This window comes from Equus caballus, chromosome 10, assembly GCF_041296265.1.
Source record: "Equus caballus isolate H_3958 breed thoroughbred chromosome 10, TB-T2T, whole genome shotgun sequence".
Classification (NCBI taxonomy): Eukaryota; Metazoa; Chordata; class Mammalia; order Perissodactyla; family Equidae; genus Equus; species Equus caballus.
Window position 1 is genome coordinate 3,987,154 of NC_091693.1, and position 121,858 is coordinate 4,109,011.

The 121,858-nt window shown below is 44.8% G+C and overlaps 2 protein-coding genes, 1 long non-coding RNA gene and 2 pseudogenes across 18 annotated transcripts; 3 read left to right on the top strand and 2 right to left on the bottom strand.

The window, feature by feature from the left end:
* The first annotated feature begins 8,859 nt into the window (after positions 1 to 8,859).
* TDRD12 (tudor domain containing 12) lies at positions 8,860 to 94,304 on the top strand. Of its 12 annotated transcripts, none has more exons than XM_023649485.2 (33): positions 8,860 to 8,993; positions 9,221 to 9,278; positions 19,550 to 19,708; positions 22,504 to 22,640; positions 24,260 to 24,379; positions 27,074 to 27,129; positions 28,412 to 28,497; positions 32,471 to 32,660; positions 33,400 to 33,492; positions 52,062 to 52,159; positions 53,015 to 53,091; positions 55,803 to 55,883; positions 57,303 to 57,363; positions 57,710 to 57,817; positions 59,985 to 60,170; positions 61,791 to 61,947; positions 62,394 to 62,521; positions 64,111 to 64,302; positions 64,558 to 64,686; positions 65,919 to 66,036; positions 66,665 to 66,804; positions 66,938 to 67,158; positions 69,197 to 69,296; positions 77,356 to 77,543; positions 78,280 to 78,490; positions 82,520 to 82,612; positions 84,447 to 84,619; positions 89,889 to 89,989; positions 91,037 to 91,097; positions 91,187 to 91,300; positions 91,384 to 91,537; positions 91,621 to 91,687; positions 92,115 to 94,304. In XM_023649485.2, the coding sequence occupies exons 2-33, from the start codon at positions 9,255 to 9,257 to the stop codon at positions 92,204 to 92,206; spliced, it is 3,915 nt and encodes a 1,304-aa protein (XP_023505253.2). In that variant the 5' UTR covers positions 8,860 to 8,993; positions 9,221 to 9,254; the 3' UTR covers positions 92,207 to 94,304. The 12 variants fall into 12 exon arrangements, 10 of the variants coding, with proteins under 10 accessions (XP_023505253.2, XP_023505254.2, XP_023505255.2 ...); XM_023649486.2 differs by having other exon boundaries at positions 92,675 to 94,304; XR_011422277.1 differs by lacking the exons at positions 8,860 to 8,993; positions 9,221 to 9,278 and adding an exon at positions 9,850 to 10,010 and having other exon boundaries at positions 92,115 to 92,563; positions 92,675 to 94,304.
* On the top strand, positions 11,119 to 11,664 carry LOC138916023 (2-iminobutanoate/2-iminopropanoate deaminase pseudogene; annotated as a pseudogene).
* On the top strand, positions 43,029 to 48,813 carry LOC138915875 (uncharacterized). The gene is made up of 3 exons (XR_011422281.1): positions 43,029 to 43,312; positions 43,573 to 43,620; positions 48,707 to 48,813. It is a non-coding gene; the product is annotated as an uncharacterized lncRNA (long non-coding RNA).
* SLC7A9 (solute carrier family 7 member 9) lies at positions 94,297 to 121,508 on the bottom strand. Of its 5 annotated transcripts, none has more exons than XM_070224005.1 (14): positions 121,399 to 121,493; positions 120,714 to 120,905; positions 117,883 to 118,030; positions 117,340 to 117,582; positions 116,745 to 116,870; positions 116,402 to 116,501; positions 115,567 to 115,611; positions 114,945 to 115,068; positions 113,964 to 114,067; positions 106,324 to 106,420; positions 105,177 to 105,326; positions 99,185 to 99,359; positions 94,971 to 95,083; positions 94,689 to 94,885 (listed from the first exon to the last, which is right to left on the bottom strand). In XM_070224005.1, exons 2-13 carry the CDS (start codon positions 120,798 to 120,800, stop codon positions 95,019 to 95,021), a joined length of 1,464 nt encoding a protein of 487 aa, XP_070080106.1. In that variant the 5' UTR covers positions 120,801 to 120,905; positions 121,399 to 121,493; the 3' UTR covers positions 94,689 to 94,885; positions 94,971 to 95,018. The 5 variants fall into 5 exon arrangements, with proteins under 5 accessions (XP_070080105.1, XP_070080106.1, XP_070080108.1 ...); XM_070224007.1 differs by having other exon boundaries at positions 120,714 to 120,852; positions 121,399 to 121,492; XM_070224004.1 differs by having other exon boundaries at positions 94,297 to 95,083; positions 120,714 to 120,852; positions 121,399 to 121,508.
* LOC102148082 (atypical kinase COQ8B, mitochondrial pseudogene) lies at positions 96,958 to 98,229 on the bottom strand (annotated as a pseudogene).
* Positions 121,509 to 121,858: the final 350 nt, after the last annotated feature.

Genomic DNA, 121,858 nt, shown 5'->3' on the forward strand with positions numbered 1-121,858 from the left:
TTTTTGGTGAGGAAGATTGGCCCTGAGCTAACATCTATTGCCAATCTTCCTCTTTTTGCTTGAGGAAGATTGTCACTGAGCTAATATCTGTGCCAGTCTTCCTCCACTTTGTAAATAGGATGCCGCCGCAGCAAGGTTTGATAAGCAGTGTGTAGGTCCGCGTCTGGGATCTGAACTGGCAAACCTAGCCACTACCCCATGGTGCCAGCCCCTGTTTTTTGTTGTTTTTAATCTGAATGAACCTTGTCTCCCTCCAAGAATTCCTTTGGGGAGACTGTCACGTAACTCCCTGTCTGTGGTGATACCCTAAGCCCTGCCCAAAATAACAGGGCTTCCCTCATGAGCAGAAAAGGTTGTGTGGTTTTAGGCCCAGCTTGCTAGCATTTGTGGCGTTTATCGTATGCTCTTTCTTACCTCGTGTATTCCAGCTACCTGGGCCTCAGACAGAAGCAGAAAGCTGATTTCTCGACTCCACCTCTGCTCCTTGGAGTCCCCTTCGTGCCCACAGGGGTACCTCTGCTCCATGCTATCTTGTCCAGGGCACAGCCAGGAAAACTCATTTCTATACCACCATACGATCTCTGAAAACTCACTTAATAGACTCAGGAGTAAATACTAAGTTGGTAGACATTTTTGTTGCCTACCCTTTTTTGCTGAATCTTTTGGGTGACTTCATAAGAATCCAGAGCTGGGCTGGCATCAATATTTCAGGCTAACATGTCTTGTCCTCACGGTTCTTTGTTAATGAAATAAAACGTGTGGGAGATACAATAAGGACTCAAATGTAAGGGGACTTCCTCTCTTCTGAGGGATAATTTATCGCTGGGGGGTGCCCTCATATTTGGGCATATGTAGTTATTTCACTTACTCCTCAAACCTCTATTTTTTCCAAGCTCTGCAACTTTTTTTTTTGAGGAAGATTAGCCCTGAGCTAACTACTGTCAATTCTCCTCTTTTTGCTGAGGAAGACTGGCCCTGAGCTAACATCCGTGCCCATCTTCCTCTATTTTATATGTGGGATGCCTACCACAGCATGGCTTGCCAAGCAGTGCCACGTCCACACCCGGGATCCGAACCCGTGAACCCCGGGCCGCCGAGAAGCGGAACATGCGAACTTAACTGCTGCGCCACCAGGCCGGCCCATGTCTGCAACTTTTGACAGTTTTCCACTCCTCCTTGCTCCCCCGACCCACTCCTCCTCTGTCTTCTTTAATTTCTTCTCTAACTGATGTTACATGTTAGAGTCCGTCAATGCTTGTTCTCTCCTTGGGTGACGTAAGCAACTTCCAGGTCACATCCTTAAACAATGAAATTGCTTGCCCTCTGTTTCTCTATTTCCTTCTCACCGGCTAGAAATGGTGACAACTGGAGCAGCTACCCTGGACCCAGAGACAGAAGCCAAATGTTAAGGCATAACTGCCTGCCACACTTGGACTGCTCAACTCTTGCTTGTCATGTGAAAGAAAATACAACTTCTATTTTATATAAGCTGCTATGTTTTGGGGGCTCTTTCTTAAAACAATTTAGCTTGTTCCCTAACCTGTAACTTTTCCCTCCTAAGCAGGTTCCCTCAGCAGTCTTCCCTATATCAGAAATCTACGAGTTATTTAAGCTAAAAATCTTAGTCATTCTTGGTCCTCTCTTTCCTTCATTCCTGTGTCCAGGTGACTAGTAAGTCCCATTGATTCTGTTTCCTGCAGTCATCTTGAATTTCCTGTCTTCTGACCTCTGCACTACTATCACCTTAGTCCAAGCCAGTTATCTCTTAACCTAGTTAACTGTAACAGCCTCGGAGCTAGTCTCCATTTTCATTTTTCTCCTCACAATGCATTTGCCCATTGAGCTGGAAACATGATCTTGACATTGAAATGAAAGTCATGTCCTGCCACTGCCCTCATTAAAACCCTTCAATGGCTTTTCTTCACACTTAAAAACTAAATTTACTGTGGCCTACGAGGCCCCACCTTTGTCTCTGATCTCATCATTCACCCCTCTCCTACCCTCCCATCGGAAGGATCTTCTTTCTGTCTTTGACTACTTTTTTTTTCTTTTTGAAGAAGGTTAGCCCTGAGCTAACATCCACCACCAATCCTCCTCTTTCTGCTGAGGAAGATTGGTCCTGAGCTAACATTTGTGCCCATCTTCCTCTATTTTATATGTGGGACACCTGCCACAGCATAGCTCAGTCAACAGTGCGTACATCCACACCTGGGATCTGAACCAGTGAACCCGCACTGCAGAAGTGGAGCACGGGAACTTAACTGCTATGCCACCAGGCTGGCCCCCTGTTTAAGTGTTTTTAAATGCACAAATAGCTAGTAGAATTAAAAATAGAATGGTCACTTTTCAAATTAGCCAAAAACAAAGCATAACCCCTAATAGAAAAGATAGAAAACAATGGAAATGGCAATGAAATAAAAGCCAAAAGTTAAAATAAAACAATTTAGGTAGGAATAAATATCAACCATGACAATACACAAAAATGGTTTAAATTTATTAATAAATGAAGAATCTCAGATCAAATGTTTTAAAAACAAATTATCTAAAGGAACTAGAAAAAGAAGAATAAGATAAGCCCCAAGTTTGAAGTAGGAAGGAAATAATAAAGATTGGAGCAAAAATGAATGAAATAGGGTCAGGAAAACAATAGAAAAGATTAAAAGTTAATTCTTTGGAAAGATAAACAAAATTGACAAATCTTTGGCTAGACTAACTAAAAAAACAAAAAAAGGACCCAAATCAATAAAATTATAAATGAAAGAGGAGACATTACAATGGATACCACAGAAATAGGATGATGGGAAACGATTATGAACAACTATACACCAACCAACTGGACAACCTGGAAGAACAGGATAAACTCCTGGAAACATACAGCCTACCAAAAGTGAATCAAGAAGAAGGAGGAAATCTGAACAGACCAATCACAAGTAAGGATGTTGAGCCAGTAATCAAAAACCTCCCCAGAAAGAAAATTCCAGGACCAGATGGCTTCACTGGTGAATTGTACAAGACGTCTAAGGAAGAATTAATGCCATACCTTCTCAAACTCTTCCAAAAAAATCAAAGAGGGAAAACTCCCAAACTCATTTTATAAGGCTATCATTGCCTTGACACCAAAGCTAGATAAGGACATTACAAGAAAAGAAAACTACAGGCCAATAGCCCTGATGAATATAGACGCAAAAATTCTAAACAAAATACTAGCAAACTGAATTCAGCAGTACGTTACAGAGATCATCCATCATGATCAGGTGGGATTTATCCCTGGGAGGCAAGGATGGTTCAACGTTTGCAAATCAATAAATGTGGTACATCACATTAATAGAATAAAGGATAAAAATCATATGATCATCTCAATAGATGTAGTCAAAGCATTTGACAAAATTCAACATCCCTTCATGATAAAAACTCTCAACAAATTAGGTATAGAAGGAATGTAACTCAACATAATGAAAGCCATAGATGACAAGCCCACAGCCAACATCATACACAATGGTAAAAAGTTGAAAACTTTTCCTCTAAGATCAGGAACAAGCAAAGGGTGCCCACTTTCACCACTCATATTCTACATAGTGCTAGAAATCCTAGCCAGAGCAATCTGACAAGAAAAAGAAGTAAAAGTCATCAGAATTGGAAAGGAGGAAGTAAAATCGTCTTTCTTTGTGGATGACATGATCTTATACGTAAAAAGTCCTAAAGACTCCACCAAAAAACTGTTAGATCTAATGAACAAATTCAGTAAAGTTGTAGGATACAAAAACAACCTACAAAAATCAGTAGCATTTCTATACACTAACAACGAATTATCTGAAAAAGAAATAAAGAAAACAATCTCATTTACAATAGCATCAAAAACAATGAAATACTTAGGAATAAATTTAACCAAGGAGGTGAAAGATTTCTATACTGAAAACTGTAAGATATTGCTGAAGGAAATTGAAGAAGACACAAAAAAATGGAAAGATATCCTGTGTTGATGGATTGGAAGAATTAATATTGTTAAAATGTTCATACCATCCAAAGCCATCTATAGGTTCAATCCATGCCTATCAAGATTCCAATGGCACTTTTTTTTTACAGAAATAGAAAAAAAATCCTAAAATTCATATGGAACCGCAAAAGACCTCAAATAGCCAAAGCAATCCAAAGACCAATGGAATAGAATTGAGATCTCAGAAATAAACCCGTGCATATGGTCAGCCAACATTTGACAAGGGAGCCAGGAATACTCAATGGAGAAAAGACAGTCTCATCAATAAATGGTGCTGGGAAAATTAGATATTCACATGGAAAAGAATGAAACTAGACCCTTATCTTACATCGCTCACAAAAATTAACTCAAAATGGATTAAAGACTTAAAGGTAAGACCTAAAACCATAAAACTAGAAGAAAACATAGAGAAAAAGTTTACTGATGTGAGTCTTGGCAATAATTTTTTTGATATGACCCCTAAAGGACAAGCAACAAAATAAAAAACAAGTGGACTATATCACACTAAAATCTTCTGCACAGCAAGAGAAACAATCAACAAGATGAAAAGGCAACCTATGGATGGGAGAAAATATTTGAAAAACACATCTGATAGGAAGTTAATACCAAAAATATATAAGGAACTCATACAACTCAGTAGCAAAAAAAAAAAAAAAAAATCAAATTTAAAAATGGGCAAAGAATCCAAATAGACATTTTTCCAGGAAGATATTAAGATGGCCAACAGCGCATCACTAATTATTAGGAAAACGCAAATCAAAACCACAATGAGCTGTCGCCTCACACCTGTTAGAATGGTTATCATCAAAAAGACAAGCGAAAACAAGTGTTGGTGAAGATGTGGAGAAGAGGGGATACTCTTGCACTGTGGGTGGGAATGTAAATTGATACAGCCACTACGGAAAACAGTATGGCGGTTCCTCAAAAAATTAAAAACAGAACTACCATATGATACAGCAGTCCTATTTCTGGGTATATATCCGAAGGAAACAAAATCACTATCCCAAAGAGACATCTGCATATTCATTGAAGCATTATTTACAATAGCAAAGACATGGAAGCAACCTAAGTGTCCATCAATGGATGAATGGATAAAGAAAATGTGACGCGCACACACACACACACACACACACACATATATATGTACAATCATGCACCAGATAACAATGTTTCCATCAACAAAAGACTGCAAATAATGACAATGGTCCCATCAGATTAGTACCATATAGCCTAGGTGTGTAGTAGGTCATACCATCTAGGTTTGTGTAGGTGCAATCTATGATGTCCACACAACGACAAAATTGCCTAACAACGCATTTCTCAGAACGTATCTCCATCGTTAAGTGACACACGACTGTATGTATATATGTAATGAAATACTATTCGGCCATAAAGAAGAAAGGAGTTCTGCCATTTTTGACAACATGGATGGACCTTGAGAGCATTATGCTAAGTGAAATAAGTCAGAGGGAGAAAGACAAATACTGTATGATCTTACTTATATGTGGAATCTAAGAAAACCAAACTCATAGAAACAGAGATCAGATTTGTGGTTGCCAGATATGGGTGGTAGACGGTGAAAAGGTATAAACTTCCAGTTAGGAGATAAGTAAGTTCTAGGGGTGTAACTACATCACGATGACTATAGTTAACAAATTGTATTGTATATTTGAAAGCTGCTGAAAGAATTGATGTTAAAAGTTCTCATCACAAGGAAGAAAACTTGTAGTTATATGAGATGATGGATGTTAACTATGGTAATCATTTAGCGATATATGCATATGTGGAATCATTATGTTCTACACTTTAAACTTATACAGCGTCATATGTCAACTATAGCTCAATAAAACTGGAAAAAATTAAACCTAACTGTAAGTTGTTTAAAAACAGTGTTGCAGGAGGACTGAAAATTAACAGAGGGAAACAGAAAGGAAGAGGAGCTTAGAGAGTGTTAATGAGATGAAGTAGAATTCAACATAGAAAGCAATAAGTGGGACAAAGGTTAATTTTCGTTTCATACTATATAGTTCAAAATGAAGATGAAAATTTCCTTTCAGTGAATAACACAACATTGAGCTGTGAAAAAAAACACATTAGAAACAAAGATAATCTGACAGATGTATAATATTTAGTGGGAACCATGAACATGGCTTTTTCTGCCAGGCAGATCAAGTCCATGAAAGATAACTGAGGTGTTTGGGAAAAACCCAAAGCCAGGCACTTTTGGGTTGAATGGCATAATTGTAATGTCCACTCTCTCTCAACTGTTGCAAATGTATAAGAAACAAAACTAAAAAAGTTATTTTCTTAAAAATCAGCTGACAAATGATCAAGCCAGCTTTTGGACCAAGCCTGTTGCTCCTTTCTTTTTTTGTAAAAATGATAGGGATTTTTTTACAACTGTGGAAGTGCAGATGCCTTTTAGAATTGATGACTTCACAGTAAGATGATGTCAACCACATTTGGGAAGGGAGGGCTGTGGGAGGAGGGAAGGGAGACTGTCCTCTTGGGCCATCTTTAAGAATTATGCCAGCTCTGGAAAACTTAGACTAGCTCCTTGCTACGACCCCCACCCCCACCGTGAGCACACTGACTGAGTGCAGGCTGAGCATGACTGGAGGTCTTGCTGTCTTAGACTCCCCTCCAGCCATTCCTAACACTTTGTCGTCTCTCCCTTTCTCCCTTTTCTTGGGGCCTTGAAAGGTCCTTTGGGGTGGGGAGCAAAAAGATAACAGAACAGATGACTCCCAACCCAGGCGCTTTGTAGAACCAGAATAGCATTCCAGTGATGGGAGAGACTTTAATTTCCTAACACCTAACATCCCCTCGGTGCCTGCAAGAGCCAGGCTGCTCCTGACATGAGCTAGCCATATTTGTGACTGACCAGTATTAAACCTTCCTGCATTGCTGGGATGAGCCTTACAGCCTAACTTGGCCAAGGCTTAATTTTTTTCATTTGTCCTGGATTTTACTTAGTAGCATTTTATTGGGGATTTCAGCTTCTATTTGATAAGCGAAATTAGTCTGTAGTTCTCTGTGTTATCTTTGACAGGTTTTAGTAGTAGGATTTAACTGCCTTATAAAAATGCATTGGGAATCTTTTCATCTTTTTACGTTGTGGAGTAATTTCTTTTTTATTGAGGTCTAATTGACAGATAACCTTATATTAATCTCAGGTATACAACATACTGACTCGATATTTGTATATATTTTGAAATGGTCACCACAATAACTCTAGTTAACATCTATCACCATACATAGTTACAAAAAGTTTTTCTTCTGCTGAGAACTTTTAGGATCTACTCTCGTAGCAACTTGCAAATATGCAATACAGTATTATTAACTTGAGTCACCATGCTGTATATTACAGCCCAACTACTTATTTATGAGGAATTTCTTTAAAAATGCTTCCCACTAGCTGGGGGGCCGGGGCGGGGCGGGAGTGGGGCTCAGAGACAGGTTACAGGTGAAGATACTGACCCTCCTCCGCCTCAAGGGGCCTAGGTGGCTGCAGCCCCAGGGTAGTGAGCATTACTCCATACCATAACAGCAGTCTTGACCCTTCGTCCTAGTGTGATGTATAAATATTTTCATTTTCTGTGAACTGTGTTGTGAAAAAGTTAGGGAAACACCACATTGTAGCACAGGTTCTACTCAAAAGAAAAAAATGCTGACCCCACACTAAGAACTGGGAGAAGGGTGTATTCTGCCTCTTCTCTGCGGCTTGGGAACTCTCGGGGACCTCCCATTTAACTGAGATGTGGTTGTTTCCCACCTCTTTTTGACAAGGTCTGGAGCTTTCAGGTGAGTTGGCCCTGCCAGGTGCCTCCACTGGGCTGAGGCCCCGTTAGCCCAACGCAGCAGCAGGTGAACGTCCTGCGCCTTGCAGCTGTGTTCCTGCTCGGGGGTCAGCCCCTCTCCTCTCCAACCGTCCTGCCTGAGCCTTGAAGCACGTGATGTTTGTTGACCTTCGGAAATCAAACTTACTTTTCAAACTGGGTGCTTATGTGAGCATTCTGTTTCCCAAATATATACCCCATAATTGCCATGCTCTCTCTAAAGCGTCGCAATCTTTTGCCATCTTATTGGTTCCCTTACCAGCAAATTAACACATTTTTGACGTGGGCTTAAGAAATTTTTTTTCACAATTGAAATACTGAAGAATTCATCTGTAAAACCACCTCGGCCCAGCATCTTCTTTTGGCTGTGGTTCCCGTGATTTTCAAGGAATATTCTTTTACTTTCGTCTTGTTTCTTGGCTTATTCAAGTGTTGGGGAGATTCCTGAGACAGTAATAAAGTTAACCGGCTCTGAGAGCTTCTTGGGTGTCCTTTGTTTCACATAGTGTGAGCTCATCCAATTCTGACAACCACCCTGCGAGTACCAATTTTAAGGGGAGAAAACAGAGGCTTCCAAGCGTTCAAAGGTTAGAGAACCCTGCGGTGCCACAACAAAAATACATGTCTGGGCCAGCACCTGGCACCCCAGGCCGCCCTTTGCAACCTTTGGTGGGGACAGGAATGCCCCTGACAGAGACTTGGAGAGTCCTGGCCTTCCAGAGGGAAGGAGAGGCGAGACCGGAAGCCTTTACGGACGAAGGAGGTCGGTGGGTGCTGCCAGGAGGCCACGAGGACGCGGCATCAGTGACTAGAGTGATCGTTCCTCACCCCACCCCACCCCTGGCCGCGAGATCGAGGCTGACTAAGAGGGAGTCGGAGGGCAGGGGCGCGCAGCCCCGCGGGACCGAGCAGACGGTGGACAGGCGTGTCCCCAGGCCTCAGAGGCCCCATGACCTCGGCCGGCCGGCTCCGCGCGCCCTCCGTGGCTCCTCCCCCGCGCCCCTGCCCCGCCCGCGGCTCGGGGCGCTGTGCGCAGGGCGCGGCCGTTGTCCGGGCCGTTGGCGCACACGTGGTTTGTGGAAGTCTCGAGGCGGGCGCGGGCGGGGGCAGGCTGCGGGCTGCGGGGCCGAAGCCCCGAGGGCGCCCGCGGCGGCGTCCAGGTCGGAGGGCGGAGCGCGTGGCCCGGGTTGCGTGGCGGGCCGGGGCGGCGGGGCCGGAGCTGGGCGCGCGGGGGTCCGCGGCGGCGAGCGGAGAGGAGGCGGGGGCGCACGGGGGGCGGAGGCCCGCGCTGCGAGAGAGGCTGTTCTTGTGCCAAAAGTTCACTGTGAGTGAGTAGCGACGGGGAGGCCGGCGAGGGGCGCGGCCGCGACGCTGCGTGTCTTTGCAGGGCCTGCAGCGCGCCGGCGGCGAGGCGCAGGAAGATGCTCGAGGTCCTGGTGCTGAAGGTGAGCCAGCGCGAAGCCCCCGGGCCGGCGGTGACCCTCTACCCCCCGTGCAGGGTCCGTCCCGGCCGGGGACGCGGGTCTTTGGACCGCGGGGACGGGTACCAGATACGATCCCGGACTTAATTTGAGATAAACTACGTGAAATTTTAGTCCAGGTGTGGCCATGCACTGATTGCGATATCCTTAGAGTAGAAAGTTATCCGTTGTTCCTCTGAAATTCAAATTTAACTGGGTGTCCTGTATCTAATTCTGGAACCTTAGGAGGAGGGACGGACGGTAATCCCTTCTCCCACGTACCCCGTCGCGGATCGGTGTTGGGTGAGGGCCCCCTCGTGCTCCCGGTCCTTGGACACGGGGACCCTGACTTCTTCCTCTCCCCCGACGCGGGTCCTCTCCGGTGGGTCCCCACCCTTTGGCCCCTTGGGGCTGCGGCCCTGGACAGGAGCGGGGGTGTAACACTCAACCCCCGTTCCCGGCACACGCGCCCCTCCCGGCTTCACTCGTGGGGAACCCTGCCCTCTCGCGCGGGGGGACCCTGGCCCCTCCTCCCCACGCGGGCGCCTCGGGGCTCAGATTCTCGGAGTTGGGGGTGGCGGCGGGGCTCGCCTGGGTGGACAGCTGCGGTTTCGGCTCTGAGTCAGGCGGTGCTCCTTGGTGATGCAGGAGACTCCGAAGGCCTGGTGTGTTCACCATGTTACGTGGAGGAAGCAGTTTACAAAGCAGAGCAGAGGGGTGGGTTTCGGTTACTGGGAAAAGGAAATATAAGTCGCTTAAAAAAAATCATACTTTAGTAGGCAGAGGAGAGGGACGTAGCAAATGATGGGATTTTTTAAAACCATCAACTTTCCTGCTCCTGTTTTATGTCTTATGTAATTTACATGCACAGAGATTCACAAATGTTTGAAGTAGCTGAGTCTTAAGGAGGGTTTGCTCTGAGCCCTTTAGGGGTTTCAGATCCAACTGGCAAGCTTCTCTCCACCATCAGTCCTAAATATGCCAGTCCGACTTCTCCTTTAGGAAAAGACAGGGTTCTTCCAGATACGGAGCCTGCCACGTGCAAATCCATTAGGGCAGAACTTTGGCAGGAGGAACGAACCCCTCTTCTCAGTTGGACCCAAGAACCCTTTTCTCTACCCCCTCAGCTCTGGTCTGCCCCCGCTTCCGGTTCTTACCGGGCTCACACTGACCACAGCCTCTGTCCAGTATGGGAGTACTTCCCCACGTGTCCTGCAGGCACCACTTGTAGTTCTCCAGATTAATTTAGCTTTTACATGGATAAAAATATTTCTGCCTGGTATCTGTCAACAGATGAATGGATAAGCAAAATGTGGGATATGCATATGATGGACTATTCTTCAACCTTAAAAAGGAGGGAAATTCTGACACATGCTACAACATGGAAGAACCTTGAGGACATGTGTTAAGTGAAATAAGCCAGATAGAAAAGGACAAATAACTGTATGATTCCACCTGGCCCCTGGAGTAGTTAGATTCATAGAGAAAGTGGAATGCTGTTTCCCAGGGGCTGGGGGTGGGATGAATGGGAGTTACTATTTAATGGGTATAGAGTTTCACTTTTGCAAGATGAGGAGAGTTCTGGAGATGGATGGTAATGAAGGTAGCACAATATGAGTGTAGTTAATGCCACTGAATATGGTTAAGGTGGTAAATTTTATGTGTAGTTTACAGTTAAAAATAAAATTTAATTTTAGTGGTTTTGTATTCATTTTAGTATATTTAGAAGTGAAAACACAACTAGCATTACGAACCTGTTAGGGTGAGGCTGATGAAGAAAAAAGTGTTGATTAAAAATGTATATTCAGAAAGCAGCCCAGGCAACATGCGGTTGTGTAAGAGGTTAGTAAGGGAGAGTGCAGTGAGGCACGAGTGGGGTGGTGTACATGTGGGCTTGTTTTCCCAGAAGGGCTGCAAGGGAAAAGGATTGGCCGTGTCATCCTCGATCGGAAAGGGGATCCGCACCGAAAAAGTCCCAGGGCCATTGGTCCTACAGTCAAGCTATGTTAGTCGACAGGACCACTTACATTTTAGGACGGTGAGGCATGGACCCTTCAAGTGGACAGCTTTTGCCAGGAGGGGTGGTGGAAGGAGCTAAACAAGCTCTTACAGACATGGGTGAAATTCTGGAAGCTACAGGCTGTGACCTCACTAATGTGATCAGAACAGTTGTTACGCTGGCTGGCATCATAAAGTCAGTACCGCCCGTGAAATCTGCAAACGGTATTTCAGGCGCAGTTTTCCTGCTTCCCAGGCTGCTGCTTTGCGCAGAGGAGGCCATGCTGAGGTTGAAGCAATAGCTGTCCAGGGACCTCTCATGACAGCCAGTCTACAAGTGGGCCAAGCGTTGTTTAGTCTGGAATTTTCATAATGGTGTAAAATTGATGTCTTAATTTTTACAGTTGATGTTGGGAAGTCTGGGTTTGAGTAAAATAGCAAATGTTATTGTGGAAATACCATATACTAAGGGGAATTGAACATGAAGGATAGAGAATATTATAAATCAGTTTGTATATATATATACATCAGTTAAACTGATGTTATAACTTACACTTAGACACACTCATTACTGAATGTGGAAAAAGACACTCCTTACGTAGTTACTCAGATAAATTAAAGGGAAGTAACATGTAGGAACGCTGAGTTACTATTCTAGAGAAATAGTTTCAATTAAATCCAATTAATTTAATGATGTGAAGTGTTTAGTTATCATGCCAGATATATGATTCTGCTTTTACTTAAGTAAAATTAAAGTATTCGTTTGAATGGTAGAGGTCAAGGAGAAGAAAGCGGACCAAAATTTTATGTAAATATTTCTTTAATGAAAATAAAATAGACATGCAGAAAAAAGAAAAGAAAAGCACCATGTCTGGCTGATGATGGCAGTGTGGGCAGGTTGCTTCATAGCCCTGGGGGGGCAGCGGCCGTCCTTGGTGCCAGAGGTGGAGTTGGGAGCCCGTCCCCTCCTAGTAAAGGATGTGGAAGAAAGTGCAACTTGAACCACTTCTTCTGCTGGCTGGCAAAACTGACCCCAGCCTGGCCTGCATTTTCTAGGTTTTAGAAGCAGATTTTTAAATAACAAAACATTCTAGCAACTTCAAAGGATCTATGCTACCTTAAGAAAATTTATTTATTTGTATTTTAGAGATTGGCACCTGAGCTGTTGCCAATCTTTTTTTTTCTCTCCTGCTTTTTCTCCCCTAATCCCCCCAGTACATTGCTGTATATTTTTAGTCGTGGGTCCTCCTAGTTGTGGCACGTGGGACGCCGCCTCAATGTGGTCTGATGAGTGGTGGCATGGATCCGGACCAGTGAAACCCTGGGCCGCCAAAGCTGGAGCACACGAACTTAACCACTTGGCCACGGGGCCGGCCCCCCAAAATTTATTTTAAACGTTTTTTCCAAACTTGATATTTTGGAGATTTTCAAACATAAAAACAAGTTATAATAACAATGTTGAGAATAACCATATATCCCACACCTAGACTCAACAATTGTTAATGTTCTGTTGCATTTGCATATTTCTTGATAAATATGTGTATATAAAATTATTTACTTTTTTTTACTGAACCATTTGAAAATTAGTTGAGAACTCTAAATACTTGGACGTGTTTCCTAAGAGCAAAGACTCTCTTCAATAACCACAATATAATTATCATACTTGAGAAATTTAACATTGGTACAATACTGTTGCCTAATATATAGTCCAGACCTGAATTTCTCCAGTTGTCCCAATAATGTCTTCTATAACTTGTTTTCTCTGATCCAGGACCCAATCAGAAATTAGGCATTGTATTTAGTTGTGGCCTTTTAGTTTCCTTAAATTTAAGCCAGTTTTCCTGGCTTTTTTGTATCTTTGTTGTCATTGAAATTTATAAAGAGCGAGGGCAGTTGCTTTGCAAAATATTCCTCACTTTGGGTTTGTCTGTCTGTTTCCTCATGATGTGTTTAGGTTAAACGTTTTTAGTAAAAATACTGCGTAGATGATGTCACATCAGAGGACGAGAAGCTTTTTTAAAAAATCATTACTTTTGATTTAAAATAATTTAAAAATCTAACTTTTTGTTAGGAAATATTCTGGACATACAAAAAAGTATAGAAAATATGATCATAAACACCTAGACATTCACCACCAAGCTTTGTCAAGTGTTAACATTTTCACGTATTTGTTTCACGTCTGTAAACGATTTTTTAAATTGAGGTGTAATTTATATATAGTAAATTCGTTATTTTTAATGAGAGTTCTGTGATATTTTGAAAAATTCATACAATCCTGTAATCACTAGCACGATTAAGATGGGGAACAGTTCTATCACCCCCCACCCAGATAGTCATTTCTTTCCCCACCCCTGGTCCTTGGCAACCACTGATCTGTTTTCCTCCCTATTAGTTTTGCCTTTTCCAGAATGGCATAAAAATGGAATTTTGCATATAGACTCATACAGTAGTATGTAGCCTTTGTGTCTGGCTTCTTTGACTTAATACAATGCATTTGAGACTAATTTATCTTGTTGCATGTATCGGTAGTGTCCTCCTTTTTATTGATAAGTCATATTCCATTGTATGGATATGTGACAGTTTGTTTATACAATCAGCAGCTGAAGGCCATTTGAGTTGTTTCTGGTTTGGGGAGATTATAAAGAAAGCTATAAACTTTACATGTAGGTTTTTGTGTGAACACAAGTTTTCGTTTCACGGGTAAATATCTAGGCTTGGGTTTCTGCACGTTTAACTTTATGAGAAACTTTTCCAAAGTAACTGCACCATTTTGGAGTCCCGTGAGCAACATACAAGAATTCTAGTTGCTCTGCATCCTCACCAGCACTTGATATTGTCGGTTTTATAAATATTAGCCATTCTAGTAGGTGTTTAATGTTATTGTCACCAAAAGTTTGGTCTCTGAACCTGGTGCCAACCCAAATAATGAGAACAGAGTTTTGGGTGAAAAGGAAAGAAAGTTTTTATTTTCTTTGCCAGGCAAAGGGAATAGCAGCAGGCTAGCACTTTAGGAAGTCTTGGCTCCCCGTGTAGAAGTGGGTAATAAGGGGTTTTAAGAATTGCAGGGAATGTGGCTGCTCGCAGGGAGGGGGAGCCTGTGGCCTTGCTGGCTTTTTTCCACCAGCTCGGTGCTTTTCCACCAGCCTGCATTTGGCCTTGTGAGGCTGTTTGCTGGGAGGATGGTGAGATGAGGGAATCTGCAGGCAGGTGTCCTTAGTCGTCTGCCTCCTGGTGGATAGTGGATTCTGGTGTGGGGAAGCTTGTCTACTGACACAGAGGTTTCTCTTTGGGGATGTGTAGGACACGATAACCAGACCCCTTTGTTGCAGGATGTTATCCAGACTCCCCAGAACTGGCGTTATTCTTAAGTCCTAAAGGAGGGAGCGTAAGCAGAGGAACTCGAGGAAGGAAAGGTTGTATGTGCTTTGAATTGCCAGCCTTGGCTCCTGGGAAAGTGTTACTTCAGATAAGGGAGACATTGCCCGTCAGGTTGTTGTTTAACCTGTATACTTCTAATTTTAGATAAAAACAGCCCAGGGCAGCATCTCGTTGTGGTTTTAATTTGCATTTGCCTAACAACAAATGATGTGTTAATCATCTTTTCATGTGCTTGTTTGCCATCCTTCCATGTTTTTTGGTCAAGTGGCTGTTTTGTTTTCTTATTATTGAGTTTTTAGAGTTCTTCATGTATTCTGGTTAAAGTTCTTTGTCGGGTATGTGATTTGCAGATATTTTCTCCCAGCTTTTGGCTAATCTTTTCTTAACAGTGTCTTTCAAAGAGTAGAAGTTTGTAATTTGGATTAAGTCCAATTTATCAATTTCTGCTTCTCTGAATTATACTTTTGGTGTTATATCTAATAAATCTTTGCCTAACCTACATCCACAAAGATATCCCTCTATGTATTCTGTTAGAAATTTTATAGTTTTATATGATCCATTTGAGTTGATTTCTGTATAAGGTACAAGGAATGGATCAAAGTTCATTTTTGTCATATGGATGCCTAATTGTTACAGCGTGATTTGAAACAACTGCCTTTTCTCCATTTAATTGCCTTGTGCCTTTATTGAAAATCAATTGACCATAGAGGCCAGCCCAGTGGCACAGTGGTTAAGTTTGCACGTTCTGCTTCTCGGCAGCCTGGGGTTCGCCGGTTCGGATCCCAGGTGTGGACATGGCACTGCTTGGCAAAAGCCATGCTGTGGTAGGCGTCCCATGTATAAAGTAGAGGAAGATGGGCACGATGTTAGCTCACAGTCTTCCTCAGCAAAAAGAAGAGGATTGTCAGTAGTTAGCTCAGGGCTAATCTTCCTCAAAAAAAAAAAAAAAGAAAGAAAATCAATGGACCATAAATGTGTGGGTCTATTTCTGCTCTGTTGATTTATGTATCTATGCTTTCTTCAGTTACCACACTGTTCTGATTACTGTACCTTTACGGTAAGTCTTGAAATCACATAGTGTGTGTCTTCTAGCTGTGTGGTGGTTCTTCAGATTTATTTGGACTGTTCTGGTTCCTTTGCCTTTCCAATAGGAATTTCATAATTTAGTGTGTTGATTTCTTAATTCGTGCTGGAATTGAATTGTATTTATAGATCCTTTTGGGGAAAAGCAACATCTTAACCCATGAACACTGTATATCTGCATTAAAATTCCTCTTTGATTTCTTTCATCAGTGGTTTTGTAACCAAACTCAATGAGTCTGTCTCTTGGTGAGTGCGGAGCCAAAAAGCACAACCAAGGCTGAAGTGGGTGAAGAAAAAAAGGTTTGCTGCATGTACAAGCAATGGAGAACACTGGGGATAGCTCGCAAAGCAGTGCCTGCCCCCTTCCCCAGTTTAGTGCGGTGGAGACTACACCAGAGTGCAGAGGATATGTTACAACTGTGTAACAACTGGGCCTAATGAGGGCGCGTGTGCAGGCCCTTACATAGTGAATTCAAGGCACCATTACATACCGAGATCAGTGTAACACGCCTTTACATAACGAGGTCAAGGTATTATTATATAACGGGTCCAAGGTAACTTTTGGACTCTCAGAGCTGGAGCAATTTGCAAGGGTCCTGCTGGAACCATGTAAGTTTCCCTGCAGGATGGCAACATCTGCAAAAAATGAGGTCATCAGCTTCTGAAAAACAGCACGTTTAGTTTTCTCCTTGTCTGGAAAACACTTGACAGACGGTGTTTAGTTTCAGATCACATTTTCATTAACTCTTTCCTCGCCTGGTTTCTGGTCATATTTTGTACCTCTCAGCATACAAATTTTGCACATATTTTGTTAGATTTATTCCTAAGAAATTCCTGTGTTTTTGTTGCTGTTGCAAATGATACTATTTTTTAGCTTTAAATGTCCAATTTTCATTGCTGAAATATAGATGTACAATTGAATATACTATATTACCTTGTACCCTGGAACCTTGCTAAAGTCACTTATTAGTTCTAGTTTATATTTTGTCGACTTTTTAGGATTTTCTGTGTAGATATTCTCATTTGTGGGTCCTTCTAGTTGTGGCATGTGGGACGCTGCCTCAGTGTGGCTTGATGAGCAGTGCCATGTCCGCGCCCAGGATTCGAACCAACGAAACACTGGGCCGCCTGCAGCGGAGCGCGCGAACCCAACCACTCGGCCACGGGGCCAGCCCCTCACCTGCTTGGTTTTGCCTTAGTGATAGAGCACATCCTGTTTGTCCTGCAACATGGTCTTTACTTCGCAGGCGTACGGGAGGGAGACAGTTCCTCTACCCTCTAGGTCCTTCTGGCTGCTCTAAGAATTAAATTGACAAGAGATAGAATAACAGGAGAGAATCAAACAAAGCTTTGTAGCATGTATACAGGGGAGAAACCCAGGAAAACTGAGTAACTTGCCAGAATGGCCGAAGTCACCACCTTAAATCCATCTTCAGCTAAAGACAAAGGAGAATGTTTGGGGTAGCGGTTTGGACTTCAAAGGGGAGGAAGGCACTTCACACGGAGGTGGAAAAGTGAATGTTTGATAAACAGGCGTTTGCTGGGCCGTCTATGGACACTGGAACCTGAAAGAGATCTTTTGAATGGCCTTTGCCGGATGCCATCCTTTCTCCTACACCTAGAGTTATCTCTGGTGATAGCTCCCTCCTGGGACAGACCTTCTGTCTTAAATTCTTTTAGGCAGTTAGGAGGAAGGTCAAAGTTTCTTTCAGAGTCTTTGGTCCTTAAAAATAATCAAGGCAAAGAGACACATTTTGGGGGTGGCCAGTTCTGATCCCCTACACAGGCATAGCACTGGAGGGGTTTCTGGAGCGCTCGAGGTGCTTGCTAAGCCTCTTCAGCTTGCCAGGACCCTGACTGCAAACTGTGTTTCCTGTGATGGATGTCAGAGAGGAACAGAGCTGGACGCTAGTTAAAGCAGCGAGAACGTTCTTCAGTGACTGCGGCCGCAGTGAAGGAGCCGAGCTCCATTCCGGTTTGTGCAGAGGTGACCAGGCATTTTAAAGGGAGAATGAGGAAGAGGCGGGGAGGGGCTCCCGTGACCAATACCACAGGGTGGTCAGTGCCAGTGTGATCAGGCCCGTGTCTGCTAGCCGGGAGTCAGGCTTCTGGCTCCCCCCGGAGACCAGGAGACGGAGGCCCTGGCCTTCCTGATGATTCAGAGGAACGGCTCAGGCCCTGGGGCAGGACTTCCTCCCGAGGGGCAGGAGAGGCATGCACATCCCAAAGGGACGGGAAGGCTTCCCAGCTGTGAGTCCTTCTAGTGACTGCTCTAAGAGAGGGAGGTCGAGGGCCAGTGTCAGGTGTGGGCTGGAACAAACAGGAAATTCTCCTGGCAGCCTGGCGCTTCTCGGGCAGGCATGTTAGAGGGGCTGGGGCGTGCTGCTGGAAGCCACGCTGGAGTTGGGGCAGCCTCTGATGCCGAGAGTTCTGCAGGCGTCCTGGGCCGCAGCTCTGGCTCTCTATTTCCGCTGGCCTTCCAACTGTTGCTTTTCTCTGGAACTTGGCGTCTTGCCTGTGCAATTCAGGGTCGGCCAAGGGTTCAAGGGGCTTTTGTGTGTAGACTTCAGGGCTCTCAGCCCCTCAGTGCCTCTCTTCCAGAATTTCTCCCCTAATTTACAGCAGCTCTGGCGGCCCTAACTCTGTTCTCTGGTTCCTCAAGCCACAAACACTGTGGCTTGCTGCTCATGTTGCAGCTGCTTGCACCACCTGGACTGGGGAGTGTTCTCTGCGAAGCTCTGTGCAGACATGGATGTCACCCAGCGACAGTGCTCCTTTCAAGGACCGAATCCCCTCCAGTTTGGGCCTGCTTTGGGGAGCTCTTCAGGCCCTTCACGTAGTTATTTTGTGTTTTTTCCAGGTTTCAGCATTGTTCCTTGCAGATGGGTTGGTCCATACAAACTCATCTGCCATTACTGGAACCAGAACGGCTAGCTGTTCTTTTTTCCAACTATTTATTATAAAAATGTTTAAACATTCAGAAAAATAGAAAGAATGCTAATGGGAACATCTGTACTCCTGCCACCTGGTATCTAGGATCCAAATCATTGCTTTTAGGCCCTTTCAGGAGGCAACATGGGGAAATGAATACATTTGAAAAATCGTGAGTTCCTACTGATGTTTTCAATTCAAATTTAAGTTTTCATTTTATTTTGTACCTTTTCTCTGACAATGAAAATCTTGGTTTCTAATAATGTTAATAGATAAAGATACATTCAGAGAAGTCTGGCTTTATCCCTGCCCCTTCTGCCCCATTCCGGCCTCCTCTGTAATAGTTTATATCTGTTTTGGTTTATCTTCCATCATTTCTTTCTTTTAATTTGAACAGACTGTACATATATTCACATTTCCTTCTCTTTCTGACGAAAGACATAGAATACTAAAAACATTGCTCCGGACCTTGCTTTTGTACTTATTATGGATATTTTCAAAATACAGGAGATCAAGAGTATTTATCTGTTTGCTTTTTGAGTCACAATACAGAATTAAAAGTTACTTACATATTATTGCTTACGTGTTTTAGAATTTTATCTTTGAGTCTTTGGTTTTTTTCCCAGCTTTATTGAAATATGTTTGACATATAACATTGTGTGAGTTGAAGGTGTGCAATGTGATGATTTGAAATATATAGGTATTGAGGGTCTTTTTTCTTTGGTCTGACCATTGAAGACAGAGGCACTGGTCAGGAATTTGTTAGATCACTTAAATTAGAAACAGTTGTGGTTCTAAGGTTTATGTTATTTTATGATTCTACTTTTAATCATGTATTGCTTTGTTTGTCTTTTAAAATTTTACAGATTGAAGATCCAGGTTGTTTCTGGGTTATTATAAAAGGATGTAGTTCCTTTTTAGATCATGAAGCTGACTATCAAAAACTAAATAGTGCCATGAATGACTTCTATAACAGAATGTGTCACGATATAGAAATAAAACCGCTAATGTTGGAAGAAGGGCAGGTATGTATCTAAATGTGCTTTAAGCGCTGTGTCTTGAAATACTACCGCAAATGTAAAATATTTTGGCAACTAATATGATCAAAGCGTCTAGGGAATTTTAATTACTTGTAATCATTGCCCCACGTTAGGTTCTTTGGTTGCACAAGATTCAGACGAGTCACGCTAAGTGGCGGTTGTTGTATTGGGTTCCTGTGGGGCAGCAGGAGATGAAAGGTCATCTAAATTCAGGCACTGGGGCCGTCCTCCTGGGGCTGGGAACCAGAGGATTATTCTAGATCATCAGGTGTGATGTGCTAAGGTGTGGGGACCTTAGCAAAGAGAGCACGGCGGTTTTCAATCTGGGGCTGATGCCTCCCTTTTGGTTGCTCATGACTTTGGCCAACTCCTGCTTCTTTACTTTCCCTACTCCACATTATGGCCCCTCCTTCCTTCCTTTTTTGCACTCTCAGCTCTCATGCCTATGGTCCGACTCTCTCTACAGGTCACTCATTTCTCAGAAGAGTTTGAATTTTTATAATAGCATGATAGGAGAAGATTTAGAAACTCTTTATGAGAAAAATTAGAAATAATTTTAATTCCTTCCCCCACCAAAAATTATCGTTAATAACATTTATTATTTTTTTTCTATACCGTTGACTTGTTGAAGAAAAGAAACCAAGTCAATTGTCCTTTTAAAATCTTCCACATTTTGGACAACCTGATTGTTTCCTTGTGGTGGTGGTGACATTTCCCTCTATCGCTTGTGTTTTGTGTTGACCGATAGTTAAATATAAAACTTTGGTTCAATATAGGGTAACTTTTTTCCCCCCAAAGAATGATGGGTGCTGTGAGCCTCATCTTGTATTGAATTGGGAGATAGCAGGACTTCTGACGTTGCTGAGATTGACTGCTGGATTCTGCTGGCGGCGGCCTGTGCCCTGCCATGTGCTGGTGCCCCTCAGCTTTCTGTGTGATGGTTACGCCTTCCAGTGACCACCCCTGCCCAGATGAGCTCTTTCAGTTAAGCTTGTGAAATGGTCCTTTTCACCTTCCTTCTGCACTCGCGAGCTGGGTTTTCTGTAGAAAGGTGTTCCTCATCTATTAGGACCTTTTGGCTGTCCTGAAATAACAGTTCACAATGGAAAGGTAGAAAAATTGCATGATTCTTTCCCTTATCAATTTTCAGGGTAGTGATTTGTGCCTACTTGTCTGCCTTGGTGGCCAGAGGTTGATTTGTTTTTCTCTCCTTTCATTTTTTAAGTATTGTATTGTACTATATTGAGTGCTGTATTGAATATCAAGTACTATATTGAACTCATGGCTTTTATTATAATCATCAATTGTAGTCATTATTGTTGATGCTTAAATTGTCCCGTTTTTGGCCAGTGGAAGCCCTAGTATGCCAGCTCTTTGAAGTTGACTTGCTGTGTGAATTATTAACCATATTCACATCATTCCTACAAATTTCTTTGACGTAAGCTTTAAACAGAAATACCCTCCATCCTCAGGCAGGATTTCTTCTGAATCATGTGAGGCTGTCAAGGACCCATCCCTTGCGGAGTGGCCACACTGTTTCCCGACTTCACTTCTTGCAGGCAGGAACCCCCAGGGGCCCACTTCTTCCCTGTTGGGCACAGCTCTCCCCACCGGGCCACTGTATAGGCCTGTGCAGCATATTGTTGCCTGTCTGTGGATTTCAGTCAAGTTGCTGTGGCCTGGCAGTCCTGTGAGACAGTCAGGATGCCATGCACTCTCACTTCAGCAGGGCAGTGTCCTCAAAGGGGGCTTCAGGCATTCATTCAGTCATTCAGCAAGTAGTTTTTGAAGACTTAGTACGTGCCAATCACTGTTCTGCATGCTGGGAATGTGGCAGTAATCAAAACAGACGGGAATCCACATCATCATGGAGCTGGCGTCCTGTTGGGGCGCATCCTAGACCAGTGTTAGAGGGCAGGAGAAGCCCTGGGAGGAGAACGGGGAGGATGAGGCTGGGGCTGCAATTTCCTGTGGGTCTGTGCATGATTGACAGTCATTTGTAAGCTTTGTTTTCTGATTTAAGAAGGTAAAGCGATGCATTTTCCTTATTTTACTTTATAAAAGTTGTCCTTAAAGAGTCAAAATGATTGTAGTGAGAAAAACAATGCAATAGAGTTCAGGGGCCCTGTGTTTGTATTCACCGAGGCTCTTTTACTGATGAGCAGTGTTTACCTTAGGCAGGTCCAGCCTCCTCGCATCCCCCCCTGTTACCAGCCACATACACAGGTTCTCTACCCACCACACAAGAGGGGCCAAATAAAACTGGAACACCAGGCTTATGGCAAGGAAAAGGATTTTATTTCAGGTGATGTCAGCCAGGAGACGAGAGTGAGCCTTAAATTCATCTTGTCTCCCTGAAAGATGGGAGGCAAGGGGTTTTAAAGGCTGCGTGGAATGCTGCTGCTTGCAGGGAGGGGAGCCTGTGGCCTTGCTGGTCGGTGCTTTCCCTCCAGCCCGCGTTTGGCCTTGTGAGGCTTCTTGCAGGAAGGAGAATGGCGAGATAAGGGAATCTGCAGGTGGGTGTCCTTGGTTGTCTGCCTCCCTGGTGGATGGTGGATTCTGGCACCAGGAGGCGGAGGAGTAAGCAGGGAAAGGGGAGGAGCGCCTTGGTTTTACCCCATGTATGCTGGGTTTAATGTAGGGGAACTGACATCAGGCCCGGTATCACTTCCTCTTCTGTAAGGGAAAGTGTAGGCCGAGATGATTCGGTGAGTGCCTTTCCAGTTCTCTCGTTACAGGACTGGAGATTTTAACACTGACATTTTCTCTTCATTTTGTAGGTTTGTGTGGTTTATTGTCAGGAACTAAAGTGCTGGTGCAGGGCTGTGATTAAGTCCATCGTGTCTTCAGCAGACCATTACCTGGCAGAATGTTTCCTTGTGGATTTTGCCAAGTACATTCCAGTGAAATCCAAAAAGTACGTACATATTTATTTTGCCTTATGCTCTTTAAGGAGATAAATGTCAGTTTTAAAGGAGAGTGTCAGTTATCAAAGTAAGGGGCTGGAGGTCATAAACTGGAATTTTTTAGCTTCCAGAAGGGCGGACTTGCAGGTTCCGGTTCTACAGGCCGTGAATGTGCAAGTACGTGGTCAGAATGGAGGCTCAGCAGGCGGCTCTGGCCCTCCTTCCACCGTCCTCCCTTAAAGGCAGGTGCTCTGCATCTCCTAGGTGCTCCTGGCCAGCTGCTCGTCTGTCCTGGCCTGTCCTCTTAGTGCGTTCAGGTGATGGAGTGGGTCCTTTAGGGAGGCTTGGCTGCCAGAAAGATGCTACCACGAAGCAGAAAGTCTTCTTGTCTGCAGAGAAGGGGCAGGGTGCTGGTACAGCCTCAGGTTGCGCTGAGCAGAGCATGTATTCCAGGATGTATTCCTGGTTGTCCTACTTAACAAAGTGAGGGCATCACTGTCGCATAAAGTGGGGAGACACTTCAGAAGGAGCCCTCACTGAATCCAGGACCACACATCACAGTTTGTTAGAAAACATTATGAATAAGTTGGTCTCAGTGTTTGTGGTAATTTTTTCATAGTTTCCTGTCCCAGAGTAAGAGCATATCCATTTAATAAATAAATTTGAGGACCCTTTTTCCAAAAGAGCAATGCCAAATAGTCTTCCGTTGCAATAAGAGGTTTATCTTGAATGGAAGAATTTCATGGCAAATGGTTTATCCGGCATTGGGAATTTGCAGATATTTAAGGAAAAAGTAGATGCTTTTCTAGCTTGTGATTCTGCACTTTTATAACCATAATTGTTATTAAAATAACTATTGTGTTTAACTGGGGAGATTTCCTTTTAATATTTGGTGTTTTAAGTTTAGTTTTTTTTTGGGCAAGAGAATTATCTGATTAAATAGAGTGCCAGGAGGCCTCGGGGCTGGCCATACAGCCGCCTTTTACTCTACCGTCCGAGACTAAAGATGCTCGGCTGACCACACGGCATCCTGGGGACCAGATGGTCCAAGTGGTATGTTAAAGGGGTCTGTCGTTTGCCTTAAGAAGAATGGATGTAAAACACTGAACAACTCGTTTATCAAATCTCAGTCCTTTCAGCTCTTTTGTGCAAAGTTGACAAACACTAAGTATTCAAACATCTGCTCATTTACAGAAACTTGAAGGTAATTCTGGTCATGTATTAAAATTGATATGTAAAAATTTTAAACAGAATTTGCCCCAAGGCTTGTTCATTATTACTCAGTATTTCTCCATCTAAGGGGCCCCATTAGACATTATTTTTCTAATACCCTCACCCCATGCCATGAGATGTTAACACCAAGGATATACTGAATATTGTTACTGTATGTATATCTGTGTTTTATGTGTGAAAGGAGTAAGATTTGTCCATCCCCCGGAACCAGCCTTTGCACCCTTGGGCAGATGTCTCCAAGTCCTTCCTGCTGTTGGTGGCCATATAGAAAGAGAAAGAATGGGTTTTTGTGTGTTTTGTTTTATATCAAGTATATTAATTATATTGGCATCCTTTAAATAAATATGTTATATGTAATTTTTCTTTATGTTGGAACTGTTTCTGTTTCACTGTTAAGCATCCGAGTTGCAGTAGAAACTTTTATGCAGCTTCCCTACAGAGCGAAAAAGTTCAGACTGTACTGCACAAAGCCTGTCACATTGCACATTGACCTCTGTGAAGACACGGCTGAGATTGTGTAAGTACTGCTGCTGGCAGGCACTGAGTCCTTAGTCAAAGTCTTAAACCGAGTGTGTGATGCTGTATGAAATCAGGGCCTCTTGAGAAGTGCTAAGCGATCTCAGAGGTCTCTGTTCTTCAGGAGGTGCCTTCTGAGTCGGGGTGTGTCAGACCTGGCAGCCCCGCCTCCAGAGGCAGCGATTGTTGCGGTATAGAATAGGGCCACAGCTCTGTGCTTTTTGGTGTTTTTTTTTTTTAACTTAGAAAAAGTAATAAATTAATTATAAAGAGAAACAATACATAGGATCATGGAGTATTAAAAAAAGGTCCATTGCATTCATCTCCAGCCCCGCTTCCTCCCTCCTGGAGGCCTCTGTAACCCGTTCATGCTCTGAACTTGCAGACCTTTTTCAGTGCTTTTATACGTATTCACATGCATGGAGCTTTTATGAAAATTAGAACATACTGTCTCATTTGCAAACTTAAGGTGTGTTGAAGCTCTTGGCCAATACTTGGACTCTTTTCTACTGTCATCTTTCTTGTGGGTGAATATAATTGGCATACTTTGTATACCTAACCTTTCCTCCCTTGATAGCCAATGAGATTGTTTCGAAACCATTTTGCGCTGTACATTCCCATTAGAATGCAGATAAATCCATATAAAATACATAGATGTAGAGGTGCATACACACGTGCGCATACACATCTTTGCTCTTGTTTCCTAATGTTTGGCCACACTGCCAGCATTTGTGCAGGATGGTCCCCGCACTGGGCTGTGCTGTGTCAGGCGGTATGGCTGCGATCTTTGCTGTCTAAACGAGCACTACCTGAGCTCCTGCGGGCAGCCCCATCCTCCCACGTGGCACTCCTCCTGTCCTCCCCGTCCGGCACTGTGGCACCGTGTGAAAAGCTGTAGGGAGCAGCACACTTCTGACTCAGCTTGCCCAGCTTGCACGTCCTGGCGAAGTTGCTTTGTGTTCTCTGAACTTGGAAGCTGTCTTTCTTGTGGGTGCTTTTCTGGGGTCTGTGGAGACCCGCCCCATCCCCGCCTCCCTGAGCCCCCGTCACCTGCAGTTCCCTCGACGTGGTGAGTGCGTCACTCTTGTGGCTGCCCGGCAACCCCTGCTCCTCCTCTGGCCCTCTTTCAGAGCAGCCAGCTGCTCACCCTCCCGGGCTGACTCGGGTGCCAGCCTGTCCACGCCCAGCTCTCCCTCACAGGAGTCTGTGTCCCTGTCTTTCTCGGCACCCCCCCCCCGAGCCCCATGAGACCCTTCCTGCCACCACCTTGCTCCTTGGGGACCTTCGCAGCCGCAGACACGCCCAACCCTGGGATGCCCTTCAGCACAGGCCAAGGGCTTAAAGTGAGTGATCTTACTGGGTTTTGATCTCCTGCCTTTGTGTGTGCTTCATCTGGAAGGTTGTCTCAGTGTGTGTATTATAGTTTTTATAGATTTTGTCAAGTTTCCCTCCTAAAGGACTAGCAATTTGTAGTCCCATCGTTGGGGCATAGAAAGTGCTGCTTTTCCCACACAGCACTGAATATCATCAGGCTTTTTCATTTTTCCTTCTTTGCTGGGTGAAAATGGTATTTTGTTTTAATTTGCATTTTTCCGACTTGTAAAATTAGGTGTCTCTTCCCGTGGTTAGTGTGTGTGTGTGTGTGTGTGTGTGTGTGTGTGTGTGTGTGTCTGTGTGAGTGTGTGAGAGAGAGACAGACAGGCAGACAGACACACGGACTGATTGGTGATTTACCTGTTCATAGTCTAGATTGATTCTCCTCTTGAGCCTTTTTCTTATTAGGATTCTACTACATTTTGTTATTTAAAAAAGCTTATTAGGTAATTTTTTTGTGTGTAGCAATGTTTTAGAACCAGTCTTTTTTTTTTTTTTTTGCCTCCTTTTAGAAACCCTTTGTAATTCTCCTGAAGTAATGTGCTTAATATCTTTCTTAGAAAGAATAAAAATAACTAATATTTCAGTCCAGGCCCTGGGCCAAGTGCTTTGTGTACATGAGCTCATTTGATCTTTGAAACAACCCTTGGAGGATGGTGGTGGCGTCTCTGACAAATAAAACCAGTAGAGACACATGAAACACTTCACGCCAACCTTACATATTTTATTCTTGTTCCTTGCTTCCAAATACTGGTTTCCCCTGATCTTCTACCGCCTGCAGCTTTGCCTGCGGTTGTCTTTCCAAAGCTTGGGGAAGGGCAAGATGGTGGAGACGAAGTGGGAGCCGGGGAACGGGCGCGGGCGGCATGAGGATTGTGGTGAGGCAGCAGGGGCTGCTCGCCCACAGCCGCGCTGAGACGTGGGTTTAACCAGCCCGGAGCCCTCGCTCCGCACCAGCCCGTGCTGAACAGTGCATCCTCAGGGTCCCCGCCCGGGGAGCGTGTGTTCGGGCTGCGGAGACTGATACGTCCTAAGTCACTGGAGATGATGGTGTTGGGACAGACGATGCCCTGGTGCACGGGTCGCTCAGGATGTCCCAGGAAGGGGCCCATTCAGCGAGTCTCTGCCCTGGTGCAGGTGGCAGTGGGGAGGGGGCCTCCTGCAGGGTGCAGCAGGGTCATTGCCCCAGAGCAGAGCCAAGTTCCCCGGGACCTGCTGCGTACATTCCACACGTAGTATCAGAGGCATCCTGCGTGCGGTTTACAGAATGTGCTCGCCTCAGATTTTTACTTAATGAAGTTGCATCTGTTCACTGTTCCAGACCCGCCAGGAAGTGGGACAGTGCAGCTGTTCAGTACTTTCAGAACATTCTAAAAGGTAAGGCCAGGCGTGGTCGCTGCAGCCTGCTTTGAGCTGCACCAAGGTGGTTTGGCCTCCTGCTGTGGAGGGGCTTGAGATACACGTGCTCCCTGTCAGACCCTCCTCATGTGTGTTCATAAGTTACTGGAGCTTCTTCCACCCCAAGTGTCACGGTGACTCTGCAGCCCTGGAATTGTGGGCGTGGATGTGGACGTAGTATTTGCAGGTGAAATTAGACAGGGGCTGATTGGGTGAGGGACCCTGACGCAGTGATGGTGCCCCTCTCTTAGTTTGCTTAGAAGCTGCAGCACTCCAAAATACATGTATGTTCATTTCAGTGAACCAACAATTGATGAAAACCTAGCTTTTTTCAGTGAGCAAGGGATAGTGGATGGATCCTTCCTGTGTAATAACCTTCGTTGCCAATTTCAGATGTGTGGGCTGTCTCAGGCACCTGCTGAGTGTGCTCTCTTTATATTGTTGACTCTGAAATAGAGTCTCATTTGCAGCATCTGTCCTGCCCCGGGAGTCATGAGCGAAGAACTGTGTCTGCCTCTTAGGGCTGTTCTGAGGAGCAGTGGCTGTGCAGTGCCTGGGTGCTGCCTGGTACCTTTTGGGGTCCTGGCCCCTCTCCTCCGCTGCCCCACTGTCTGGGTAAAGACGCAGCCGGATGCTTTGACCTGGGAGAAAGGGGAGGTTGGGCGGCTCTCCGGTTTTGGAGTTCGGGCCCTTGTGAGCCCCCGGGGGGTGCTGGGAGATAGAGTTGGGAGGGGCAGAGGGCCTGGGTTTGAATACGGCCCTGCTGTCTCTCTGACCTGGTCTCCTCACCTGTAAAACGACAATAACCACTCACCTCAAAGGACTGTGGTGGGAGTGAAATGAAACACGTTTACATAGGTCCCCACACGTGGAGCTGCTGTGTGGGTGATGGAGTCCCTGGGGCATTTGAGGGGTAGAATGGACTCAGATGAAAGACTGTGACTGCACATGTGGGTTTGGGAGTCACTGGAAGGGAAGAGAGGCCAGGAACTGTGCTCAAGGAGGTGTCAGAGGGTGGCAGGAGGGGGTGCCGTGGATGGGGACAGAGGGTGCGAGGCTGAGCCCGTGCCGGGAGAGCCTCCGCCTTGACCTCAGTGTCCTGTCCCCTTCTGCCCTGAGGCCCGGCCTGTGGCCGGAAGCCGTGGACATTGTGGTGCCTGGTCCCCATGAGTGGTTAATAGAGATGAATAGGTGAGGACAAGCCATTATTGTCTCAAGTGTGTAGTATCAGCTAATTCGTGTTTTCTTTTATGATATTTAGCAACTACCCAGGTGGAAGCCAAGTTATGTGCTGTGGAAGAAGATACTTTCGAGGTTTACCTTTATGTAACTATAAAAAACGAAAAGGTAAGTAAAAGAATTGTATTTTAAGAATATTTTATCATTACCTACAATTTTTATTTTAGCAAAACAAAGAATAAACACCAAGGAAGAAAATGTTATTCTCAGAGCATGGAAATTTCCTTAATCTTTCAGGGTTTGCCTTCGATCAGAAGTTAAGCCAGGACTATGTTTTCTTCTTTTGATTACTTTAAAAAATTACTAGTGTTTTATTTAGACAGCATTTAGTTTTCTCATTGTATGTGATATGTGCTTGTGAAGGAGTCAGATAACATAAGTAGAAAGAAGGTGGGCACCGCACGTGAGCACCCCACCCACATTCCTAGCCATGGACACCTGGCCAGCTGTGCTTGGTGAAGGCAGGCACGGGGGCGGCTCTGCGCCTGCGTGGAGGAGGGTGGAGGGGCGGCTCAGGGGCTGCTCAGGCCCACAGAGGGCATCCAAACTGCGGGCTCATTTAAAAACTTTATCCTGAAATAATTTTCCCCTTAAGAGACGTGAAAATGGTGCAGAGGTTTTTGTGTATGCTTCACCTGGGGTCCCCTCATGTTAACCGTACAGACCAATGGTACAGCGACTGAGACCAGAAAACTAAGACTGAGAAAGTACCCTTTAAAGGAATCTACAGACCTTGTTTGAATTGTGCGCATTTTCCCACTAATTTCCCTTCTCTGGTCTGGGATCTGACCCAGGATCCCACGTGGAATCTGCTTCTCGTGTCTCCTTGGTCTCCAGTCAGTGGGAGTGCCTCAGCCTCCTCCTCTTTTAAGACTTTGACACTTCGGAAAAGTCCTGGCCAGTTATTTTGTAGAATTCACTCAGTTTGGGTTCATCGTGATTAGATTGAAGTTGTACATTTCTGGCAAGAATGCTACCCAGGTGACATTGTGCCTTCCCGCTGCATCTTAGCAGAGGGCTCGTGATGTCCGTCTGCTTTATCACTAGTCGTGCTCCGCGGGATCACCTGGGTAAGCTGGTGTCTGCCAGGTGTTTCCTCTACAGAGTTACTGTTTTTTCCTTTTGAAATTAAGTGTCTTATGGGGAGATACTTTGAGACTGTGTAAAGATCCATCAGTGATGCTTGCCTGCAAAACTTAATTCTGTGGTGCTTGCCCCTTTCCATCATGCCTTCTACATTTTTAATCGAAATTCTACTATAAGGAAGCACTGCCCCTTTTCCCCCATTTATTAATTGATTCAATAGGTTATCGTTGTATGGACTCCTGGATATTTATTTTACTCTGGGGGGTGTAATCTATTACTGTCATTATTTTGCTCAAATTGTCTCAGATTCGGCCACTAGGAGCTGCTTAGAAGTGGCTTATGTGTCCTTTCCTTGTGTCCTGCTCCATCATTGTTGAAAACTCCTTACTTTCTGGTACCACAAGATGTTCCCGGCTAATTTTGTCATTTTCTAGCCCAACCCTAGACGGGAACCACTTCTCCAAATGCTTTGTTGAAGAATGGCATTCATTTTTGAAGAGTGGTGTTCACATAGCAAGATCTGGGCACTAGGTGTGCTCGTGGCTGCTGGGCTGTCGTGGACTGTGGGCCCTCTCAGCAGACAGTGAGGAAACACGTGTGTACGCCACCCCTGCACACACACATCCGCGTGCCTTCTAGGTCTGTCCATCTGAACATACGCTAAGAGCTCTGGCACCTCTGATTCCGGCCAGCGCCAACAGGGTTCGTTCTCTCCCTCCCCTTGCCTCATCTCGACAGCTGTCTCTGGCGGTGAGAAGCTGCTCTTGTTGGCTGTGGTATGCTTATTTGATCAGTCCTGTAATTCCCATGAAGTAATTTCAGAATTGCTAACCCACATTCCTGTGAAGAAGCAGTTTGTCTTTGGCCTCACAGCGCGCAGCCCAAACACTGCTTCCCAGAGTCACTGAGGTTAGTCCTTTTCTTCCCCACTCTTTTCAGTGTGATTATGTCATTCATTTGTAATAGGAGTCATTTGTTACTGATTATGTTACATTTTGGGTTCCCTCATATCCTTGTTGATTTTCCCTATGACTTTTCATTCTTCGTTTTACAACTTGATAAAAATACCAAATGTTGGCTCTCTGACTAGTCTTGTAAAACATCTTTTAAACAAGTTCTCTACTGACCTGCTTCTTTCTTCTTGCTTTTCAAGAGTGGGTCTCTCTTTCTCTCTGTGGTGTATGCAGCTGACAACTTGGTCTTACTTCAAGGTGATGGAGTGCAGAAGGCATGCTTAACAGAGAGGACTTATAGTGGATGTGTGAGGTCATAATGGCCAGAAAAAGAAAAATAGGGCCAGCAAGCCTTTTCCAGCTCCCAAAGAAAGCACAAGATGTGTCCCAGGGTATTCTCTCACTCTCTCTCTTTTTTTTTTGCTGAGGAAGATTAGCCCTGAGCGAACATGTGCGCCAGTCTTCCTCCACTTTCTGTGTGGGTCACTGCCACAGCGTGGCTGATGAGAGGTGTAGGTCCACACCCAGGATCCGGACCCGCAAACCGGGGCTACTGAGGCAGAGCATGGCGAACTTAACCATGACGCCATGGGGCCAGCCCCAGTATTCTGGTTTTTCGCTTGGCTTCTTTCACATTGTTCCTTTCATTGTCAAATACTCTTCTACTGTCTGGATATACTACAGTGTGTTTATCTATTCACTTGTTGGTGGACGTCTGAGTTGTGGGCAATTTGGGGCTATTACCTATAAAACTGCTAGGAATATTCATGTACAAATCTTCCTGTGAACCCATGCTTTCGTTTCTCTTGGGTAGATGCCTAGCACTCAGACCTGTGGCTGGTATTGTGGGTATTAAGAGACTGCCAGATTGTTTCCCCAAGAGGCTGAGCACTTTGTGATGCCCTCAGATTGGCTGAGTTCCCTTCCTCCACATCCTCTTCAGCACTCGGGAGGTCGTTCTCATGGGTGTGCAGTGGTGTCTTATTGTGGTTTAAATTTGCATTTCCCTAGTGACTTATGGTGTTGATTATCTTTTCATATGCTGTTTGTAATCCATATATCTTCTTTGATGAAGTATTTATTCAGATCTTCTGCCCTTTTTTTTTTAAAGAGTTTATTTTTTTCATTTTTCTCCCCAAAGCCCCCCAGTACCTCGTTGTATATTCTTCTTTGTGGGTCCTTCTAGTTGTGGCATGTGGGACGCCGCCTCAGCATGGTTTGATGAGCAGTGCCATGTCCGCGGCCAGGATTCAAACCAACGAAACACTGGGCCACCTGCAGCGGAGCGTGTGAACTTAACCACTCATCTTCTGCCCATTTTTTAATTGGGGTCGTTTTGTTTTCTTTTTATTGAGTTTTAGAGTTCTTTATATAGTCTGGATAGATGTCCATCCAGATATATGATTTCGAAAATATCTCCTCCCTATTAGTGGATTGCCCTTCGTCTCTTAAGTGTCTTTTGAAGAGCAAAAATTTTCAATTGTGCAAAGGCTAATTTATCAGTTTTTCCTTCTGTGGCTTGTTTCTGTCTTTAGCCTCCCCTGGGTCTTTGCCTGGCAGAGACATGTTGCTCTCCAGTGCTTTCAAGAAGATGTTTCTTGGGGCTGGCCCCGTGGCCGAGTAGTTAAGTTCGCGCGCTCCACTGCAGGCGGCCCACTGTTTCGTTGGTTCGAATCCTGGGCGTGGACATGGCACTGCTCATCAAACCACGCTGAGGCAGCGTCCCACATGCCACAACTAGAAGGACCCACAACAAAGAATATACAACTATGTACCGGGGGGCTTTGGAGAGAAAAAATAAAATCTTAAAAAAAAAAAAGAAGATGTTTCTCGTATTTTCTACAGATTATGACTGTGTCTCTTTTCAGGAGGGCTGGTCAGAAGTAGCTGGTTCACCAGAGCAGAAGTCACTTTCTATCAGATTACGTTCTGTCAAATAGTTTTTCTGAAGATTGCAATTTGGGGTTAAGTTTGGGATATTTTCTGAACCATCACTTGACTGGGTTTGTCTCATTATTCGTTAAATGTTTAAAACCCTGCAGGTTTGTGTGAATGATGATCTGGTTGCAAAGAACTTCGCTTGTTACGTGTCACCCGTGGAGAGTAAAAACCTTGATTCTTTAGAGAAACCAAGACTGGATATAAAGTCAGCATCCTTTTCTAATAAACTCAATCCGGCGCTTACTCTCTGGCCAATGTTTTTGCAAGGAAAGGATTCTCAAGGAGTGAAAAGTGAGTGGATTCTCACCATATGTTTCCTTTAAACTCAAAGTCTCATTTGTGGGAATCTTAGTGTTTTGATGTAAGTTGTTGTACTGACTTTTCCCCACATGGAGGCTTGGGGAGAGAGACTCGGACTCTGAGTTTAGTATTTTCATTTTAATCCCCCTGAGTTTGGGACAGGTTTTGAGGTCCTAAACCTGCTACAGTTTGTTTTTACGAGACCAGGAAAAAACTGTTCTCAATTTCTTATTAACATGGAGTTGTATTTTCAGAAGTCACCATATTCATAATTTAAAGATATTACCAAATCGAGGTTTTGTATGTTTAGAGTTTTAGAAACTTTAAAGATTTTTATTTTTTTCCTTTTTCTCCCCAAAGCCCCCCGGTACATAGTTGTGTATTCTTAGTTGTGGGTCCTTCTAGTTGTGGCATGTGGGATGCCGCCGCGGCATGGCTCGATGAGTGGTGCCGTGTCCACACCCAGGATATGGGGCCGGCCCCTAGAAACTTTAAAAGAGCCATTTATTAGCATGAAAATATGAGAGAGTCGGTCATGGACCATAGAAGCTACTTTCAGAGTTTCTCTCCGCCTCCAGTTTTCTTCAGTCCTTTCACGTTGCTCCCCAGCCCCCGAGTTAGGTCTCCCGTAAGCTCACAGCAAAGGAGAGCAGAGGTATACCAACAAATTCACATTTGTATTTGGAGTTTTATTTCATATGTTAATCCGGAAATGTCTTCTTTCTGTCAGATTCGCGTGGTTTAACTTCCCTGGCACAGTCTCTCCAGCATCCGTGGCCCAAGGGTGTTGTTGGTGGCCGGGGGCCCACCGCTGCGATCCTGGGTAAGTCCTGCTGGCTTGCTTTATCTCCTAGGCAGCCTGAAAGAACGCTGAACTGTCTAAAGATTACAGGGTTGTTCAGAAGGGCTACGGTCATTCTCTTTTTTTTAGATTTAACAGAACCAATTTATGATGGAGATGCCGACAGAGGTCATTTGCCATGTAGTCTGTACTGAGAGGGTCTTACTGTAATGTGCAGAACATAACAGGCACTGTTCACATGCAGGCCTGGCTCATTCCGTCCCAGCCAGAGCCTGGGCTGCAGTAATCTGCGGGGATTCCTTGTCCTCAGAGTATGGTGGTGGTGGTTGGTACTGTCAAGCTGTTTCCGACTCCTAGCGACCCTGTGGACAGCAGCGCAGACCCTGCCCGGCTTTTTGCGCCATCCTCTCACCTTCTGGCGCTGTATCAGCTGGTGCTCTGCTGCTATTCGTAAGGCTTTCATGGCCAGTTTGTTCAGAATTAGGTGGCCAGGTCCTTCTTCCTAGTCTGTCTTAGTCTGGAAGCTCCACTGAAACCTTTCCACCACGGGTGACCCTGCTGGAATTTGAAACACTGGTGGCATCGCTTTCAGCATCACAGCAACGTGCAGCTGCCACAATAAGACACCTGACAGATGGGTGGTGTGGCTCCCTGACCTGGAAATGAACCCGGGCTGCGGTGGGGGGAGCGCCAGATCTAACCAATAGACCACGAGGACTGGCTTCTCTGAGTATACATGTGGATCTATCACTGGTTGTTATTTTACGCAATAGGATGGATAAAAATAAGAGGCATTTATGAGGGTAGAAATACTTAGTCTTTAATTCCCTATCTCCAGGATATTTAATGAGCTGGAATTGTTGGACGAGGGTGAAACCTGCCAGCCGCAGATGCTTGGCTCGCCCACGGTGGTGATGCCTCCACGCTTTCACTCTCACGCTGGGTGTGTGTCTACCTGTGGGTGTAATATTTTATATATATCCGTAGTAAACCTCAACTAAATCAAAGCTTTAGTCAACTGAATTATTCCCTCCGCTTAAAATTATTTTAATTACTTTGATAACGTTTATCATGGAAAAAAGATAATCAAAATTTTTAAAAAATCTATCATCTTTAATACCTACTTAAAAATGTTAGAGTTTTCCTTTACAAAGTTTTCCAGATGTGAGGGTGTGTATAAAATTTTTGTTTTACAGATACAGGGATCTTACTATCCATCACTATCTGTGGTGCTTTTTGTTTAATATATGCATGAACTTCTTTCTGGGTCAAATGTATCCAGTATAACACAGATTTAGGGAAATGGGTTCTGGCGTGAGACCATTGGGAATCTGCTCCCACTCTCCCCTCTGTGACATGGGGAGGCATTGTTCCCAAGCTGTGGAGTTGAGTAGATGGGCCTTCCATGTACGGAGTTTGCACGGCACAGCGCCTGGTCCGTGGTGGACTTTGGCGCAAGTGGCGCTGAGCCAGTATTGTGATGTGCCTTCCGTAGGGGTCCCAGATGAGAGCTCCTGCTGAGAGCAGCCCCTGTTACTGATGGGAATGTATTATTTCTGTTAGTATTTTTTCCATTTCCAGTGTAGCAGGAAAAATACCAGGCATTTACATCATGTTTAATCGTTACACAGCTTTCCATTGTATGCATGTATCATTATTATTTTAAGTGGCCCCAGGTTGCTGGACGATAACTGTCTCTTGCTTTTCTTTATTACAGTCAGTGTTGGAATGAATTGTCTATCTTTGCAAAGGAAAAGGTTGATGGTAAACAACAGATTTTCATGTGAAAAACAAAATTATTAGATGTTACTTATCCAAGCAAAGGTTTCCTTTTCCTTGTAATCATTGTGAGACGCTATTTCAACTATATTCTAATTAATTTTTGCTACTTCTCTTTGAAGTTGCCTTATATTTTTTAAGTCAAAGTATAATTCTTGGTTAAACAATCAACTAGTCCAGAAGAGCTGTTATAAGAAGTAATTTTCTCTTGTCCAGCCTCTTCTCACCCTACGCTGTTCCCTAGAGGTAAATCTTTCTTTCTTTTCCCTTAGCTGTTTATTTTGGCAGTTATCTCCAAGTTTTAAAATAATTGTATTTTACTGTTTCTAGGCTTATCAGTTCTAGACATTGTCTTCACTTCCGTGGCAGATTAGTGCTCATGCCCCTAGTTCACATGTATTCACTCATCAGCTGTTCATGAAGTGCCTACTATGTGTCAGTGCTGTTCTTGGAATTCATAGGGAAAGAAACAGAGTCTCTGCTTTCGTGGAGTTTACTTTCATTTTCTCAGTAAGATTTTTTATTTTAGAATGATACAAACTTCCAGAAAAGTCGGTGAGCGTTACAAAGAACTTTTTTCCTATTTTTTCCTAAACTATCTGAGAATAAGTTGCTGACTGGAATAGCTTGTCTCTCCCCAGCACTGAGTGTGTTTTTCCTAGAAACAAGAATATTTTCAAAAATATTCACAATATAACCATCAAAATCAGGAAGTTAACATTGATACATTGTGATCATTTAACCCGGAGACGCCATTCAAATTTCGCCAGTTGTCCCAATAATTCGTTTATGGCAGAAAGATGCCGCTCAGCATCACATGTTGCATTTAGCTGTCACGTCCCTTTAGCCTCCTTCAGTCTGGAATGTTCCTCAGTCTTTCCTTGACTTTCATGACCTAGACACTTTTGCAGATTATAGACCCGTTATTTTGTAGAATGTGTCTCAATTGTAGCAGATGTTTTTGTCACGATAGGATTCAGTTTATGCATCTTTGTCAGAGATGCCTCAGAAGAGATGCTGCGTTCTTCTTACTCCATCTTATCAGATGACACAAAATTTCAATTTGTCCCGCTACTGATGAGATTCACTTTGATCGCTTATTTAAGGTGGAGCCTGCCAGTCTTCTCCATTGTAAGTTACTCTTTTCCCCTTGTAAATATCTGTAGGCCACTACTATGAAACTTAAATATCTCATGCCTTTTTGTTTGCTAATTAATCCCTACTAGTATGGATTTCTGTTTGAAACCCTGAAACCAACTGTTTCTCCGAGTTGCCCTGGTTCCTTTTAATGCAGAATGGCATTTTGAAGCCAAGATCTGGGAGCTAGGTGTGTTGCTTTCTGCTGGGGTGTTGTTGCTCCCAGGCCCTTGGAGGGGACAGAGCTAGGGACTGTGTGTGTGTGTGTGCACATGTGTATACCTAGTTTATGTCTGTGTCTATTTTATATCTATGATCTTTGTATTGAAAACCAGGAGTTCACACCAATACTTCCGATTGCAATCCTGCTGCTGGATTTATTCTAGTTTTCCGCCTTTCCAAATGTGCAACTCCCTTCTGTGACTGTGGGTGTCCTGCCTCCCATTATCCTTGCTGTGATTACTCATTGGGTCAGTCTCCGTGTAAGGAACTACTCTTCTCGGCTTTGTAATCAACCGCTCTTGCATCGCCATTACTATCCCTTCTGCGCACGTGTGCTCCTCTTGCCGCGCATGCCCTAACGTCACTCTCCCAGTGCGGGCCGATACCCATCCGCCACCCCAACCACCATGGAGGGGCTTCCTCCTTTCACGTGGGCGCAGACTCACCCCCTCTTGGGTTCTGTAATCCCACACTGGGTAGCCTGCCACCCTGACCCTCGCAGAGGCAGCCTCCTCATCCTCCTTGGCTCTGCCACCTTGCTCCAAGCTTCTCCCCTCCTCCATGGCCATGTGCTCACCTCACTGTGTTTGGGCTCTCGGTCACCAGGGTTCCTTCCCCGCTGGTGCGGTTCACATGCCCTTTTCTCTGTCCACCTAACAGTGGGACTGAACTGTTCGCAAGGGGAAGAGCTGCTAATATTATTTTCTAACTCTTTAGGTCTGCTGATCCCCTTAGGTCATCTGCACTCATAATTAGTGTTCTGTATTCTTGTCTATAGATTGAGGGGTTTTTTTCCTTTTAAAATAGACTTTATTTTTTAGAGAAGTTTTAGGTACACAGCAAAATTGAGCAGAAAGTATAGAGATTTCCCATATACCCCCTGTCCCCACACATGCGTGACCTCCCTCATTAGCAACATCTCCCATCACGTGAAACATCTGGAGCAATTGGTGAACCTACATTGACAGTCATTGTCACCCAGGGTCCATAGTCTCCATTAGGGTTTAATCTTGGTGCTATGCATTCTATGGATTTTGACAAATGTATAATGACCTATATCCACCATTACAGTATCATACAGAGTAGTTTCACTGCTCTCAAAATACCCTGTGTTCTGCCTTTCATCCCTCCTTCACCCCTACTCTCTGGCAACACTAGTCTTTCTATTACCTTTTCCAGAATGTTGTATAGTTGGAATCGTACAGTATGTAGCCTTTGCAAATTGGCTCCTTTCATTTGGTCATATGCATTTAAGACTCCTCCCTGTCTTTTCGTGGCTTGATAGCTCATTTCTTTTTAACACAATAGTATTTCATTGTCTGGATGTCCCACAGTTTATCCATCCGTTCACCTTATGAAAAACACCTTGGTTGCTTCCAGGTTTTGGCAATTATGAATGAAGCTGCTATAAACATTTGTGTGCAGGTTTTTGTGTAGACGTAAGTTTTCACCACACCTGGGTAAATGCCAAGGAGTGTGGTTGCTGGATCGTGTGGTAAGAGTGTGTTCACCAGTAATGGCTGGGAGTTGCCGTTGCTCCACGTCCTCACTAGCATTTGCTGTCGTCAGTGTTCTTTATTTTGGCCATCCTAATATGTGTGTAGTGCTATCTCGTTGTTGTTTTAATTTGCATTTCCCTAATGATATGGTGTAGAGCATCTTTTCATGTGCTTATTTGACATCTGTATATCTTTTTTGGTGAAGTTTCTGAGCTTTTTGCCTATTTTTTCATCGGGTTGTTTGCTCTCTTATTGTTGAGTTTTGAGAGTTCTTCGTATAGTTTGGTTAACAGTTCTTTATCAGACACATGTTTTGCAGAACTTTCCTCCCAGTCTCTGGCTGTCCATGGCTCGTCTTCTCATTCCCCTAGCAGTTTCTTTCACAGAACAGAAGTTTTTAATTTTACTGAAGTCCATCTCATCAATTACTTCTTTCATGGATCATGCCTTTGGTGTTGTACCTAAAAAGTCATCACCGTACCCAAGATAATTTATATTTTATGCTATGTTATTCTCTAGGTGTTTTATAAATTTTTGTTTTACATTTAGATCTGTGATCCACTGTGAGTTGATTTTTCTGAAGAATGTGTGGTCTATGTCTAGACTGATTTTTTTGCAAGTGGGTATCTAGTTTTTCTGGCGCCCTTTGTTAAAAAGACCATGTTTTCTCCATCGTATTGCCTTTGATCCTTTGTCAAAGACAAGCTGACTATATTTATGTGTGTCTATTTCTGGACTTTGTATTCTGTTTCATGGATCTGTTTGTCTATTCTTTGTCCAAAACCGCACTGTCTTGGTTACTGGAGCTTTATGGTAGGTCTTAAAGTTGGGTTTATCAGTCCTCCAACTTTGTTCTTCTCTTTCAGTATTGTATTGGTTATTCTGGATCTTTTGCCTCTCCTTATAAACTTTAAAGTCAGATTGTCAGTACCCACAAAATAACTTCCTGGGATTTTGATTGGAATTGCATTGAATACATAGATCAAATTGAGAAGAACTAACATGTTGACAATATTGAGTCTTCCTAACCATGAACATGGGATATCTCTCCATTTATTTAGCTCTTCTTTGATTTTGCTCATCAGAGTTTTGTAGTTTTCCTCATTAGATCTTGTAGATATTTTTTCAATTTATCCCCAAGTATTTCATTTCGGGGAATAATGTAAATGATATTGTGTTTTTAGTTTCAACTTCTACTTGTTCATTGCTGTTAAATAGGAAAACGATTGATTTTGTATATTAACCTTGTAGCCAGCTACCTTGATATAATTGCTTAGTAGTTTCAGGAGTTTTTTGGTCAGTTCTTTTCAGATTTTCTACTTGGATGATCATGTCGTCTGCAAACAAAGACTGTTTTGTTTCTTCCTTCCCGATCTGTACCTTTTATTTCCTTTTCTTGTCATGTTGCGTAAGCTAGGATTTCCAGTACAATGTTGAAAAGGAGTGGCAAGAGGAGACATCTTTGCCTTGTACCTGATCTCAGCAGGAAAGTGTCCAGCTTCTCGTCATGAAGTATGATTTTAGCTGTAGATTTCTGTAGATACACTTTATCCATTTGAGAAAGTTTTCCTCTATTCCTGGTTTGTTGAGAGTTTTTATCGACAACGAATAGTTGTCGGATTTTGTCAGATTTTTTTCTGTATCTATTGTTATGATTATGTGATTTTTTTCTTTAAATTATTAATGTGATGGATTACATTTATTGGCTTTCTAATGTTGAACCAGCCTTGCATACCTGGGATAAACCCCACTTGGTCATGATTTATAATTCTTTTTATACATTTTTGGATTCAGTTTGCAAATATTTTGTTGAGGATTTTGCATTGTTCACGAGAGATATTGGTCTGCAGTTTTGTTTTCTTGTAACATTTTTCTCTTGTTTTGGTATTAGAGTAATAATACTGGCCTCATAGAATGAGTTAGGAAGCATTTCCTCTGCTTCTGTCTTCTGGAAGACATTATAGAGAATTGGTATGATTTCTTCCTTAAATATTTGATAGAATTCACCAGGAGGCTTACTGCGTTTTGTTTTGGAAGGTTATTAATTATGGTTCAATTTCTTTAATAGATATAGGCCTATTCAGATTTTCTATTTCTTCTTGTGTGAGTTTTGCCTGATTGTGTCTTTCAAGAAATTGGTCAATTTTCATCTAGGTCATCAAATTTATAGGGATACAGTTGTTCATAGGATTACTTTATTATCCTTTTAGTGTTTATGGGATCTGTAGTGATATCTCTCCTTTTATTTCTATTTTTTTTTTTAAGATTTTATTTTTTTCCTTTTTCTCCCCAAAGTCCCCTGGTACATAGTTGTATATTCTTCGTTGTGGGTCCTTCTAGTTGTGGCATGTGGGACGCTGCCTCAGCGTGGTTTGACGAGCAGTGCCATGTCCACGCCCAGGATTCAAACCAACAAAACACTGGGCCGCCTGCAGCGGAGTGCGCGAACTTAACCACTCGGCCACGGGGCCAGCCCCTCCTTTTATTTCTATTAATAGAAATAGATATTAGTAATACTAGATATTAGTAATTTGTATCATCTTTTTCTTAGTTGGCCTGGCTAGAGGGTTATTGATTTTATTGATCTTTTCAAAGAACCACACTATGTGTGCCCTCAAAATTTGTATGTTGAAGCCCTAACCACTTTGGAGATAGAGTCTTTAAGAGGTAATTAGGCTAAGTGAGGTCTTAAGAGTGGAGACCTAATCCAATAGGGCTGGAGGAAAAGATACCAGCGCCCTCTGTCTGCCATCTGAGGATATGCAAGAAGGCAGCTGTCTGCAAGCCAGGGAGAGAGCTCTCACCAGGAACCAAATAAGCTGGCACCTTGGTTGTGGATTTCCCAGCCTCCAGAACTGTGAGAAAATAAATTTCTGTGTTTAAGCCACCAGGTTATGGTATTTTGTTACGGCAGCTCCAGCAGACTACTACAAACCTGCTTTTGCTTTTATTGATTTTCTTGATTGTTTTCCTGCTTTCAGTTTCATTGATTTTTGCTCTAATTTTTATTGTTTCTTTTATTCTGTTTACTACGGATTTAATTACTCTTCTTTTTCTAGTTTCCTAAGGTGGAAGCTTATATTATTGATTTTAGCTCTTCTTTTCTGATATACCCATTTAATGGTGTAAATTGCCCTCTAAGCACTGCTTTCACTGCATTCCACAAATTTTGATGTTTTATTATTTTTTTCATTTAGTTCAAAATATTTAAAAATTTCTCCTGAAATTTCTTCTTGATCCATGTATTATTTAGAAGTGTGTTGTTTAATCTCCAAGTGCTTTGGGATTTTCCAGCTATCTTTTTGTTATTGAGTTAGTTTAATTCCATTGTGGTCTGAGACCATACATTGTATAATCTCTGTTCTTTTAAATTTGTTAAGATGTGATCGTGGTCCAGGATGTGGTCTATCTTTGTGTATGTTCCATTTGAGCTTGAGAACAGGGTGTACTCTGCTGCTGGATGAAGTAGTTTGTAAATATCAATTAAATCCAGTTGATTGATGGTGCTGTTGAATTCAACTATATCCTTACTGCTTTTCTGCCTGATGGATCTGCTCATTTCTTATGGACGGATGTTGAAGTCTCCAACTACTATAGTGGACTCTTTTATTTCTCCTTGGAATTCTATCAGTTTTTGCCTAACATATTTTGATGCTCTCTTGTTAGGCATATACAAGTTAAGAATTGTTATGTTTTCTCAGAGAACTGACTCCTTTATCATTATGTAATGCCTCTGTTCTTCATAATTTCCCTTGTTCCGAAGTTGGCTCTGTCTGAAATTAACATAGCTACTTCAGTTTTCTTTGATTAGTGTCAGCATGGCATATCTTTCTCCATTTTCTTTTAATCTGTATGTGTCTTTATCTTTAAAGTGGGTTTCTTGTAGACAACATATAGTTGGGTCTTGTTTTTTCTCCCCTCTGACAATCTCTGTCTTTTATTTGGTGTATTTAGACCATTGCCATTTAAAGTGATTATTGATTTAGTTGGATTAATCTTTGCCATATTTGTTACTGTTTTCTATTCATTCCCCTTATTTTTTGTTCCTATTTTTGTCTTCCAGTCTTTGCCATTTGTGGTTTTAGTTGAGCATGTTATGTAATTCTGTTTTCTTTCCTTTCTTAACATATCAGTTATACTTCTTTTTTTTTCCCTTTTTTAAATAATTGCCTTATGGTTTGCAATATGCATTTACAACCGGTCCAAGTCCACTTTCAGATAGCATTACGCCTCTTCACAGGCAGCACAGATGCCTTATAATAACCAAATATTCCTGCTTCCTCCCTCCTGTTCCTGGTATCACTGTTGTCATTCAATTCACTTATACCTAAGCATACATAGGCATACACACACACATATATAAGCATAAATAATCAATAATCGAATGCATTGTTTTTATTATTATTCAAACAAACTGTTATCTATTAGATAAATTTTAAAAAAGAAGAAGTTTTAATTTGCCTTCCCTGCCTCCTTCTCTAATGCACATATCCTCCAGCTTGAAGGCTCTCCACAGCTGAGCGCAGTCTACTGCTCAACCGCCAAAGGCATTCTTCATTTCTGTTAGGGCGTTTTTCTCTTCGTGTTTCTTTCTTAGCATTTCCATCTCTCTGCTTCTGTGACCCATCTGTTCTTGCATATTGTTTACTTTTCCCACTAGAGCCCTTCACCTATTGATCATAGCTGTTTTAAATTCCTGGTGTGATAATTCCAACATCCCTGCATATCTCAGACTGGTTCTGATGCTTGCCTTGGCTCTGCAAACTGTGTCTTTTGCCCTTTGGTGTGCCTTGTAATTTTTTAGCTTAAAGCCAGACATGAAATACTGAGTGAAAGGAGCTCTGGTAAATAGGCCTTTAGTGATATGGTGGTAAGCTGTAGGCGGAGGAGAAGGGTTCTGTAGTGCTGTGATGACGTCTCAGTCTTTTCGAGCCTGTGATTCTGGGCTGTGACCGTCTCATGTGCTTTTCAGTCCTCCACTTCTCCTGCCTTAGGAAGGGCAGGCTGGCTAGCGGGGATCGAGTTGGGTATTTCCCTTCCCACAGGGAGGTTAGTCTGATAAAACCCCAATGGTTCAGGCTCTGGTTAGTTTGTCCTGAGGGCAGGCCTTGTTAAGAAGAACAGATGCCCTGCCTCCGCCTCCTGGAAGCCTAAGGGAATTTTCCTATGATCTCCGCTGTGAGACCCTGGTGGAGCTCCAGAAGGTAAAGTCACAAAAGCGTGTGTGTGTTGGGGGTCCTGCAGTTTTTCGCTCCCGTTTCCCCGCGGAGCCTCCAGCAGCATGTCACTTGCGGTTCAGGTTCTCCTGTTCCTGTGCTCGTTCCCAGGGCGGTTTCTGCTCGGGTCGCCTGTGCTTCTCTGTGTGTGCCTGTCTGTCCCGCCACTGTGGGGGAAGGCAGTTTGCCTGTGACCTCATTTTCTGTCAGATCTAAGAAGAGTTTGACCGGCTTTTCGCTTGTTACAGTGAGTGGCGAGTTCCAGCCTCCTCCCAGGCCAGAACCAAAGCCGGAGGGTGAGTGGAGTTGTTAAATTTAAGGTTGATAAATACAAGGTTACAGCGTTTATTTCTTCTTGGAGCTTCCAGTTGCTTTTCTTTTTTCTACTTACCTTGTCTGTCTTTATTGACTCCTTAAATTGTCCCGGATTCTCAGGTTAGTATCCTGTATCTGTATGATTTGAGTCTTAAAGTTTATTGAGACTTGTATTATGACCCCAGAATATGGTCTCTCTAGAAAAACGTTGTGTGTGTACTTGAGAAGAATATGTGTTCTGCTGTTGTTGGGTAGAGGACGTAGAAATGTCACTTAGGGCACATGGGTCCATAGTGTCATTCGAGTCGTCTCTGTCTGTGTTGATTTTCCGTCAACTGTTCTATCAACTATTGAGAGAGAGGTGTTAAAATCTGCAACCGTGTGATTGTTTTATTTCTCTCTCCTTTCAGTTCCATCAGGTTTTGCTTCATGTATTTTGAAGCTCTGTTATTTAGGAACACAAAGATTTAGAATTTTTATGTCCTCTCGATGAATTGACCTGTGTCATTATTAAGTGACTCTCTTTATCTCAGATAATATTCTTTGATCTAAAGTCTACTTTGTCTAATTTTAATGTAGCTACTCCAGATTTCTTTTGATTAATGTAGCATAGTATAGCTTTTTCTCTCCTTTTACTTTTAACCTATTGTCTCTATATTTCAAGGGGTTTCTTTGTAGGCAGCATACATTGGGTCTTGCTTTCTAATCCAGTCTGTCAATCTTTGCATTTTAATGGGATCTTTTTTGAGGGGGAGTTTATGAGGAAGTTTGGCCCTGAGCTAATATCTGTTGGCAATCCTCCTCTTTTTGCTTGAGGAAGATTGTCGCTGAGCTAACATCTGTGCCCATCTTCCTCTATTTTATGTAGGATGCTGCCACAATGTGGCTTGATAAGCAGTGTGTAAGTCCACGCCTGGGATCCGAACATGCGAACCCCAGGCTGCCAAAGTGGAGTGTGCAAACTTAACCACTGCGCCACCAGGCCAGCCCCTTAATTGGATTGTTTAAATAATTTATGTTTAATGTAATTTATTGATGTTGTTGGGTTTAAAAGTACCATCTTACTATTAGTTATCTGTTTGTCCCATCTGTTCTTTGTTCCCTTTTCCCTATTTTTCTGACTTCTTTTTAATTAGTACCTTTTATGCTTCCGTGTTCTGTCCTTTGTTAGCTCATTAGCTGTAACATTGTGTTTTGTACTCTTAGTGGTTGCTGTAGGGTTTGTAGAATACATTTTTACTCCTCCTGTTCTGCCTTTAAATAATTTTAGGGCCCTTCATGTATAAGGTCAGAGCTTACAACAGTGGGCTTCCATTTTCTCTCTCTCCACCTATGTTCCATTGCTGTCATGTTTTCTTTTTAATTGAGGTTATGATAGCTTACGACCCTGGGAAATTTCAATCGTACATTGTTGTCTGTCAGTCATCTTACAGGTGCTCCCCTTCACCCTTCGTGCCCACTCCCCGTTCCCCTCCCCCCCGGTAACCACTAGTCTGTTCTCTTTGTCCGTGTGTTTGTTTATCTTCCACATATGAGTGAAATCATATGGTGTTTGTCTTTCTCTGTCTGGCTTATTTTGCCTAACATAATACCTTCAGGGTCCATCCATGTTGTTGTGAATGGGACAGTATTATCCTTTTTTATGGTTAAATAGTATTCCATTGTATATATATATATATATATATATACACCACATCTTCTTTATCCAGTCATCAGTTGATGGGCATTTAGGTTGCTTCCATGTCTTGGCTATCGTAAATAATGCTGCAATGAACATTGGGGTGCATGGGACTTTTGGAATTGCTGATTTCAAGTTCTTTGGATAGATACCCAGTAGTGGGATGGCTGGATCGTATGGTAGTTCTATTTTTAACTTTTTGAGAAATCTCCATACTGTTTTCCATAGTGGCTGCACCAGTTTGCATTCCCACCAGCAGTATATGAGGGTCCCTTTTTCTCAACAACCTTTCCAACATTTGTTATTTTTTGTCTTGGTTATTTTAGCCATTCTAGCGGATGTAAGGTGCTATCTTAGTGTAGTTTTGATTTGCATTTCTCTGATGATCAGTGATGATGAGCATGTTTTCATGTGCCTGTTGGTCATCTGTATATGTTCTTTGGCGAAATGTCTGCTCATATCCCCTGCCCATTTTTTGATCAGGTTGGTTGATTTTTTGTTGTTGAATTGTGTGAGTTCTTTATATATTATGGAGATTAACCCTTTATCGGATATATGATTTGCAAATATTTTTTCCCAGTTGGTGCGTTGTGTTTTTGTTTCAATCCTGTTTTCCCTTGCCTTGTAGAGGCTCTTTAGCCTGCTGAAGTCCCATTTGTTTATTCTTTCTATTGTTTCCCTTGTCTGAGAAGACCTGGTGTCTGAAAAGATCCTTTTGAGACTGATGTCAAAGAGTGTACTGCCTATATTTTCTTCCAGAAGTCTTATGGTTTCAGGTCTTTGATCCATTTTGAGTTTATTTTTGTGAATGGCATAAAAGAATGGTCTATTTTCATTCTTTTACATGTGGCTGTCTGGTTTTCCCAACACCATTTGTTGAAGAGACTTTCCTTTCTCCATTGTGTTTTCTCAGCTCCTTTGTGAAAGATTAGCTGTCCATAGACGTGTGGTTTTATTTCTGGGCTTTCAATTCTGTTCCATTGATCTGTGTGCCTGTTTTTGTATCAGTACCATGCTGTTTTGATTACTGTAGCTTTGTAGTATATTTTGAAGTCAGGGATTGTGATGCCTCCAGCTTTGTTCTTTTTTCTCAGGATTGCTTTAGCAATTTGGGGTCTTTTCTTTGTTCTATTTCTGTGAAGAATGTCATTGGGATTCTGATTGGGATTGCATTGAATCTGTAGATTGCTTTAGGTAGTATGGACGTTTTAACTATGTTTATTCTTCCAATCCATGTGCATGGAATGTCTTTCCATCTCTTTGTATCAGTTTCTTTCAGGAAAGTCTTATAGTTTTCATTGGTTAAATTTATTCCAAGGTATTTTATTCTTTTTGTTGGAATTGTGAATGGAATTGTGTTGACTTCTCTTTCTGTTAGTTCATTATTAGAGTATAGAAATGCTACTGATTTATGTAAGTTGATTTTGTACCCTGCAACTTTGCTGTACTTGTTGATTACTTCTAGTAGCTTTCTGATGGATTTTTTAGGGCTTTCTATATATAAGATCATGTCATCTGCAAACAGCAAGAATTTCACTTCTTCATTGCCTGTTTGGATTCCTTTTATTTCTTTTTTTTGACTAATTGCTCTGGCCAAGACTTCCAGTACTATGTTGAATAAGAGTGGTGAGAGTGGACACCCTTGTCTTCTTCCTGTTCTCAGAGAGATGGCTTTCAATTTTTCCCCCTGAGTATGATGTTGGCTGTGGGTTTGTCATATGTGGCCTTTATTATGTTGAGGTACTTTCCTTCTATCCCCATTTTATTGAGAGTTTTTATGATAAATGGATGTTGGATCTTGTCCAATGCTTTCTCTGTGTCTATTGAGATGGTCATGTGGTTTTTGTTCCTCATTTTGTTCATGTCATCTATCACATTGGTTGACTTGCAGGTTTTGAACCATTTGGGTCTCTCTGGTGTAAATCCCATTTGATGATGGTGTATGATCTTTTTAATGTATCTCTGTATTCGGTTTGTCAGTATTTTGTTGAGGATTTTTGCATCTATGTTTATCACTGATACTGGCCTGTAGTTTCCCTTCTTTGTGTTGTCCTTGTCTGGTTTTGGGATCAGGGTCATGTTGACCTCTTAGAGTATGTTAGGAAATGCTCCATCTTCCTCACTTTTCTGGAATAGTTTGAGAAGGATAGGTATTAAATCTTCTTTGAATGTTTGGTAGAATTCTCCAGAGAAGCTGTCTGGTCCTGGACTTTAATTTTTGGGGAGGTTTATGATTGCTGTTTTAATCTCTTTACTTGTGAGTTGTCTATTCAGATTCTCTATTTCTTCTTGATTCAATTTTTGGAGGTTGTAAGAGTCTAAGAATTTATCTATTTCTTCTAGGTTGTCCAATTTGTTGGTATATAGTTTTTCATAGTATTCTCTTATAATCTTTTGTATTTCTTTGGTAGCCATTGTAATTTCTCTTCTTTCATTTCTGATTTTATTTATTTGAGTCTTCTCTCTTTTTTTATTAGTTAATCTAGCTAAGGGATTGTCAATTTTGTTTATTTTCTTGAGGAACCAGCTCTTTGTTTCATTGATCCTTTCTACTGTCTTTTTTGTTTTGATTTCATTTATTTCTGCTCTAATTTTTATTATTTCCCTCCTTCTGCTGACTTTGGGCTTTGTTTGTTCTTCTTTTTCTAATTCAATTAGGCGTAGTTTGAGATTGCTTATTTGAGATTTTTCTTGTTTATTGAAGTGAGCCTGTATTGCAGTGAATTTCCCTCTTAGGACTGCTTTTGCTGCATCCCAAATGAGTTGTTATGGTGTGTTTTCATTTTCATTTGTCTCCAGATAATATTTGATTTCTACTTTGATTTCTTCAATGATCCATTGGTCGTTGAGTAGCATGTTGTTTAATCTCCACATCTTTGCCCTTTTCCCAGCTTTATTCTTGTAATTGATTTCTACTTTCATAGTATTATGGTCAGAAAAGATGCTTGATATTATTTCAATCCTCTTAAATTTATTGAGGCTTGCTTTGTTTCCCAATATATGGTCTATCCTTGAGAATGTTCCATGCACCCTTTAGAAGAATGCATAACCTGCTATTTTTGGCTGGAGTGTTCTCTATATATCTATTAAGTCCATCTGGTTTAGTTTTCATTTAAATCTACAATTTCCTTGTTGACTTTCTGTCTGGATGATCTATCCATTGGTGTTAATGGGGTATTGAGGTCCCCTACTATTATTGTAGTGTGGTTGATATGCTGTCATATGTTTTAATTCTACATGTTATAAAGCCCACAATAGATTATCATTTTTAACTAAATAGTTAATTCTCTCTCTCTCTCTGTCTCTTTCTCTCTCCTTCTCCCTCTCGCCCTCTCTTCTCTCTCCCCTGTCTCTCCCTCTCTCCCTCCCCACTCCTCTTTTGAAACAAGAAAGAAGTTTAACTCTCCACCATGTCCTAAAAGTGCAGGTAGGTGCTCAGGGGTCCAGGCCCTTTCTGTCTTGTTGGTACTGCCATCCTTAGGGTTTTGGTGCCATGCTCATGTTGTACAATGATTTATCACTTTGTCTCCAGTCTGTCCAGCTAGTTAAGGAAAAGAGGGAAAGAAGAAAGGGTGGCATGATACAGAGGTTACACACAATTCTTCTGCTTCCACTTCTCTGACCAGAACTTCCTCCTGTACCCATGTTCTTGGGGGAGGAAGGGCTGGGAGATGTTGTCCTTCTTTTGGATTGCTAGATGCCCAGCTAAAACTTAGGGGTTCTGTTATCTTAGACTAGGAGTCTTTCTTTTCTAAACTTCCCCTTCCATTTCTGTTCTCACTATTGTCTAGAATTGTAGTTTTAACTTGTTATTGTTCATATATATTTTACATTCAGTTTTTAAGTTCTTTGGAGCTGAACTGCTTGGGTTTGAGTTCCACATTTGCTGTTTATTAGCTGAATAAACATAGGTAAGTCATTTGACCTCTCTGTGCCTCATTTTCCTTATTTGAAAAAGGAGGAAATAATCCTACCATATAGGAACCATATAAGATTGAATAAAGTAATTCCATAATGCCTATCACATAGAATTCAATTAATTAATTCATATAAAGCATTTAGAATAGTTCTGATGCATAATAAGCACTGAGTAAATGTTGGTTATCAATATCATTAGGATTATTATTGCACTACTGGTTTATTTTTTTCTTCCTCAAGTGCATAGTTTAGTAGTTCTTTCAGTAGGGGCTGTGGGTACTATATGTTAAAATATGGTAATAGTTAAACTAGATACGGTGTTCTAGGTTCTTAGTTATTTTCCTTCAACATTGAAGATATTATTTCATTTTGTTCTAATCTGTCAATCTGTTGGTTATCCTTTTGTAAGTAATTGGTATGTTCTGTCAATTGACTTTTTAGATTTTCTCTTTCTCCTTGCTATTCTGCCGTTTCTTTACAACGTGTCTAAGAGTGGATGGTGCAAAATTTATTCTGTTAACACTTGGAATTTTTCGCTTAGAGAATTCATGTCTAACTTGAGCTTCTGAAAGTATAGGCACACCTTGGAGATGTTGTGAGTTTGGTTCCAGAACACTGCAATAAAGTAAATATCACAATAGAGAAAATTACATGAATTTTTTGGTTTCCCAGTGCATATAAAAATTATATTTACACTGCGGTGGTAAATTAGTAGTAGTAGTCTATTAAAGTGTGCAGTAGCATTATGTCTAAAAACAATGTACGTACCTTAATTAAAGAGTACTTTTTTGCCAAAGATGCTAACCATCACCTGAGCCTTCATAATCTTCTTGCTGGTGGAGGGTCCTGTAAAAAATGCAGCATCTGAGATGCGTAATAAAATGAAGTATGCCTGTGTTAGCTGTTAATGTTTTCAAAGATCTTTTTCTCCCTCCTCCTGATCTTTAGACATAGATTAGTGTTTCTCTATCATCCATTTTTCTTAGCTTCTTTTTTGTATTTTTTTTATTACTCTGAACTGATTTCTGAGAGATTGTCTTAATTTAATTATTTAAATTATCATCTTTTTTTTTTGCTTCCTGCCTGGTGTTTACTCCATCTTTTGAGTTTTCAATTTGATGACCATTTCTTGTTGTGTAGAGTTCTGGTTGGTTCTTTTTTTATGTCTGCCTGTCTTTTCCGATCTGCCTCTTTTGTTTCATGAATGCTATTCCATTTTTCACTTCTTGGCTGTCTTGAGCAGCTTTATTTCAGAGTCCTTTTCAGACTGCTGTCTTATGTCCATTTCTGCAGGTGTCAGCCTCCACCCCTCACAAAACTTTGTGAGGTTTTTTTTAAAGTTTATGATGTCATTGAACTACTTTGTGGACTTGGTGATTTTGTTTGAAAGCTCATATTGTGTGAACATTTTCTTTCAGCGGATTTCATCTGCGCTCCAGCCTCCAGATCCGTTTGTGTCTTTGGCTGTCACACCCTGAAGAGATAATGTAATTCCAGACCCCAAGATCACATGACATGGGCTCCAAATTACTCTAAAGAAGGATTAGGCCAGTTTATGATATCATCTTGCATTTCCAGTGTTACGCTTTATTTCAGTGATTTATGTTATTTAATAGGTGAAAGGTGTACCTCATCATTTCAATTTGTGTTTCTCTTATTGATACTTAGACTGAGCACTTTTCCAGAATTGCCTCTAGTTCCCTGATAAATGATTTCTGGGTTGAATTTCTTTTCTTTTCTTTTCTTTGAAGTCACACTTGTTTTTACCCAAGTGTAACTACCCAGCTTGATTATCCATATTATTCACTAAATGACTGCTGTCACTTTCCAAAAGTTGTATTTAGGCCCAGAGGAGAAGGGTGTTTGCAACAGTCTGCTTTAGATTTTTCCACCCTCTGGTTATTCAGATTCAGCCTGTTTTTCTAACACCGTCTGTATCTACTGTGCTGTTAAGAAGTGAGATGCACAACTGTGATCCTGAGCCATTTCTGAAACTGAGTTATAGTTGGTATTCTGGTTATTAGCACTGTGTAACAAACATTTTATAGTTTTTAGTGGTGTAAATCAACCGTTTTATAATGCTCCTGGATTCTGTGGTCAGGAATTCAGGGTGGGCACAGCAGGAAGGGTTTGTCTCTGTTCCACAGCACCTGGGGCCTCAGCTGGGAAGACTTGAAGGCTGATGGGGACTAAACAGATGGAGTCATTGGAAGACTCATTCAGTCACACGTCTGGCAGTTGATGCTGGCTTTTGGCTGGGACGTCAGCTGGGGCTGTCATCTGAAATACTGATAGTGGCCTTTCCGTGTAGTAGCTTGGGCTTCCTCACAATATGGTGGCTGGGTTTCAGAAGTGAGAGTCCAAGAGAGAAAGTCATAAATACATGGCATTTTTGCAGTCTAGCTTTAGGAGCCCCACGACCCCACTTCCATGTTGTAAACAAGCCCACCACGCTCATGGGAAAGGTGTAGAGAGCTCCTCACTTGAGGAACAGTGTCAGTCGCCTCGTAACAAAAGCATGTGTGTTGGGAGACATGTTGTGGCCCTCTTTGGAAAATATAGTCTGCCAAGCTGGGAAAATAAATTATGTTTAATTCTTAGTAAGCCAGTAAAGGAATTTTTAAAACATTTTTTTAAATATATTATAAGAGTTTAAACAAAATTTTTAAATTTAATCCTCTCAAGTAAGGTTTAATACAAAACTCTATTCTGTAATAATTTTGTGTATTAAGATTTTATGATAGTACTTTATAATCCTTTTTGTCCTATTTTCTATTTATTAATATTTTCTAAGATAGCTTTTATATCACTATTTTTATTTTGCAGATAAAACAATAAAATGTAATATGGATTCATTGAGAGATTCACCTAAAAAGAAATCTGAAAAGAAACAACAGTGCATCTCTTTAAAAGATGTAAATAAGGTTGTATTTTTAAATGTTTATTAGATATAAAGTTCATATAATGTTGATTTTAAAATATTCTCCTTTAAAATCTACTGGTAACCAAAAATATGTTTTCTGTTAAAAATCCTTGGCTATGTGGGGCTGGCCTGGTGACGTAGTGGTTAAGTTTGCACGGTCTGCCTCAGCGGCCTGGGGTGTGCGGGTTCGCGTCCTGGGCACAGACCTATACACTGCTCATCAAGCTGTGCTGTGGCAGCATCCCATCCCACATACCAAACAGAGGAAGACTGGCAGTGGATGTTAGCTCAGGGCCAGTCTTCCTCAGCAAAAAGAGGAGGATTAGCAGCAGATGTTAGCTCAGGGCCAGTCTTCCTCACACGCAGAAAAAATCCCTGGCTGTGATAGTTTCATTCATGAAAAAATAGAGTTTGCATGTTTGCTGTGTTTCAAAAGAACAAGGTAACTCCTGCTCCTCTCTTGACAAGCCCTCGTTCTTGGCCTAGTGGCTCTTCTACAAAATTGGGTATTCTCACTTTAACAAGGGTGTGACCATCTGAGATTATAGGACACTCTAACAGTTAAGTTCAAGTCTAACCTGGCCCTCAGTCCCTTTGACCAGACAGAGGGAAGTAATTACAGGACAACGTAAGCACTGACTGTCTGAAATGCCAGCTGCCCGCAGCTGGGACGCTTCAAACTAGTGGATTTGGCAGTGGCGTGATGAACTTTCCACTGCTTTGTCTCTCCGTATCTGTGTTGTCTGAAAATTATCCGAGGTGATTGTTGTGAGAAGAATTCCCATGGAGTTTTGGTTCCTCAAGAATATATATCTTGCTGGCCTACAGACTCTTTCTGAAAAATATTTTTTTGCAGTGTGTTGAATCTTCAGTGTACTGGCCAACAAAAAGAGGCATCACCATATACGCTGACCCAGATATACCAGCAGCAAGGTACGATTTGAACGTTCAGTGGAATTGACTAGAGACTTAAGTATAAGTATTGTTCCATAAGACTGATGATAGGAAAGTATTTAATTAAAAAAAAAGAAGAATGGCCCTGGAAATTCTGATTAAATATATATTAATTTAAAAGAAAAACGTTGTGACAAATGGTTAGCAGGCACAATTGACCAAAAACATCATGGCTCTAGTTTCCTTGTTGCCTTATCAGGCAAGGTTGTTTCAGTAAGGCAGGTCCAACAAAGTTGTCTTGATGTAAAGGGTGGGTAAATGTAGGCCAGGTGGCAGTACAAGCTGGTGGAAGGCCAGGGATGGTTTGCTGAAGATGAGTTCCAAAGGCTTTGACTGGTAGTCTGTCCTCATCAAGATGCACATGAGTGATGTTAATGAGAGCGCAGAAAGGCCGTAATATTAGACCACTTCACATGTTGTGTAAGATCTTAAAGTGGGGTCCTTCCATTTCTCCCGCCTCCTGGACTCTATGCTAGTGTCGGCATACATTTGATTGACACATTTGTTATAAATGCTAGAATCTATTATCATTTGTATTTAAACAGCCAGTTATCTTTTAGAGAGATTTAAACAAACAGTAGGAAAAATATCCCATATCTTTACCTTTGTAGTTACCATCAGTGCTCTCTGCTTTTTGCGTTGATCCAGGTTGCCTTCTGGTCTCTCTCCTTCTACTTCAAAATCTTCGTTCACTCTTGTATTGTGGGTCTGCTGGTGATGAATTGGTTCAGCTTTTGTATATCGGAAAAATTATTTCCACTTCATTTTTGAGAAACTATTTTTTGTAGGTATAGAGTTCTAGGTTGACAATTCTTTTCTCCCTGTATTTTAAAGATACTGCTCCACTCTCTGCTTGCTTGCGTTGTTCCCAATGCAGAACCCACTGTCGTCTTTTTCTTTGTTCCTCTATTTGCAACATATCTTCTTCCTCTCGCTGCTTTTAAGATTTTCTCTTTATTACTGGTTTGAGCAATTTAATTATTATATGCCTTAGTGTAGTTTCTCTCGTGTTTCTTCTACTTGGGCTTCATTAAGTTTCTTCATTTGTAGGTTTCTGTCTTTCATCAAATTTGGGAAGTACTCAGCTGTTATTTTTTGCACTCATCTCTTTTCTCCTCCCCTTTTGAGACTGATGAGACGAATGTCAGACTTTCTGATGTTGTCCAAAAGGTCCGAGGCTTTGTTCATCTTTTCAACCTTTTTTTCTTGCTCTTTTTCAGATTAGTCATTCTCCTGGTCTGTTTTTAACTTAACTCACTCTTCTGTCATCTTCATTGCTATTGAGGTCATCCAGTGAATTTTTTATTTGATGTATTATATTTTTCAGTTCTAAAGTTTTTATTTGATTTTTTTGTAGTTTATATTTCTTTGGTGAGAACTTTTATCGTTCCATCCAAGCGTGCTCACCTTTCCTTTTCCCGTGGAGCATAGTCATAATGCTGCTTACAAGCGTTTGATGATTCCCACGTCCGAGCCATCTTGGGGTTGGCACCTGCTGATCATTGTTTCCCTAGACAGTTGATCTGATTCTCCTGGTTCTTTGTGTGTTGGGTAATTTTGGGTTGTATTCTGGGTATTTCGAATATTATGGTGAGAGACAGGTTTCTGTTAAAATCCTCTGGAGAAAGTTGATTTTGTTGTTTGTTTCAGCAGGAGGTCAACAGCTCCCCGAGGTTCAGACCTCACATTCTGTCTCACTTTCTGCGGATGCGGACTGCAGCGTGAGCTCTGTTCCCGGTCTTTCCGGGCGTGCTGCTGCGCTGGGTGTGTTTTGAATACGCTCATCTTGGGCCGAGCCTGGACTTGTGTTGGATCATAAACAGAGATAAGGGCCCCCCTTCTCCTCTGGCTCTTGCTCTCTTTTTTTCCAGGACTTTCCTCACCTTCACCGCCCTCTGATGCTCCCTCTGCTTGTTGCTCTGGCCAGGTAGATGGTTTCTCTTGGAGAAACTGCCATGCGGTTCTGTGTGATTGGGGCTGTTCGTGGAGCAAAACAGCAATAGAAATGAGAGAAGAAAAGATGGAGATTTTCCCCACGCAGGCTTTGGCCCGTGGGGTCCCCGTTTCCCAGCTCCCCTGGGGGAGAGAGAGGTCTTCTCTCGGGTTTCAGGGGACTGCACTGCTGTTGCCAGTGCAGCTTGTGGCTCCGTGGGTAGAGCTGGCCTTGGGGGTGGGGGGGGGGGGGCGCCAGGAGAGAAGACAAGAAAAAGTCAGCTGGGATCCCCCACACTCTGGTTTTGGGCTCCTCCTCCCTGTTCTCTGGCTTGAAATAGAGGGTTTCTCTCAGAGTTTTTGATGTCTACGCTCCCTACACAGTTCCAAGTGTCTGGCCAGCGTCGCTCAGGTCAACACTGAGAGATGGAGGAAGATGAAAGCCCAGAAGCTCTCCATGATTCTGGTGTTTTTGGTGTTTTGACTTCTCTCCGTGGTGGTTTTGTGCCTTATCCAGAGTTTCTGGTTGCGGCCAGCAGGAGAGAGGCTGCGGTGGGCTCACTTGCTTGGTGAGCGCCGGAGCTGTCACAGTGGTCTGCATGCTTACAGGGCTCGGCTTCAGTTCTCACGTGAACTTACTTACATAGATCAGCTTATTCCTCAGGGGCACTTCTTAAATTTTCTCACAGAAAATAAAGATGTTTTCAGGATTGGGGTAAATGGGTTCCAAAATTTTAATAAATGTTTTTGATTTCTAGAGCTGTATGTCAGAAGGCAAATGAGAAATCACTTAGATTGGCTGAGAAGAAAGAATACAATGAGAAGAATGGCTGTGTGAAGTACGAATTTTTTCTTGGCCTTGATTTTTTTATTGAAATAATTGTAATAAAAGTATAAGCAAGAAGAATTTACATATGATTTTATTATTAAATTTCAAACCTGCATTCCCATGAAAAAATATACATAAAGTGTCTTCTGTGGGCTCTGAAGTGAGTTTTTTCTTTTCTGTTGACTAGGGTGGATTTCTCTGTTTAAATTTCGTTCTACTGTAAATAGTCATTTCCTCCCTCCCCTTCCTGATTCTCTTGGTGAAGTGACCAGCTTTATGAAACAAATGAGATGGAGTTGCTCTTTGGGGCTGTTGATTTTGTGTGGGTTGGTGTTTGCTTTCTTCCCAGTTTTTTGATGTTATAGGTCTGTCACCTGCTGGAGAAACTAATTATTTGTAGTGTGGAATGTGGGGATTTTTTTGTTCTGCCAGATTCACGATGTATTCACTTACAAGTTGCTAACAATAGAGTAGTAACTTCATTCTATACTTGTTTAATCCACAAAATATTTTTATACCAATTTTTATGATTTCTTACCATAGCAGCCTAAAAGCACTCTTACATTCCAAGTAACTCTGGCTGCTCTGAAGCCATCAGAGTGACGTGGAGTTGAAGGCGGTTCAGAAGTGGGTGGATCGTGCTGCATCCACTCATTGGCCTGCGGTGACCGGGGAGAGGTGTTGACATGCAGCCATTCAGGCTGCCCCACTTCCCAGAGGCCACTCTGTGCTCCTGTAATGTCCTCTCACGTGGCAGGAGCTCCTCACGGGGTTCCAGGGCTGGGGACTCTGAAGGCTGCCACGGAGCCCGCAGATCTGGGGGTGGCTGTTACTGCCCCTGAGTTCATATCCTCCTCCCGGGGCATCCCTCCACCTTTTACCTGAACGTTGTGCTACAAGTGCTTATTTTCCTCGGAACCAAAGACCTGGCCTTATCCATGCAGCTCATTTCTTTCTTTAATCCATCAAATCACGTCTTGATAAATTAACCCAGAAATATTCTCTTGCCTTTTAGTTTTATATTGGAAGTTCGTATCTTATCTCCTGTTCAGCTAAATGCCCTTTACTCAGACCCCACTGATTACACGATGTCAGTTACTCTGTCAGTCCACTGTGGTTCCGGGATTAAACAGCAAAGAAGGAAGGAGGCAGTGGGTTTCTTAGAACCATGAGATGACCTGGTGATCACGCAGTCTTCTCCTTGGTCAGAGCAGGTGGTCCAGGGGGAGGCGGGCCGCAGGGGCCTGGCTCGACCACCATGGCCTTGTATCACAATGACCAAGGCAGGACAGAACCAGCCGTCATCTGAGAGCTGTGCCCTGGGAAGTGTAGTTCATTGTACCTGTCAAGGCGAAATTAAAGTAATAGCTCAATTGAAGAGAGATCAACGTTCTTTTTCCTTCAAATTGTCCTTTTAACTATTTTACAGATTATTGCAGTTTTTAAATCCTGATCCTTTGAGAGCTGATGGAATCTCTGATCTGCAGCAGGTATTACAACCCTAAAAAAAAGAAAGAAAACTGTTCACTCTTTAAATCCCTCTTCTTTCTCCCCCTGAACTTGAGATCAGAAGAGAAAGCCCTTAGATGGGGGGCTTCCCGGAGGACACCCTTTAGAAAGTACCTAGTGAATTATAGCTTTAGAGAAATTGCTCTTTTTTGATTTGGGCAGTAGATGACCTTCCTTTCATTTTGGTCGTTTTGGTAGTTTTTGATAAGCATATATACCTAGGTTTTTACCTTAAAGTCAGACTCTTGTGTTTCTTCGTTTCCATGAAGTTCTTGGTGTTCGGTGCTGAGCCCCAGCGCAGAGCCGTCTAAGCGTGTGTTCTCTTAGGTGCAGAGGTCCCCGTGGGGCGCGCGGCCACCGCTGGCCGTGCTCCGGAACAGCATCGAGCCGTGCCTGTCCCTCGGCTCGTCGCCGCTCTCCGCAGACCTGAAAAGGGTAACCAAGCTCCTAAAACCAACCTCGTGGGGGAACCCTGGCCTGTCCTAATGTGGACGGACGGTTAATAAACGGTTCTAAGGTTGCATTTGTGTAATTTCTTTGCTTTTGAAATTCTCCTTTAAGCTTTTGCTATTCATTTCTCATTTATTCTTAAGTCCAGGTTAACTTCTTATAAGTGAATAATTCTCTTCTGGAGAAACCGTTGTATAACTCCAGGCGCTTTTCTGAAATGCGTCTTCAGATGTGCCTCTGGAATGGATTAGGAAGGAGGAACAAGTTGCCAAAGCAGTTAGAATATACTTCTTAGCATTCTTTTCAAACTCACTTTATAGACCTGTGGTGAATTTCACCTCGTAAATTGACCATACATGTTTACCAACTTCTTTCTTGAGACCAAAAAAAAGTTTAAAAGATACATATTTTTTTTTTAAAGAAAAAAAAGATAGAAGGAGAGCAAAGCCTTTAGTGGTGAGGAGGGTTCCTCAGGCTTTCAGACGGTGGGAGCAGGCAGCAGAGCCCGGCTGGCTGAGGGAGGAGGGAGTGGAGTGGGCGGGGGTGGTGAGCTGCCCCACCCTGTCTCCTGGACGTCCAGCCGTTTCTCAGGAAGGAGGTTGGAGGTGCTTTTTGGAACCTGAGTGGCCCTAGCGAACGACCTTTAGATGCTGCTCCTTGGGACTCTCCCTGTCAAAATGCCTGCCTGCTGCCCTGTCTTCCTCAGTGATGTGACTCTCACACGGTGACGAGCTTTGCCCCGCCCACAGATCTTCTAGTCTGCTTGTAGTGTCCCCCTGTGTTCACAGACATCAGGGATGAGGAGACGTTAGAAGAAAGCCCTCACCTAAAAAAAGAAGAAAAAATCGCTGCAGGAAACAATGTAGGGAGTAGAAGGAAAACGTTAGAAAATAAGTATCCTCAGAGATAAGAGAAGATGTATGTGTTTAACAGTAATAGGGTACTGCAAAAAAGGAAACTTTGAAGAATAAAAAGGGTTCTTGGAAATTCAGAATGTTATAGAAATAAAAATCAATAGTAGATTTGAGAGAGAAAAATGGAAACTAACAGAAAGTAGAACAAAAAGACAAAGAGATGGAAATAGGGGAGGAGAAAGAATTTGAGGATCAATTCGAGGTCCAATATCTGAAATGGGATGTCTAGAAAGAATGAAGAGGGCAGAAAATTCTGAGACGAGTAACACATGAGTCATTTCTGGACCTAATGGACATGACTCTTCAGGTTAAGAGAGTTTTCCTACCACGGGCCCAGCACAGCCGAGAAACAGGATCGCAGACATGTTGTGGAGCATTGAAACTGGAGAGATTCCAAGATCAGGAACGCTGCCAGAGAGAAGAAAGTGGTCCCACACGCGCGGTCAGGAATTAGAATGGCTTCAGACTTCTCCACAGTAACACTAGGAGCACCAGCTCCGAAATTCGGATGAAAAGTCCTTTCCAACCTGGAAGTCTTTCCTGAAACTATCCATGAAGGGTGGGGGTCCAAGGAAGGTGTTTTCAGACAGGCAGAGTCTCAGATTTACTTCCTCTGTACCCCTTGTCAAGAAGCCAGTGAAGTGGGTTCTCCACCAGACAAGAAAGTAAACCAAGAGAGAAGACGACATGAGTTGCAGACAAAAGGGTGATGGTGCAGGAAGGTCCCAGGATGACAGCTGCATCCTGGGTACAGAGTCATCAGCCCGGTCACAGCTCGGGTGCAGGACCTGGGGACCAGGAGGTCACGGAGACGTGTGGAAGATAGTATCAGTGTTGCTGGAGAACTCTACTCTGTTGGAATGTTTGGGAGGTTTTAGTGACAGTTACATAGAAAAATAAGCAAATAAGGGTCTGTCTTTAAAAAGATTTACAAGCGAAGCTGATGCACCGGCAGATGATTAGGAGAAGAAATGACATCAGTTTTTGGTGAGCTTTAAGTACTTGGTTGGTCAACAGGCCACCTATTGGATCCTTTTAATTTGGAGCCCAGAAAAGCAAGAGTCTTACAGCAGGAATTTGGTGCTGGAAAAGATTCAGGGGGACTTAGCAAGTTAGGTCCTGGAAAATACCAGATTGAGCAATGTCTACTCATTGTTGGGGGTAAAGTGAGCAATCAGAGTTTTTATTGGTTTTCTTTACTTTATTGTGGTTTTTTGGTTGTTGTTGATGTTTTGTAGGCTCTTCAAAGAAATAAGTTTCCAGGACCTAGCCACACCGAGTCTTACTCTTGGCCTCCCATAGCACGTGGCTGTGACGTGGTCGTCATTGCTCACTGCGGAAATGACCCTCTGCTGTACCTTCCACCCGTGCTTACGATTTTGCAGACAGCGGGTTGCTACAAGTCGTTACCGAGTAGAAATGGAGTAAGTTGAAGACAATTTTGTTTTACAACAAAGTGGATTAAATATTTATTTTTAAGTTTTACACCTAACGTTTGGTAAAGTTTAGATTACGTTTACTCATTTGGTGTCCAAGCTGGCAGGATAGAAACTGCCCTCCGAGGACCTCCCTTCTGTCATCACGTCATTGATTCTGTCACACTGATTCCCGCCTGGATTCCCAGGCATGGGCCATCGGCTGAGTCGAGAGAGTCCTGGCTTTTAGAGACGAATACATGGTTTATAAAAATATGTCACTGACTTAATTCATCTGATTGTCACGACAGCCCTATGAGATGATCAGGCCTGATATTGTTCTCACCATTTTACAGATGAGAAAATTAAGCTCGTGAAAAGTTACTAGTATGAATTCTTCACAGCTGACGAGTGTGACAAGAAGTGGCATTGGAATTTAGGTTTTCTGCCATCTTGTCCCCTATTCTTCACATTATTTTCACAGCGCCCCACACTGTTTTTAATCCTACTTTATGTTTCCCACGCCTAAGAATCTGAAAATAGCTGAGAAAGATGATAGAAGGGAGAGAAATTGGGTGTGAGGGTCACGTGACGGTGGGGTAGTGACGTCTGCCTGCCGGGTTCTGGCCGTCAGGTGACGGACGTGTTTACGACCTCTGCTCAGATGCTGCCGCGAGGATGCTCTGTAGACAGTCCCGTCACTCGGTATGAGGGGGAAGTAGCAGCACCAAACACACAGAGTTGCGTTTTTGCAAAGATACTAGTTTATTTTTCTAATTATGCTGTGTAGCTTAATGATTTCCCTTTGGAAATCTGCGCTGGCTAAGTTACGTATTAATTTAATAAAATTAAGTGGACACGTTGGTGTCCCGCAGTCGGGCAGCCGCTGACCCCTGTTGATGAGATGCAGCTTGTGTTGAGATTGAGCCCCAGCAGGGCGGAAGCGGTGTCCGGGGCCTGCCTCTGTGTCTCCTCGCTTCCCCGCCTCCCCGCCGTCAGCCTGCTCGTAGTCCTGGCCTGGAAGCTGGCGCTCGCCTGGATCTCTCCTCTTGGGTTAGCTGAGGGCGCCTGTCCAGGAAGGCCTTTGGCAGGCAGTGCGCCTACAGGAGGTAGCTGTGGGGTAGTGGAGGGCAGGGCTCAGATGGTGCTAGAGTAAATTTAATCTCCTTGGGCAGAGGTGTTAACCTTTGTTAAGGCCCCTTTCAGGAGGCAGTTAGTGCCTCCTTGTGCTTGGGAGCAGGAGCTCTAGAGCCAAACCATCTGGTTTCAAATCCTGTTGCTCCTGTGTATTAGCTGTGCAGCCTTGGGCAACTGACTTCACCTCTCTGTGCCTTAGACTCTTCATCTGTGAGATAAGATAGTCATTGGTCCTATCCTGTAAGCGTGTTTTAAGGACTAAATGGATTAATACTTGTGAAGTGCTCAGTTTAAGCCCTAGGAAAATCTGAGTCAGTGTGTCTAAATCCATTTTAATGACATCATATTTTAACTTTTCTGACCTATATGATGATGATAGCAAAAACTTGAATAGTGCTTCCCCTCTACAAGAAGATGTTCTGCATGCTTCACTTAGCCTATGTTGGATTCCTAACTTTTATCCAAAATCCTGTGAATTTGTTTGCTTTGCAGCCTCTGGCAGTCTTCGTGTGCCCTGGATGGAAGAAGGCCCAGTTTGTTTTTGAATTATTGGGAGACTACGGCACGTCCTCCAGGCCGCTTCATCCCGTGTTGTTAACCATCGGACTCCACAAGGACGAAGCCAAAAATATGAAGCTTCCACGGGGCTGTAAGCGCGCTTTCCAAGCTGTTTGGTTTTCCCTGCAGAACACGGGGGAACCCGGCCAGGCGGGCCTGGCGCCGGCAGACACGGGTCGTGTGCTGACCGTCACCGTCCAGACCTCACCTCTCAGCTCCGGACGGGTGTGGCTGGTGGAGGTTTGATCTTGGCTGGCGTCTGTTTCACTGAGAAAACTGCGTGATTGCGGTCTTTTATCAGCTGTTTCCTGAGCACCTCCTGTTTGTTTGAGGTTGACTACAACCAGGTTGGGAGCCCGGGTGTGGAATCAGATGATGACACGGCCTAGCCTTGTCTCGCCTCAACCCCCTGAGGAAGAGAAGCAGCTTTTTGTTTAATTAGAAGACGTTTCTAGAAAGTGTGTGGAATCTTAGCAAAGGGAATGTTAGACCTCTGGAAAACCTACAAGGCGCATTGTTTTTTCTTTTAAACTGTAGGTGACGTGATTGTTACGACACCACACAGCCTCCTGAGACTTCTCAGATATCAGAGCTTGTTGTTTCTTAGACTCTGTCACCTGATCCTGGACGAGGTGGAGGTATTATTCTCTGAAGCCAGTGAACAAGTGAGTACGGCACCGTTTAGATGTCGTTACTGCTCAGAAAAATACACACACACGTATATATATAAAATTAAAGTCTTAACTGCTTTTAGGAATAAGGAAAAGCGTCTAGCTGGAGAAGAATCCAGTTAATCTAAAAAAAATTTTCTTTTAACTTGTATAATCAAGAGAGAGAACATTTGTCTGAAATTTCCTTCCCAATGTTAAAGCTCTCTTTGAAGAGCAAAAATTCTTTCCCAGAGAGGTTTCTAAAGTATTTAATTAATATTTTTCTGATTATGGAAGCAATAATTTTTACGGTATAAAATTGGAGAAATAGAGAAGAGCCCTTGAAAAACCCCGATATCCGTAATCTTACACTCAGAGGTAATCACTCTTACTGTTTTGGAATATTTCCTTCCTTTTTATAATCCCTGTGTCTGTTGATCCATATAATTAATAATACCAGGACCTTATTTTATGTGCTAGTTTGTAACTTGCATTTTTCAGTGAACAGCATCGTGAGTATTATTACTATTCTACAGCATGACTGTTACGGGCCATATGGTATTGAATCCTGTGGGCATGACCGAATTGATTTTTAAATTTGTCTAAAGAACATACATCTTTTTTTTTTTTTTTGAAGATTTTATTTTTCCTTTTTCTCTCCAAAGGCCCCAGTGCATAGTTGTGTATTTTTAGTTGTGGGTCCTTCCAGTTGCGGCATGTGGGACGCCGCCTCAGCACGGCCTGATGAGCGGTGCCATGTCCGCACCCAGGGTCCAAACAGGCGAAACCCTGCGCCGCCAAAGCGGAGCGTGCGAACTTAACCACTGGACAGTGGGGCCAGCCCAAGAACATACATCCTTTTTGCAGGTTTCCCTTAGGATAAATTCCTAGGAAGGGGATTAACCAGTCAAAGACTATGACTTCTTAACAAGGCTTTTGTTGGGAGTAGGGTAACCTGATACCAAGAGCATTCACTGGGAGCGGTGATGGCCTCAGCTTCAGGTCCCAGCTTTATGTGGGCCTGTGCAGGGCTCCTGAACTCCTCTAGCATCTCGGTTCCGTTTGCAGAACTGCGGTCTGGTGTCCTGCGTTGCACGGCTGACTTTCCGGGCGCGTAGCCCGCCCCGCTCCGTTGGGCACTGCGCCGCGTGCCTTGCCCCTGCACGCCTGTGGTCGGGCCCCCCAGCCTTCTCTGCCGTTGTTAAGTGTGGCCTCTCGCAGCTCAGTCTGTTTCCCTGAGTCCTTGTGAAGCTGAGCATTGATTCCTGCAGGCCATTTGTCCCTGCTCTTCTCTGAGCTGCCTGTTCCTTCCTGTGCTTATTTTCCGTCGGTGAGATCATTTTTTAAAACCAGTCTGCATAAGTTTTTATATAAGGAGGTTGATCCTTTGTTATGCGTGTTACACATATTTACCCAGATGCTGTCTGTGTTGTGTTCATACTGAACATTTTCTCCTTTTTTAGTTTTTCCTCTACTTTTATGTTTGTAAAGCCTTTCCCCACTCTGAGAAGAGAGAATATACAATCCTTTACCTTTTATATTCTGTCAAACTAATTGTTATTCTCTTTTGAAATAAAAATGAATTAATTATACTGATTTTTTAGATGTTTGCTATATTAGATAACTTTAAAAAAAATATTGAAGTTGAAGAAAGGGAATCGGCACCCCGTCAGATCGTTGCGGTCGGAGTTCACTGGGACAGACACGTGGAGCATTTGCTCCGAGAGTTCATGAGCGAGCCGTCCGTGGTGATCACGGCCCTGGAGGAGGGCGCTCTCTATGGCAGTGTCCAGCAGGTGAGGAGGCACGGGTGTGCTGGCGCCGATGGCCTCAACCAGTGACCTTTACTGCACGGCTTAATATTAAAAGATGATAGCTCCAGTTTCAGACACAAATCTGTAATATTTAAGTTGAATATTGATTTAAGTATTGAAGTTTACGTTGATTTCTCATGCATTCTTTTCTATTAAAATCGTACCTTACCTATGAAAAGTGAAACTGCAGCCCCTTGAACGTTTTTCCGTCACGTTGTTCTTGTATTTCATTACCAGGTGGTGCATCTTTGCCTAGAATGTGAAAAAACCTCTACTTTACTCCAGACTCTTGATTTCATCCCAAGTCAGGCACAAAAGACGCTGATCTTCACCTGTTCTGTAGCTGAAACAGAAACAGTGTGCAAGGTGAGCCCTCCCGCACGTGGTGTTCTTACCGGGTGTTTAAACTGTGATCGAATCGCGAGTCTGCAGAGAATTACTGAGGTAGTTACATGTTTGACATGGGAATACAATTTTATAAGTTTAGCATCACTCAGGGGAGGAGGTGGGTTCTGCTGCGAGTGCTGATAGCAGTGGAGGGGCGAGCAGGAGGCTTGACACCGCCAGGGGTGGGGGTGGGGGGTGGGACGGGACGGGGGGAGTGGGGGCCATGAGGTGGGACCAGCCTTCCCGCTGATGCGAACATCACCCAAGGGAGCAGTGCCTCCTGTCAGGATGGAGCATCATCCGACTCAGGAAGAAATCCAACCTCTTCTGTACCTTTGTTTAAGAAAATAGAGAAGGTGACATTGAAATATGTTATCATGTAACCAGAAAAGCCAAATAAATTGGCTGAAGATTTAGTTAATCTGATTTTGTATAAATCATGCTAAAATGTAGAAACCAGGCCAAATTCAAAATAAAGTATAAGAATCGGTAGTACATCCACCTTTCAACAATAATGAGCTAGAAGGTGTAGTGAAAAAGCTCCTGTTGATAATAGTACCATAAATTTGGTGCGTACATATACAGGTGTGTGTATCTACATACACACACAGATATCTGTATATTTATATATGTGCATACATACGCACACATGTACACATGCACATATATGTACACACACACGTATGGATGCATTATTTAAAAACAAAAGTAGGGGCCGGCCACATGGCCGAGTGGTTAAGTTCACATGCTCCGCTTCAGTGGCCTGGGGTTTCCCTGGTTTGGATCCTGGGCATGGACATGGCACTGCTCATCAGGCCACACTGAGGCGGCTTCCCACATGGCACAACCAGAGGCACTCGCAACTAGAGTATACAACTGTGTACTGGGGGCTTTGGGGAGAAGAAGAAGATTGGCAACAGATGTTAGCTCAGGCGACAATCTTAAAAAAAATTTAAAAATTTAAAAAATAAATGAAAAGGAAAGTAGTTTTAGCAAAATAATGTTTGTTTCACTTGAGCAAGTTTTTCTATATAAATTATTGAATTCTGGAAATATATTTATTTAAATTTACAATCATCTCCTTCTTCGAATTAGTGGCTCAGTGAGATAACGCCGTCACAGATAAAGTGGCGTATGTGATCATTAGTGATAAACAATTGACTTCAAGCTTATGTTCCTGACTGTGACATGGCCTCTGGTTTCATCTTTAGGTAGTAGAAAGCAGTTCCATATTTTGCTTGAAAATGCACAAAGAGATGGTTTTTGATTTAAAAAATGTTTTAGAGCAGTGGAGGAAGAAGTTAAGTTCTGGCTCTCACATTGCGTTAGGTAAGTGTTTTCATTTGTTTATCTTTAGAGAAGGCTGAGCTTGTAGGAATCATGTCTTCAGTTCATTGATCTGTCCTCTCTCCAGATTGCTCAGCATCTCCCAGATTTGCTGAGAACTTATTAGTAGTGTTAATTCCAAAATGAAGATTAACCTCCACTAGGATTTTGGTCTTTAGGTGGATCCAGGTGCCCCCGGGCGCTCAGGTCAGCAGGCAGCGACCCCTAGTCTAGTCCAGACATTGTCCCTGGAGTTCCAGCCTGGGGATCGCTGTCTCATTTATATATATTACATATGTATGCGCCTATGATGAAACACGGTCATCAATGGTTGGTAGACTTAATATTAGAAATATGAGCATCAAAATGTATAAAATAAGTGTAAAACATGTGGGCAGCCTATATTTGTGCTAAAAAGAGACATTTTTCAAGCTAAAAGGGAGAGCACTTCTCTCTGGAATTTAATCACTGGTTGTGACATTTTTCGAAAAAAATGGGCAAGAAGTGTCTTTGCATCTAAAAAGTAAAATGCAATAAAGAAATATGTTGAAGGACGGTTGGTGGACTTGCTCTGTGGAGTAAGCGCAGCGAAGCTCCAGCCTCATCTGCGGTTGTTGGACTCTTTCTCCAGCCTTGACTGATGATTGCATCCCGCTCCTGGCCATCACTGATGCCACGTGTGTGATTCACTTCAGCTTTCCTTCCTCTCCAAAAATTTTTGGTGGACGCCTATATTGCATGTCTGATCATTTTCACAGTTCAGCCGAACAGGTTTGATTAATTTTTATCATGTTTTAATATTCCACTGGCATTTTCTGGGTACTGACAAATTCAGACTCCCTGAAGCTTCATCACTGAGACTGATGTGGATGACCTGCTTCCTTTGTTCACCCCCGCTTTTAAGGGTTCTCCTGCAGAACAGGGAGATATAAAAACCAAATCTGTGTTGCTGCTGACGGAGAGAAATGCATGCCATGCAGTTGGTGTCCTGCGCTACTTGGAGCGAGCAGAGGCCAAGATTCCACTGGAGCTGTACGAGTTCACTGCGGGGGTTCTGGAAGCCAAAGAAGACGAAAAAGCCACCAGGCCTCTTTGTCCGTATCTTAAGGCTTTTGGTTTTTGCAAGTAAGCCAGTCATCTTTTTTTAATTGAGATACAGCATACAGTAGACAGAGACGATAAGTTTGCGGCTTGGTGAACTGTCATGTGTGGGTGCCCCCATGTAAGCCACCTGCTCTGAGGGAGCACCCCGGATCCCCTCGTGCCCCTTCCCCAGGAGTGAGCACCCTCCTGATAGCTGTCAACGTTGATTAGTTTTGCTTGTTTTTGAACTTCGTATAAATGCAATTATAGTACATTCCACCTAAATCTGTGACATTCATCTGTTGTTGTGGGTGTCGATATTTGTTATTTTGTGGCTCAGTTTCCATTGTACGAGTATCTTACCATGTACATATTCATTCGTCTGTTGGTGGGCCTGTGGGTTGTTTCCAGTTTTTGGTTATTTATGTATGAAGCTGCTATGAACATTCTTGTACCTGTCTTTTTGTGAAAATACGCACCCATCTCCTGGGGTACATACTTTGGAGTGGAATTGCTGGGTCATAAGGTAGACGTATGTTCCCCTTGTCCAAAGCGGCTGACCATGTCACGGTCCCAGCAGCAAAGTGTGAGAGAGAGTGAGTTGCTCCATATTTTCGTGTTCATGAGGGTGGCGTGGTAAATCACTGTGATTTTCGTTTGCGTCTCTCTGATAATAAGTAGTGTTGAATGTCTTTTCATATGCTTGCGGGACGTTGACTGTCCTCTTTTTGTGAAGTGCCCGTTCGGGTCTTTTGTCCTTTTTTTAAATGGGGTGTTTATCTTTTTCTTACTGGTTTGTTGGGGTCTTTTATTTATCCTAGATATGAGAGTGCTTTGTCAGATGTTTGCACTGAGCGTGTCTTCTCCCAGTCTGTGGCTTGCCTTTTTACTCTCTTAATAGTCTTTTGATGAACAGACATTTTTAATTTTGAAGAAGTATTTTACAGTTACTGTTTTTGTGTCCTTATTTAAGAAGAAGTATTTGCCTATCTCTAGATCGTGAAGACATTCTTCTGTATTTTGTTCTAACAGCTTTATAGTTTCAGCTTTCACATTTAGGCGTATAATCCATATTGAGTTAATTTTTTATGTAGTGTGAGATATGGGGCAAGGTTTACTTTGCTACAGCATCATATATTTAAAACCTCGTTGTGTTCTCCCGAATTGGTGCCTTTGACATAGACCAGATGATAGTCTCTGTGGTCCGTTGTGGGCTCTCTCTGTTCGTTGGGCTGTACGTCTGTCCTTCCACTCGTCCTGAACTTTCTCGAGTACGGTAGCTTGTGCTGTAGCGAGTCATGGAAGCTGGTGTATCAGTCCTGCACCGTTGCTCTTCTTCAGGGTTGTTTTGCTATTTTTAGGTTTCTTGCATCTCCATATACATGTTAGAATAGACCTGTCAATTTCTTCTAAAACCCTGCTGAAATCTGGACGGAAACTGCATGGGTTCCATGAGTCAGCGTGGACAGTGTGGGTCTCTTAACAGTCCTGGGCCCTCTCGCTGACGCAGACACCATGCCAATGCTTGATAAATAGACGGCTGGGGCTGGGTCGTCGGCGTCTGATATGTATCTACTGGGATGAATTTAATTTTAAGATAACTGTTGACATTAACTTTTTTAAATTATGGTACGTTAAACGGGTTATTAGCAGCAATTTCCATCATGCCTTTAATAGAATATTGACTTTCTCAGTTTGGCTTAAGGAATGTTGTCTGGTTCAGAGGTTAATTGGCCTTTGTTGTGGGTTATGGGGTTGTGTTTCTGGTTCAGAATCTTTATTTTGGAAGAACATTTTGTCCATTTACATATTGCATTTAAGAATGTCGACAGAAATAACGAAGTAACTCTTTGCTTTAAGTTTATTTGGTGTCAATTAAATTTCAGGATCCCTTTCACTTATTTGCATATGGTTAATGTCATCTGAAGTATTTAAAATGGTTGCTTCACTTTTAAACTGTTTGGAATAAAAGTTCTCTGATTTTAATTATAGATTAATTTTCCTAAAGAATACTTTAAAATCTATGTTAAAAATTATTATTGTTTTTTTCTGGTTTTGAAATCCAGTTCCTTTTTTTCAGAGACAAAAGACTCTGTCCTGAGCGACACCATATTAATCCAGAAACAGACGCGCCAAGGAAACTGTCCAACCAAGCTGTGCCGGGGTTTGGGTGTATTAAAGTAAGTTCTCTTAAAGATCCTTCTGTTGAGTGATTAATGTTCATTTTAATGAATGATACTTCATTTTTTAAGCAACAGAATTTTAGTAGAAGATAATTGTGACAGTATTAATGTAGCACCATTAATCTGACAATAGTCATGGCTCCTTATAAGGTGCCTTATTTCAGGGCCCCAGTTTGTGTAGAAAACCAAGATCAAATTGGGGAAATGGATGAATGCCTTCAACAGTTTAGGGATTTTTTTTTTTCTTTTGAGGAAGATTAGCCTGAGCTAACTGCTGCCAATCCTCTTCTTTTTGCTGAGGAAGACTGGCCCTGAGCTAACATCCATCCCCATCTTCCTCATCCTTATACGTGGGGCGCCTACCACAGCATGGTGTGCCAAGCAGTGCCATGTCCGCACCCGGGATCCAAACCGGCGAACCCCGGGCCGCCAAGAAGTGGAACGTGCGCACTTAACTGCTGCACCACCAGGCCGGCCCCCTGTTTAGGGATTTTTGAGTTATATTTTCAGAAAGAAAGTGGTTTCTATTTGGGGACTATTAAAAATAGTGCAGTGATAATATGAATCTTTGCAGAATAGCCATGATATTCCTTTAAGGAAAATTCTGAGATGCAGATAGAATTGCTGAGTTAAGAGCGTCACTTGCTTTTGAATCCTTTTTGTTACTTTCTTCCTTGCTTTTTGAGTTGCTTGTTCTCCTTTCCACCTTCCCTTTGCCTTAAGGCGTGTCTGTTGTGTTCATTCCTGCTCGTGCTCCTTCTTGGGAGGCTGCGGTGTCCTCGTTTCCTGGGGCTCCTGTGACCAGTACCACAGATGGAGGAGGGCCTTGAAACAGCATGCGTTTATTCTTTCACACTGTTGGAGGCCGGAGGTCTGAATCAAGGTGTCGGCAGGGCCGTGCTCTGTGCCCGTTGCGGCTTCCGTGGGCTGCGGGCGCTCCTTGGGGTGTCTTAGCTTGCAGCCCGTCACTCCAGTCTCTGTCCCCAACTTCGCTTCGCCGCCTCCTCTTCTGTGTCTCTTGTAAAGGACACTTGTCTCTGGCCGTAGGGCCCTCCCCCATAACCCAGAGCAGTCTGCTCATCTGGAGATGCTTAATGACATCTGCAAAGATCTTTTTTCCAAATGAGGTCACTGTCGCAGGTTCTGGGAGTTAGCACGTGGACACATTTCGGGGGAGGCTGCCATTCGACCCATGACAGTTTTCATTACTGAAATGATTGTTTTCTTTAATTTCTAATTCTTTCCCGAGTTCTGATGCCTCATTTTTAAGTTTTTCTAATTCTGCTTTATGTTGTTTTTTTATATCATATATCATGTTCTTAACAAGCTAAAAGGCTGCTTATCTTGAAAGTGAAGGTTACGGCTTTGATCCGTTTGATGGGCGCATCTTTCTGGCGGCTCTCATCGTCTCTGGGGACTCTTGTTCTTTTCCTTATTCTCTTTTTTTATCATTATAGCTTAATATGGGATTTGGCCGTGATACTTTGCTATTGCTCGGTTTTAGATAAAATCTATTTTCCTTCAATTTTAGAAGGAGTTGTGGGTCAGGATAACTTTTCTGATTGACAGAGTTCCCATTTCCATTGTTTTCAGTCTGTACCAAAAAATACGGAGACAGTTTCTGAGATTTTCGAGATTTCCTGGCTGTGTTCCCCTCCCCTACTCGTTTCCGGCCCTTCTCTTCCTTCACCTCTGTTGTCCCTGCATGAACGGTCTCCAGGTTTCACGGGGCCCAGCCGTCACCACTGCTGGAGTGGATGGAGGCCTTCCCGCACTTGGCGCTCTTGTCACGCTGGCCCGCCATGCTCTCGCTGAAGGCCGGTGGCCTCTTGTGGGCTCTCTTGTTCTTACCCCTCAGATGCGCCCTTGCCTCCCTCTCTTGCTTCCCGCACAGACCACGAGACATGCGGGTCTGTGATGTGGATGCGTTTGGCTCATCTGCTTTTTTGTTGTTGTTTCAATTAATAGATTTTATTTACTTATTTGTAATTTCTTTCTTTCTTTTGGTGAGGAAGATTAGCCCTGAGCTGACATCTGTGCCAGTCTTCCTCTCCTTTGTACTTGGATGCCCCACAGCATGGCTGATGAGTGGTGTGGATCCGCACCCAGGATCCGAACCTGCGCACCTGGGCCATTGAAGCAGAGCACGCGGAAATTTAACCACTCAGCTACGGGGCTGGCCCCCCAGCTAATAGATTTTAGTTTTTAGAACAGTGTTAGGTTTATAGAAAAATTGAGCAGAAAATACAGAGACTTCCCATCAACCCCATCACACCCTTCTCCCCCAGTTTCCCCTGTTATTAACATCTCGCGTTAGTGTGGTGCGTGTTTGTCAATTGATGAGCCAACATTGATGCGTTATTATTAATTAAGGGGCATAGTTTACGTGAGGGGTCACTCTTGGTGGTGTACATTCTGCGAGTTTGCTAAATGTCTAAGGACACATATCTACCATTAAAGTATCATATGGAATAGTTTCACTGCCCTAGAGATCCCCTGTGCTCCACCTGGCCACCCCTCCCCTCTTCCCCAGAACCCCTAGCAATCACCAGCCTTTTTATTGTCTCCATAGTTTTGCCTTTTCCAGAACATCATATAGTTGGACTCACACAGGATGTAGGCTTTTCAGACGGGCTTCTTTCATTTACAGTATGCATTGAAATTCCTCCATTGCCTCGTGTGGTAATAGCTCTTTTCTTTTTATTGCTGAATATACCACAGTTTGTTTATCCATTCATCTATTGGAAGACATCTTGGTTGCTTCCAAATTTTGCCAATTATGAATAAAGCTACTATAAATATTGATGTGCAAATTTTTGTATGGACCAAAGTTTTCAGCTTGTTTGGGTAAATACCAAAGAGCGTGATTGCTTAGTAAGTAAGTAAGTAAGATTGTATTTTCTTTGTAAGAAACTGCCAAACTGTCTTCCAAAGTGGCCGTACCATTTTGCTTTCCCACCAGCAATGAATGAGAGTTTGCTGTTGCCCCACATTCTTGTCAGCATTTGGTGTTGTCAGTGTTTGGATTTTAGCCATTCTAATAGGTGTGTAGTGGTGTCTCATTGTTTTAGTTTGCAATTCTGTGATGACATATGATGTTGACTGTCTTTTCTTATGCTTATTTGTCACCCGTATATCTTCTCTGGTGAGGTATCTGTTCAGGTTTTTTGCCCATTTTTTAATTGGGTGGTTTATTTTCTTATTGTTGAATTTTAGGAGTTCTTTGTATATTTTGAATACCAGTCTTTATCAGGTATGTGTTTTGCAGAAATTTTCTCCTAGTCTGCAACTTGTCTTTTCATTCTTCTTTACAGTGTTGTTTGCAGAGTAGAAGTTTTTAATTGTAATAAAGTACACTTTTTGATTTTTTCTTTCATGGATCGTGTGGGTATTGTATCCAAAAAGTCTTTGCCAAACCCAAGGTCACCTAGATTTTCTCCTGTGTGATCTTCCTCATCTGCCTTCGTTTTGGAGTCCCTGGGGATATTTTGTGAATTACTTTTATTGCAAGTCGTGTCCCTGGCTTTGCTGTCTCATTGCTCTGTCTGTCTTCCTGTGGGGATTCAGAGAAAGTCACACAATGTCACACTTCCCCACTGCCACCTTCCCAGAGGCCCTCCAGCCAGGCCTCTTCTTCTCTATCTGCTGTATTGAGGTATAATTTACATACAATAAATATCAATATTTTTAACTGTAAAGTTTTTTGAGTTTTGATAAATATATACAGTCATGTAACTATTACCACAGTCAAGATACAAACATTTCCATTCCCCCAGAAAGGTCTCTTTTGTCCCCTTGCTCTGCTCCCCTCTCCCTGGTAATCACTGATCTGCTTTCTGTCACTATAGTTTTGTTTATTAGAATTTCGTGTTAATGGGTATGTAGTCTTTTGAGTCTGGTTTCTATTACTTGCATGATGCTTTTGAGATTATCTATGTTGCTGTTTTTTATTGCTGAGTAGGATTCCCTTATATGGATGCACTATAATTTGTTCACAAGTTGATGGACTTTTGGCTTTCCAGTTTCTGGTTGCTATGAATATTTGTGCTCAAGTCTTTATGGACATACATTTTTATTTCTCTTTAGAAAGACCTAGGAGTGGAATTGCTGGGCCATACAGTAAGAGTATATTTATAAGAAACTGCCGAACAGTTTTCTAAAGTAGTTGTACCATTTTATGTTCTCACCAGCCCTGCATATGAGAATTCCAGTTGGTCCACATTCTCATCAGTTCTTGGTATTATCAGTCTTTAATTTTTGCCACTCTGTTGCATTGGCACCACCAGCTTATTTGCATTTCCCTGGTGGTAAAGAATCTTCAACATCTTTTCACTGCTTAATGGCCATGTCTTTCTCTTCTTTTATGAACTCATTGCCCATTTTTCATTTGGGTTTTCTTCTTGTTGAGTTTTAACAGTTCTTTATATATTCTGGATCTCCTTTGTCAGATATATTGCAAATATTTTCTCCCAGTTGAAAAGCAAAGTTTTTAACTTTGATGAAGTCTAGTTTATCACTTATTTATTTCACGTGCTATGCTTTTCATTCCATAAGAAATCTTTGCCTACCCTAAAGTCACAAAAATTACCCCCTGTGTTTTATTCTAGAAGCTTCATAGTTTTATATTTAGGTCTATGATCCATCTCAGATTAACTTTTGTGTGTCGTGTGGATAGGGGACGAGTTTTTTTCTTTATGGAACATCAGTTGCTGAAGCATAATTTATTATAAAGACCTTCTTTTCCCCCTAAATTGCATTGGCACCTTTGACATAAATCAGGAGACTATATATGTGAATTCTGAACTCTTTATTTTGTTCTTGGTCTATTTGTCTGTTTTTATACAGTACCACGCTGGCTTGATTACTGTAGCTGTGTAGTCTTTTTTTTTTTTTTAAGATTTTATTTTTCCTTTTTCTCCCCAAAGCCCCCCAGTACATAGTTGTGCATTTTTAGTTGTGGGTCCTTCTAGTTGTGGCATGTGGGACGCTGCCTCAGTGTGGCCTGGTGAGCAGTGCCATGTCCGCGCCCAGGACTCGAACTGGCAAAACCCTGGGCCGCCGAAGCGGAGCGCACGAACCCAACCACTCGGCCATGGGGCCAGTCCCTGTAGCTTTGTAGTCTTAAAAATTGATAGGTAAGTCCTCCAGCTTGGCCCGTCTTCTTCAGTATCCTTTGACTCCTCCTTTACAGACGTGTATACAATTTTAGCATCACCTGCCAGCTTCTACTCAGAAGCCTGCTGGGACTGTGGCTGGCGTTGCGCTGAGTCTGTAGATTAATATGAAGAATTGACATCTGAACTCTACTGAGGCTTCTAGTCCATTAACATGGTGTATCATTCCACTTGTCTCGGGCATCTTTAATTTCTCTAAGCAATGTGTTCTAATTTTCAGGAGAAGGATCTTGTACTTATTGTGTTAAATTTATCCCTAGTATTTCATGGTTTTGGATGCTATTGTTAATGTTATTTTCCTTTAAACTTGATTTTCTAATTGTTTTAGAAATTCAGTTGATTTTTGTAGCCTTACCTTGTATCCTGCAACCATCGCAAACTGAATTCATTACTTGCAGGGGTACGGGGGGAGTGGAATCAAAACAGGCAGGGTGGGTGGAAAGAAGGGACCTTGTCAGTGTGCCCAGGACCGAGAGGTTTCCTGGCACATGGGATGTTCAGTGCTGAAACCAGGAAAGCCCCAGACAGGCCAGGACGAGCTGGCCACCCAGTCCATGCCCTCCTCCTCCCATCAAGAGAGTCCAGTCCACAAGCTTCTTTTCGGCACCTCCCTCTGCCAACTTAATATGTCTTTGGATGTGCTAATGCCACGCAGAGGCCGCTGCCACAGACCCACGCCAGCTTGGGCCTGGCTTTTGTTCACGCCTGTGTGCTGAGGCCCCTTAGGCTGAACACAGAGCCTTTGAACTTGGGAAATATGGAGGAGAAGGAAACTCTGCCCCTTCTCCCTGTCATCCTAAAACAATACCAACAGCATTTTCGTCTATTGCCTCTTTTTAAAAATGTGTTTATTGATGTGTATGTTGTGCCTGCTCATCTCTTGTGACACTGTAGTGTCTTTCTCATCCTCTGTATCCCCTCATGTGCACTGTCTGCCATCACCCAGTGCGTGGTTGTCTGGAACGCCAGACCGCTGGGGCCTCTAGACCATGGGGGAGAAGGCTCCCCCGGGAGGAGACCGTCTGCCGGGCAGGGAGGATACTGGACTCCCACCTGAGATGGGGTGGGCCTGCGCAGCACCGGGGGCTCATTAAGGCAGCTTTCTCCACGGCACTGCAGAGTAGCTGGCTTGGGAACAGTGACAGACACGTCACCTGTCCTCTGTGGGCATGGTTAGCATTGGGCGTGGTTGGCAGTGGGCGTGGTCAGCAGTGGACAAGTGGGAAAAGAGATGCTTCCAGTGGTGACTATCCAGGAAGAGGATGAGATGCCTATGGTGAAGTAGTAAACGTGTGCTGGTGTAAGTGTGCCGGGCCGAGAGGGACCCTTTGGAAATTATAGGCAGGGAGAGACTCTGCAAGAAGGGGTTAACTGCTCTGAGTCCCAAATGATAAGAAGCATCCAGCTGTGGGAAGAACTGAGAAAGAATATTCCAGGCAGAGGAGCCAGCAAGTGCAAAGGCCCTGAGGTAGGAGTTAATGTGGTTGTGGAACAGGCCAAGGCTCATTCGCAATGAGAGTGGGAGAGAAGCACATAGTGAAGTTTAAGGGGACCACAGAGGAGGGCCAGTTCCAGGGTCAGCCCTGTGAGATCTGACCCCCTTTTGATCACAAAGGGGGACCTCAGCCATCTGCCTTGCCTCCGGCCAGCACTGCTGTCTCTGCCATGCCACAAGGTGGGCACTTCTCGGGCCTGGCATCTGCTCTGGGCATCCGGTGCTCCCACCTTGTGCAGAGCGTTTGCACCCTGCCTACGATGCCTCCGCCATACTCTTACCTGCACGCGTGCCTGCGGACAACCCCCACACGCCAGCACCCTGCACACCTGCCTGTGGGAGCTGCCGTCTTGACCGCCCACCAGCCGTGGCGCCTGTCCAGTCGCGGGCGGCCGAGGGCCTTCCTCTCTGTGTCCCTAGTGCCTCGTGCTCAGCAGGCTCATCATCAAACACTTCTTGTCACGTGAACAAAGGTCAGAAAGGGCTCGAGAGACGGGGACGCTAAGAAGGATTTTTATAGAGTGCAGTTAAAAAGTAAACAAAGATTCACAGAACTAAAAGTGAAGTGGTTTTCTTTCTTTGCTGAGGAAGATTTGCCGTGAGCTAACATCCGCTACCAATCTTCTTTCTGCATGTGAGCCACCGGCCGCAGCATGGCCACCGACAGGGAGTAGTGTAGGTCCAGGCCTGGGAACTGAACCCAGGCCACCAAAGTGGAGCACGCTGAACTTAACCACTAAGGCCACGGGGCTGGCCCTAAAAATGAAGTTTGAAAATAGTAAGGTTTATGGGGCCGGCCCAGTGGTGCAGAGATACGTTCGCACGTTCAGCTTCAGCGCCCCAGGGTTCACCAGTTCAGATCCCAGATGCGGACATGGCACCACTTGTCAAGCCATGCTGTGGTAGGCGTCCCACATAGAAAGTAGAGGAAGATGGGCATGGATGTTGGGTGAGGGCCAGTCTTCCTCAGCGAAAAAGAGGAGCACTGGCAGTAGTTAGCTCAGGGCTAATCTTCCTCAAAAAAAAATAAAATAAATAAAATAAAATAAATTGGCTGTCAGCTAAAGGAGAAGAAACAGCAAAAAGAGGAGGATTGGTGGCAGATGTTAGCTCAGGGCTAATCTTCCTCAAAAAAATAAATAAATAAATAAAATAGTAAGATTTACCAAAAAAATCCTCCATTAGATTTAAAGTGAAAGTAATTATTTGTGGGTGTGGTGAGGTTTTTATTTTATTTTGTTTTGTTTTGCTTTCTGGCCAGTTCCCTAGTTTATCTTTAAATCCCCTGTTTGTGTGTTGTGGGCTCGTGGTCAGGTGCTGGTTTCTGCGGTCACGGCCTTGGTTTTGACTGAGTTTATTTTCTGGATGTGTTTGCTGTGTGTTTCAGATAATACCCTTGTATATTTTGAATGCAACAAATTACTTTGGTCGTATCGTTGATAAACATGTGGATCTTTACGCAACTCTTAATGCTGAAATAAATGAGTATTTTGAGGATTCCAGTAATAAAACGACTGTTGAGAAGGTGGAGAAACTTGGATTATATGGATTAGCAGAAAAGACACTTTTTCACAGGTAAAATCGTGTGTTCATTTCATCTCTAAAAGTTGTGAAGGGTGAGGTAGCCTTAAATCGTGTTGAACCCCTGTCTTCACCTCTGTCCGTTGGACCCAGTTGCTCTCACTAAGCCTGGCTGCCTCCCAGGAGGTGGTGGCAGCGTCGTGTCCCGCACGCACCAGGCCCACTTCTGCACGTGAGACCCCTCTGAGCCCCGGCTCCTGAGCACAGAGCGTGGAGGACGGTGTGGCGTTTATACACCGACGTGGACTGAGCTGTCGCTGTGTGCCACATACACGTACATCTTTAACTCACTCCATTCTTAGAGAATTCCTGTGAAGTGGGTCTCACTCCCATTTTCCAGATAGGAGAACTGAGCCTGGTGAGGTGATGTCGCTGTGTCAGGGCAGCTGGGCACTCGGCCGCCCGTGCCTGCTCCCCCCCGCCCAGCTCGAATGCCGCCCCCTCCTCCTGGGGACGACCCAGACCGGGCCTCGGAAAGTTTAATATGCTCTGCGGATTTTTATTGTGTTGTCAGATAAAGGGATCTACTCTGTTCAGACGTACTAGGTGTTTTTTATACTTAGGCTTACTTTAATCCAGTAAAGCATCCGCTTATTTTTTCTCTGGTTTGGAGTGAAACCATACAGTTTAAGGGTCTTTTGGTAGGTTTTGGGTTTAGTGGGTGAGTTGAGGAGAAGGTTATTGTCATTTTAGAATCTCTGTGTTAAACTGACGCCACTACTTCCTCCAGGGTTCAGGTGCTGGAGAAAAGCCAAAAAGATGACACCTGGGCCCCCAACAACGTCCTCGTGAAGTTTATTGATGAGGGCAGGACTGCACTCGTCCCGAGGGAGCAGCTGCTGCGCCTCCCCGAGCGCTTCCACGCGCTGCCGCCCCAGGCGGTGGAGTTTATTGTTTGTAGAGTGAAGCCCGCTGACAACGAAATCGAATGGAATCCCAAGGTGAGTTCTTTGGGCTTTTTAAATTTTGTTGACTTTTACAATATATTTAAACCCAGAATATACACAGAATGGAGGTTTATTTGAATTTAGAGTACTGAGTTTAGGTAAAATGGTCCATGCTGCTGGGCAGTTAGGCTGCAGTCTGCTTGGGTCCCTGCTCTTGCAGGGGTGCCCTTACGGCCGCGGTGCACAGACCCAGCTCTGAGCCCTCGGAGAGGCGAGGGGTACCCTTGCCAGGACAGCTCACATCATTGTCTTTAGTGCTCACGGACTTAGAATTGGCATAAAATATGTGTCATGATAAAATAAATTGGCTGTCAGCTAAAGGAGAAGAAACAGTGTAAGTACCTGCAGAAGTGGATCCCCGTGTCAAAGGGGGACATCGGTGACGACACTCTTTGCAGAGGCCAGGTCATCCCGCTGGAGTTGGGAGGATGGACAGGAGAGAGAGAGAGAGTCCAGACAAACTTCCACAGGAAGGGCTCTTCGGGACGGCAACTAGCATGTCATCACGTACAGGCATACCTCGTTTTGTCACACTCTGCTTTATTGCACTTCGCAGATATTTTGTTTTTTTACAAATTGAAGGTTTGTGGCAACCCTGCCTCGAGGGACTCTGCGATGCCATTTTTCCAGCAGCATTTCCTCATTCCGTGTCACATTTTGGTAATTCTCAGAATATTTTATACCTTTTCATTAGTGTTATATCTGTTATGGTGACCTGTGGTCAGCGGTCTTGATGTTACTATTGTAATTGTTTGGGGCGCCATCAACCACACCTGTATAAGATGGTGAGCTTGATCCATAAATGCTGTGTGTGTTCTGACTGTTGCACTGACCGGCTGGCTGTCCCCCCGTCTCTCCCCGTCTCCCCGGGCCTCCCTGTTCCCTGAGACACAACAATATTGAAATTAGGCCGATCAGTAATCCTACAGTGGCCTCTAAGTGTTCAAGTGAAAAGAAGAATCAAACATCTTTCACTTTATGTCACGAGCTGGAAGTGATTAAGCTTAATGAGGAAGGCAGGTCAAAAGCCAGGCCTCTTGTGCCAGTTCTTGGAAATTAAAAGTGCTACTCCAGTGAACACATGAATGACAAGAAAGTGAAACAGGCTTATTGCTATATGCGGGAAGTTTTAGTGGTCTGGATAGAAGAGCAAACCAGCAACAACATTCCCTTAAGCCAAAGCCTGGTCCAGAGCAAGGCCCTGACTGTCTTCAATTCTGTGGAGGCTGAGAGAGGTGAGGGAGCTGCAGAAGAAAAGTCTGAAGCCAGCAGAGGTTGCTTCATGAGGTTTAAGGAAAGAAGCCCTCTCCATAACATAAAAGTGGAAGGGGAAGCAGCCAAGTGCTGATGGAGAAGCTGCAGTAAGTTCTCCAGAAGATCCAGCTAAGATTATTAATGAAGGTGCTACACTAAACAACAGATTTTCAATGTAGACAAAACAGCCTTATATTGGAAGAAGATGCCATCTAGGACTTTCATAGCTGGAGAGGAGAAGTCAGTGTCTGGCTTCAGAGCTTCAAAGGACAGGCTGACTCTTTAGGGGCTAATGCAGCTGGAGACTTTAAGTTGAAGCCAGTGCTCATTTACGATTCTGAAAGTCCCAGGGCCCTTAAGAATGATGCTAAATCTGCTCTGCCTGTGCTCTATAAATGGAACAGCAAAGCCTGGATGACAGCACATCTGTTTACAACATGGTTTACTGAATATGTTAAGCCCAATGTTGAGACCTATTGCTCAGGAAAAAAGATCCTTTCAAAATATTACTGCTCAGCAATAATGCACCTCGTCACCAAGAGCTCTGATGGAGATGCACAATGAGATTAATGTTGTTTTCATGCCTGCTAACACAACAGCCATTCTGCAGCCCATGGAACAAGGGCTTTCAAGTCTTGTTATTTAAGAAATACGTTTCATAAAACTGTAGCTGCTCTATAGTGGTTCCCCTCAGGGATCTGGGCAAAGTCCATTGAAAACCTTCTGGAAAGGATCCAACATTCTAGGTGCCAGTAAGAGCATTACTGATTCATAGGATGAGGTCAAAATATCAACATTAACAGGAGCTTGGAAGAAGTTGATTCCAGCCCTCGTGGATGACTTTGAGGGGCTCAAGACTTCAGTGGAGGAAGTAAATGCAGATGTGGTGGGAACAGTGAGAGAACTAGAATTAGAATGGAGCCTGAAGAGGTGACGGAATTGCTGCAATCTCATGATCAATGAGGAGTTGCTTCTTACGGATGAGCAAAGAAAGTGGTTTCTCGAGATGGAATCTATTCCTTGTGAAGACTGTCGAAATGACAACAAAGGATTTAGACCATCACATAAGCTCAGTTGATAAAGCAGCGGTAGGGTTTGAGAGGCCTGACTCCAATTTGAAAGAAGCTCTATGGTGGGTAAAACGCTGTCACACAGCATCACATGCTACAGAGAAATCATCTGTGAAAGGAAGAGTCGATCGCTATGACAAACTTCACTGTTGTCTTATTTTAAGAAATTGCGACAGCCACCCCAACCTTCAGCACCCACCACCCTGATCAGCCAGCAGCCGTTGACACTGAGTCAAGACCCTCCACTAGCAAAACGATTATGACTCGCTGAAGGCTCAGATGATGGTTAGCATTTTTTAGTAATGAAGTATTTTTTAATTAAGGTATATACATTGTTTTTTTAGACATAATGCTACTGCACACTTACTAGACTACCGTAGAATGTAAACATAACTTATATATGCGCTGGGAAACCAAAAAAGTTCCTGTGACTCGCTGAACTGCAGTGTTGTTTTGTAGTAGTTTAGAACAGAACCCACAGTATCTCCGAGGTGAGCCTGTGGACTGGATAAGGCACTGAAGGTGAAGAAAACTATCTGTGCCAAGACATGGGGCACGGAAGAGTGGTGTGTGTGGGCTCACGTGGCTGTCCACGGGTGAGGGTAGAGGCTGGCCAGACAGTCCTGCTCATCATGGGAGCAGTGCGTCCTGTTCGTAGTGGTGCTCCTGATTCCTCGAAAGAAGGGTAAATTTTGTGTGATCTGATTGATAGGATATGAAATAAGCCATTATAGTTGGCAAAGTAAAATGAGTTTGGGTTATAAACAAGGTTAAACGTTACCCAGGAAATACACAGGTGAATGTTTCCACAATACAGGATGAATACACAGCCTTACTGTTGGGAGTTTAGTAAAAAGAGCCTTTATTAAATAGCAGTCTTTTTCCTTTGTGCAAAGTATTTAGCGAGTGTCCACTGTGTGCCAGTGCCATGTGGGTTCTGGGGATGTGGCCATTAGCCAGAAGGTCATGGTCCTCACCCTCAGGAAACATTCGATCTGTCAGGATGATTGACCACAAGTATTTCTTGAAGAGGAGTCTTCTGTAGAAATGGGGAAAGGTTCTCCTGTCTGTATTCTTCCAAATTAATTTACAAAGTTCAAGGGAGATGGAAATAATCTAATCACGATGAGCCATCTTCTGCTTTATTGGAGTTAAAACGTGCCTGAAAGACTGCTCAGACAGGTCTAACTGCTGTGGTCCTCCTTGAGAGGAAGAGCCACGCACTCAGGAGGGGGGACAGGAAGGAGGACCAGCGCCCCTCGGTGCCACTGTCACTGTGCAGAGCAGCTCCCTCACTTGGTTCCATCGCTGGAGCTACAGGAACACTTCCTCCTCACTCCTGTTGAGCTTCCAAAGGAATAAACATCCAGACTTTAAAGACAGCTTGACAGTTAACAGCGGAGTTGGCGGACACATGTCCACAGTGGGAGTGGGGGGACACGTCCACAGTGGGGAACGCGTGGGGTTAGGAGTCCAAAGGCGCTGACCTGTTCTTGAAACTCGCCCTGTGCCTCTGTCCTCGCTAAACTGCACTGTTACTCTTGTCCACTGGGGGCGTGGTGGCCTCCATGACCTACGTCATGGCGTGGTTGTGAGGTTCAAATGAAACGATGGAAAAATTTTTGCAGAACCGTATAGCATATGCTGAATAAGGGATTTTCTGAAAGCTTCAGATAAATTGCTGAAGTATTTCTTTCAGGTTACTCGGTACATTCATCATAAAATTATTGGAAAACTGCATGATGCAAAGGTGATAATGGCTTTGGGAAATACAGTTTGGATTGACCCAATGGTAAGTATGCAGTTTGCTTAAAAAGAAATCTGTGTTTGAATGGGCCCCTAAATTGTCCAAATTATTCCAACCTGTGTCTTGAAAAATTGCTTCACGTAAATGGAGGCTTGTTGGGGGCTCTGGGGCCGGGAGAGGTTTTTCACGTTATTTGGGTCATGAATTTGGTTGTGGGTTTACCCTGTAACCCAGCGCTCACGGGCGTGTGTGTGTAGTGACACTCTCACACGTACAACCATGACAGACGCTCCATGAAGCTGTCCTTCCTTCTGCGACAGTCTCTCCTATTTACATTTCTGTTCTGTTCCACTCTTCACTGCTGGTGGGTGCTCTTCCGGCGACCTCACAGGCTCCGTCCACCCCGGGGGGGGGCCCTGGGTCAGTGACGGCCCTCAGCAGCACCGTGGTCCGTGTGTCTAGTTGTAAATGATCCTGAAGTCCGGGCACGTGATCTGTAATGTGGAGGATTCCAGTCCTCCGGCCTTCAAAGATGAGTAGTGTTCTGTCCAGGTTTCCACCTCCTTCATTCGCCAGCTATCTATTGAGAAGCCTCCTGTGTGCCAGGATGTGCACGGGGCACAGGCTTCCCTCCGTAAACAGACTGCTCCCTGTGGAGCTGACGAGGGGCATGAGGCCGGGACGTGGAATTAAGGGGCTCAGCGCCCCCTCTCTACTAGCACCCCAGAAACTCTTCAAGTCAAAGTTTTGCTCTGTTAGACTTAAGTCTTAATTATTATAATTATTTATAAGACTTAAAGGAACTCAGTTCATAACTGTTTGGCTGAAAGTTATTTTTGTAAGATTGGGAAAGCCTTAACACTTAAAAAGAGGTGTTTGGTTATAAGATTTAAGAGTAAGAGGAAAAAAATGATTTTTAGGAGCAAAGGGAGAGATCACCAATGCAGGTAAGTGAAGAGATTTGGGGTCTTAGCTGATGTTGTAATAGTCTGTATTGTGGTTCTTCTTTATCAGAGAAAAAATGGAAACTTTATTAAGCAGGGATTTTTGAAGCTACAGCTTAGACAGTGAAGCAAAAAGAGGAAACCCACCTCACAAGTAAGCTTTTGCAGCTCTAAAGTGGGTAGCCGTGGTGCACCAGAGCGGGGACAAACCCCACCCTTGCCACCTGCTCCACCCAGACAGCTCGGTCCCCAGTTTGAGTGGAGAGAGGCTCTTCCACCATTTCTAGATGGCAACACATTCCCAGTGTTCCCTTAGGAAGGTGCCCCAGCCAGTGCCAGCCTGGCCTGCCCTCCCCTGCCGTGGAAGGGACATCCAGGGCTGGGTCCGCACCTCCCGTCAACGGGAATCAGACTGTTGTAGATTTTCATGTTTTAGTTAATTTTACGTGAATTGAAATAGATGAGAATGTTTGGGTTGCAGAAAAGAGTAGTAGAGGAAACTGTCAGAATGCAGGATTTAGGGCCGTGGTGTAGGCCCTTTCTGGGCACCTAAGGACTCTGAGCCTTAGGATCCTCCTTGTTAAGAGAGGTAAAAATGCTCAAGTAAAAATCAGAAAGATCTAAGAATTTTGTGTGTGGTTACAGCATTACAGATTGGTCTCGTCTTGGGGTTTTATCCCAGGATTCAGTCTTGGCCGCCCCCCAGACCTGATCATATCTCCGCAGTGTGGGACTGGGCCCTGGAAGATGCTGATGGCACCTCAGTGATGAAACAGTCTGGACGCTGCAGTGGGAGGCCCTTGCACATTGCGCCATGTGCCCAAGTGCATCAGACGTTGCACAGTGGGCTGGAGAGGCCGTGGGTGAGGGTCCGTGATCCACGGAAAGTTCAAAGTGTGGGTCCTGCAAATGTTGTATTTTTTCTTTGCTTCTAGGTGCACATTACAAAGCTTTCCAATTTGAAAACTTCTGTTGTTGATTATAATGTTCGAGCTGAAATTTTGTCAATGGGAATGGGCGTTGATAATTCAGAACATATAGAACAACTGAAAAAATTATACAAAGGAGCCAAAATGCCAGCTTGTGAAGAAAGCCTGAGCCAAACCCTGTAAGTAGATTTTTATCTCCCTTTCGGAAGAGCTGTTTTGTGGAATTAGAACTCTCAAGTGTTACAGCCATCTTTTCTTGAAAGTGTAATAGTTTAATGAGTCTCCATGTTCCCATCGCTCGGCTTCAGTAATTACCAAGATTTGGGGAATCTTGTTTTATCTGAACCCCAAGCCACGCTTTTTATTGCAGCACACAGCCAGAAAGGTGCACACATCCTAAGTGTCGTTTGGTGGATGTTCTGAGCACAGCACCAGCAGAGCCACCTCCTGCTCCCTCTCCGAGGGCCGCCGCTCTCCCGACTCAGGAAAGCGTGGATGGCTCTGCCGTAGCCTGTACTTTGTTTGGTTGGAATCGCGCAGTGTGTCTGTTTTGTATCCGGCTTCTTCAGCTCAGCATTGTTGTGAAGTTCGTCCATATTTTGCATGTAGCTATAGATCATAAATTCTCATCACTGCATAATATTCCGTGCTATGAATTTACCATCATTTATTTACCCATGCTGCTGTGGATGGGAGAAATTTCCAGTTCTGGGCTGCTTCAAGTGGCACTTTAAACATTCTCCTACATGGGTTTTGGTGCATTCATGGGTGTACTTCTGACGGAATGGAATTGCTGAGTCATAATTAGAGCTACTGCCCATCAGTGTTCCAAATGGGTTGTGCCAGTTTGCCCTTCCACAAGCAGTATGCAAGGCTGTGAAAGTGCCCTGGCATGCTCCGGAGGGGAGGATGGACACGGCGTGTGTGTCCACCAGAGGACTCATATCGAGAACCCCTCCAGTCAGGAGGAAAACTGCAGATACCCAGTAGAAACCTGGGGAGAAGATTTGTACTGACACTTCACACTGTCCAGTTAATTACTTGTCCAATAATTAATATATGACAAGGTGCTCGAGCTCATTAGTCATCAGGGAAATGTGAATTAAAACCACAGTGCAATACCATTTCATGCCCACCAGAGACGGGAGAAAGAAAACACCACTGTTGGCGAGGAGGTGGAGCCACGTAAGGCCTTTATAAACTCGACTAGATGCTGTTAGTACATCTAACAAAATTAACAGTCATTTCTTAAGTTGCATGTATTTGATTATTAAAATATACATAGCAAAATTCCTCATTTTTTTCAAGTTGTGGTTAAAATATGGATAAAATCTGTCATTACAATGTTTTTGAGTATACACTTCAGTGGCAGTAAGGACACTCACAGTGTCCTATAACCACCACCACTATACACCTCCAGAACTTAGCACCATCCCCAACAGAAACTCTGTGCCCATTAAACAATGTGGGTTACCTATTAGTTTCCGTCTTCTGGGTACCTCGTATAAGTAGAATTATACAATATTTGTCCTTTTGTGTGTGGCTTATTTCACCTAGCATAATGTTTTCAGGGTGTACCCATGTTGTAGCATGTGTCAGCATTGTCAACCTTAAGAAGGTTGGCAATATTTCAGTGTGTGGATATACCACATTTTGTCTCTCCGTTCATCTGTCAGTGGACACGTGGCCATCGGGAAGAGTGCTGCTCTGGACACCGGTGTGTAAATGGCTCCCCATGTCCCTTCTTTCAGTTCTCTTGGGCGTACACCCAGAAGCGGAATTGCCGGGTCATGTGGTAATTCCGTGTTTAACTGTTTGACCTGCCAAACTGTTTTCCGCAGCCACTGCACCATTTTACTCTCCCACCAGCAGTGCACAGAGGATCCCATTTTCTCCACATCCTTGCCTAGAAATCAGCCTGAGGTGACGCTGGGGTCTTCTCAGGACGTTTCTGAGCATGCATCTTGCCTGGCGTGCACGTGGCTTCCTAACCCCTGCTGGTACTCTTTTTGAATGCCCTAGTTCCCCGAGAGGTTCCCCCAGCTTCCCCGGGGCCTCAGCAGGGCTGTGGGGTGTCTCCTGGCCTGCTGCCTGCCCCCAGGTGGCCATGGGTTTGCAGTCGCCTTTTCCAGGTAGTGCTCACGCTGTGCTGCCTGAGTTCCAAGTTTTGTGGAACAGACGAGCATCTTGCATGGGTCCCTCAGCTGTCCCCCGACAGGTTAGGATGGACTTCACAGGGATTTGCCGATAGTCTTCTCTGCCCTCTCTGCCTTGAGGGGGACAGGAATCAGGCTGCTGCCTGCCCAAGACCCCAAGCCAAGGGGGGCACAGGTGAGTGACACCCCAGAACCTTCCTCTGCTTCCGAGCTGCCTTTTTCTTGCCTGGGCATTTGCCTGGTTGCTGTCCACCTTTGACTCTTTTCCAGGGATCCTGCACAGCAGGTTCAGACAGCTTCTGCTGGTTCCTTCAGTGTTTCTGTGGGGACACGGGAGCTCAGAGCCTCCTCCTCTGCCATTTTGCCCTACATGTGTCTTGGTAGCAAGATGCTGGGCTGTTTCTCCAGTTTAACTTTATGTCGGTTGATCTAATCAACAGATAAATAGTTTTAACTAAAGTTGCCATTAGGTGAAGTTGATGTTTTAAAATTCACTTACTCGGTAAATATCTGTTGATATTGATATTAAATATCTACTGGGGATGCAGTAGTGTACAAAATGGATGAAGGACCATCTCACATTTTAGTGGAGACAGACAATAAACAAACAAGTTACAAAAATACATGGTGGGCCTGCTGGTGGTCTGAGAGATGGAGCGCATTAATGCAGAAAGGAAGACAGGGTGGCCTTGGAGCTGCAAAGGTGAGGCATGAGCAGAGACACAAGAGGGGAGGCCTGACCCAGGCCTAAATCTGGGAGCAGACTCCTGCCAGCAGAGGGAAGGCCTGGTGGCTCCTTGGTTCCAGGAACAGGGGGGAAGGTACAGCGACGAGAGCAGCAAATGAGGGGGAACTTGGCTGCAGAGGTCGGAGCAGCCTGGGGCCAGGTGTCATTGGACCCTGGGGCCATCGCAAGGATTGGGCTCCCACGCTAAGGGGGTGGGGCCACAGGAGGGTTTGGAGCAGGGGAATGACTCAGGAAAAGGTTCTTGGCTGCTGTGTTGAGAACAGGCTGGGGGGACAGAGGCTGTGCCAGGCATTCGGGACGGACTGACATGGCTTGCACTAGCGAGCTTTTGTGCAAGTGGTGAGCGATAGCTGGTTTCTGACTCTGTTTGTAGTGAGGGCGTGGTCTCGTGGTGCCTGTCGGCACATGCTGGGTATTGGAAGCCGGGATCCTGGATGAGAGCCCTGAAGGAGGGAGGGTCGAAAGCCTGAGCCTTGGGCTCAATGGGGGGCTGTGGGGACAGTGGAGAGGAGCCTGAGGGGGCGCGGCTGCAGTGCAGAGGGCAGCCTGGGAGAAGGGCAACCCAGGACGGCGGGGAGCGTGGCGTTGCACAGAGCAGGAGCCATGAGTGGGGCCAGTGCAGTCAAGGGGCCCAGGGAAGGAGGACTGAGAACTGACTAGTGCTGTGATCATTGGTGACCTTGAGAGATTCCTAAATTACTGCCGAAAGTAGGGGAATTTCAAAGAACGTGGCAAAAACCAAGATGTAGTCTGAATGTTTTAGTTTTCTCTTAATAAAATTGGGTACCTTTGGGATTGGGATACATGTTGGTTTTTACACACTTTCAGGAAACAAAGTTTCCTCCATATTTACTTATAAGATATTCTTTTAAAAATGAAGATGTTGTTACAGTTTGGTAGGTTTAATCAAAACAAAGATTGATCACTTACGTGAAACACGGTAACTGCTGTTGAGCCCCAGGTCTGTGCAAAGCTCTCTGCTCAGTCCCTCTGCACATGTGGCGTTGTGGTTGTGCAGGAGTATGGCACACCTGTGGTCATCAGCACAAGGTGGAGAGAAGCGCAGGGGACCATGAGAGTCCACAGCGGGAGTCTGCCTGGCAGAGACCCCATTCAGGAGGCGGGTCGGGAAGCTGTGGTGGTAGTCTGGATCAGAAGCGAGGAGAATGGCACCATTCCGTAGAGGTCGGGAAGGACGACAGATTCTGGGGACTGGAAAGACCTGGAAGCCATTGGACGTAGTGACTGACAGACGTCAGGGAGCGTGATCCAGTGACGCTGCGCCCCCGTGACGGGGAGGATGTGGCGTGGTTGACAGTCACAGGATGTTTCCCAGAGAGCTCGTTGGAGAAGAGGAGGTTGTGAGTTGGTTTGGGACATGTTAGTGTAAGGTGATTGAAGGTGCAAGCCTGGAGCTCAGGAGAGTCGGGGAGGCTCCGGTCTGCTGGGGTCCGAGGAGAGTCAGAGGTGGGTGCGTGTGTGAGGAGGAAGGAACAGAACCCCAGCAGCTGAGGGTCTGGTGAAGCAAGTCAGAGCCGTGGTGGAGGGAGGGGGTGGGCGGTGAGGCTGGTGCTGCACGGAGCTGAGGAGGACGAGGCCTGGGGAGGGGTCCCTGCCGGGTGGTTGGAACATGGGACGCCGCCCTCCACCATTTGGGGGGTGCCGTGCCACGCAGGCTTCATGCGTGTCCATCGGAAGTCCCCTCAGAGAGCCCCGTGCACACCCCGTGCCCCATGGGTGTGTGTGTATGTGTGTTCATATAGCTTTGCTCCTTTGGGCTTGAATTCTCTCTAAAAGGATGCACAAAAAGTGAATTACGTGGTCACCCGCGAGAAAGGAAATCGAGTGGCTGGGGAACAGGAGTGAGAGGAAGATTTTTCACTGTGTAGACCTTTTTATTTACTTTAAAATATTAAACCACATGAATGTGGTTACCTCCTCAAAAAAACAAAAGAAAAACACAATTTAAATGATATGAAGTAATCTCTCATTATTAAGTTCAACAAAACAAGGGGCAGAAAGTGAACTTGGTAGGTTCTCGTGTGTTGAGATGCGTGTGCGTGTGTTTTAGATAGAAAGATACAGACGGCAGGCTTTGCTCTTTTATGCAAGAATGTTTCTAGAAGCAGACCCAAACTGGCAAGAGGGTGTGTCTGGGAAGAGGGATGGAGGAACTGGGGCGGGGGGAGGGCAGGAGGGGGCTGTTGCTTCCCGCCCTTTTATCCCCTTTGAAGTGGGTAGTGGTGTACATTATTCTCAAAGTTAAATGACTTAAAGGAGACTTATTTTGGTAAACGAGTGACTGCACTTCTCTGATAATGCGCCTCGATCCCCTGCTCTGTGTCTGGTGCCAGGGCCGCTGCAGCGAGCAGAGCGGCTGCGCTGCGTGTCACCTGTGCGTGAGCCGGGAGCTGTGTGCGCTGTGGCTCGTGGTGGGAAGCACTGCACGGGCGTTTGTTGCCACCTGCCCTTCTCGTTGGGATGCCCTGTAGAGCCAGGTTTTGCCTGTCCGTCTCGGGGTTGACCTCTGCCGTTTCTCTCCAGGACGTCAGCAGAAGATGCCGCTCGGCAGCACGCACGGCAAGGGGACAGGGGCTCAGAAAGAGGTGCGGCCTGCGAGGCAAATTCAGCAGACCAGAAGCATGGTGGGTTGTTTAAAAGATGGGTAACTTCAAATCACTCATGCTGGGGAATTTTCTACTGTTTAGGCTTTCCACTTTTAGATGAATTATAGAAGTGACATAAACTGATATTACCTAACTTCCTATTTTTGCAGTTCAGCTTCCAATGGGTTTTTGGGTAACTTTTCCTTTTTGTTATTTGAGATATAATGTTCATGCAGTAAAGTGCACAGATCTTAAGTGTACAGCTCGTCAGAATCTTCTACAAATGTGTGTGTCCATTAACCACACTCAAGTCAAGCTATTGAACGTTTCCAGAACCCCAGTGGTCTCCTTCATGTACCTCCCCAACTATAACCCTTTTCATTAACCACTGCTCTGACTTGCGTCACTATTAGTTTTGCTGAATTAGAGATACGTAGTACACATTCTTGTGGCATCTTTCACTCAGCATTGCGAAATTCGTCCCGGTTATTGCAAGTAGTGGTGTGCGTTTTTATTGCTGACTTGTACTCCATGGTGTGAATATACCACAGTTTATTTATCTGTTCGCCTGTTGATAGATGTGGAGGTTTGCAGTTTTTGACTGTTGGTATTAAAAGCTGCTCTAAACATTCTTGCTCAAGTCTTCACTTTCAAATGTTTTAGATTGAGTTTAAATTGCGTTGTTTTAGAAAATATGTTCAGCAGCGGTTCCCTGTGTATGTTGCTACCTCTCCAGAAGTCGTCTGAGTGGGGTCCTAGCCGGTTAAGATGGCAGCAGAGCAGCGTCAGCATTTCTATCCTCTGGCCACTGATTGTAACACAGTTCTTTACAGAGAGTAATTTTACTTTCCTGATTAACTGTAATGTTTGTCAAAGCCTGTTTTTACTAGTTTTACTAAGTGACATGCATTTAAATTTTTTCTAATTATTCTTTGCAGTTGGATGCTTGGGTTACTGTGAAATTTATACTCTTAGTGAGTAGTTCCTCAGCTAAAAGTTGCATAAAGTACAAAAAAGTACGTACATGTACCTACATTATGGAGTTACATATAAATAACCTGTAGGAAATTGTGATTTCTTGTACAGACGCTTTACCTGAAGACACTGGAGGTGCTCCCATTAACAAAACTACAGGGCCTCTGCAGAGGTATGTCCGTCCACTGTTGGAGTGTTTTCCTTCCTTACCTGGGGAATGAATAGTGATGACTCTGTGTAAGCTGCCTTCTTTTCTTCTAGCTTCCACCCACAAATAAAGTGGTTCCAAAAAGACGATGTGGTCATATTAAAGATACGACTAAGGAATGTAAAAGATTGCAAATGCAAATATTTCAGAAATAGAGTTGTGTTCAGGTAGGTTTATGTGTATCTTAAATAAAATATAAATAATTTCTAACATTTTAAGAGGCTGACGTTCTTTCTTTTTGTAAACCTAGTGCCTGGGTGGGAGAGAAATTTTACTTGGCTGATATGGAGCTGCAGGCCAACATCATAAAAGATGATTGCAAATGCATGATCCAAAATGATGAACCTGTCATCACTCTTGCAAAGGCGAGACGGGAGTCGTGGTGTCGCTTACTCAAACAGCGGGTGAGTCGGCACGAACTGATGCTCAGCTCGCACCCTCAGTCTGTTTTATTCTCTCACCTAATGTGAACTGTTGTGTCGAACAGAATCCGAATGTGGCTTTTGACTTTGATCACTGGGAAGAATGTGAAGAGGATAGCCACTTCTCCAGGGGTAAGACCGGTGCTCCCACTCCCTGGGGAGCTGTGGGTCCTGGCTGCCGTGGGGCGGGCGTGACCTCGGGCGGCGGCCTCTGTGGAAATGGCTCGTCACGTAGAGCCCTTAGGAATTAGTCCTCTCCTTGTGGCTGATCTTGGTGCAAAACGTTCTGGTTTGAGGATGTATCAACTCTTGGTTATAAACATATTTTCTTATAACACTTTTACAGCTATTTTTCCTAGGAGAGTAATGTATTTACAAGCAGGCACATTTTACTTGCTTTATTTCTTGCCTCAAATAATGAAAATAGAAAATAAGTCATAAAATCGAGGGACTAGAACTCAAGGGACTTTTTCTTCATTGACCAAAATAACGGGGGGAAAAAAGATTTGCTAATTCGTCGATAGTTAACATATTTTTTTATAATTTCTAACTCTTTTAGTTGTAAATTCCAAAAATCTCTCTGGCAAAGTGACAGAGTGGGTGGAGAGCAGTGACGAAACTTCCCGAGATGAGGGAAGTGAGAGTGAATGAGGACACGAGTCAAAGCCTGAAGGGGCAGGCAGACTGCACCAGAGCAGATGCAGCTGGGACCCAGAGTTCGGAGACCACACAGTCCCAGTCCAGCTTCCCCACCTCACGGAGAAGTGAGGACTGAGTGTCACCTTGTGCCACTGGGGTTTGTGATGGTGAGAAGTTCTGAAGTGATTTAAAAATGGGCTCGTGGGAAGACTTTCAAAGGAGGTGGAAGCAGGGAAAAGCAGAGACACAGAAAGTACTGGTCCAGCCCAAGCCCAGCTCACACACAGTCTGTCCTGCTCGTTGCCGTTCACACGAAGCCCATCCTGACACACTCAAGCTGAGGGATAAAGAGCAGACCGTGGCATTTGGGTAATGAATTGTACTCTCTGGAGTTAGTTGTTCATTTTTTTCTTAGACCTACGTTCAGTACACTTCTAAAAACTGGTCTTGTACGTATAAATTGAGGTTTCTGTCTTACAGGTTTATACTCAGGACTGCTTAACAGCCTTTCAACCGTGAGATAGTGGGGATTCAGCATAACTGTGTGCTAATACTTTCAGTATTCTGGAAATATCGCTGGCTACTCAGAGTAAGTTCACTGCTCATGAAGACAGACGCCAAGGATAAAATGGGGTTGCCTCAGCAGTACCAGCCAGACCCAGGGCCTTCTGGTGATAAAGCTGCTGCTTCTGAAGAACCCCGAGCCTGCAGGTCCTGGGCATATGGGGCTGAAAAGGACCAGTGGGGTGCCGGGAGGTGGCCCTTGGAACCTGGATGTGATGACCCTAAGAACATTTAGGACCCCATCCTGGGGTGAGGCTGTGGCTCCCAGGTCACGAGGTTATTGGGATGAATGTGCATGGTTGTTACCACTTAAATGTGGGAATGTCCAGAACCTGACTTTTCATGCTGATTAAAAAGTTAGAAAGGTGAGCTGCTGGGAAATTTAAACCCAAAGCACTTCTTCAGCGTGAGTCTGGCAGCTTTCCTAGAAGTGGAAGAGAACGCTGCTAGAGCATGACTGTGGTGGCTGCCCCGGGAGCTTTATTCTGTTTATTCATCAGAAAGCACAGGCACCCAAGTGTGTGTACGTCCCAGTGTCAGCCCCCGCCTGAGAGGTAAACTCTGTCACCGGGCTGTCCTGTGAGCAGGTTTTGGTCACACTCTCGCTCTCAGTTTCCTCATCTGTAAAATAAGACATTCCGCTCGTTGCGCAGCCTCGTGTTGCCTCAGGGAGTGTCCCAGAATGCCACCGGGTCGGCACCTTTGTTGTACACAGAGGCTCGTGATGGGGGTGAGACCTGTGCCCTCTGGAGGGAGGACGTGGTGTCCAGCCTGGACCGCTGCTGGGAGCAAGTCCTCGCTGCTGCCGTGACTCCCGTGGGTTGACTGGCAGCTGTCAAATTGGCACATGAAGTAGAGTGGCGATTTTCCCTTGCCTTGGCTAAATTGAGCAGGCTCTTCACAGGTACGAGGTTCTGGTGGCTCTGCTGGCAAAGGTTCTGGCTCAGCAGAGCTCTTTGAGTGTCCCTCTCAGGAGGTGGTTTCTGTAGATGCAGCTTTGCTCCCTCTGCTGAGGCCTTTGTGTTGGCAGCCAGGCCTCCTGAGCCGCCCTGGCATCCCCTGGCATTCGTGGCCATGGCAGTCTACGCTCGGCTGTACGCAGTCTCTTTTGTAAAACATAGCAAATAACAATAGCGAGTAATAGAGTTGCCCAAATACGTGTTTCCATGTACAGATGGGGCCCTGCTCTCAAAGAAGACATGATGCTCGTTCTCGTGTGGCGTTCACAGCCAGCTCGACAAAAATATTGGGGCAGGAGGGCTAGGTGTTTCAATCTTGATTTCTTTTTTCAGAATTTAAATTTCTACTGTTCGAAGTTCCGAATCCTATACTGTAGGACTTGGGATGCTGACTTGTGAAATGGAAACAATTACTAACTGTTATTTTGTTCTGCTGTTAATATGTACTGATTTCGTGTTTTGGGACAATTTCTGAAATGCAAAGTAAAAGTACTTGTGTGTCTCTGCTTCTAAAATTGCTCACCTAGTCAATTGTAGCATGAAGCCTTTTGCAGTATATCAATAAAATTTCCATGTTTTCACAGAAATGTTACTTTTTACATTTTTCAGATAGTATTTTCCCTGAGTGCCAAATGCAAAATAGAATTTTATTCAGTGCCCTTTCGGGTTTGACCAAAATGCCAGTGCAGGCTGCCGTGGAGCCCGCGCTGCTCCCCCTGATGACGACGCCCCTCGTGGCCACACGGCCACACGGGCTGCGTGCGGGTAGTTCTGGACGGTCAGCCCTGCGGGGGGCCTCGACGTTCTGCCTGGGCAGCACTGCCAGGTACATCCCGGGTTAAATGGGGGGTGGCAGTACTTTCGGGAGGGGCAAGGAGGTAGTCAAACATTTGTACTTCAGTATTTAAAACATCTGTTTCGATCAGAGCAGAAGTTTCACCCATTTTACAGTGACAGATGTATACCTTGTTGATAACCGAGTTTAAAGAATGCCCTTTATTGAAGGAGGTGTGGTGAGCCCCTCGTGGAGCAGTGGCCGGCGCGGTGGTGACTCTCACCCAGCCCCTCCCTCGCCGTCGGCCTGCTGCTGGGCCATGTCTGGGCCGGCTGACTAGCAGACACCCGTCAGTGCTCCTAGTCGAACCCCCACCCAGAGAATTAAGGGCATCTGAAAATAACAGCATTATAAACATCTGAGTGCAGTGTTTTCTTAAGAAAAGCATCCGGAGGAAATAACCACAAATATTGCTTACAAAAATAAACTCATCAGAGCTTGGACGCTTTCCGGGAGGCCGAGCGTGTTACTCTGGAGCTTCCTCTGCTGGGACAACTTCCATCAGCATCTGAAGGTGCATGGTGACGGGCTCTGGGGTGAAAACCAACGAAACCGTGTGGTTAGAAGGCTGCAGTTGGCAGTGAGCTTCCCCGCTCATCGCGGGAGCGGTGACTGCTGTGCGCTTGGTGGCGCGTCCGCTAGAGCCCGCGCTCGGGGCCACCGGCGCTCACGGGCAGGCAGAACCGAACCGGCAGCCACCGTGGTTCTTTGGAGATAAGTTATTTCCCATTAAGGCATTAGGAACCTGCTAAATATTTTATTGCCACCAAACAGTTTTCTCTGCAGGAAAAATCTGAATGACTCAATTCCAGGAATATATTTAACTACCACTGACCGAGCTGACTCTCTAGTCTGAAGTCCCCGAGACTGCCTCTTGTTTAAAATATATATTGTTCATTCTTTTCACCTCCTCAATTCCAGCTTCTTAGTGGTTTTTGTAGGGAGGAGCTTGGCTAACTACTCTAAAGCTGAGAAATAAGACACGTTCTGTACCGTTAGGTTGTAAGGCCTCCTGCCTGGATTCTCTCAGTCTGATCAAATCCAGGTTCGTTTCAGAGGCATGGGAAACTGGCTGTTTTTCTTAGAGTCCTACGTTCCTTCCTTGCTATAGTGGTGTCTGCAGCCCCTCTCTCAGCTTAGGGTTTGGATCAGAGTGAAGAGTTTAGGGGTTGGAGAAAGGAGACAAGTCCTTGTGGAAATAATAAAGCCATATTTTGTTTTTGCTTTCACTTTGTTAATCAACATGAAACACATTCTGTCTTGCTTAAAACCCCATGGTCAGGTAAGTGGTGGGACGAGATTTCACAGATGAGGAAATGGAGGCTGAGGGGGGGGTCTGAACTCGCCAGGCTAGAGAGAGGCGTTCCCGGGCCCCGCTGGCCCGTCTCAGTCACGGTCAACTTCACTGCCTTCCAGTTGGGTTTTGTGCTTTCATGCCTTGTGAGATTCCCTAACTTGTATGTATGTAAATGAAAAGCACACAGGAGGGCCTGAAGGGATGGCCGTCCTGCCCTGCGCAGACGAGCTGGAGGAGAAGGGACGAGGCGGCTTTTTTTTTTTTTTCGGTGCCCGACATGGTTTTGCAATTTATTCCATTGCCACGTGCAGTTCCAGCTCGTTCATTCATTTTTCACTGCTGTGTGAAGACTCTGCTGTGTGACTATATAACAATGCATTTATCTGGTGGATGGACATGCTGGGTGTTTCTGGGTTTTGCTGTTAGAAACAGTGCTCGATGAACACACATGTACGAGTTTCTCTAGGGCAGTGAGTTCAAACTCTCGATCACAACCCACAGTAAGAAATACAGATCACGCTGGGTGCTAGAGCTCATGCACATGTAAATGTCAAACAAAAGTGTCACAAAATAATACGGATCCCTCCCATCTGCGACACACTGCTATTTTCTATTCTATGCCGTTAAAACAAAAATACTGTTGAGACCCAATAAATCGATGTCAGAACTTGTATCTCCCCCAGAGTCAGAAAAACACCTCCCTGGGGAATGAGCCTAGGAGAGGATGCAGGGGGTATGTACTTGGGGGGAGGGGATGACAAGGGACTGAGGCTGGAGACTCGGGCGACAGCATACTCGGCAAAGGGCTCAGACTTGATCCCAAGGGTGCTGGGGAGCTGCGCAGGGGACAGACTGGGTACGTACCACTTTGAGAGCCATTTGGCCACCATTCACACTGAGAGTCTTGCCGTCCAAAGTTTCCCCCCAGGCCTGTGGACACTCTGTGTCCTCGGCTGGGAACACTCTTCCCTCCTCTTTGGACGGCTGTCCCTTCTCACACTTCTGGTTTCGGCTCTAATGGCACTTCCTTTAAGAAGCCTTGCTTGATCCCCCTCTGCCACCTGGGCTGGGTGGGCCACTTTCCCTGGCTCCCCACAACCCCCTGTGCCTCCCTGATCACTGCCTGCTCTGGCCTGGGCCTCCCCATCATGGGCCTAACGCCTCTAGGTCATCACTGTCTGGTCACGGGTCCCCCTGTTGGACAGGGAACTCAGAAGGCGAGGATCAGAGATGTCTTGTCATCGCTGTCAAGAGGCAGACAGTGGGTGCTTGGTGCGCTCTGGTGGCTGGAGGCATCATAGAGGAAGTTGGCCCAGTTGGGGTCCGTCTGCATGAATCAGAACTCAAACAGCTCCCGCAGACACAGCCTCAGGAGCTGGAAGCAAATCTGGTTCTGGATGTCCTGGCTCAGGCCCTGGCACTGGTCCAGGGGCACCCCTCCGGCCAGCTCCATGCCCAGCACCCGCGTCGTGCACAGCTCCTTAATCACAGCCGGCACCCGGAAGAAGGGGTCATCCGCCAACAGCTGCCTGAAGTTCTGGGCACAAGCCGCTTCCTGCTGCAAGGTCTGCAGGGCCACGCCCATCTTGAGCACCGCCAGCAGGTTCTGCACATTGCTCTGAATGCTCTGGGCAACGCCTGGGTACTGGATCTTCATGGCAACCTCTGTCCCGTCCCTCAGCAGGCCCTGGTGCACCTGCCCAATTGAGACAGCAGCAAAGGGCACCTCCTCCAAAAAGGCCACCTTGGCCTGCCAGTCTGTGCCGAGCTCCTCCTCGAGAACTCTCAGCATCTGCCAGCGGGGCATGAAGTCGGCGCTCTGGCAGACCCGCTCGGAGATGCGCTGCAGCTGGGGGCTGATGAAGCTGTTGTCCTGGATGCTGAGCATTTGGCCAACCTTGAGGGCGGCCCCTCGAACTGTACACAAGGTCTGCACAACCCGCTCGGCGTTGGCCTCCGACAGCAACGGGCTGGAGCCTGGCCGGGAGCTGCCTTCTGATTGTCGATGTCCTCCTGGCAGGGACTTCTTAGCCACCTCAGCCAGCGCTCCCAGTCCCAAGCCCACAGCCAGTCCCCCAAAGTTGGCCAAGCGGCTGATGCGGGAGGCGGGCACCTTGCGTTCTCCAGAGCGGTCACTCAGCTGGGGCCGGGGTGTCTTCCTGATCTGGGCCTCCCGTGCCCGGCGGATGTCTTCCTCACCCACACCTCTGCCGGGCCCATCCTGATGAAGCTTTTGGGCCCAAGAACCCCCACATGGCCCCCACCAGTGGGGCCCAGGCCTCGGGGCCCCACAAGGCAGACCACCAGTCCGACCCAGCTGTCCACAGGTCCCCCGCAGGAGGCCCCCTACCTCCAGCCACATTGCCTCTTCGCTTTTCTGGGAGCCCCCCCGCCCCGTTGCTAGGCACCCACAATTCCTCCCGTGTGCCCCTGACCCGGTTACTGGGCACTTCCCCCCGTTGCTAAGCACCCACTCAAGAGGCGGCTTTTTAATCACAGTTACTCAATAAATAGGGCTGTTGTATGGATCCAGGATTAAATTGTGCACAGGCCCAATTCCCGCCTTCCAGGGACTCAGCCGGGGAGAGGGAGATGAGCAGACAGGCTGCCGGCCGGCCTGGTGAGGGTGCCCAGGGCCTGGAAGGCCTGTGTCAGCGGAGTTTCCCGCAGTTACTGTGAAGTGCGGGGTAATGCCTTGTGAATGCTGTGCAGACACAGGCGCTTCGGGGACCCTTGATGTACTTTGGCACCACTGCTTGCTTTTTCAAAGCAAAATTGGCTAACGTAGCTAAACTTTTAAGCAACAATTGTCCCAAAATAGATGAGGAACCAGGATTGCTGAGTGGAAACCAAGAGTTGTGGCCTTGGCACCAGAAGGCTCAGGCTTCATCCCAGCTCAGTCAGCTTTCGGTGTGTCTCTGGGATGCCACGGAGCCGCTCATATGACGTCTGTGCATCAGGCAAAAGAAAGTGGCGCTCTGAAGATCAGATGCACAGGGATGTGAATACGCTCATCACCACTGAGCTGTATGTCTAAACATGGTTAAGATGGCAAATTTTATGTGTATTTTACAATAAGAAAAGAAAACGGTGCTTTCCCTTCCTACCGGTTACAGAAATTGATGGGAACAAAGGAGGAGGCCACATTTGGCCCCCAGAGGTGTCACACAGAGGGGAAGGGGGCATCTGTCCTCCTGAAGAGAAGGTGAAACTTGTTAGCTGCGTGAGACCCTGTGAGAAGAATGTCTTAGCAGAGTCAGGACGGATGAGGTGGCAGGATGCCATGTGTGGCCACGCTTGACTAACAGCACGACGGTCCCCCTGTGGATACTTACTCGAGATTTTCTGAGCCCATCCAAACTTAAAGTAGACAAAAAGGAAGTAAAATATGAGGCCGCTCAGCATGAATAACACACAGTAGAGATACTCCCACGCGGGTTGGCTGATGATCGGGGCCAAGACCAGAAACACAGAGACGAGAGTCACAAAGACAGGGATGATGATGGGCACCTGGGGGAAAACAGCGTGGGGTCGTGATTCGGCCATGTGCATTTCTTTTAGAGCATTTTCATTCAAAACCCAACACTGATAAGAAAGACGTAATGAACTCCGTGTGTCCCTCCTCCAATCTCAATGGTGTTTAAGTAATTTTACCAATCTTATTTCATCTACTCTTTTTCTTTTCCCTAGAATATAAGGAAAACGCCAGACATCGTGTCATTTTACCTGTAAGATATGCAGCGTACATCTCTAAGTGGTGAGGACTTGATGTCTTTAACATGTTTATCCCCTCCCCTCTTTTTCGTCTTGTTGATTCGTTGTAGGAATTGGATGATTTGTGCTACACCCTCGCGCGGCATGACAACACCTTGGGCAATGTGCAACAATGGTCCCAGAAGATGAGTGCCATACAGCCTAGGTGTGTGGTAGGCTGTACCATCTAGGTTTGTGTTGGTACACTCTGTGATGTTCACACAACGATGAAATCACCTAACAACGCGTGTCTCAGAATGTGTCCCGTCGTTAAGTGGCGCGTGACTGTCTGAACTCTTCGTTCTAGTTTTGCCTGGTAACTTGCTCCTCTCTCCCTCACATGTCCTGTAAGTGGGTAGTTAGGTCTGAGGGCAACAATGCTTCCAAGTTGGAACAGAGCGCTTCCTTTTGTAACACACCAAGAGGCCCTTCATGAACGTCGGACTGTCAGTGGGTTCCGGGGCAGGGGAGGCAGGCAGTCCCACCAGATCTGGAGTCTGCGTTTCTCCAGGGAGCTGTTGCCTTTCATTCGGAAATGGCATTCAGAACCCACAATCTGGGTGATAGAGGACTCGTTGTTCTTTTACAAGGACAGCGATAAAATAATTTTTTTCAAGAAGGAAAAAAAATTATGAATTCATGCTGATATTTCTGATTCAACTATAAGATAGCACTTTTTCCCTTCCTTTACTTTAGGCTTATGTCTTTTTTCCTTATGCTTCTGAAAATCTAGCTTTCTAATGGCTTTAACATAATTACTTATTTGCTTTACCTACAACGTGCCTATGACAAATGTGAAAGTCACTCCCGCAATGCCACTGCTGCAGTAGCAATGTGAACTTGAACATTTAACTGCAGAATATAATCCACAGGGAGAGTCATTCAAAACACTGCACTTCAATCAGCAATTAGTTCCAGCAATGATTTTTTCCGTGTGGTCATGTCATCTACTTGTTATGGAGTAAAGTTTCTTTATCTCCATTTGTTTCCAGTTTTTAAGGATTCATTTTTTCCCTTTTATATTTTATTTTTTTACTATTATAATGTTAAACTTTTTTCTTGCTTTTTTTTCTTTCATTTTTTTTTTTTAAGCTTCTTTTTTATTTCTGCTATCAGTCCTTCTCTCTCTCTCTTTTTTGCTGGGAAAGATTTGCTCTGAGCTAACACCTGTTGCCAGTCTTCCTGGTTTTTCCCCCTCCCCAAAGCTCCAGTACATAGCTGTATATTCTAGTTGTAAGCCATTATAATTCTTCTATGTGTGCTGCCACCACAGCGTGGCTACTGACAGACAAGTGGTGTGGTTCTGTGCCTGGGAACTGACCTGGGCCGCTGAAGTGGAGCACACCAAACTTTTAACCACAAGGCCATCAGGGCTGGCTCCATTATTTCTTTTTGACAAAAACAAACACATATATGCATAAGCATAAATATTTATGTTCACTTCCACTACCTCATATAAAAGATAGCAAACACCTAGAAGATAGTTTTACACCTTGCTTTTTTCCTTTAATATATTCTAGAGATAATGCCATAGTAGTATATAAAATTCTCATTCATCCTTTTTGCATACCACTCTACATGTGGATATACCAAAATTTATTCAACCAGTCTCCCATTAATTGACATTCGGGTTGTATTGAATCTTTTGCTATTACAAGTAATGCTGCAATAAATAACCTTGTCTGTATTTCGTATTTTTGCCAATTTCACTTTGGGATAGATTACCTCAAAATGGGATGGTTGGGTCAAAAGGTAAATGTACATATAAGTTTGCTAGATAGTGCCAACTTGCCCTCCATAGTGGTGATGCCACCTGTATTCCCTGAGCAGTGTCAGAGAGGGCTGTTTCTATGGCCTCACCATGGAGTGTGGCCAAACTTTGGGATCTCTGCTCATCTGATAGGCAAGACATGGTATTGCATTAGACTTCTGCTATGCATGCTCTTGTCAGGAGCAAAATTGAGCTCGTGGGCTCATTTCCTTCATTTTTAAGTGTCATTGCATTTTTTCTTTGAACTTTTTATATCTTTGTCCATGTCAGGTGTTGGTAATTCTTATCTCAATTTTTGGGAACGCTTTAAGGATATCAGCCCTTTTTTGTGATGTTATTGCAAATATTCTCCTCATGTTATGTATGTGTTTTTAACTTCCTTCTCTTTTTTTTCAATGCATAAATTTTTATTTTGTTTGGGTTGTGTTTGTCCATTTTTCTCATTATTACTCCTGGATTTTGAGTCATAGGAAAGGTTTTCCCATTCTTGGACTACAAAGCAGTTTATGTTTTCTAAAAATCAGATAATTCACTGAACCTTAAGTTCTTTCTTCTGCATACATTAATTCCTTCTCTGTGCTTAGTTTCTTTGTTCTTTTTCTTGCTTTTGAGTTGCCTATTTAATCGGTCGTCATGTTTATTCATATAAGTATTTAAGGCAGTGTGACTTCCTCCAAGCCTCAATCATAGATCATGTCTTGTTTTCATTATTATGTTTAGGAATTTATGTATTTTCATTTCCTATTTCCTCTTGGACCAAAAAGTTTAATTTTTTAAAGTAATTTCTTGTTTCATTAGAGACAGAGAATGTAGTTTGCATTATTTCTAGTTTTTTTAATCAAGGTTTTCCTTGTGGCATTAAGGACTGTCAGTTTTCAGACATGTCCCATAGGCACTTGTTTGCTATTCTGGGGTTCAGAGTTTGGTATAAATTTCTAAGATCTACCTTGTTAGTTTTCACATCTCCTGTCACTTTAGTGACATTGCTGGATCTGTCTTGGGCTGAGGGAGGTGTTTTAAATCCTCCTGTTGGCGTGTGTGTGAAATCCTTGGATTTCCTGTAATTTCTGCTTCGTAAAGATGATGTGTGTGGTTTGGTGAAAGATTTCCATAACTGTTAGCTCTTGGTTGTCAAGTTTAGCTGTTAACATTACTAAATGGTCTTTGTGCCTTGGGCCTGAGTGCTTCTCTGATAAAATCACAACCTATGTTTTGTGTATTTTCATTTGCCTGCTATTTCTTTGACTATCTGTTTATTTTTAATTTTTCACAGCTTTGTCAACCTGCCTAAGAAATCTTTTAATGGCTGATTTAGGCCCATTTAAACTGAATAAGCCAGTTTCTTCATACAGCTGGTAAGTCTCCGTTCTCTCAGGCTGTGTTATGGTTCTGTATACAAGCATCTTCTACTTACTGTCAGTCTCCGCCCTTCAGAGTGACGTCCTATGGGAAAACTCTCACCAGGGACCTATTTCCATTATTTTAAATGGCAAAAATTATCAGGTATCATATGAAGTCCCAAATTCCCAATTGTCCTCAGGTATAACTAAAACACAGTAGATGCATATATATACCCAACGTGTATTCCACCAGGAAGTAAACCGCTCTTACAGTGATGTCCTGGGGACCAGTCAGCGAGTCTGGTTGTTAACACGTGCCTCCCTTTGTTGCAATAATGTCTTGCAGCATCTGAGACACACATGCCTCATGCTTTTCAAGATGCCGGCCCGTGATTCTTACTTGGGTTGGGTTTGGAATGCAATTTGAAACTTCTCACTCATGTAGTATAGGATCTTTACCATATGGTCTCTTTTATGTGTGTGTCTCTATTATTTTTTGATATATCTTTTAGTGTCTATAAATTCTGTGTATTTATTCCAAGAGTTACTATTATAAATAATAGATATAATACTTTAGTCTCTTTTTTTAAATATATTGTCTATAATCAGTAATGAAATTAGCTAGGAATTCTTCTTTTCTTTTCCCCCAGCGTCTACTTTTAAATGGTATCCTAAGGCAGTTTCTCTGGCATGCTTTCACATGCTTTCTCCTCCATCTTTGTTGTATTATATTGTCAGCGCTTAACATTTACATACTCTTCCGTTTTCTTTATCTCCCATCCTTTAGTCTTAGTTATTGACAGTTAAATCTCTTCACCATCTGCCAGTGACTTTGTGGTTTCTGAAGCTCCTTCTCTAGGCGTCTCCTCAGGAAGTTCTCATGTAACGAGACGTGCCTTCACTCTGTTCCTGTTGCTAACTTTATTCTTAAGGTCAGTTTGGATATAACAGCCGTGCCTTACATTTTCTTTCTTTGATTCCCTTCAGTGTGTTCCTCCACTGTCTTCATATGGTGTGAAGTGTTACTGATGGGAACTCAGATGCGTATATTATTTTCTTTCCTTTATAAGTGAACTGGGGTCAGAGAGAGGACAGGAAGGGGAGAGTGGATACCCAAAGCAATTTTTTTAAAAGCTCCATAACTTTATCAGAATATATTTCTTTGTAGCTCAGATTCCCCAGTTCCAGTGTATGCCTTTTAGTATGTTGGCTCAAGTCCCCCCTCCTTTCATGGTCTCCCCTCTCACTTCCCTCCTTCCTCAGGAAATGTTTCTTGAATTATAGTTCTTAAGAATCCTGTTACGGGGCTGGCCCCATGGCCAAGTGGTTAAGTTCGCACGCTCCACTTTGGCAGCCCAGGGCTTCACCAGTTCAGATCCTGGGCGCGGACCTACCACTGCTCATCAAGCCATGCTGAGGCGGCGTCCCACATAGCAGAGCTAGAAGGACCTACAACTAGAATATACAACTATGCACTGGGGAGCTTTAGGGAGAAGAAGAAAAAGAAGAAAAGATTGGCAACAGGTGTTAGTTCAGGGCCAATCTTTAAAAAAAAAAGAATCCTGTTACTTTCATTTTCTTCTTCAGGGACTCCAATTGCACACATGTTAGATTTTTTTTTTCCCTGTCTCCTTAGTTATTTTCTCTCAACTCTCTTTATTTCTGTTTGAGGGATTTTGTGCCAATTCAAAATATGAGCTTTTATCAAAAATCATGATTTTGCCTGCTGATGACCTGATTGAGGTGGAACTGCCTGATTCCGAGCAGGCTGCTTCATGCCTCAGCTGACCCCAGAGACTGGGTGATGGCCAAGATACAGTGCCAGAAAGACCATGAGGCAGACCACTGGAACAGCATCCTACAGCCACAGACATTGTCCTTATTCTTGTCCTAGTGACTTAAGCCCTCAGCTTGCCTGCCTTTTTCTTAAATCTACACTTGTTTTTATCATAAGAATTAAACAGCACAGTTGTTTTATCAACAAAAAGCAAAAAAAGCCCCTAACATAAGCAGAACAAAATCAATTATTCTTCCTCAGTGGTATATAGATCCACACCAGCCAAGCAGGGAGGCGCAGGGAGCCCCAAGCAGACTGAAAGTGTGGACTATTAGGAGTTGGATGCACAGGAACGGGTCTGGGGCCAGAATTCAGAAGTCCCCGTCAGTCTATGGAAAGTGTGTGCGTGGGAGATGCTGGAAGTGGCAGAACTGGGCATCTTGCTTTGGTTAGAGAGATGGGTCACAGGTATTCTTGATAACTTAATTAATAGTTAGATGGCTAATTGGATTGTAAACTCTAATATGAGATGAATTGAAGAGGACACCCCACTCTAAAACATGATACTCAAGAATAGGGTCAGGTTGGAAACAGAAAGCATGCCCTTAGAATTTAAAATAGTTACCTCTGTCTAATTCATTTCAAGAAATCAAAGCCACTTGTGGTGTTTGGGGCACTAAACCTACCTTGATAGGCCTTTCCAGTTCTTTCCTCGTGAACCTCATCACAATCAGTGCCAGAATCGTCAGGCCATAAAACAGCCATGCGGCAAAGCTGAAGTAATTGACTAATGAGTTTATGTCACCAGGAATGATGTAAATAGTCGCTATGATCCCCTGGTAGAAAGAAGAATGAATGCTTAGGTCATTAGTACATAAAAACATTACCCTTATCGCTTCACAGAAGTCTGAGGAAGCAGTTTTCCCTGTGGATAAACACTTTAGCAAGAAAGAAACCTCATATGTAGCCCATTATATTTGGGTTTGAACCCTGCCTTGGCTATGGTAGGTATTCTCTTTGAGGCCTGATGGACAGACTTGGAAAAATTTGTGACTCTTTGAAGCTGGGATTTTAAGCAGGAGAAGAACAAAATATGTGTGTATATTGCGCTAACTTCGTAAGTATGACTTTTCCTTCCAGAGAGTTTTCATCATGGGAAAGGGCCCTGGACTGTGAAACTCAGGCTGTCCAGGTCTGGTCTTGACCTGTATTAGCTGCATGGCCTTGGACTTGTAATTTTAAGGGCCTTGCAATTCTGGGTCTGCTTCCTCATCTTCAAAGGGAGTAGGTTGACAGAGAGCAGTGGTTCTCCTCTGGGGTGGGAGGAGGAGTCTGGCTCAGAATCTAGAGCGTGGATGGTCACAGGTGCCCAAGACAGTTGCACACAATCAAGGACTCTCCCCCCACTGAGAAACTCCAATTAGAAGATGTCAAAGGGCCTTCACTGCACAAGGATCCCATGACTTCTAAATTATTGGACCATAACGAGAAGCTCTTGTCAGTAGCCACCTGGTAATAAGCCTTGTTGACCTGCCCCATAAGCTGGTGGGTTTTTATATAGTTGTTCCCAGGGACTGAGAACACACAGATGTACGTGTCAGAAGTGTAGAGGGTACAAGCTTGGAAGACTCAGTGTCTTCACAGATCCATTCAGAACAAGGAGCAGAGGTTGGGTAAACTGTTTGAATTGTCTTGGGCCACTTTATATACCTGTGTCATGTCGAGGACTAAGGGAACCGGGGTCATGCCTAGCAATACAAGTTTACTTCTCCATCCAAACTGAGGGCCCCTCAGCCTGGGAGGGGGTGTTTTTATGGCGGAATTCCTACTTACATAAAAGATGATAGCAGGGGCTGGAGTCAGGCGCCGGACGCTAATGTAAGAGAGCACTTTCATCATGTGGCCTTCCCGGCCAGCAACGTAAACGAGCCTGGAAAAGCAGTGAAACAGAAGTCAGTCAACGAGCGAGCAGGCTGCAGCGCCATCACGGAGCCAGTGTGTCCTCAGCTTCACGAGGAGGGCCGCAGACAAAGAGACCAAGTTGGGACCCTGGCGTCTCCAGTAGGAGTCCAGCCTCTGGAGGGGAGTGAGTTTTGGAGAAGTGAGGAGGTGAATCGCATCCGAGAGGAATGCATCCTGGTGCCGAGGAGTCACCTAAGTCGGGGAGACGGTGGGGATGGTTTGGGGAGGCCCTTTCTAGGAGCAGGTAGCTATCTGAGTCCTAAAAGTTATGCAGGAAACAAATGTGAAACCTAGTCCAGGGCCAGTGGACCCGGTGCTTGGAGCACCTGAGAGAAGCAGACACAGAGTGCCGGCACTTGTAAATCCAAGCTGTACACAACTTCCATATTTTTGAAAAATCAGACAAATTAAGGGCGAGTCAGCAGGTGCAAGCTTAGTTCCCCCAAGAACTCCTGAAGATTCAGTCGTCTGAAAGACTTCAACATGTTAGAAAAAGGGAAGAGGAGTGAAACAATTTCTAAAAAAGTAAAAATGTAGTTAAAAATATAATCGACAGCAATCAAAGACCCTGACTAGCTAAGCAATCCTGAGAAAAAAGAACAAAGCTGGAGGCATCCCAATCCCTGACTTCAAAATATACTGCAAAACTACAGTAATCGAAACAGCATGGAACTGGTACAAAAACAGACACATAAATCAATGGAGCAGAATTGAAAGCCCAGAAATAAAACCACACATCTACAGACAGCTAATCTTTGACAAAGGAGCTGAGAACAGTGGAGAATGGAGAACAATACAATGGAGAAAGGAAAGTCTCTTCAATAAATGGTGTTGGGAGAATTGGACAGCCACATGCAAAAGAATCAAAGTAGACCATTATCTTTCACCAAACACAAAAATTAACTCAAAATGGTTCAAAGACTTGAAGGTAAGACCTGAAACCATAAAACTTGTAGAAGAAAATGTAGGCAGTACACTCCTTGACATCAGTCTTAGAAAGATCTTTTTGAATACCAAGTCTAGTCGGGCAAGGGAAACAAAAGAAAAAACAAACAAGTGGGACTTCATCACTCTAAAGAGCTTCTGCAAGGCAAAGGAAACCAGGAACAAAATAAAAAGACAACCCAAGGGGCTGGCCTGGTGGTGCAGCCGTTAAGTGCGCACATTCTGCTTCAGCAGCCCAGGGTTCACCAGTTTGGATCCCGGGTGCAGATATGGCACTGTGTGGCAAGCCATGGTGTGGTAGGCGTCCCACATATAAAGTAGAGGAAAATGGGCACGGACGTTAGCTCAGGGCCAGTGTTCCTCAGCAAAAAGAGGAGGATTGGCAGGTGTTAGCTCAGGGCTAATCTTCCTCGGGAAAAAAAAAAGACAACCCACCATCTGGGAGAAAGTATTGGCAAATTGTATATATGACAAGGGGTTAATCTCCGAAATATATAAAGAACTCACACAACTCAGCAACAAAAAAACAACCCAATCAAAAAGTGGGCAGAGGATATGAACAGATATTTTTCCAAAGAACATATACAGATGACCAACAGACACATGAAAAGTTGTTCAACAACACTAATCATCAGGGAAATGCAAATCAAAACTACACAAAGATACACCTTACACCCATTAGAATGGCTATAATCACCAAGACAAAAACTAACAAATGTTGGAGAGGATGTGGAGTAAAGGGAACCCTCATCCACTGCTGGTGGGAATGGAGCCACTATGGAAGGCAGTATGGAGATTCCTCAGAAAATTAAAAATAGAAATGCCGTATGATCCAACCATCCCACTACTGGGTATTTATCCAAAGAACTTGAAATCAGCAATTCAGAGAGACTCATGCACCCCTATGTTCATCACAGCATTATTCACAATAGCCAAGACATGGAAGCAATCCAAGTGCCCATCGACCAATGATTGATAAAGAAGATGTGGTATATTTATACAATGGAATACTACTCGGCCAGAAAAAAGACAAAATCATCCCATTCGCAACAGTATGGATGGACCTTGAGGGTGTTATGTTAAGCAAAATAAGGCAGACAGAGAAAGACAAACACCATAGGATTTCACTCATGTGGAAGATAAACAAACACACAGACAAAGAGAACAGATTAGTGGTTACCAGAGGGGAAGGGGTTGGGGGGTGGACACAGGGGTGAAGAGACACATTTATATGGTGACTGATAAATAACAACGTACAACTGAAATTTTACAACATTATAAACTATTATGACCTCAATAAAATTTTTTAAAAATTAACATAGATAACTTAGATACAAGTGAAAAAAATAGAAGCTAGCTCTGAGAAGGAAGCATAGAGAAATGGAAAATGTAGACAGTAAAGTAAGAAAGAGGAAGAAGCTCAAACACATTGAATGGGGGTAATGCAAATTCGGAGAAGAGCGGAGAGCTTTTATAGAATTGAAAACACGCAGCCTGCCATTGAGCCCAGTTCTAGACAAGTAAAAACATACCCTGATCTGAACATTATAGTGTAAGGCAAAAAGGAAGATTTGAAAATCTACTGAATTTAAAAGATTAACTACAAAATGAGAACAAACAGAATAGCAGACATGTCAGAAATAATATTTTCAAAGTGATGAGGAAAATTCATTTTCAGATTAGAATTCTGTGTAGCTAAACTATCATTCAAGACTACTGGCAAAATAAATACATTTTTAGATAAACAATGACTATGAGACATTTACAATTCTCCAGTCCTCCTTGGAAACTATTAAAAAGTCTAGCCCAGCAACAACGACAAAACTGAACTCAGGAGTTGATTGAAGAAGCAATGTTAAGGAAACAGCAATCAAACACGTTGCTGTGTATATATGTATTGTATTTTTTGTTTGTTTTGGTGAGGAAGATTGGCCCCAAGCTAACGTCCATTGCCAGTCTTCCTCTTTTTGCTTGAGGAAGATTGTCGCTGAGCTAACATCTATGCCAGTCTTCCTCTAGTTTGTATGTGGGATGCCACCACAGCATGGCTCGATGAGCGGTGTGTAGGTCCACACCCAGGATGTGAACCTGCAAACCCTGGGCTGCCGAAATGGAGCACACAAACTTAACCACTATGCCACCAGGCCAGCCCGTATATTGGATTTTTTATTTTTGTCATGATGAACTTTTCCTTGCAGGGGTGGGTTTATAAACAAAGTGTAGCTGATACACTGGACGATGTGAAAGGGAGAGTCCTTGTAGGCAAGGGAAGAGAACTGAGATACTGACAGACTCTGTTAGGTATTTGTGTTAAATTTTAAGGGTAATTGCTAAAATAATAGAAACATAACTTCCAGATGAGCAGAAGAAAGAAAGGAATCAAGGAAATATGATGGATAATAAAGCAGGATAAGATTTTTTTAAACCAAGAAAACACAAAGGAATGTGTTAGGACTTAATCCAGCTACAGCAGTAAACACATTGATAGATTCAGCTTGCCTGGCTAGAGACTCTTGGGTTGGGTTTGTTGAAAGAGACACAAACCAAAACCAGATGATGCTGAGAGGCTGAAGATGAAAGGAGGGGACATGTCACCAAAAATAGCAGCCCAGAGACAGCTGATTCAGCAAAATCAATATCAGACAAAATAGAATTCAAGGCAAAAAGAGGGAGAGTTTCTACTGAAAAGGAGCACGGTCTACCAAGAAGATATAAAAAATGGGGGCCCTTGATGGGGCTGGCCCCGTGGCCGAGTGGTTAAGCTCGCGTGCTCCGCTGCAGGTGGCCCAGTGTTTCGTTGGTTCGAATCCTGGGCGCGGACATGGCACTGCTCATCAAACCACGCTGAGGCAGCGTCCCACATGCCACAGCTAGAAGAACCCACAACGAAGAATATACAACTATGTACCGGGGGACTTTGGGAAGAAAAAGGAAAAAAATAAAATCTTTAAAAAAAAATGGGGGCCCTTGAAACATAGAAGGCAAAAATGGACAAAGCCACTGAGAGCAGAAGATTTGAACAGTCAAGGTACAAGCCTGACGATGATACAAACTAGTCGAGGGGCTGGCCCGGTGGTGCAGTGGTGGAGTTCCCACATTCTGCTTTGGCGGCCCGGGGTTTGCCGGTTCAGATCCCAGGTGCAGACATGGCACCGCTTGGCAAGCCATGCTGTGGTAGGCGTCCCACGTATAAAGTAGAGGAAGATGGGCACGGATGTTAGCTCAGGGCCAGTCTTCCTCAGCAAAAAGAGGAGGATTGGCAGCGGATGTTAGCTCAGGGCTAATCTTCCTCAAAAAAAAAACAAAACAAAACTAGTTGACATTAATACACATTATTTTCAAGACCACAGGAAACATTTATAACAACGACAGCAAGCCACAAGGGAAGTCTTTAAACTTCTAAAGAAGTGATGTCATAAAGATCATACACTCTGATTGCAATACAGTAAAATTAGAAGTCAGGAACATAAAGGCCAAAAAGGCCTATCTGTTTGAAACTACATGTTTGCACTTTGAAAAGACAAACACGGTATTAAGTTAATTCCCAGAACAAGTCAGTGGAGCTGGGAAGTAAGGAGATGGAGGGAGACAGACTCAGGATGACATTGTGAATTCACGCTTTAAATTCTACCAGTTCTCCACAAATTACTATATAAATTCCATGCAATTAAAATGCAAGCCGGACTTTGGGAACTGGACAAAATTATGGTAAGTGCCTCTGGAATGCAAGACAGAGAGGGAGCAGTCCCCCAGGGGAGCACCACTTCTCCTAGACTTCGTGTCGCTGAGGCCGTCAACTGTTTACTGAGGATGATGACAGCACAGGAAGACACCTCTCAGTGGAACGAAGGGAGCCAAGCACATTGGGAATGTTAAGGGTGGCATTTCAAACCAGTAGGGCAAAGGCTGGATTACTTAGTAAATACTATTGGGACGACATGGTAAAGGTTTGGGGAAAAGAGTGAGATTTATGCCTCACCTCAAAATACATTCCAGATTATCAAAGAGCTAAAGTGAAATGTAGACGAAAACATAGGTGGGTATTCTTGAAAGGGGAGAGGAAGGTTTGTCTATGGGAGATAGAAAACTCAGAAACCAGTACTCAGAAATCTGGGATTTGACCCCATAAAAATTATATCCAACGTAAGTCAATATAGCACAAGTCCCTGTCTGACCCCCAAGCCGCACAGGTGCAGAACTATACAAAATTAACTCACGATGGCTCATATGCCTAAACCTAAGAGCCACACCTATAAAAGTAGGATAAAACAGAAGAGAAAGCTTTGTGACCTTGGCTTGGGCAAAGGTTCTTATGACAACAAAAGCACGACACATGAAAAAAATGGATAAACTGGACTTTGTCGAAGTTAGAAACATTGGTGTTTCAAACACAACATTGGGAAAATGAGAAGACAAGCCACAGACTGGGAGAAAATATGTGCACATCAGATACCTGATAAAAGACTTGTGTCCAGAGTATACGAAGAACCCTTACAGCTTAGTAATAAGATGACAAACAGCCCGGTTTTAAAAATGGGCAAAAGATGTGAACAGATGTTTCACCAGAAGACACATGAATGGCTAAAAAGCACACAAAAAGATGCTCAGTATCATTAGTCATTAGGTAAATGCGGATTAAATCCACAGTGACATACTAATACCCAGTAGAATAATCAACAATCAAACAAAATTGTCTTTTGACAATAAAAAGACAGTACCAAGTGTTGGTGAGGATGTGGAGAAACTGGAACTCTCTTGCGTTGCTTATACAAAGTAAAATGGAACAACCACTTGGAGAACAGTTAAGCAGTTTCTTTAAAAGTTAATCATAAACTCACTATATGATCCAGCAACTCTATTCCTAGGAATCTATCCAAGAGAAAAATGTATGTCCACACAAAGATATGTGCAAAAATATTCATAGCAGCAGCATTCATAATAGCCCAAACTGGAAACAATCCAAACGTCAATCAACTGGTGAATGGATAAACAAAATGTGGTATAGCCATATAATGGAATACCATTCAGCAATTAAAAGGAATGAACCTAAAAAATAATATGCTAAGTGACAGAAGCCAGATGCAAATGATGTATTGTACCATCTCCTTTAGATGGAATGTCTAGAAAAGGCAAAATTACAGACACACGAGATCAGTGGCTGCCCAGGGCTGGGGGTGGAAGTGGGGAGTAACTACAATTAGAACGTTCTGGGTGATGGAAATGTCCTAGAATTGGATTGTGATGATGCTTGCACACCTGTATACATTTACTAAAATCACTGAATTGTACAATGACAGAGTGAGTTTTATGGTATTTATACCTCAATAAAGCTGTTGAAATTGTGTTTTTATATACTAGCGACAAACTATCAGTAAAAACTGAAAATGTTTACATTTTTAAAAATACCGTTTATGACAGCATGAAAAAATATGAAATATTTCAGGATAAATCTGACAAAATATGCCGATATGCAAAATATGCAAAATATGGATACCGACAACTACTCAAAAAAGCATTTTTGAAAAAAATTAAGACTCAAATAAAGGGAGAGACAGTCGGTGCCACAGACCTGGAGAATCAATGCTTGTGAGCTGCTGGGCCTCTCCAGACTGATGGACAGAGCCCACGCAGTCCTGATCAGAAGCCCTGACGGCGTGTCCGTGGAAACGGACAAGCTGATTCTAAAATTCGTATAGAAATGCAAAGAATCTAGAATAGCCAAAATGCTTTAGAAGAAGAAAAGCTGCAGGGCTGGCACTACCTATCCAGTCTGATACGGCTCGAGAAGGATGCCTTTGTGGTCTCATGTTCCTCCGTTAAGCATCTAAGTGTATCACCTCCGGCAGTCTCACTCAGAAATGTATCCAGTCAGAAGGCTGGACAACCGGGCACAGACATGTTCAAGAAGGTCCCCTGCAGCAGTGTCTCTGAAAGCAACCCCCACCCAGCCCAAGAACGGAAGTGTGTTAGATCATGCTACGTCGTGGAGTGGAACACAACACTGCGGTGAACATCTCCAGGCCAGGGGGTCAGAGGGTTGGCAGGGGCTGGCAAACCGTGCCTGTTTATGCAGATGAAGTGTTACTGGAACACCACAGCCGTTTGCTTTCGTGCTGCAAAGACAGAGTTGGGTAGTTGTGACTGATTACATGGCCTGCAAGCCCAAGATATTCACTGTCTGGCACTTAAGGAAAAGTTTGCCAGTTCCTGATGTAGATTGTGTACATTAACATGAGAACATGTTCAAGCAATATCGTTAGGTGAGAAAAAGCTCCAGGTGAAAAGTACTAGGCGTGAACCAACGCCTCTCACGCTGTGTCACCCAGCTCTGCCTTGTGCTGGAGCTGGCAGCACTGTCCCCCGATGGGGACCCAGGGCCTCGCCTCAGTGGGGCCAGCCGTGTCCAGTGCCAGCTGGTCCACGCTTTTCCCTCCCTTCTCTGGACTCCAGGCTTCCTGCTGGTGCCGTGAAGCAGAGTCCTGAAGATTTCTGCCCCGAGGTTGTCTGCCTCAAGTGTGAGAAGGGCTCTGCGCCCTCTGCCCCACGCAGGTGCGAGGGTCCCCTACCTGCCTGCCGTGAAGCAGGTCCCGTTGGCAGCGCCGATGGTTGAAAAGGCCACGAAGAGCGGGACAACCCAGGAGGCTGGATAGAGAACGCGGTCACCAAACGTCTGGCGAGAGACGGGAGAGGAGTCCCGAGGGGCTTGCATGGCCGCCAAGAGCCCTGCGCCCCAGGAAGGCTGCTGTGCCCCCTAGAGGGCCCGGCCCCACCCCTGAGGTGGGCACAGCCTCTGCCCCCTCCTGGGGAGGAAAGTTGAGGACCACCCAGGAGGAGAACAAGGGGGCCTCTTTCCTCCTTTGCAGAGCATCTTGGCATCCTGTGATGGGCACAGAAACCTCTCCGCCCCCTCTCCGTCATGATTCTTCCTCATTTCAGTGTCCCTTCCTGACCTCCTCAAGCAGAATGACCTTGTTCTCCCTGCCACCTCAGCGCCTCTTCTCACGGTCAGTGACCTCATCCTGACCGAGGCTGCATCTCTCCTTGCGCCCCGTCCTTGTCACCTTATGGTCTGTTCCTGGTCCATTTCCTGTCCTACCCCCACTCCATGAGGCCTCCAGCAGGTGGACCCCACCTGGCTTCTCCACAGTCCCCACAGCCATCCCTCTCGTCCTCACTGCCTCCCTACCCCGCCTACACTCCGCAGTCCATTGTCATCACTCCCTCCTTCACTTGCTGCCTTGCACTTTCTCTCCCTCATACTTGTCTGTCACAACCCAGCCCTGGTTAGGTCCGGCACTGCTCTAGCTATATTCTGCGCCTGTGCTGGGGCCATGGGCGTGCTGGGAAGGCAGAACCGTCCCCCCGCTGGCGGTTAACCTCAGATCTTTAAACCTAGGTCTTTGGTGCTGCCTTAACCCCCTCACTCCCCATCTCTAGATGATTCCTCCCTCCTCCCCTGTGAGGGTGCCTCAGCTTGAGCATTTACACCCTGCCTGTCCCCTTCCTACGGGCCAGAGCACCCTCCCGCAGAGACCCTGGCCACTCACCACGGCCACGGCCTGGGACTGCAGGAGCTCGGTCGCGGTCATCACAGTGAAGTAGGAAACGTTCATGAGGATGTAGCACCCTGTGACCAGCGGGATCCCGATGATGATGGCCAGGGGCAGGTTTCTGGGAGGGGCAGGGACCCGGGGGCCCAGGGTCAGACCAGAGCATCCATGAGAGACCCATGAAATTGTTGTTTTGTCCAGTCCTGTCTCCCCACCTGCCCTGGCCAGCCCTCACCTGCTCCTTGTGGTGGGCTGGGGTCACAGCTGCCCTTCCTGAGGCCCACCCAGACGCAGGGGGCTTGTGGAACAGCAGAGCCCCAGCAGGGCCATGTGACATTTTCAAATGAGAAAGACCCTCCCTCTCTAGGACTTCAGGGCAGTAAAACTGAATTGTTTATAAAGCAAAATAAGCCAGAATGCAGTTAGAGTTCTCCCCTGCTCTCAGCAACCCCTCCACTACCCAAAAGAAACTCTAAAGAACGTGAGTGAGCTTAGAAGAAACCCTGCGCTGTCTGGAAGGGCTCCTGGGCTAACAGGAGGAAGCAGTTCCGCTGTAGCTTAGGAGGAGAGATGAACGCTTGCCTGCCCCTCGTCTCCTGGCCTGACTCAGCTTTCTCACCTGAAAGGGTTTCTAAGTTCTTCTGTGATATAATTGAGCTGATTCCTAGACAAAGAAAAGTAACACGAGTTACAAAACTTTGACTTTCTTTGCTAAGATTGTGAAACACAAAATAATAATTGTTGGTGCCATTTAAGATTCTCCGCCGTAGAGAAAATTCTCCTGCAGGAATTCCAGGGTAATTCCTTTTGGAGAAAGCCCTGGGGATGGCGGCGCTACCAAGGTCTGCACATCTGTTGGGTGAGTCTTTGCTCTTCAAGGGAATCATGTGAATTGTCAACAATTATCGGGAGTAATGAGATCCCAAGGTGCTTTGAAGAAAAGGGAAGATTCTTGATCTGAAAAGAGAATGCAACCTGCGGATGCTTTGCATGTGGGAAAGCCCAGCGTCACGGGTGGCCACACTTCTTCTGTAACGGATGTAACAGAATTTCCTTGACTGAACCCAGTGTTTCCAAGGTTGAAACAGAAGTGCTATGAATATTCTTGCCTTGTCAGGTGCCTGGGCAGCCCTTAATACCTCCAACTCAGCAGAGCCTGTGTGTGTCTGGTGAAGCCGCTGGCACAGGGCTGTGCCCTGCCTGCTCACGGACCACTTTGTCAAGGCTGGTGCCACGTGAGGGGCTGGGAAAGGCACAGGGGTCTCAGTGTCTCTGGGGTCCGAGGAGAACAGAAGGGTGAGGGGTGGGGTGCTTAACAAAAGGGAGACGTGACAGTGAATCTTAGGGTCCTGCCAAACCCCAGCAAGGAGAAGCTGTGGCTTTCCATGGGGTTTCCGTTACGGTAGTCTAGAGGACCCCACGACCAGACTTGTGACGTGTGAGGAGTGCCTTACCATCCGTCATATGCCCAGAGGCCATTGTAAAATGCCAGACTGATGGCTCCCACGGACAGTCTTGTGCCCTCAAAAGAATTTTCAAAATTCCTTGTATTCCCTGTAATTAAGCCAGACAGTGCATAGCGGGTGTCAGCTGAGCAGAGTGGGACTTTGCATCATCCCCGTGTGAAAGAAAGGGATGACTTACGACCTCAGGTTACTAAACAAACTCTGAAAAGTTGGGAAACTAAAGACTTCCTGTTGAATTCCTGCCTTTGAGATATGCTTAGGAGCAAGCCCACCAGAGGAAGAGGAGGTCTGTGCCGTGTGTGGCCCACCCTCCCCTCCAGCCCCAGGTCACCTTGGGCCAGGAGGACAAGTCCACTGATGATGATGATGGCCACGATCACCAGCTTGGCCGCTGTGAACACGTTCTGGACATAGCTGCCCAGCCGCACGCTCAGCGAGTTCACCGTGGTGATAAGCACTGGGAAGAGTCGGGGGGTGGGGGGAGGCAACATTCTGTGTCGATGGGCTCAACAGCTCCCTCCTTTCTTAAGGCCCTGGAAAGAGTCTCCTTTCTATTGCCAGGCCCACCCCAGCCTCCTCTCTCTGGCACCACATTCATCAAATACACCTGATGAGGACCTTGAAATCCAGCTGGGGCTGCCACCCTCCGAGGGCAATGGAGAAGCAGCCAGGCCCCAGCCAAGCGCCACCCTGCAGGACAGCCTGCGGCCACCCCTCCCTGACAGCTCCAACGGCCCGCAGAGCAGGGACACCAAAGGGTGACAGGCTTTGGGCCAAAGCCAGACCCTGCCCTGCTTCTCGCCAGTGCCTCCAGGCCCACTCGGCCTCTTTCTGGACGTGGAGGAGCCGAGGCCAGAGTCCCCCACATCATCTGTGCCAGGACTTTTTTCTGACCCCTGCCCGGGGTGTCAGACTTGGGTACTCACGGATGACAGCGGCAGCCAGGAATTTCACCACAACCTGAGGAGGCTCGCAGCCCGAGTAGAAGGGCGCAGCAACATACTCAGAAAAGCTGAGACAGATGATGGCAAAGGACGAGGGCTTTATGACGAACAGGCTGGTCCAGGAGAAGAGATAGGCGGGAATGGGCCCAAAGGCCTCCATCAGGTAAGGGTACTCGCCCCCGGACTTCGTGATCATCGTACCAAGCTCTGCAAAGCACAGGGCACCTGGAACACGGAGAGGACGGCGTTCCCTGGGCCCCTGGGGAGGTGTGGCCCTGGTCAGAGGGAGCCCTCCTCCCCTCGGGGGCCGTGCTCACAGGGCCCCCCCACTGTGCTCTCTCATTGGACTGCCCTGAGTCCTGGCCATTGGACATGTGGCCATGTCAGTGCAGCCATTTACACCTGTTTGCACACCAGCATTGAAAGGGACCCCAGCAGCAGCAAGGCCAGGACACGCACAGTGCTCGCATTGCCTGTCCCCACATTCAAAAAGGAGCGTTCATTGGGGAGTGGCATCTTTGTTACCCAGTGTTGCAAGAATCCCACAAGCCGCCCATATGATGAGACAGGGCCCCACGGCTTCCGTGTTCCTGAGCACAGACTTGGGGGAAATGAAGATCCCAGAGCCGATGATGGTGCCCACGATGATGCAGATGCCGCTGAGCAGGCCCACCTGGGACGGGAAGGAAGGCAGCGGAGAGTCAGTGCTGCCACCTGGCCCCAGCTCAGGCGGTCTGACCAGCCCTGTCCCTCCGGTGTGGCCGGCACAGCCCCAAACAGGCCTGGGTCCCAGGGGCTTTCACCCCGTGCCGTTGCAGGGGCGACATCGGGGCCCTTTTCCCTGGGCTTTGCTTGTAGTAAATCAAGTCATCCTCGCAACGGCCTCATGAGTTAGGTAAACCATTATCATGCCCATTTTTCAGAGGAGACAATGGAGGCGCAGAAAGGTTACCTTCCTGCCCAGGGTTACACAGCCAGTGTGGTAGACCTGGCTCAGGTCCGATGCACCAGCCACTACCTTTACATCCTTAACAGAGGAGCCCAGGGATGGAGCTGATTTAGCAAAGGTGCCCAACAGGAAAGGCCCTCAGGACTCGCCTCCTGGCTGGGCAGAGCAGAAGGGGGCTCCTCCCCAAAGCTAAGAGTGAAGACAGGGTTGGGGGCCCAGCCAGGGGCGTCAGGGGCTGCAAGTGGGGAGTGGTGGACACCAGAGGCCCCCAGGGACAGGAACACTCGGGGGCTGTGAACTTGCCCGCAAGCCCTTTGTAAGGTGTGATCTGCCCGCCAATGAGACCGGCTCAGACACCACCGTGTGGTTCCATTCCCATGAAGTTCAAGAACTGGCAAAACCAATCCACAGGGAGAGAGACCCAGGGTTGAGGGGCCCACCTGGAAAAGGGCAAGAGGGAAGCTTCCGGGTGATCACTTTGTCAAAACTCATCAAACTGATCACTAAAGATCTGTACATTTCACCGCATGTAAGTTAGACATGAATCAAGGGGGGAAAAACTTTTTAAAAGGAAGAAAATGCCTGATTCAGGCCCCTACTTGTAATGTCAGCCCTCGGAAGCCACGGGCCTGATTTCTGGAGCCCGAGGTGAACGGGCCAGCACTCGCCTGTCTGGGCAGAGGCTGCGGTCAGGGCTGGAGCCCAGGGAACAAGGAAGACCCCAGCTGCGGGCTCGAAGGGACACACGCCTGGGGGCGGGGTCCTGGGGGCAGTGTCAGCGTCCACCGGCCTCAAGGAGGGTGGGCCCCTGGGCGGTCTCAGCTTTCCTCCTCTGTGGCCCTGGCTGGCTCACCCACCTCAGAGCCTCCAGAATCCTCCTCCTGCTGACATCTGCATTCACCCAAAACTGCCTGAGCGGGGCTAGCTCAGCTGTGCCCCTTTCACGGCTGGAAGGGAGGGTGTTGCTGCCCATGAGCTGACTCCTGGGGACCGGAGATCCCAGGCCAACCCACAGTCAAGCTGATTTGGGCTTGGCAAGCCGAAGAGTCGAAAGAAAGATTTCTTGGACTCTCAAGGTCTGGCAGTAGTGCACTTTTATTTAGAGAATAGTGTGGAGTAGCATGGGGACAGGACCCATGGGCAGTCAGAGCTGCTGCCAACATGGGTTGAGGGTAGGGTTAAATTTAAGGCATAGGTATGTGAGTTATCTCTTTACAAGGCAAAGGAAAGAATATGTAAAAAGAGTTGTTAAAATGGTATCAGTGCCAGTGGGGTCTGGTTATTGGGTGGTCTTATAACTTTTAGATAAGAATCAAACCGGATTAAGTAAATGGCAGAAGCCACCACCTTAAATATTATCTTCAGCTAAAGACAAAGGAGGATGTTGGTGGTGGGGGGATCAGTTACATGAGGTTACCAGACAGTAAACAAGAACAAGATTATTATGCAGACTTAAGTCCTTGCCTTCCCCAGTAAGAGTTTCTAGAGATAAGGTCATCCCCCCTTCCTCCTGGTGCAGAAAGGGAGACACCCCCACAGATGGGGACTTCCTTCACAAATGCAACTGTCTTTCATCAAAGGGCAAGCAAATTCTACTCCTCAGAGCCTCCTTCTCGTCTGCAGTTTTTAAAAGTAACCAGCCCAAAATAATCCTCATCAAAGCCACGCCATCCCCCTTGTCACCCCCCAAATCCCTCCTCCATCTCCTCTGCCGCCAGGCCTGGAGCTCCCGGAGGCTCTGCCCAGCGCTCCACCCACTGTCCTGCCCTCCTGCTTGTGCTGGGGCCCTCACTCATCTTAGGACCCCGAAGCCCATCCCTCCATGCCCACCCGCTGCTGTGGTCCACCTGGGCCTGGCGCTGCACAATGTGGAGCCTCGAGCACCTTTCTGCCTCCACTGCCCTGCCCCGCAAAGCTCCCCCTCCCAGCAGAGCCAGCCTGTCTGGCTCTGGCCCCTCTAGGCCACGGCACCCCCAAGTGCAGCCCTTACGCATTCCAGCTCAGAGGGGTCCCCTATGTCACACGCATGTGAGACTCACCACCCAGCTAGACTCGCTGAGACGCAGTGGGAGCATCCCATCACTGGGGGTATTCGAACAGAAGAGGAACAGATACTTCATGAAGACGGTACAGAGGGGACTCAACCATCAGAAGGTCCTCTCTGACCATCCCTGAAGAGGCCTGAGCTGCCACTGGCCCTCCGGACGCCTGCCCGGCACACAGAAGCACATATGTATTAACTTCACGAGAAAATGTGGAGTTCACTGGCGAGAGGGAAGGAGGTGAGGCCAAGGAATCTTTCATGTAGAAACAGACTGACAAATCAGACTGCCGGGTCCTCTCCCACCGCTGCTGATTAACATGAACACAGCCCTGCTTGATGGGGCGGGCCTGCCGGGCGCCTTACCTCCTTCTGGAGACTTGTGGTCTTGGGTTCGTTACTCTGGATCGACTTCTCGTCCTCTCTCCTTTTTCTCAGGCTGGGCTCCTCCATTTTCTGCTCCTGCCGGTTCTAGGAGGCCACGGGCCTTGGTTCCGCAAACGCTCTGGCAGACAAGACGCGATTGGAGCTCAGCGCGGGCTCTTCCCGTTAACGCATCTGTGACGTGGAGCCGACGCCCAGAGCAGATTATTAGCTACTGTTGCAGGAACTGCCCTTGTCAATCCCTTAGGGATAACCTGCTCGACCCCAGGAACGACAATTCATCGTGACTGCTGTTCAGGCCTCTGACGGACAAGGAGCCTCTGCGCTCGGTTCCAGACCTCCCCGTCAGATCCCAGGCTCCAGGCTCACCGCCTGCGCTGTCTCCCAATCCTCAGCAAAGACATGCTTGGAAGTCATTCTGCCTCCACAGTCCACAGAGGAAGGAATGTTTTTCTTGTAATTACTTCCCAAGATTAAGGCACCTTGTGCGTAAGAGCCCCACAGTATACATGTTTTCCCTTTGAGTGATGCAAGGAATGAAAAGAGCTGCTGAGGAAAATAAGCTCCAGTCCGAACTAGTGGATGGTCATTTCCTGTCCACTTTCTCTAAACAAAGTCCCCCTCCAGGCCCCGGCCAGGTGAGGGGCGACCTTCCCCTCATCCTTACCTTCTGCCCGACACTGCAGAGGCAGGGAGCTGCCGGCTGGCTGACCGTCTGCGTCTGCCTGGTCGTGCCCTGGGAATGGCCATGTCTTGTGCCCAGGAGCAGAGGAAGCCAGAAGGTACAGAGGTCAAGAAAGGTAATTATTAAACACCTTTTCTTATTTTTAGCGATGAAGCTTGGATATATCGCACAAAAAGGGGAGGGTCGGGCAAGCCAGTTTCTCTCCAAAAATGTTTTTCGTTTTGTTCATTTGTGTCTAGGTCAATTCGTATTCCTTAGCCACATTCCCCCAAAACAGCTGCATCATGGAAGGAGAAATCTCCCTAAGGACTGGAACCAGAGGAGATAAACTTTGGAACTAACTCCTTTATTACCTTAATAGGCTCTATTTACAGCTCCAGTCAGCCAGCACCAACAGTCACGCCACACAGGTAAGTCCCCAGATGTTTTCCTCCCACTGTGG

Excerpts from the sequence above, each read along its gene's own strand:
- SLC7A9 (XM_023649488.2), bottom strand. The coding sequence starts at position 120,800 with ATGGAGGAGCCCAGCCTGAGAAAAAGGAGAGAGGACGAGAAGTCGATC. Across the intron at positions 114,068-114,944 it reads AGTCCCAGGCCGTGGCCGTG|ACGTTTGGTGACCGCGTTCT; the intron begins GTGAGTGGCCAG and ends GTCTCTCGCCAG. Across the intron at positions 105,327-106,323 it reads CCCCTGCTATCATCTTTTAT|GGGATCATAGCGACTATTTA; the intron begins GTAAGTAGGAAT and ends TCTTTCTACCAG.
- TDRD12 (XM_001915604.4), top strand. The coding sequence starts at position 9,936 with ATGCAGGAGACTCCGAAGGCCTGGTGTGTTCACCATGTTACGTGGAGG. Across the intron at positions 19,709-22,503 it reads TAATGTTGGAAGAAGGGCAG|GTTTGTGTGGTTTATTGTCA; the intron begins GTATGTATCTAA and ends TTCATTTTGTAG. Across the intron at positions 91,301-91,383 it reads AGAAATAGAGTTGTGTTCAG|TGCCTGGGTGGGAGAGAAAT; the intron begins GTAGGTTTATGT and ends TTGTAAACCTAG.